At 44.6% G+C, this 115,490-nt stretch overlaps 2 protein-coding genes and 2 long non-coding RNA genes across 4 annotated transcripts; 1 reads left to right on the forward strand and 3 right to left on the reverse strand.

Moving 5' to 3' along the window:
• Positions 1–15,385: 15,385 nt before the first annotated feature.
• Positions 15,386–23,622, reverse strand: LOC138957841 (uncharacterized). Its single transcript, XR_011453200.1, has 3 exons — positions 23,372–23,622; positions 15,915–16,055; positions 15,386–15,626 (listed from the first exon to the last, which is right to left on the reverse strand). It is a non-coding gene; the product is annotated as an uncharacterized lncRNA (long non-coding RNA).
• Positions 23,623–23,962: 340 nt separating this feature from the next.
• LOC138957839 (FACT complex subunit SSRP1-like) lies at positions 23,963–107,727 on the forward strand. The gene is given in 15 exon segments (XM_070328888.1): positions 23,963–24,115; positions 26,670–26,855; positions 28,898–29,003; positions 36,374–36,567; positions 57,693–57,787; positions 58,619–58,754; positions 59,547–59,650; positions 61,847–61,975; positions 70,069–70,290; positions 87,568–87,640; positions 100,078–100,213; positions 106,045–106,090; positions 106,784–106,907; positions 106,909–106,983; positions 107,404–107,727. Coding segments are annotated over 15 exon segments (1,887 nt in total). The 5' UTR covers positions 23,963–24,061; the 3' UTR covers positions 107,611–107,727.
• Positions 45,994–49,590, reverse strand: LOC138957840 (uncharacterized). Its single transcript, XM_070328889.1, has 2 exons — positions 48,069–49,590; positions 45,994–46,340 (listed from the first exon to the last, which is right to left on the reverse strand). Exon 1 carries the CDS (start codon positions 49,304–49,306, stop codon positions 48,113–48,115), a length of 1,194 nt encoding a protein of 397 aa, XP_070184990.1. The 5' UTR covers positions 49,307–49,590; the 3' UTR covers positions 45,994–46,340; positions 48,069–48,112.
• Positions 55,499–56,101, reverse strand: LOC138957842 (uncharacterized). The gene is made up of 2 exons (XR_011453201.1): positions 55,759–56,101; positions 55,499–55,717 (listed from the first exon to the last, which is right to left on the reverse strand). It is a non-coding gene; the product is annotated as an uncharacterized lncRNA (long non-coding RNA).
• Positions 107,728–115,490: the final 7,763 nt, after the last annotated feature.

Raw genomic sequence — 115,490 nt, forward strand, 5'->3', positions numbered from 1 at the left:
GAATCGTCTGCCCTTTTTCGGTTTAACATTTTATGGACGATTCCTATGAGACTGCTCAATCATAACTGATGACAAATTCAGAAACAGATGATGGTTTCAAGTAGGCTACAGTAATAATTCGTTAAAAATGTCAAGCCACTCGTCGATCATTCACACTCAAAGAACCCAAGCCAAATCTGCTCTGGTTCCGAGCAGCTTTTTCCAACTGAGACCCTAATTGTTACGCATCTGCCGCGAAAAGATAGACCACAAACAAGCGGCACTGTACCATGCTTTCGTTTATGTTGCTAAACAGATTAAATGTGCATTGTAAATGTGCTTACAACAAAGAAATGCATCCTTACTTTTACCACAAAAATACTGGTACCACATTCATCGCACTTGTGTCTTCTTACCAAAACCTATCGATATGTTTGCTTAAGATATATTGGTAATTACTAACCGTTAACTATTTTTCAAAAATCTGAAATGACTTTTAAGAATCAAAGAAAGATTCGCTAAAACGGTTGACTTCAGAAAATAAGCAATATTTTTCTGAACCATGAAATAAAAATCGAAAACTCCGTTTGATCTTTTATTTTGGTAGATTGATGACAACAGCCGGAACTGAAAGTACCAGAACCAAAAATTAAGGGCATTAATCAGGTAAACTAAGAAGATTGTCGTTCCTGGCGCGCACTTCACATGTCCGTCAAACAGTGTCCGAGTGAGAGAAAAAAAAAATTTTTTCGCAGTTCGACAGTATATGAGGCCCTTCTTCATATCAAAGTGTAAAGGTTGCTGAACGATGTTTTTCCTTTTTGCTTGTTTAGTTACACTTTAAGGTAGAACGTAGTATTAAAAATATACCCAGTACGTACCTATAAGGAAGTTGCTGCCTGTGCTACCACCACTTTGTCTATCCCAAAGGTGTTGTCGGTCCGGAGGGAAGAGTAGTGTCTGAGGTAGAAACTGGTGAAGGTAGATTCGCTTCTCCAGTAGGCAGCGCTCATGATCTGAGCCAAGCTGACTCCCCTAACCAGTGCCAAGGAAGTGCTGATAGCTCTGATCTCGTGAGCGCGCAGTGTGTGTACGATGGGAGTGTCAGTCTTTTCGTAACAGAATTTAACACAAGATGTTAACCACCGCGCTATCGTTCCCACAGCGATATCCTTGCTATATAGCCGGTTGAGCGAAATGAAAAGTCTTCGTTTAGTGCCACGGAAAGGTTCGGTCCTTTTAAGGTAAACCTTGAGAGCTACAAGATACAAGATACAAGATACAAGAAATTTTATTGTCCTCATCAATACAAGGAAATTTGGCATGTGTGTGGCAAGACATAATACACTGATACATAGACATTTACAAAGCAACAACTGAAGTTCAATATCAACACACCCTTACGCACACATACCCACTACTTCAGACACACAGGCTACATGTGCCCCTCGGACGTACGCAACCCACAATTCACCCAGCCATACAACTCCACATGCACTTACTCATTCATGCAGCACTCTAGCGCCCGGCCATGCACAACTCACACACTGGAACCCTCGTACGGCTACATATGACACCCGCACAAACATTACAGCCTCAAACATCGTACTAGATCTACAACTAACAAGCATACATCCACTATCAAACACCGAATACATCATCACACATTACATCATAACATATTGCATTATAACACACGCACAAACATTACAACATCAAACATCGTACTATAATCTACAACTAACAAACAATCATACACTATCAAACACCAAATATATCATCGTACATTAAATTACATCATACCCCCCCACCCCACCATACATTCACAATCGACACAGAATACATCATCATACATATACATTACATCATAACCCCCATACATACGCAATCAACACATAGTACATCATCATACATTACATTACATCATAACCCCCCACCCCCCCCCCCCATCATACAAAGTAAACAGACGTCAACATTTCACTCTTACCCCCCCCCCCCCCCCCCCCCCCCGCCAATCACACGTCCTCTACTCTACCATCGCTCACACCTACTACACATCACCCATAGTCCTCCAAGTCACAGTTCACAGCACTCATTGTCCTTCCGCAGTCACAGTTCACATCACCCATAGTCCTCACATCACAGTTCACATCACCCATAGTCCTCACAGTCAAATTTTACAGCACTCAAGTCTATCTAGCATACTGTCACATTCACAGGGACTGGTTGTAGAGTCGTACAGCCATCGGGAGGAACGAGTCCCTCATCCGGTTCGTCCTGGCCCGCCAGCACCTCAAACGGCGTGATGACTCACGCGTGGGCTCGCACGATGCGAGCGCCTGGTGCAGAGGGTGGCGGTCGTCAGAGCGGATCATGCTCAGCTTCTTCAGCGCCACACTCGGGAATCGAGTGCTGAGAGGCTGAAGCTCAGAGCCAATGATGGAGCCTGCTCTCTTCACAATCTTCTCCAACCTTTCCATGTCGCCTTTCTTTGCACTGCTGTGGTAGCAGAGCTGGTTGAAGGAGACGACACTCTGAATAGTCGCCTGGTAGAAGAGGTGGAGGATCTGTGGGTCGACGTGGAACTGCCGCAGCTTCCTCAGGAAGAAGAGCCTCTGGTTTGCCCGCTTGCACACGGCGTCCACGTTTGGCGACCAGTCGAGCTGGTTGTCGATGATGGTGCCCAGATACTTGTAGGTATCCACCATCTCGACTGGTTCGCCCTTGATGATGATGGGGTCGACGGCGGACTTGGTTCGTCGGAAGTCCATGATGAGTTCCTTCGTCTTGCTCACGTTGAGCTCCAGGAAGTTGTCGTCGCACCACTGCACCAGCTCCTCCACTGCGTGTCTGTACGCCGATTCGTCGTTCTTCAGGATGAGACCTGACAGGGATGTGTCGTCTGCAAACTTCAGCAGCAGGTTGACAAGATCCCTGAGGCGACAGTCGGCGGTGTACAGCGTGAAGAGCGTGGGAGACAGCACGCAGCCTTGGGGGGCGCCTGTATTGGTGGCGACAGCCTCGGACAAGACTTGTCCAATACGGACCCGCTGGGTTCGCTTCGTAAGGAAGCTGAAGACCCAACTGATCAGCACTGGATTGACGTCGAACTCCAGCAGCTTCCTCATCATGAGATGAGGCTGGATGGTGTTGAAGGCGCTGCTGAAGTCGATGAACAGGACCCTGGCGTAAGAGGAGGGCTTCTCCAGGTGGGCGGAGACGTTGTGGACGAGGGTCAGGATCGCATCTTCAGTACTCCGGTTGCGGGTGTATGCAAACTGAAGAGGATCCTGATGGTCCTCTGTCTCCAACCTCAGCCTCCGAAGGACCAACTTCTCAGCGCACTTGAAGGGGATGGAGGTGAGCGCTACGGGCCTGTAGTCGTTCAATGTCAAGGGATTGGGCTTCTTGGGTACAGGAACAATGATGGAGCTCTTCCAGATTGCAGGGATGGAATGTTCGTCGAGGGACCTCTGGAAGAGCTCGCGGTAGACAGGGGCAAGGGAGTCTCCGCATTCCCGTAGAAGCCTGCCAGTGATGTTGTCTGGGCCTGCGGCACTGCGTGCCTTGACCTTCTTGAAGGTCGACCGGACTTCGTCGGTGGTGATGATGATGGGCGTGGACGGGCGGCTGAGCACCTCCTCCATGACTTTCCGTTGTTCTTCGCTGAAGTCACGCTGATCGAACCGGGCATAGAAAGTGTTCAGCTCTCCTGCCAGCTTCGCCTCATCCGTCGTCTTGAGTGGGACTTTCTTCGGCTTGTAGCCGGTGATGGTCTGGACGTCCTGCCAGTACTGCCTGGAGTTGCCCTCTCTGAAGTTATTCTCCAGCTTGGTCGCGAAGCGACGTTTGTCCTCTCTGATCTGCTTGGTAAGTTGCCGCTGGACAGCCTTCACCTCGTCGCGGTCACCGCTCTTGAACGCCTCCCCCTTCCTGTAGAGCAGCCTCTTCAAACCCGGTGTTACCCAAGGCTTGGTGTTGGGGTAGACTGTGCAGGACTTGGTCTCAAGAACAGTGTCCGCGCAGAAGGCGATGTACGCCGAGGTGACGTCGGCTGTCGCATCGAGGCTGGGATCAGAGAAGATGCTCCAGTCTGTAGACTCAAAGCAGCCGCTAAGAGCCTCTGACGAGTCACTGGTCCACTTCTTCACCTCTCTCACGATGGGCTTCTCCCGCTTCAGACGCTGTCGGTACGTGGGCACCAGCTGCACCATGTTGTGGGGGCTCCTGCCAAGGCCAGGGAGTGGCTTGGAGCTGTAGGCGCCGCGGATGTTGCCGTAGCACAGGTCGATGGTCTTGGTCTTGTGAGTCAGACACGTGACGTACTGCTTGAAGTGGGGGAGCGCTCGATTCAGCTTGCAGTGGTTGAAGTCCCCGAGCACAAGGCAAGGGGCGTCGGGGGACTGCGAAGCCAACCTGTGCACAACCTCCGCCACCTTGGAGCAGGCCACCTTCGCATCTGCCTTGGGGTGAATGTACAGTACGGTCACGAAGAGTTGGTTGAACTCCCGTGGGAGGTAGAAGGGCCGGAGGGCAACAGTTAAAAGTTCAATGTCCTCACAGCAGACCTTCTCCTTGACGGTGATGTTGGTGCACCACTTGTTGCTGACAAATATGCAGACACCGCCTCCTCTAGACTTGCCGGTGTCCTCCCGGGTGCGGTCAAGTCGAACGACAGAGAAGCCAGGTAAATCTGGGTCCCCGTCATCCTCGGTCAACCACGACTCGGAAAAGCAGAGCAAGTTGGCGTCACGGTACTCGCGTAGATGTTGCACGCTCGCCAGACACTCGTCGATCTTGTTCCTCACGGACTGGACGTTTCCGAGCACAATGGACGGTAGGGGCAGCCGGTGTCGTCGTCTACGTGCACGTAGCACGACGCCGCCGCGTCGGCCTCTTTTCCTGGGTCGCCGGACGCATCGCAGCGTGTCGGCAGCGAAGTCGGGGATAGGGGGGTTGCTGGAGGCGTGCGCGCGCAGCCTCAACAGCTCGTCGTGACTGTAGCGGGTGACATGCATGGCTGAACGAGCGGATACATGTGGGCAGGATGGAAGATGCCGCGTTCAGCTCAGCCATGCGTAAATCGGTGAACCACTCACACACGGAAGCATACACCAATCGAATCACAGACGCACCACCCAACACACAGCGAATCAGACGCATATATTCCAGCGAATCAGACACATATTATTCCAGCGTATCAGACACATATATTCCAGCGAATCAGACACATATATTCCAGCGAATCAAGCACATTCCAGAAGACACACGCACACATAATTATTCCAAGTCCAGGGAACACACGTATACTCCAGAATCACACAGTATCGAAGCACTCGGACACACTGAGTCACGCTACCCTAAAATACTCACTAGACAATAGACCCACGCTGAGGGGTTGACCTACTGACGCTACGAACCGAAAACACTCGGACACACTGAGTCACGCTGCCCTAAAATACACACTAGACAACGGACCCACGCTGAGGCGTTGACCTACTGACGCTACGAACCGGCCAAGATGACTACCCGAAAAGATCACAACATTTCTTGCTAAACACTTCAATAGCTCTCAAACCGTACCACAATCGTACAAAATAAGCTCTAACAGGACACAACAAAAGATCATCATCATCAGAGGATAACCAGTTATTCAAGGCAGGGATCTTGATAACCGGAGAAAAGGAGTCGGAACTCTGATTCTTCGCTCGGAATTCCGGTAGAAAGCAGATAGACACCGAGTCAGGATTCTGCTCTCTGCCGAAGGCGATGTCTCCTCCTAAACCGCTGAGTGCGTGGATGCCGCTGACGCGTCTGGAGGAGGCCAAAGCTATCAGGAACACTGTCTTCCAAGTGAGCAACGTTAACGAGATGTTTTCCAAGGGTTCGAAGAACGAGCCTCTGAGTACCTTGAGTACCAGGAAAACGTCCCATTGAGGGAAGACGTTGGGTTTCAAGACAGAAATGTTCTTAATCCCGTCTAGGAGGTTCCTGATGAGGGGAGTGTCAGAAAGGTGAACAGGGTACTTCCCAGTGGAGGCTGAGATAGTATTGGTGATAGCCGATCGATAGCCGGCCAGCGTGCCTGCGCGAAGCTTTCGCGACGCGTGCAGGTAGCCCAGGAAATTGGCTAGCTCGATAGCTGAAGGATGAAGAGGGTCAAACTTCTCTTTTCTGGCAAACCCCGCCCATTCAACCCATCGGTAGTTGTATAGGCTGTCTGTAGTAGTCCTCTTAGCCCCGAGCATAAGAGGTATTACAGATTTGTTCAAGCCTTGTGAGTGCAGTCCTGACCGCATAACTTCCATGCGGTCAGTTTGAGAATGTCGACGCGCGGGTGGGCGATTCCGGAGCGTGGTTGAACGAGCTGTCCTTCTGACAGTGCTAGAGGGAGCGGTTCCTCGCAGGAAAGGCTTTTTGAGTCACTTGAGAAAAAGTGACTCTATGTAATCGGTCAGTGTTAGTCTGTCCGGCCGGCCGTCCGGCCGGCCGGCCGTCCGTAGACACCACCTTAACGTTGGACTTTTCTCGGAAACTATCAAAGCGATCGGGCTCATATTTTGTTTAGTCGTGACCTCCAATGACCTCTACACTTTAACGATGGTTTCGTTGACCTTTGACCTTTTTCAAGGTCACAGGTCAGCGTCAAAGGAAAAATTAGACATTTTATATCTTTGACAAAGTTCATCGGATGTGATTGAAACTTTGTAGGATTATTCTTTACATCAAAGTATTTACATCTGTAGCCTTTTACGAACGTTATCAGAAAAACAAGGGAGATAACTAGCCTTTTCTGTTCGGCAACACACAACTTAACGTTGGGCTTTTCTCGGAAACTATAAAAGTGACCGGGCTCAAATTTTATGTGAACGTGACTCCCAGTGACCTCTACACTTTGACGTCTGCTTTGGTGACCTTTGACCTTTTTCAAGGTCACAGGTATGTCTTGAAGGAAAAAAATTGAAATATCATATCTCTGAAACTATTCATCGGATTTGATTCAAACTTTATAGGATTATTCTTTACATCAAATTATTTACATCTGTAGCTTTTTACAAACGTTATCGGAAACACAGGGGAGATAACTAGCCTTTCCTGTTCGTCAACACACAACTTAACGTTGGGCTTTTCTCGTAAACTATAAAAGTGACACAGCTCTAAGAGTAACAAATGTTAGTGTGTCTACTGTTAATATGATTGCTTCGAAAAAAAATTAATGATGCTAGTTTATGTGAATTAAGTTATTGATGGGGTTTGTTTATGTGAGATTAATGAGAGTATTTTTAATGCCAAGGTAAATATTTTGTTGCTCGATCCATGCAATCTCATTCTTCAGGTATGCATTGTGTTGTGAATAGCAATTTCTTCCTGTCCATCTGATGCCTCATATAATATTCAGAACTGCGAAAGTGACTCGATCGAGCGTTTGCTCTTCTTGTTAGCTCTGGGAACCACGCGCTGGCTGGCCAAAAGGGCGTAACCAAAATCAGTGTGGGTCTCTCTTGCCTGTACTTGGCTAGTACCTGTGGCAAGAGAGATGTCGGGGGATAGGCGTAAGCCTGTAGTCCCCCCCACGGAATCGCTAGCGCGTCGACCTTGAAGGCTTGATCGTCGTGAACCGGGGACACGTACATCGGTAGCCGAGTGGTGTACTTGGTCGCGAAGAGGTCGATGAGTGGTTTGAACCATCGACACCAAACTTTGTGAAGGGCTTGGTGGACGATTGTCCACTCGGTAGGCAGGACCTGCTTCCCTCGGCTCAACTGATCCGCTATCGCGTTCAGCTTCCCTGGAACGAAGCGAACCGAAAGCGTGATCTGACGTTTCCAACACCAGAGAAGGATCTCCTCTGCTTTGAGGGATAGGGAGAGGGAGACCGTGCCCCCCTGCTTCTTGAGGTAGGACAGGCAAGTCTGGTTGTCCCCGTGAATGGTGATGGATTTCCCTGTGAGAGACGGGGCTAGACACTGAAGAGTGCGAAAGACTGCCTCCATCTCTAACAGGTTTATGTGGAGTTTGGACTCTGCTCGTGACCACGTGCCCGCAAACTCTTGACCGGACGGGGAGACATGTGCTCCCCATCCTGTCTTTGAGGCATCTGTGAAGAGAGACATCACTGATGTTGGAGTCTGGATGGGTACTGAGCTGTGAAGCCACGAGTGGTTCAGCCACTGTGAAAGGGCGATGAGGAACCACTGACCCAAGGGAATGACTTCCTCGTAAAGAGGCGGTTTCTGGGTTCGTTTGCGAATCTCTCTCTGCAGGGGTCTCTTGAAAAGACGACCCAGGGGAAGCAGGTTTGAGAAGGATTCCATCATACCGAGTAGCTCCAAGAGCTGACGGTGGGTGGCCCTCGGGAGGCTGAGAAGAAGGTCTCTCTTCTGCATGAAGGCTGTCAGGCGCTCCGAGGAAGGGGCCACTGTGAACCGAACCGTGTCGAACCACATGCCTAGGTAGAGGAACTGTTGGCTTGGGGTAAGTTCTGACTTCAAGAAGTTGACTTGAAACCCCAGCCGAGAAGTGGTCTGCAGAACGGTGTCTGAGTGAATCAGACAATCTGAGAAGTTTGACGCCAGCGTGAGCCAGTCGTCGAGATAAGTCCTTAGGCGGATTCCGTCGATTCGTACGAGTGCCGCTAGCTCCTTCACGATAGACGTGAAGACGAGAGGAGCTGTAGACAGACCGAAAGGGAGGACGTTGAACTCGAACGTCCTGCCCTGCCATACGAATCGGAGGAACTTCTTCATGTTCTCCGCCATAGAGACATGGAAGTAAGCGTCTCTCAGATCGAGAGACGTAGCCCAATCGCCGGGGCGAAGGGCTAGTCTGAGGGACGAGGTGGTCTCCATCTTGAATTTGGCCCTTAAAATGAACGTGTTCAGGGCTGAAAGGTCGAGGACAGGACGAAAGCCCCCCGACTTCTTGGGTACCGTGAATAGGTGGGCGTAGAAGCCCGGGCGTGTCACGTCCGCAAGGCGTATGGCTCCCTTCTCCAACAGATTGGCAACTTCCTGAGCAAGAACGGAGAACTTGATCTGGTTGGGAGCTCCAAAGCTGCTAGGAAAAGGGGAAAGAGGAGGAGGAGAAGTGAACTGAATCTGATACCCCGATCGCACTATCCTGAGCACGTGACCGTTGTCCACTGACCGCAACCACTCGTCTAAGTGGCGGTGCAGTGAGCCCGCAGCAGGGTCCGGCACGTGCTGACAGGGGCGAACGGGGCTCACTGAAAAGACTGTTTCTTGGTAGAAGCAGTCTTAGTGTGAGAGGACTGGGAGTGCTTGGAGCCCTGTCTCTTGTTTTTCCCCTTAAGGCCCGTCCATACACTCCCGTCCGACCCTGTCCACACTTGACTTATGCTCAAAACGGCCCACGTGGGAGCGCCGTAGCGTGCCATGATCGCGAAGCGTTATTTGCAGAAGAATAGCGCGTGTTCTAATTTCTATGACACGGACATAGAACGACGGAAATTTGACCAATCAGAGCAAACCAGAGCGATGACGTCAGCTGCTCGCGGCGCGGCAGTCGAATGCAACTGAAGAGAGACCCGCTGAACTGATACCGCGTTGTGAAAAAAATCGTCGCTGTGTGGCCACTCGGCAATTCCCGCGCGACGCACAAAACGGCCTGCAGCGCATAGAGCGTAAAACGGCGTCCAAATGTGGTCCCCGCTTCACCCTTGGAATTCTGTTGTGACACAGAATGAGGTGCAACAGAGTGTTGCTGGGTGCCGGGAGTGGTATGAGAACCAGTAGAAGACTTGTTTTTCTTAGTCTTCTGCCTAGATCTCCGAGATCTGGGTTGACCCCCCTGAAGGCCCTGGCGGATGGAACGAAGGTAGGACTCGGCCTTCGCGTCCTCGATTGTCTTGTCCGCCAGTACTTTCACGAGGTTGGCTTCGAAAAGTGAGTCTCGCGCTAGAGGAGAGTTGCGTAGAACGCGCATCTCCTGAGGCTTGAATATTGAAGAAGCCAGGAAGTGGTCCCGGAAAAGGGCCTCTGACTGCACCCTAAGATTGACAGCACGGCTGATCTGGTTGCTGAGCTGCAAACCGAGTAGCGCGAATGTACTGCCGACCAGGGTCGTGTCGATGGGCTGCGTGTGAAACTGAAAGGTACGGGCGTCCCTCCGAACCGCGTGAGTACCCAGTATGTCGAAGAGGAGTTTCTGTAGCGACATAGCAGTCGAAAGACCTTGAACGACCTGGGAGAGAGAGGTCTGTATGTCTTGAAAGGTCTTGGTGGAGAGGTTGATACCTGACACCGGAACGGCTTTCCTGGAATCAGGAATCATGTTCAAATCCGAGGCCGCGGGTCGGCTGCAAGGCATGAAGGGTAACAGTTCTGGCAAAATGTCCAGAGGTGCCTTAACCTCGAAAGGCACGAAAGACCCAGTCTCTCGGGCATGTTGGAACGTGGGAACCTCGTTCCTGACAGGGGCGTCTGACACCTTACGGTAGTTGAGAGGCCCTGAGGAACGCAGAATCTTTTCGCTGTCCTCTAGAGAGGCGGCAAGAATAGGGTGAGGGCTGAACCCGAGTTTGGCAGAATGTTGTTCAAAATTGCCTAAGCCACTTCTGTCAGCTTGAAGCTGACGTGCCTCAAGAGAGAGAGACGATTTCTCGACTATGAAGTCCGAGAAGGGTCTCAGAGCGGCTAAAAGTTGTTGGTGGTGGTTGATACCCTCCGACTCGTCCGGCACGATGTCCCGATTGACCTTTCCCCCCGGTTTGTTTCCACTATCACCGGCTAGGGTAGTGGAGGATAAGGGGTGAGAAGAGTGAAGCTTCTCAACCAAGGTCGAAATCAGGTCATCCCGAAAAGAACTGAGAATGGGTCCCAAAGACCGGGTGGTCACGACCTCAGGGTCGGTCCGTACCGGTCGTATTGTTTCCTCGGGAGACGGGTCGTGTTGTGGGACACGGGTCGTCTGAAGAGAGCGGGGGAGTTGAAGGGTGTGTGCCTGAAAAGGCCGTGGCCCTACGGGAATTCCTGTGCCGGGAAAGCCCGTATAACTGAGCCCGCTCTCCATGGGATCATCTGAATCTTCCTCACTAGAGGAAGAGACGTCCGAAAACACCGAGGTGCCCGCTCCGTGCAGCTGAGACTCCACGTATTGACCCAGAAACTGTCCTTGAGAAGGTAAGTTCCTGGGTGCCCCTGTCTCGCTCAACGACTGACCCTGAGAAAAACTCGGGTCAGAATGTTGAAGTGCTGATGGAGCTGGGCCGGAAGAGGAAGTGTGTTGATCAAGATACTCAGTCTCTTTCAACCCATCCACCAGCTTCAACAGCACCGCTAGTCTCTCCTGAGAGATCGGAGTGGTTTGATCAAGGCTAGAAACCGGTTCTCTCTGAGAAGAATAGGGGTGCTGTTCATCCGAATACCCTCCCGACGTTGGTTCGATCCGATGTCCGCTAATTCTAAAGGTAGAGGCAGGCCTCCGATCACAGGCCTGTTCTCCACCTCTAAAACCTGCGCCCGGGTCACTAAGTCCTGTACCGTAGTAAGATTCAGTACGTGGACCGTGACCGGGGGGGCTCGGACCGCCAAGTCCGAGCGACGCGGAAGGAACACGAGAACTGGGCTTCAGTGAAGACCCGTGTCTCTCAACATGGGTGGTGCCGGGACCCTGGGTACCAAACACTACCCTCATGGGGTAGGTTCGCTCGTCCAGGGTGGCGACAGCCCTTTCGCCGGTGCCCGGCTTGGCCTGCCGGGCGTGGCTACTGGGTGCTGCGCTGTCACCGCTCCGGGGCGACCGGGCTAAGGTCTCCCCGTGAGCGGACCGACCGTCAACCCGGGCGTTGTTGCTCGGAGGCAAAACGCTCTCGGGGACGGAAGGGAGGCTGCTCCTCTCGTGCGTGCCCAAACCTGCAGCTGAGCGCTCCAGGTTAGGCGTCGGAGAGAGAGCAGCAAGTTGCTCTGCGAGCTGCTCGGACGGAGTCTCCTCCATAGGGGGGGAAACCTCGTCTTGTAGACACGCATACGAGCAACCGCTCACCTCCTTATGTTTGCCACCCGGGCAAACAAACAGAGATGAGGGACCCGAAACTCCCAATGCTGCCCCTGGAGAAGCCATCGAAAGGAGGGCGAATCCAGGGGGAGGGCTGGTTAACTCGCGTTCGCGTACTCCGGTAGTTCGGAGTGCGGAACCCGCGGAAACCCCGCCCGGTTGAGAAGTGGACGGGGCACCGTCATTTCCCGCCCCGAAAGGGGTGGAATCCGACTGGCCATGTACCCCGTCACGCGTTTCGGGACCAGAAAGGTACTGGGTGGCTTTGTTGAGCTGGTTGCTAAACATAGTTGCCAGTACCTGTCTCTGCGAGAAGCTGCTCGGCACGGAATCGGTACCCTTGGACCTCTTCCGTGCGCGAGCGGGCTTGTTAGAGACTGGAGTTCCCGCTCCCCCGAACTCAGGAAGGGAGGAAGGAGCGGAACTCTTGCGCTTGTGTGAACGTTTCGGTGGTGCATCGGGGTTGACTCGTTGGAACTTCCCCGTGCGCCCCGAGCGTTGAGCAAAGCGGTAATTTGGGCTCTCAGTACGCTGCTGTACTGGCGGGAACTGAGGGGGAGAATTTCCTCCTGAGCTCTCGGTCTGATGCAGACTCATACTGGGCTAAGATAACTTCAAAGAAATCTAAGAGAACAGGATCTCCTTTTACTCTAAATGCAACTCGATTTATCAAGTAGTTGCGTAAGCCTAGAGTAGGAAGGCATCAACCTCTTTATTGAAGAGAAAATTAAAAATAAATCATCAACAGAGGAAGACGAGATAAGGAGAATCAGGTCTAAATTGGAGTGAAACCATAAGACAATTTAGAGCTCACAAGGTTCTCCCAAGGTTCTAGATCTAAAAGATCAAACAACTTCTTAAAAGAAGAGAAAGAGAACCGGTTCAACAACAAAAAGATGGCTGAAGAAAAGTGCGTGCATATATCTTTGGTTTTTATAAAAACAAAAATAGTCACTTCCCTTCGTTTAACGCTGTCCTGTCCCAGAGAAGAGTCAACCCAACCAGGCAAGGCAGGGTGTCACAAGTCTTAAATCCTTCTGAATAGAAATAATTCCTTTTAGCGAGCGGTCACTGAAAACACGTCTGAAGTGTTGTGTCAGTAAGAGTTTTATGATCAGCTTGCCGTTGGCACATGCGCAGGTTACATCTCTATGACGTCACTATGACGTCGCCGGGCTATAGGCGTATAGAGGCGCCTGTACATCTCTATGACGTCACTATGACGTCGCCGGGCTATAGGCGATAGAGGCGCCTGCCCTTTTGGCGGGAAACGCCCGGGCTATAGGGGATAGCACACTTACCGGGCTATTCCACATAGAGGTATAACCTTGATGGTATAAAGTTTTTTTACTGAATAATTAGCATGGTATGCAAAGTTAAATGGAACTGGTAAGAACGTAGTAGAAACTACTACCCATAATGATCATGGCAATAGTGCCTGAACATGCATAAACAAACAACAAGAAGAAAAAAGGAAACAAAACAAACAGGCAAATTTCCTTGACTGGGAACTGAACCCAGATCACTTCTGTGGAAGCACTATCATCCTACCACACCAGGTGGGCTTTCGAAGAAATAAGAGGAGTATACAATCTAACGTTGGACTGTGTCGTCCATGATGAAGCGTCATTTAGAATCTTTCATGATCAATATCTGCTACTCATACTCAACAGACATAAATGTCAGCTTGTCAGGTGGTGATGGAAACTGACCATGACTGGCATGAAAACACACAACAAATGGGAGGGATCGGTTCAGAAATGACCATTTGTATGATGTTGACCAAAGTGGCATAATATTATATACATACTCAGGGAGAAAAAAATGAAGACAGAAATAATAGATGGAATGGAAGCTTCTTGCTTTGGCAGCATGCACTGCTGTGCAAACCGGGCCATTTACTTCTAAGCCCCAGCACCGAGTGGTCAGATAAGGGACGACAGCGCGCTGCCTCAGACTAAAAATAAATGTTGGTAATGTGCACTGTGTGGGCTCGCTGTTGAGCACACAGAACCAAGTCCTGACCTGTGACTGGTCCAGAGTGCAAAATTCGAGTTTCTGCCTGCTCTCTGCTGGGGCAAAAACACCTTGTGTCTAATTTTACTGCTACCTCCAAGCAATGCCTTTAGCACTATGGCAGTGTAAACAGTTTCTGTCTCAAACCGCACACAACGTAGGAAGACCTATTCTAGGCACTTGCATGCAATCAATATCATAAACCTGGTTAAAACACTCACACATTCTGTAAATACTGCTCAGTTGTTTTTCACACTGCTAAAAATCACAGACACAGGAAACGGAAGAGCAAAAATAACTGTGAGCCTCATGTTCAATGGTCCGAATGTAAGAAGTTTGGCCAATCACAAAGCTGGTTTCAGAACCACTCCTATCCGCTACAGTGTATTGAGAAGTAAGATATAGTAAATGATGCGCTCGGCTTTTATTTCTTATGAGGAGGAGATACAGAAGACAGAAAAGGCCTGCTCACTCGACAAATCCCAGCAAAAATGTTGATGAAAATTATGACTACCAACTTCCAAAATTAAAATCATTACTATAATAATTGTGATCATTCTTTATTGCAAGACAACTAAAGCAGTGGTGGAGCAGATGACCATAAACCACATTCCGACAATTTACAAGAGTATCGTTGTTAAATACTAAAAGGCCCTTCACATGTCTCTGACAGTGCATACATGTGTTCTCTGCAAGACAGATACATAGATGATTCACACAATGCCACTTCTGCTTTTCTTTCTTTCGCAGTTTCACACACTCTCTCTGTCTTACATGGGGCGGGGATATAGCTCAGTTGGTAGCGCGCTGGATTTGTATTCAGTTGGTCGCTGTCAGTGTGAGTTCGATCCCAGGTTCGACGGAAATTTATTTCAGAGTCAACTTTGTGTGCAAACTCTCTTCGGTGTCCGAACTCCCCCCCCCCCCCCCCCCCCCTGTACACTACATTGGGTGTGCACGTTAAAGATCCCATGATTGACAAAAGGGTCTTTCCTGGCAAAATTGCTTAGGCACAGTTAATAATTGTCTACCTATACCCGTGTGACTTGGAATAATAGGCCGTGAAAGGTAAATATGCGCCGAAATGGCTGCAATTACTGGCCGTATAAAATTTCATCTCACACGGCATCACTGCAGAGCGCCTAGAACTGTACCCACGGAATATGCGCGATATAAGCCTCATTGATTGATTGATTGATTACATTGCAGTGGTGATAACTTGTGTGTGGGAAACCAGCAGCAGATCTAAAATTGCACCGCATAAAAAAGCATAATAGCACAATGATAGGAAGGAATGCTACACATGCAAGAGAAGCTAGCTGCTCCATTTGATTTGACACTGATAAAACATCTTCACTTTTCCTCTACATGTACATTCAGGCTTTCGTCCTTGGATTTTGGGTGACCAAAAAGAGAGGAAAGGAAAGATAAGCAGAGATGTTTATAGTATTGTTACTGCTTGAAGTTGATGATTCTGTTAGTAATTTCACAACAAAGAGATGATTTTGTTAGCCATTTCACAGCAAATAGTGAAAGAGACTTACCCCTGCTTTGGGCCAACCTGATCTTCACTGTCTGTGGTAAGAATTTTCTCAACACCAGACAACTGGCCTTCACTGAAATAAATTGGAACAAAACTAAGCTTTACACAGGTCAGTGACAAGATAACTCGCATGTTTACTTTTTGAAAACAACAAAAAACGTGATCAACATAAAAAAGCCAAATAAACATCCTGTAAAAAAAAAAAAACAAGACACAACCTACAAAATATGAACTTGACAACTGTAAAGTACATGATCATAGAATTATATGGTTCAATACCAATTCCTCACACAATTTTTAATTTTTTAATTTTCAATTCACATTTATTGCACCTTTACATTCAAAACTTAAGTCTTCATACCTCTCAGATTCAGCTGCAGATATTTCTGACATTCCAGGTGTTGGGTGGCCCATGTGAAATAAGTGCGTGGTGGTTGCTGGAGTTGAAGTAAGTACCGGTACCCCTGAGGTACCTGGGACGGGCTCTTTTTCGGAAGCAGCTCTGTAAAATACAACGCACTGTGTCACTCTAAAACAACCTGTATATACCTCCTGCCTGTAGTCGGAGTCGTCGTCATCAGTCAGCAGTCCGGTCAGTCCAGTGTCGTCAGCAAACTTGGTTATGGGGCAGGAGTCACTAGAACTTCTAAAATCTGCTGTGTAGAGAGAAAAAAGAAAAGGTGAGAGTACTGTGCCTTGTGGTGCCCCTGTGTTTGTGCAGATTGTGTCTGAAACTGATTGCCCCCCCACCCTAACATACTGTGGCCTGTTTGTCAGGTAGTCCATAACCCAGAGGATGGTGGCTGCTGGGACATTCATGCTAAAAAGCTTCTCCGCCATTAAATGAGGCTGTATAGTATTAAAAGCGCTGGAAAAATCAAAGAACATCAAGCGAATATAAGAGCCGGGCTTTTCTAAATGAGAGTAGATCTTGTTTAAAACATTCAACACAGCATCATCAACACTCCTGTTTTTCCTGTATGCAAACTGACATGGATCAATAAAATGGATCAAATGGCCAAGTGGTAAGACAATTAGCAACGTATATTTACAAAGCTCTACGATTTCGCACTGATTCTCTGGAAAATGAAAAGGTTGCAAGATGCAGGTCCATAATGTTGCCTTTTCTGCTTATTTTAAACATTGTTCGCTTGTATTATGTGTCACCAGTCTTGTTATGGGCCGGAGGCCTAACAAATAAAATTTCCGACTTCCGACTTCTCTCTCTGTCTCTCTGTCTGTCTGTCTGTCTCTTTGTCTGTCTCTCTCTCTCTCTCTTCTCCCTCTCTGTCCCTCCCTCTCTCTCTGTCTCTCTATCTCTGTCTCTCTCTCTTAGTGTTTTTGTAAGTTTGGCTGTTAAAAACATGTTATTTAAATATAATGTATGATGTCATGTATGTCTAAAAGGGACAGGTTGGAAGATTAGGCATAGCCTAAAACCTTTATCCCTTAGTAATAGTTTTGAATCTGAATCTAAATCTGAAACTAAATCTCTCTCTCTGTCTCTGTCTCTCTGTCTCTGTCTCTCTCTCTCTCTGTCTGTCTCTCTGTCTCTCTCTCTCTCTCTCTTTGTTGCTCTCTCTGTCTCTCTCTTTGTCTCTCTGTCTGTCTGTCTGTCTGTCTGTCTGTCTCTCTCTCTCTCTCTCACTCTCTTGCTTATGCCACAACCCTCGTACAATAGAATAAAATAAATAAATAAAATAAAACATGATTTGATCTCTGTCTCTGTCTCTGTGTCTGCGATGACAAGGTAAGGACTAAGCTGTTCAACTCTTCTTTCCGGAGTATGGGTATTCTAAAACCCGCTTCATCCGATTAAGGATGGACACAAAAGAGCCTATGTGAAATGTATGGGTATTCAGACACCCGCCCCATCGTGACTGTGTAGTCAAACACGAGATCCGGTGAAGGTTAACACAAAAATATACTGAAAGCAGATCACGTCCTATGAGAGAAACCATCTTTAAATGGAATTGTTTTCAGACATAACAAGAAATTCCTCCGAGATAGGAAAAACACCCCCGTCCTTACGATTCTCACTGCCACCAACTGAGAAGGCACTGCTAACAAGTGTGGTTAAAATAAGTTGATTGAGTGGACAAAGAGACAGGCGGAGAAAAAGACAAATCAATATAACTCTTTCTGTAACACCTACTGACCGCATTTTTTGTAAAAACCGTCTCATCTATATAATATAAAACATGCTCAGCACGTGTGGATTAAATAGAGCCGAATATCCGGCTTGAGTGGCGCACTGTACGCCGGCTTCGAACCATGGACCCGTCAAGCTTAGGTCCCTTCCAGACTCGTGGAATGGGAACAGCACGAACATGATTCAGGGGCCATAATGCCATTCCTGATCATATCATGTCGAGTCCCATACTTGTCGACGACGCCCTAGGTACCACATCACAAACAGAACTGTGCAATACACAGGTGTTTTCTACAGACACACTCAAATACACACACACACACAGAGAAGCCGTATATATATATCTATATCTATTGTATAAATATATAGAGATAGATGAGAGTGTATTTTTCGCGTGGCTATAAATTGATTCGACCTTTGCACTTTTACAGTGAGGACAACTTACGGGTCCAAGGAAAGCGTTCTGGACATTGCGATGACCTTCTAAAAATAGCCGGTAACACTGAGAACGCCGGGAATATCCGAAAAACCAAAATCCACCAATAACTCCCTAACCGTGTGTTTGACTGGTCCCAATTTTTGTAAGGACCGTCTCAGGAATATATCGAACCTGTTCACCAAGTTTGGTGACGATCGGTCCGTTCATTCTTGAACTGTAGTTGATCCCCCAAAAAAACCAAAATCCACCAATAACTCCCTAACCGTGTGTTTGACTGGTCCCAATTTTTGTAAGGACCGTCTCAGGAATGTATCGAACCTGTTCACCAAGTTTGGTGACGATCGGTCCGTTCATTCTTGAACTGTAGTTGATCCCCAAAAAAACCAAAATCCACCAATAACTCCCTAACCGTGTGTTTGACTGGTCCCAATTTTTGTAAGGACCGTTTCAGGAATGTATCAAACCTGTTCACCAAGTTTGGTGACGATCGGTCCGTTCATTCTTGAACTGTAGTTGATCCCCCAAAAAACCAAAATCCACCAATAACTCCCTAACCGTGTGTTTGACTGGTCCCAATTTTTGTAAGGACCGTCTCAGGAATGTATAGAACCTGTTCACCAAGTTTGGTGACGATCGGTCCGTTCATTCTTGAGATCTACTTGCGAACACAAACACACAAACAAACAAACAAACAAACAAACACACAAACAAACAAACAAACAAACACATCGAGTGAAACCTATACACACCCCTATACCGGGGGTGTAATTACATTGTGAACTGAAAACTTGGAAAGCTAGTTTCTTCAATACAAGGTTCCACTGTACAATTAGCTGCCTGTAAGATAAGTTTCACAGTATTTGCCTGTACTGTCAAGATGTTTTGGCATGATCAGTCACAAATAACACTTTTGGAAAGCACTTTGTGTCATCATTCCTGGTTTAAATGTTTGTGTTATGGAAGTTTTCTGAATTATGTGTCCCTGATTTTTATCTTATGTTGTAATACAGGCTTTGTGTTTGTATTCATGTGTGTGTTACTTTGTATGTGAAGGAAGCTTTGAAGAATCAGCTAATATTGAGCTCCTTATTTTCTATTTCTTATCAAATAACCAAAGGGAAGTAATCGCTCAATGCATACGACATGTGTAATAGAGTAAGCGAGAGTTGTACGGAACCTTTCCTCCTGGCACCTGAGAGAATAACATGCATTGAAATGAACATTGAATTTGTTCTGTTTAAAACCAGTCTTGATCTAAGGACTAAGTCCGGTCGAGAATAAAAGCTGGTTCTTGTATATGACTGTGTAGGTAGGTGTTAGTTGGAGTGCCTTGGAGAATGATGAGCATATGAGCTTGCGGTGATCATCCTTTTTTGAGGATGAAAGTCGCTTGTTCATTTCAATGCTTGTTATTCTCTCAGGTGCCAGGAGAAAAGGTTCCGTACAACTCTCGCTTACTCTATTACACATGTCGTATGCATTGAGCGATTATTTCCCTTTGGTTATTTGATATCTTAACATCGCTCTGCCTCATTCTGTTTGACTTTCTATTTCTTATTTTCTGCCTTTCATGGCACTTTTTCAGTACCATGAGGATGAGTGTAAATAAATTAAAAACATGTACCTATAGTATAAATAAGGGGAGAACTGAAGGAAAATGGCTGTCGTGTGTTCAGGTGGCTTCAGACTATGTACACTAACTAATGATTTGATAAATTGTTGTTAGTTTCAGGGAAACTCTGTTGGACCTGGGCTGCAGAGGAGAGGTAGCAAATGCAGCCAAGCAGATCGAGTCTCATCTTTTGAAGGAAGGGAAGGCGCATCACTTGTTTATGCCTGGTGATGGATCACCGAGGACGTCAGCACAGCACTGGGAGTCCTTACAAAACACATTGCCTTTCGCTGCATATATATTCAGAGATAGTCGAAAAGTCGCAGCATTGTGAATACAAATTGTATTTTGAGTGTTGATAATTATCACTAATTGATGGGGCGGGAATGTAGCTCAGTCAGTAGCGCGCTGGATTTGTATCCAGTTGGCCGCTGTCAGCGTGAGTTCGTCGCGTCCACACGTTTGGCGAGAGGTTTATTTCTCAGAGTTACCTTTGTGTGCAGACTCTCCTCGGTGTCCGAACACCCCCGTGTGTACACGCAAGCACAAGACCAAGTGCGCACGAAAAAGATCCTGTAATCCATGTCAGAGTTCGGTGGGTTATAGAAACACGAAAATACCCAGCATGCTTCCTCCGAAAGCGGCGTATGGCTGCCTAAATGGTGGGGTAAAAACGGTCATACACGTAAAAGCCGTGGGAGTTTCAGCCCATGAACGAACAAACAAAATCACTAATTGATCAGCATTACATGGTTTTGTATTTTAAAACAAATGTGACTATTTCTTTAATACGCAAAGGGTTTCTTATTATATTTGTCCTAATCAAAAATGTTAAATGTGTCAAAATGCCATCAAATTCAAAATGTAAAGCCTACTAGGTAGAATATGATTAATAATTTTAGTTGTGACTAAGTAAGTGTATCTTCTTCTTCTTCTGCGTTCGTGGGCTGAAACTGCTACGTACACTCGTGTTTTTTGCACGAGTGGAATTTTACGTGTATGACCGTTTTTTACCCCGCCCTTTTGGCAGCCATACGCCGTTTTCGGAGGAAACATGCTGGGTATTTTCGTGTTTCTATAACACACCGAACTCTGACATGGATTACAGGATCTTTTTCGTGCGCACTTGGTCTTGTGCTTACGTGTACACACGGGGGTGTTCGGACACCGAGGAGAGTCTGCACACAAAGTTGACTCTGAGAAATAAATCTCTCGCCGAACGTGGGGACAAACTCACGCTGACAGCGGCCAACTGGATACAAATCCAGCGCGCTACCGACTGAGCTACATCCCCGCCCCAGTAAGTGTATCTAAATTTAATTACGCATTTTCACTAAGATTGTGAATGTTTATAAAAATTGAAAATTGTTGAATAACATAATATTTTGATGAAACAGTTTGTTTTTGAGTTTCTGCTTGCATGGTTTGAGTGAGTGTTGTTGTCAGAGTGCCTGAAAATATGAGCAGCTAAAAACCTGCTTTATAAAGAGCATAAACAATCCGGAATACGAATGGAATACGCATGCGATACGCATGCGGTAGACCTGCGTTAGAGGTGCGTGTCATGCTCGATATACAAGCAAAAAACGCATGCGTATCGCACGAAACAAAAGTTACAGAATCGTATGCGTATCGCATGCGTTTCACGCATGCGATACGCACGCTTTCACGCATGCGATACGCATGCATAATGTTTGTTGGGTGATCAGTTTTCACTGATTCAAACATGCAAATTATACCAACCAAAAACGCATGAATAAAATATAAAATAGATATATATCCTCGTCGATGTGCCTTCACTGATCAAAAGACAGGATGAGGACTAGTGAAAAATATCCCTTTGCTTCCGCTGCCATGCGTTAGAAGCACCACTGCACGCATCAGTGATTTGAGAATAAGGATCTACGCTGTTGCAGTCGGGTCCACGCTCCCATTTTCTTTTTAACTAGACCTCCATAAATTCATGCACAACTGCTCGACGACGCAACAAAAGAAGACAAAAAACAGCGGTGCACCGCACTGACCCGTGACCGCCGGGTAAATGGTTCATTAATTATTCACTGTGCTGTGAGCATAAGTGCAACCATTCGGATGCATTTTTGTGTTGTGGAAACGCTTGTATCAAGGCCAACACTAAAATGTCAAATGTTAGCGTGTCATCTGCGATATTTTGTCTCCCTATTCGTGTTCGTATCAAACACGTCGGCAAGAGAGAAAGCTAGACTGTAGCTGTGTCAGCGTGCACGTGTGGTGTAGGTCGAGGTGGAGGGGGTGAACAGGCCGCAAACTGAAAATGATGCATATGTTCTGCGCGAACTTAGAATCCGGTTTCATTCTAGAATGGACCGGGTCCAGGTTGGAATTCTAACCCTGCGCAAGTACAGGGGTGCCATTCTAGAATGAAACCCTTGAATAAAGGGGGCCGTAATGTTTGTAGGTAAGACAGAGTTGTCTTCCCTTGAATTATCTCCACCTGCACCTTCCCTTTGATAAAATGGGGCTGATTTGTCTACCCCTGAAAAAATCCTTTGGCGATCTTGCGATGTCATGTCATGTCAAGAAAGTTGACACTCCTGAGTACGCAATAAACAAAGGCAGACCATAGCAAGGGGGACTACCAGGGCGGTATTGTTTGCAGGGCAGTTGTTTTTGTGATGAGAGCCGGTTGCGGCCGCTTGCAATGTCAGCGCTGTCTCCCTCTCGGAAATGTCCGGTTTTTTGACAATTTTTTTGACAGACAGACAGACAGACGGTCAGACCGACTAACCGACAGACAGACCAACAGAAGGACAGAGTGAGTTATAGAGCTGTTGTCACAGGTTTAAAAAAAAGTTGACATTATATCTTCACAATTCAGAAGACCAACTTCATGTATATGAATAAGATTAAAAGTTACAAGCGAGATCGGCAAAACACTGTCAGTCCGGAAATTTCCGTTCGTAGCGATCAGTGCTGAGTGTCTCTCAAAATCGTAATCACTTTCAGAACATCACAATCCCAATTCACGATGTCTTTGAGTAAAGTGTAAAAAACCCGAGAAAAAAAACCCAACCAAACACACAAAAAACAAAAACAAACAGAAAATCCACATTTGTGGCTTTGGCTGTGTGATAGTCTAACTGAAATGACTATTCCAACTTGGACCCAAATTCCAACCTTGCGCACGGCCGATTCTAGAATGGACCAGCAACAAGGGTTTCATTCTAGAATGGCACCCCTGTACTTGCGCAGGGTTAGAATTCCAACCTGGACCCGGTCCATTCTAGAATGAAACCGGATTCTAAGTTCGCGCAGAACACATACACAGAAGAAATCGTCTGCTGTAATACTGCAAAACCCAAATGAAATCACACAATATCTCCCGTCGAAATCAAAGCCACACTAAACACTCTCTATTATTTACTATCAGCTGTCGTTGCATTACAGTGATTCAACACACTGAAGCAGACGACAAAGTCGGTCAACCGCAAGCGTGCACCATGCTGCCACGTAGAATCTCGGACCCAATTATAGGTCCGTGGTAGAATGTAGGTCCGTGATGCTGCATTGTTTTCCTTCGCTATTTCCCTCCCGCTTATTTCACAGCACAAAGAAACCCACGCGTTCGTTCCATACCTTCAAGCGAGCGTTGATGACATCAAAATCGTTCACAAAGATGATTCGTGTTCAGTTTCATCTCATCTTTCCACACACAAAATTGCCGAAGCTTCTGAGTGTCACCAGAACAAAACACTTCTCAGCAGCAGACGTTGACACCCCTTTATCGCACGATTGAACCATGCTTGTGACGTCACATAAACATTTCTTAAAATAGATCTCGGGATCAATTTTATTTTCCTACTTTACGGTCGAAACTGGAGGCATACATATATGCTGGCGCTTCTTTACTAATTGGTTTTTGCAACGATTTTGATTCGACATATACTTTATTCAACGACCGACAAGACTTGAGTGTTACGCTTGCAAAACAAAAGTAGGTTTGGATCAGCCACAGTTTCGCGCCATATTGCCTTGTGTCTGCATATGGTACCCGAAAGGGTCTTACTGATGGTTCATTTTCGTAATAAAACAAAGAGCGAAAGGGTCTTTAACAAAGTTCGTGACCGCACCGTAACCATTTCTATATTCACCAGAAAGTTTAGAAAATTCTGTGCATATTTACTTAGTATTGCAAAAACCATGAGTCGAAAACTATTCTTTCCATCTACCGATCTAGCCGGAAGTCCTTACGATCCACAGTAGTCCCCTTCCATGCTGACAGCGTAAAACGAAGAAATTACCGCCACCGCATCGAATTTCAGGAAAATGAGTGACATTCAAGAATATCCGGACGTTGTCCAGGAAGTCAGAGGAGCTTTGGTAAATACTTGATGGATTTGTCGTTGGCAGGATTTGGTACACTCTCTCACTATCCACATCTCACTTCATTCGCTCGCTCTCTCGCTCGCTCTCTCTCTTTCTTTGGCTGACGGTAACAGTATTCATCCTTCAGAGTAGACCAAATAGAGTCCTTACGATGATATCACAAAAGTTCTTCAAGTAATGGTAATTAAAGTAAAGATATAATGTCATCACAAATAAAAACTTCAAGGCAGATTCGAGATCTTCTGTGTGTATCACTATCAGTATATAACCGAGTTCAACCACAGGCGGAGGTATCGTCCACTGGACTACTACTATCACAGAAAGACTACAAGGTACGTCACTCACCTTCGAGTCTTCTGTGTTCTTGGAGTCGCTTCCTGGGGAAAAATATTGTTCAAGACGGTTTGCCTCTTCCTACAGTCTGTGTAAGGTCAAATAAATACAGTTGAATGATTGTTTGAACTCTATGTACCTTTACTTTTCAGCTTCCGTCCGCTGCAGGTTGTTTTTACCTTGCGTCAAATCATGCAGTCCGCACCGAATATGCATACCGGACTGAAGCTGAAAAGTAAAGGTACATAGAGTTCAAACAATCATTCAACTGTATTTATTTGACCTTACACAGACTGTAGGAAGAGGCAAACCGTCTTGAACAATATTTTTCCCCAGGAAGCGACTCCAAGAACACAGAAGACTCGAAGGTGAGTGACGTACCTTGTAGTCTTTCTGTGATAGTAGTAGTCAGTGGACGATACCTTCCGCCTGTGGTTCAACTTCAACTAATTAATAAGGCCTAAAAAAAAAATAGGTGTGGTTACGGTAACCCGACCTACCCTATTTTTAGGGGCCGACCCTATAACTTTTTATTACATTTGTCAAAAAAAAAAAAAAAAAAAAAAAACGAGTGCAGAAAAAGTTAAAGCGCCCGAGTCGCACACTTATTTCCCTGTCAAGTAGGTTTAATTTGTACACATTAGAAAAAAAAGTTAACAAAAAAAAAAGGGGATTGCCTACCTTCCTACCCTATTTTTTTTGGCTATGTTACCGTAACCACACCTATTTTTTTTTTGGCCTAACTTGAAATTATAAAGTGATCATTAGTTTTCGGTGGTGCAAAGGCTCATTTTGATCACACAATCTAACCTTGCCTTTGTACAAATGATACATCATAGATCCAGCAAAATTGATGATCTACAGAGTAGACACATCAGAACACAACATATGAGAACACAATACTGTAAACATGACTAGTGATTCAGTGAAACTGCACACACACTGACAGACACAGAAGCAATGCATCACTGTGTAACAGGTCGTGAATTGCTATTCCACTATTCTTCAAGTTGTTGGGTGAAGTTGGCCATTGACATTGTAATGTATCGCCGATCAGGTGTCCGTTCAAGCATCAGTCTCAGAATTAGTATAAAATTACAAATGACTAAATAGAGAAACTTCCACAATAGATTACTTCCACAACTTCTCAGAAACGCACACATTTTATGTAACCATACCAAGGAAAAACAGTCACATCACATTTCAATAACTGCCAGACAGTACCAAGTTTGCTTTGAGTTTGGCCAGTGGTCATGGAAGTAGAACTTGCTTCACAACTAACCTCCAAAAGACCTCAGTCATTCTGGGAGAAGAAGCACGAGTGGGTATTTGCAGCTGCTTGGTACAGTAATCAACGAGTTGTCGTCATTGTTTAAGTTATTTACACAACGAACAACACGGGTCGAACATGCAGTCATGCAGACGACATTTTGTAGGCAATTTCATTTCAGCCTAATCACTCGGAGTGTCAAATGCCGTCATTCAAATAGTCCCCTCGATTCTAATACAAACTTTACTTGTGAGGGTATTAAAAGTCGAACTCACGTTTAGCTAACGATTTTATCTGAATTTCGATTTCAATGATTGGGATTTCACCGAATTAACTCCAGTGGAATCAAGGGACATTTTTGTGAGAGAGAGAGAAAGAGAGAGCGATCGAGACAGACACTGAGACAGTGATTCAAGGCGCACAACTCTAGTACACTGTCAGATACCGCGCTGAATCGCCGTTTTTGAGAGAGCGATCGAGACAGTGATTCAAGGCGCACAACTCTAGTACACTGTCACTGTCAGATACCGCACTGAATCGCCGTTTTTTGGGTGCCGGTGCAGCAGCCGGGTCATCAAAAATGTCCCTTGATTCCATTGGAGTTAATTCGGTGAAATCCCAATCATTGATATCGAAATTCAGATCAAAACTGTCGCTTGCAGCAGCCATTGTTGTTACAGTTTGAGTCAACGTTGTATTCTTCCGCAACAGGGTCCAATCGTCTAGGTTTCAAATGATGTCATGTTCTAAAAATAAATTCTGGTATTGATTATTTTTTAACCCTCTTTATTCAAACATCGAATAATCCACGTGTGATTTTTGGGTGTAAAGTAGTTCGTTCTAATTTCTCACTTGTCTAAAAATAATCAACTAGATTTAATCCACTCCTCGGTTGCATTACAGGAGTTGTATAATGATAAATAATATGATATTGTGCCTGTGCAGAATCCAGGGAGGTTAAAGCTTCAGCGCAACAGCGTCATTTTCAAGAACAACAAGACAGGCAAGGTGGACCAGTTCCAGAGCTCGGAGGTGGAGAAATGCCAATGGCTGAAGCGGGCCCGGGGACTCTGCCTCAAACTGGTGCTCAAGACGGGCAGCGTTCACAGATATGATGGCTTCAAAGAGGCGGTGAAGAACTGAGCATAATTTGCTTAATTTAAAATGAAATAAAAAAATGTTAGGGACGAAAGTTTCGATCTTCATTTAACTTTTAGAAAATTATGTTTTGGTGGTTTTCCTGATTTTCAGGATGTTCAATTGAAATCATAAAAAAACAGTTGCTAAAATCATATCTAATAAACAAAGGGAAGTAAGCGCTCCAAATGCATCTGACATGTGTAATAGAATAAGTACGAGTTATTCAGAGCCATTCTCCTGGCACCTGAGAGAATAACTTGCATTGAAATGAACAAGCGACTTTCATCCTCAAAATCTTACTCAAGACGGGCAGCGTTCACAGATTAAAATGTTAAGCTCCCAGTTACCTTTGAGGCAACCCTGTTGTTACAATGTATGTGTTTGTGTGTTTGTTCTCTATAAAAAGCAGTCTTGATCTAAGGACTATGTCCGGTCAGAAAGACAAGCTGGTTCTTGTGTATGACTGTGTACTTTAGTCACTTAGTGTTAGTTAAAGTGTCTTGGAGAATGATGCTTGTTATTCTCTCAGGTGCCAGGTTCCCAATAACTCTCACTTACTCTATAGTCTATTAGTATTACAATTTACACATGTGCACATATATGTGACCCCGCACCACCAAATCAGTCTTAGGTAGATTTTGAAGGTTTTGAGATTATTACATTTCCAAAAACTACAATTTTTGCTGATTATTTTGATACCAGAATGATTGTTGTAACCAGATTGTAACTCAAAAATTGTAGAAGTTATGGCGGTTTGGAGTCAACACCTCCATCGCGAGCCTTTCTAAGAAAACAGTCTTAGAAGTTTGTGTACACTACTCCCACACTTTCTCCTTAGCAACATGGTCTTAGAATTACCCAATCTTCTTGATTTTTTGCCAAAAGTTTGGGGATGCATCTCTGCACATTTTAATCCATAAGTGTAATGATGTGTTGATTTTAAGTGATTGTGCACCCCCCTTCCCCCAACCCTAAAAAACCCCCGCCCCAAACAAACATACTGGAGCGAACGTCACACAATGGCTAAAAAGTATCCAATACTTTGAATTTGACATATAATGTGGTTAGAAATGGCTACAAATGTATATATGAAAGTCTCGCTACAAATGTATATATCAAAGTATAGATCCTCACTCCTAATTGGTTAGAATCAAACGATTGTTTATGTCACGTTTTCTGAGGCTGGCTCGCTCAGCGTGTGTCATACACACACGGAGAGCACAGCCCGCGAAAGGCCAAGCGCATCCGGTTCTGTACATAATAAATGCGATATGTAGGGGTTCTGCAAAGGTTAAGGGTATTTCTGTTTGCTCAAAGATGGGTCGATTTGGGCGTGTTTATGATCATAATTGATAACTATAATTAACTATAATTAATTATTTCACCCACTTACAATCACCTTTGATTAAAAAAACCGATACCAAACGATAGATAAATGTTTGAAGACTTCATTGCACACCAAATCTCAATATCACCCAGGTTGACCCCCTGCACTGTTATTCATGTGTAGCTCACTGTGCGGGTTGCGAGTTAAGACTGATTCCAAGAAAAGGGTCACATATGTATTTAGAGTGCTTACTTCCCTTTGTTTATCAGATCTCTAAACAGCGCTCTGCTTCATTTGTTCAAGATTCTCTTGAGAAAGTCGAAACTACGGATAGTAGCTACCGATAGTCTAATCTGCAGGCAGATTTTCCTGATTATTGAACATGATTGACTTTCTTTGTAAGTTTATTTTCTTTTTTTTTTCAGTTAATTTGTTATTGTGTTGAAACTGTTTATGTAGCTGTTATGTTATGTGATTTGAAAGATAAGTGTTTATTCAGAGGTAAGCACTAGTCGATAAATGCCATGGCCATGTTGAATACATTTGTTTTTTTGTGATGACTTTGTAAATAATTCATTAATTGTCAGACGAATGGTAATGCCCACACCTTCCATTTTGAACAATGTTTGACTTCATGAATTGTTGTCATTTACTTGTATTATATGTTTCACTTTCAATGATCTTGTTGTGTTGTTTGTTTGTTTAGGACTTTGATCGGTTAAACAAGTTTCTAGAAGAATACTACGAGACACCCCTGGAAAAAGTAGACATGTCCCTAAAAGGATGGAACTGGGGTCTGGCCAGGTTTCAAGGTAAGCAGATGGATTGCATTAGTTTTGTACCTTAAGATTAGACAGACCGGGGAACCCATACGCAGACCTGTTTACCAGTACGATTTGGGCGTATTTTGTACGCCAAATTATTATCAGTACGCAAATACGCGACACACGCACAAAATACGCATAAGAAAAGTCTAGAATACGTTTTCCGGTCTTGGTGTGTTGATTACGGGATGGTACAACTGATACCGGTTTCGGTCGAAGGGAGATAACCATGACAGCGAGTCTTCAGCTGTGGAAACCTTGTTCAGTTGTTGGCACGTGCGATCGTCTGGACAATCGTGGCAAAATGAAGCGGTAAAATGTGCCAGTTTCGGATGACTGTCCCAAGTCTAAACAGCAGAAGCAGCAGATTTTCTTGGAGAAATATAAGAAAGAGCCAGGAATTGTGGAGTCTACTATGGGAAAAAGTCATGCACACTGCAAGTATTGTAAATCAGATTTCTCCGTTGCCCATGCTGGGAAATATGACATTGAACGACACTGCAGTTCCAAAAATTACATGCACAAGGTTGCTGCAAAGAAATCCGCTGAAAGCTGCCAAGGAATTATGAAGTTCATTCCCGCAAAGCAAATCCTGCCAGAAGAAAAGGCTGTAGTCCGTGCTGAAGCAATGTTTTCTGAGATGATTGTAAAAATGAACTTGCCACTGTCAACCGCAGATGTTAATTCACGAAATTCATCTTTTCATTATCAATCTGCTTGGAAGACGCTGGTGATAATGTTATAAACTGACAGGTAAATAAAATTGTTTTATCCCTGTTGTATCGGAAGGAGTTAAATTCTGAAGATGTTCACAAGACATGCTATTCTTACACAAACACGTTTGCACCCACGCGTACGTTTTCCCTAGCCCATATGGCTTTGCTTGCAAAGTACACCAACTTTTTGAAAAATACACTCGACTTTTTGAAAAAGTACTCTTGCCTCAGGTTTAGGGTAAACAGGTCTGCATACGATTTCGCTGTATTTTGTACACATGATTGTCTAGAATACGAGCAGAACGGTCAGTGAAAAATAAATACGACGAGAAACATTCCTAGACTACTTTTCTTTACAAGCGCATCCCAAAGCCGATCCAGTATTTTAACACATGATTACAGTTTTTGTCACTAAAACATTAAAAGAAGCACATGCTTTAAATGTATTCATAAACTTAATTATCTGTGTGACAGACGCGTGTGAAATATGTTTGAATCGTGGATGTACAAATGTTGTGTGGAGTACACTCATTTTTCTGAAAATACACCAAGTTTGCTTGAGAATACAGTGGAACCCCTCTCTAGCGACCTTGAAAATGTTGACAAAAATCGGTCCTTATGGAGGGGGGTCCTTACAGAGGGAGGGGGAGGGGTCAGGGGGCCACAAAGAAAGTCACCTCAGATTTTTTAAAAAAAAGAACACAGAGAAGTTTGAGTTGCTGACGACCGTTTCCTCAAGCAAACTGCTTCGATTTCCAGACCTGTTTACCCTTACGATTTTGGCGTAATTTATTACGATTTTCTGCAAAAAATACGCCATTCCGCTATCCGTGTCAAGACTACGATTTTCGAAACGTCCAGGTTACGTTTTCCGTCGCTGTCCGCTTCCGATCCAACATTTTAAAATCTTGTCCGTGTTCCGATCCGTAAATTTTAACCAACGTTCTGCCAACATGAAGAGAAGTCGAGAATCGAGTGCCTCGGAAAAAGAAGACAACCCCTCTTAGAAGAAACCTCCAACCAACCAGAAATTTCGAAAAGAATACACCGAAAAGTGGACGTTTCTAGGACCTTCGTCGAAGGGTGCTCATCACGTCTAATGCAAACTGTGCTACAAGGATTTTGCGTGCTCGCACGGGGGGGAAAATGACTGCTTCAAGCACACCAAAACGCAGTATCACAAAGATGCTGTCGGTCGTTCAACTGCCGATGGCACTGCCCAGAGAACTCAGCCAGCCATTACAGGCTTTGTTGCACCAAAAAAAGATGAGACAGGGCCAGTATCCGATCTGAAGCGGCAAGTTACTCGTGCAGAGCCAGAGGTGACAATGTGTGAGATGATCGCTGAACTCAACCTGCCTCTAGCGACTGCAAACTCCCTTTCACAGGCTTTTCGTGGCATATTCCCGGATTCCAAAATCGCCAAAGGTGGGGTGCTAAGCTTACTTTTTAACCAGGTGTCCATTATAATAATTTATTATTTTTCTTTGTTTTCCACTTGACACGTCTTGGCAGTCAGAAATATGGGTAGTGGTGTAAAGTAACTCATGACAGTGGCTTTGAGTTTGAAACAAGGACTTAAAAGATGAAGCGGGACTTTTGAAGACTTTTTTCTTCTCAGTTATGTAAGGTGTTACTTTCAGTTATTCAGTTACTGAGAGGAACATAAATGATTAAAATGTTTAAAAAAAATTAAAAAATAAAATTTTATTTTTGATTAATTCACATGTTTGGCATTGTTTTTTTCATGTGCTTTTGATATGATCTTCTTTGAAATTATGATGACTACAAAAACTGACTGATGTGTTTTGTTTGTGAATGATGGATATATGTGTGAACAGCTCAGATCATGGGTAATTTTAACACCATCACATTTAAATGCTTATTTTATAGCCATCCATTGAATTGAGAAGAAAACAAAGCATACTAAACTGCTAAGCATGAATCAAACAATAAGAAAATAAAAAGAACCAACAGCATCGTTTTGTATGTGTGGGTAGTAAACACGTTTTATTTCCAAAACACGGCGGAAAATGGCGACAAATTTGTTGCACAGCGACAGGTCACTTTTTTCAACCAAGGCCAGTACTTTCAGACATGACAAAGGAAAGCAAATATGGCCTGAATAATAAAGTTATAGTGTTCCTTTGCGTGTCTGAGTGATAAACTGTTTTAACCAACTATCTTCTGAAACGTAATTGCACTCAGCAGATTTGTCTTCCGCTCATAACTTTCGTGTCACACGGTCTTTGCGACAAACAGATAGATCGCATTCTCGCAGAAAATCATTGACAACACAGACCAGTCATTTTTAGCATTGTATTATAGTGTGTTTTAAGAAAGAAAAACATTATAGTATCGGCAGAACACGACCAAATGAGTTTTCGTGTCACAGCGTTATGGGCGTGAATTTTTTTAGACTTTTTGTTCTCACACTGTAGCAAAAATCATTGACAACACAGACAAGTCAGTTTTAGCATAGACATTGGGAAGGGCTACTATTATAGTGTGTTTTAGGAAAGAAAAACATTATAGTATTGGCAGAACACGACCAAATGAGTTTGCGTTATGGGCGTGAGATTGGTTTTTTTCACACTGCAGATCATATCTCAAAAACTACAGAGTGGATCTTTATGAAATTTGATATGGATATTTTTGACTGGATTTTCTCATAGAAAGTTTTTCCGTTTATTGATAGGACAGTTTGATGACGTCATATTTTACCGTTTGCCAAAAGGTCGAGGCAGCACTTTCACAGTTACAGTTTTTCATCAATTTGATCGAATTTCTTATCACACAATCTCAGATCTAGGCCGGATTATGGGATTGCATTTCACCTTGGTCACTTAAAGTTTTGTTATTGAAATGTTTGTTCGAAATATGTCATTTTTTCAAATTTTTAAAAACTAATATTTGAAACAGAAAATTTATATTGGTGTATTCCCTATTGCGTCCTGTATCTAAAACTATATAGTTTTGTTGTTTTGTATTGATAATTATGCTTAAAAATGAAGAAAACCGGAAAATAACCACTATCTTTATTTATGAAAAAAGACACTTCAAAACAACTTCTATCTATTCCTTATCATTTTCTGATTCCAAATATATATAGTTTCATGGTGTTTGACGTTGAAAATATGCTCAAACTTAACAAACTCGGATCGTTGAATGGAAATTATACTTCCAAGCTCCAAAAGCACGTCATTTCAAGTGTGGAACACGCTCATGACGTCATACTGAAAGGTGATAAATTATGGCTTCACCTTGCGATGTTTCATTTCAAACATGGTAACATTTTTAAAGGGGTTTCTTTCTCAGATTTTTGTTTGCCCTCTGTCTGTCTCTCTATGTCTCCGTCTGTCTGACTGATTCAATTAAAATGTGTAATTACTTAGTTTTGCAAAAGTCAAACTAAGTATGATATACCTAATTGATTCAGGTCTCTAAATTCTTATTGTAAAATTGTGAGTTTTATTCAAAACAAATTTAATTGGTGTTTTAAACTCAATAATGGGGCATGCTGTGATGAGTAGAAGAATGTGTGTTTACGAGCAGAAAAAGCCCATCAAAGTCAAGAATCGTGTTTTTCTTTTTCTATTTTCACCTTGTAGCTTCATACAGACACTAAGCAACAGTGTAGTACCACTTCCAGTGCAATATCTTGTACTTTAATTTTGACCATCTGTGTAACACTTTATTGACCCATGATCTGAGCTGTTCACATGTGCATGATTGCGTTTCGAAGACACAGTTGTCATGTGCGTTGTAATTGGCGACGAATGCTGGGTGATTACTATTTTTGTGCCAGGATTACTATTTTTGGGGCTGAGCATTACTCCAAAACACTTATGGGGGTAAACAGGTCTGGATTTCATGTTTGACATTGTCGATGGTGTCCACCAGTTCTGGTGCATGTTTCAATGTAAAAAGAGTTACCCAGGGTTCGTACAGGTCATGGAAAACCTGGAAAGTCATGGAATTTGATTTTTAATTTTCCAGGCCTGGAAAGTCATGGAATTTCAATTCAAGTCATGGAAAGTCATGGAATTTAACAAAAATTAACCTTTAGCACGCCAGCAGCAATTTTCGTTGCCCAGCCATTCCCCCCCCCCCCCCCCCTTTGCCAGCCAGCAGCGATTTGCGTCGCCAGCACAAGGCTTGTTCGTATGACCAACTTCTCGTTCGTATTTGCATACGAGAATAACGGTATTTTTAACGGCACTTGAGCCAAAGCGAGGCTCACTTCCTTCCGTTATCTCGTTGTGTCGTCTGCGCTGCATTTGAGTCGGTTTCTTCGAAGTTTTCTGCTTTTGTTTTTGCATCGATAAAGTACTTTAGCGCTTCAACAAGCAAGATGGAAGATGATGAGTTTGAAACTTTCTTTCGAGTTGTTTCTTGACAACAAAAAGTATGCGGAACTGGAACGAATTACCGAGGAAGATCTTCGCAATGAACTGTGTATCGCGGTGAAAAAAATGACAGTTCGTCAAGTCACAGTGACGGTTACGAAACGGAATTTACGAAAGTGCAGATGGATACAAACAGTGGCTGGTCCAGTTTAGTGAAATGACAGGACCAGCAAACATTACCGATAATCTGACTGTGTAGCAAGTGCTTGACTTGCTTGTCGAAGAGACACTGCGTAGAAACTGACTCAAATTCAGTGCAAAGCAAGCCAGTGTCAAAACTGGCAGTGACAAGACGTAAAAAGTTTGCGTGTTCGGAAATGGCGACCTGTGGATCTAGTCATGGAAAATGTTATTGAGGCTCATGGAAAGTCATGGAAAAGTCATGGAATTTTGTTTCTAAAAACCAGTGGGGACCCTGGTTACCGTATTTGACGGATTACAAGACGCACCGTTTTATAAGCCGCACCCCCGACTTTAAAGAAAAAAAGGGACGAAAAATATCACACACACAATTTGTAACCAACACACACATGTAGTCCCGCCCGGAATACGCTTTTTTGTGATGATTTACGACTTTTGCGCACATTTCGAGCAGACGAAAACACAACATGGCGGCTCTCGCTCCTCCAACTAGCGAGACACAAAAAAACGAAATCTCGTGCGTGCGAGACTAAGATACATCCGGTGTTTCTCTGTACGCTATCTTGTCACGACGACTTGTTGACAAACGAAGATTCGCGAAAGAAAGAGAAAAGCGCCGAGTCTTGAGTAGAGAGCTAATAAAGTACCGGTGATCGCTAATCGAGCGAAATGAAAATCCGCGGCGACTTCCATTAGGTGAATGCTATTCAACTGGTTATAACCGGTTTGTCAGTGATGCGTTACGCTGACTGAGAGTCTTGGCTTTGTCTGACCACAGGCGGAGGTATCGTTCACTGGACCACCACTATCATAGTAAGACTACAAGTAGTCTTAATATCATAGTGGTGGTCCAGTGAACGATACCTCCGCCTGTGATCTGACAAAGTCGTTACACAAGCTGTTAGGTCGGTCCTTAGACGTTAGAGCGGGGTGGTCGCTACACTGGTGACAACTATATAAGGAAACACATCGGTTAAAAAAAAGGGTCGTTGTGGCGGGGTAGTCGTTAGAGAGGGGGTCCTTGTGAGACTCTAAGTGTAAAACAGGGGTTCCCAGGTCTGATTAGAACTTTTTGCACTGTTGTTCCCATTTTCTAAATGATCAATTAGGCCCCCCAAAAAAAGTTGTATGTTTCTGGTAACATGGCTACAAAAGATAGGGTAGGTTGGTTGGGATTTTTATTTTTATTTTTATTTTTTTTGGTCAGGGTAGAAAATAACTGTACAGTGACGCAAAGAGACTGGACTTACTATACAAAGAGAAAGACAACACATTACAAAACAAATGAGACAAAAGGGATGCGGGGTTATACCCCTTGTGTCGTCTGCCGTCTGTTACTTTTGTTTTGACGCTTTTTTTTTATTTTTTTATTTTTACAAATGCAATAAAAAAAAAAAAGTCTAGGGTCAGCGGGAAAAAAAACTAGGTAGGGTCGGGTGACCAGAAACATACAACTTTTTTTTAGTGGCCTTATTGGTCTTGGATTGAAAAAATGTATGGGTCCAAATGACCTGACCCTGTCCGCTTTGTAGGAAAATGTACTGTCAAAAGACCTCATGCATGTCAAAACTATCTGACGGTTGACCAGCCAGGGGTCAGACCAATGCACTGTATTAATATTAATAAAAAGGTATACGTCAGGATGAAAAAATTGTTGGGTTGCCCTGATCTTACATATTTTGGGGGTGGTGGGGGCGGAAAATGTTTCTTCAGCTGTTACTGTGAAATAGGTGGAATTTGTTCGTTTTGTGGGCTTGATAATGATAAATGCTAAACTCAATTGTATAGTGTATTAGTTATGTCAGCATGAAAATAGTTAACTGTGTCGGTTCTGTGGGTTTTATCTTTTTTCTCGAGGGGGTTTCCTTTTGAACTCTGTCACAATTTAGTTATAGTATACAGTTCCTGGAAGTGAAATTCTGTTTGAATTAAAACACCTGTGGTAAAGAATCTTCAAAATGGTAGCTGAAGCTGGTTGCACAACATTCTAACTGTAAGGTGACCCTGAGAATAAAATTCACTAGAAAGCTCAAGAATGCAGAGTAAAATTGAGATCAAGTCGTGGCATTAATTTGTTTGTTTTTCCCACCAGGAAACTCGCTCAACTTTGAAGTGGACAAGAACTTGGTGTTTGACATCCCTCTGACCAACGTTTCCCACACCACCACCAGCAAGAACGAGGTCACCTTGGAGTTCCACCAGAACGACGATGCTGCCGTCAACTTGATGGAGCTTCGCTTCCACATTCCCACCGACGCCAGTAACCCTGAGAGTGACCCTGTGCAGGTGAGAGCTGTCATGGTTGGTTTGGTATCCCCCTAAAACGAAGTATGACTTCCGAAATAGGCGGTGGGCATACACCGGCCAATGTGTGTGTGTGTTTACTATCACCAGGTCATGCTTTTTTAGAATTAGATTACATGGCCCGGATGATGTCGGTTCTTGAGTGACCCATGCGTTTTAATGAACAATTCAACGTTTGAAATTCAAAAATCTTCCCCTTCCAACAGAACCCCTGTCTTTTTTTTTCTCAATATAAATGTCTATAATGTTGGCATTATCCCAAAGTGACCATGTCGAAGTTGACGTCACATACTGAGAAAAAAAAGTGACTGAGATTCACTTACTGACTCAGTTGGACTGAACCTCACACAGGACAAAAGCGGGTTATTGCCCCCATGTCTGACTATCCCGGGCTCTTTTTTGTTTGTTTGTTCGTTCAGGGGCTGAAACTCCCACGGCTTTTACGTGTATGACCGTTTTTACCCCGCCATTTAGGCAGCCATACGCCTCTTTCGGAGGAAGCATGCTGGGTATTTTCGTGTTTCTATAACCCACCGAACTCTGACATGGATTACAGGATCTTTTTCGTGCGCACTTAGTCTTGTGCTTGCGTGTACACACGGGGGTGTTCGGACACCGAGGAGAGTCTGCACACAAAGTTGACTCTGAGAAATAAATCTCTCGCCGAACGTGGGGACGAACTCACGCTGACAGCGGCCAAGTGGATACAAATCCAGCTCGCTACCGACTGAGCAGACATGGGACTGGTCCGATTTTTATCGGAATTCCGATATTTTCCTTAGCTCACAGACCATTCTTGAGATCGATGCAAATTCGTTGAGAAAAAAGGGGGGAGGGGGGTGGTGGTATGAACCGTTCAGCTGAAGCTGTCTTGAGTCTGAAGTCGGTGCATTCGTACCCCAGCACTCGCGTGAACCCATATGTGGTGGTATGAACCGTTCAGCTGAAGCTGTCTGCGTCTGAAGTCAGTGCATTCGCACCCCAGCACTCGTGTGAACCCATAGCAGTATCATGGGTCACGTTTGATTGGCTGTCGATCTCCGACGATTATTGCCGGGGCTTAATTATTCACCGATGGCGGTTTGTGGGTTGTTTTGATTGGCTGCCGATCTCCAAACGCCGAAGGTGAAAAAGGTAGCATCATGGCGTCTGGATTCCGTATTGTTTTGTCGACTGTGGAAGCTCTTACGATCGACGACCAAAGTGTGAAAAACAAGTGGAAAGCCAACTGGCTGTCAGAAGAAGTGACTGTCACTATCAACAAGAAAGAAAGGCGCCAGCTCATTGGCGACAGTATCGCCAAGATATCCATTCCCGGTCAGGCCGTGTGCACGTGGTGCGACAACGGCCACTGCGTGGTGAAATACGGACTTGGTGTAGCATCTATGCATGGGGCAAGCTAGGAAAAGATAACTCTCGCTGCAAACCACGCCCACTCAAAAATCCGGTCGGCGATTTGGCTCCGGACCCCAGGGTCAGGTTACGGCAAAGTACGTCGTTTTGAGTGGTTGGTTGTGGACGATACTGACCGGTACCACCATAGGGCTAGAGGTGCATCGACATTTTTTTCGCCAGGTCGCGAGAATTCTATAAAATAAATGCAAGCGAACTTTTGTCATTTTTTTCTTTTTGCGATAGGGCGAGTGCACCACCGAAATTAGTTGATGAGAACGTAGTCGGGTGTTTCATCTTTCATTAGCAACTGAAAAAATAAGGGGAAAGTTTTGTGTGTGTGTGTGTGAACTGTGATTGTTATAAATCACAGATTTGTTTAAAATGCTAATTAAATTACATATTCTTACTCCGAATCACATAAAAGCATTGACACAGTCTATGATACTTAGGTCTGAAAAAGGCTACCCGTCTTAAAAAGGTTTTAAAGGGAAACAACCCAACCACAAAAGGAAAACACAGCCCTGGTTATGACCATAAACCCGGGGGGTTACCTCCCATACCGGGTATGTGACGTCACCACTGCTGTGCCACATGGTATCATTCGGCTTTTTCAGACTACTGATGACAGGTCGTGTTTTTGAAGGCTCTGTGAGTTTGTGGAGTTTCTGTTCGACTCCCACCGACCACCTACCCGTCTATTCATCTTCTACCGTGTAGTTGGTGAGACCTTTCCATTATCTTGCTTGTAGTAAGAATATTTTTGGTTCGTTGTTGATAATTTTCTGTCCTGTTGGACTTGTGAATTTCATCAGTAACGTGTGTTGTTGTTGTTGGCCGCCATTTGTATTTTGGTCAACATGTCAGAGAGCGCTAGTAAACGGGGAAAAGGAGATGTCAAGGGCAAGATTAAGCCTAAATCGTCCTCTACGGTTCCTAAACCTCCCTTGGTAGCTGTACTTACGGACAAAGAAAAGAATGTTATCATGTCTGTTCCCATTGCTTCACCCTCCGACCACGCCGTGGTTGGGTGTCGTGCTACTACTAGCGTTACGTCGTCTGCTTGCTCGTCCTCCGTTTCTTCGGATGGGCAAGCTTCGCTTGTTTCTTCTCTTTTGAGTTCGCTGGTTCCAGAAATCCGCAACTTATTGCGTGACGAGCTTAAACGTTCTACTCCTGCCGATAGCCTGGTCGTTGTGGCGGCCGTTTCCTCAAGCAAACTGCTTCGATTTCATGTTTGACATTGTCGATGGTGTCCACCAGTTCTGGTGCATGTTTCAATGTAAAAAGAGTTACCCAGGGTTCGTACAGGTCATGGAAAACCTGGAAAGTCATGGAATTTGATTTTTAATTTTCCGGGCCTGGAAAGTCATGGAATTTCAATTCAAGTCATGGAAAGTCATGGAATTTAACAAAAATTAACCTTTAGCACGCCAGCAGCGATTTTCGTTGCCCAGCCATTCCCCCCCCCCCCTTTGCCAGCCAGCAGCGATTTGCGTCGCCAGCACAAGGCTTGTTCGTATGACCAACTTCTCGTTCGTATTTGCATACGAGAATAACGGTATTTTTAACGGCACTTGAGCCAAAGCGAGGCTCACTTCCTTCCGTTATCTCGTTGTGTCGTCTGCGCTGCATTTGAGTCGGTTTCGTTGAAGTTACCTCTGTCTCGTGCTCTCACCGTGACCGTATGTGGACTCTCCCAACATCGACTGGAACATCCTCGTCCCTCTCCAGGGATGGTTTCAGTCAGCAACCCGGCCGTGGTTAGACACGGCTTGGGTCTGCAGGGGCGTGCCGATCGTGTTGCCTCCACCAGACACGGACCTTTTCACGGACGCGTCTTTGCTGGGGTGGTGAGCGATGCTCGCTCATTGGCTTCTGTTTCCTTTCCGGTTGCGGCCACATCCGGTGCTGTGGGAATTTCCTGTACTTCTTCAGCTTCCTCTGGAAGCTTTCCAGGTATGTCGAGCTTGTCCACCGGCTCCCGTGAAGCCACCGGACTGTCCCTGCAGGGACGGAGCTCATTTGCTCAGGGTCACTCCCTGTTTCCTGTTCAGTTTCGTCCAGTGCACAATGCGTGTGAGGGCGACTCTGAGCAAAGGCGGTTTCCTTCGGAAGTCGCGTTTCCGGGTTTTCCCGGAAACGAAGGTCCTCCTACACACTCACACTCAGAGGTGATGGTAGGAGTTGACCGTGGACTGGCCTCAGGGCAGCAGGGCTTCCGGCCCCAGTCTTCATGCCTTGCGTTTCCGCATCAAGGTGCGGTTACGTCGGGTGTGTTTCCGGCTCAGTCCGGATTGGCTTTTCCTTCACCGGACACTCCTCCGCGGGTGTTCGCGTGTGCGGATCAGCTTCCGCCCTATGGCCGAACGGGGAGTGTTTCCTTTCACCAAGGTGTTGGTTCGTCACCCCTTACTGGTCCCGTGGTTTTCGGGCACGCCCTCCTCGCACTCGTTCCTGCCTGCTGGTATGGATAACAGACAGGAGGTTGCTAGTGTGGACGGATTTCCCGTTTCGGGTTTTCCCGTTCATCGTCCGACCGCGGATTCCGGTGATTTCGGTTACGACGTGGCTCACAGCTACTCCGACACGCAGTCAGTAGCCAGCGAGCAATCACGCACGGGGTTTCCGTCTCAGTTTAAGCTTGCTGTGGAAGCTGCGGCCGAGGTAACTTCCCGGTATTTTCCGAGAGGCGCTTCGGCCAAGGTTGACTCGGTTTCCGCTGCACCATCAGCGATGGCGGACTTCCGTTATGCACGGGGGGGAGATGCCCGTTTCCGTTTCACGGAATCCCCCTCTATAGCATACCAGCTTTCGCAGGTTTTTGCTCGTCCACCTCCTACCGGAAGTGGGTTGCCTAGCACTTCTGTTCCGTTACTCGTGCCGCACGGCCCGTTTCCGGAAGAGGCTCGTGCGTACCTTGCTTCAGCAGACCAAGCAGCTTCTTTTGTTCCTGTGAATCACAAGAAGTTTGCTTTGCCGAAGCTGTCTCGCAATCTCTTGGCTTCTTTTGCTCTTCCGCGTACACCACTGACGGTGACGCCTGACTTGCAACATCTCTTGGCCAAGCCAATTAAGGGTTCCTCGAGCACTGCGTTGTCTGATTCCACTCTTTTGGCTTCCGAAGAGATCAATCGCCAACTTCTGGAACTGTCCTCCATTTCGGAGACTCTTATCAGATCTCTGTCTCGTGCTCTCACCGAGACTCTCGATCCGTTTGTTCTCAGTCAGGAGCAAGACGCTGACGACGTGTCAACGCTTCTCTCCGCCCTGGCCAGGGTGAATGAGGAGTTGATGCGACTCTCGGCTCTGCAGTACGTGCATTCTGTTTCGTGTCGTCGGGATCTTTTCCTAGCGCATTCGCAGTTCTCAGAACAAGCGACGCTTGACACACTCAGAGCTTCCCCTGTTGTGGACGGTCCACTGTTCGGTCAGCTGGTCTTCGATGCACGAAGATCAGAGATCCAGGCCAACAGGGACCAGCAGTTTTCGGACTACTCCCTTCAGGCTCTCAAGCAGGCGAAGACGGCTCAGTCCAAGCCTCCTCAGGCTTCGGGGTCGTCTAAGCCAGCTAGCACGAAGCAGACCAAGCCTGCCTTTTCTCAACCCTCCTCTAAGGGTTCGAGAAAAAGGCCAGCGTCTGGCAGGGGGCGAGGTGGCTCTACCAGCAAGCCTCACCCCCAATGAAGTGTTCCCGGTCCCACCCCCCCTCCGCCCTCCACTCTGGTGATGGCGGGGGGCCTCTCCCGGGCTCGTTTTCATTGGCTGCGTTCTGTGCGCAGTCAATGGATTCTGGGAGTGGTGGGATCGGGCTTTCGCCTGCTCTGGCAAGACAGCAAGGCTCCGCTTTCCCGGCGTCCGCCGGCCTGCAAGCCCCCCTCCTCTCAGGAGGCAAGGTCCGTCCTTCAGGCGGAAATTGTCACACTGTTACAGAAGGGCGCAGTGGAGAGAGTCTTGGACCACAGCTCTCTGGGGTTTTACGGGCGGCTTTTTGCCGTTCCCAAAGCCTCAGGAGGGTGGCGCCCTGTCTTGGACCTGTTGTATCTCAATACTTTCTTGAGAACGATACGGTTCAAGATGGAGACGCCGGCTTCGGTCAGAGACTCACTCCGCCCAGGAGACTGGGTGACCTCCATAGATCTGACGGATGCATACTTCCATATCCTCATGCATCCGTCCGACCGGAAATGGCTTCGTTTCCGGTGGGACGATCAGATCTACCAGTTCCGCGCACTTCCCTTCGGGCTGTCCCTCGCACCGTGGGTCTTTACCATGGTGGTGAGGCAGCTATGCGCACTGGTAAGGTCACAGGGTATCCGACTCAGAGCATATCTGGACGATTGGCTCATCATGAACCAAACCCAGGCAGGTTGCTCGAGTCATACTCAGTCGGTTCTGCGTCAAGCCCACTTGCTGGGTTTCGCGGTCAACGGATCAAAGTCGGAGCTGATCCCGTCGCAGACGTTCACTTATCTGGGAATGTCCTTCTGCACGGTCGCTTGGACTGTCCAACCCTCTCAGAGACGGGTGGACAAGCTTCAAGCTCAGATCCACTCCACTTTGCCTCTCCTGCGGGCTTCCCTCCGGACGCTGGCCTCCATCTTGGGACAGATGGAGTCCATGGCTCTCTTGGTGCCTCTGGGCAGAGTTCACAAGCGACCTTTTCAGCTTGCTCTGAAACCGTATGTGGACTCTCCCAACGTCGACTGGAACGTCCTCGTCCCTCTCCAGGGATGGTTTCAGTCAGCAACCCGGCCGTGGTTAGACACGGCTTGGGTCTGCAGGGGCGTGCCGATCGTGTTGCCTCCACCAGACACGGACCTTTTCACGGACGCGTCTTTGCTGGGGTGGGGAGCGCACACAGACCGACAGACAGCGTCGGGCCTGTGGTCGGCAGAGCAGAGCCAGTGGCACATAAACTTGCTGGAGCTCGAGGCTGTGGCCCTTGCCCTAGCGGAGTTTCGGCCCTCCCTTCACGCCAAGCATGTTCGTCTGTTTACAGACAACACGACTGTGGCAGCTTATCTGAACAAGCAGGGAGGGTCGCGGTCCCCGTCTCTCTCGAGCAGAACCTGTGAGATTCTGGTCTGGTGCTGGCAACACCAGATCACTCTCACAGCCAGGTACCTGCCGGGGAGCTTGAACACTTTGGCGGATGCGCTCAGTCGCTCCGGCAAAGTGCTTCAATCAGAGTGGACGATCACTCACGGGGCACTGCTTCGTCTCTGGGCCCTCGTCCCAAAGCCTCAGGTGGATCTCTTTGCCACCCGTTTCTCGAAGAGGCTGCCGATCTTCGTCTCGCCATTCCCGGATCCCGAGGCTTGGCAGACGGATGCGTTGGCATTTCCTTGGACAGGGCTACAGGCCTACGCCTTTCCCCCATTCCAGTTACTCGCCAGAGTAATTCGGAAGGCGGAAATGGAGGGTCCGGAACTTCTGTTGGTCGCAGCTCTGTGGCCCTCACAGGCTTGGTTCCCGGACCTTCTGAGGATCGCCCACGGCCCGCCAATTCCCCTCGCTCTAGTAAGAGGAGAGTTGGTGCAGCCTCGAACCGGCATTCCACACGAGGATCCCTCAGCTCTGAGACTTCACGTGTGGAAGTTGTTCGGTCCTCTCTGAGGCGTTCCGGTGCCTCTGATCAGACGCTGGACTTGGTGGAACGCTCTCATCGAGCTTCCACTTCGTCTGTGTACGCGTCACATTGGAAGGCCTGGGCTTCCTGGTGTCATGGCCGCGGTTTGAACGCGCTAGCACCTCGGTCTATGCACGTGGCAAACCACCTTGCTTCTCTCGCTTCTCAGGGAGCTTCTGCTTCTGCCTTGAGGGTTCGGAGATCCGCCATTTGCCGTTACCCTACGGCAGATCGGCCGCTCGATTGACGTCAGCGGCGTCATCTCGCGGGTGATTAAGGGCGCTGCCCTTAAAGAGATTTCTTCGCGCACTCACATGCCGAAATGGGATCTTTTTCTGGTCCTGGAGTTTCTACGCTCCACAGAGTTCGAACCTTTGCTTAACGCTAGCTTCGCAAACCTGACACGCAAAACTCTCTTTCTTCTGCTAGTAGCATCTGCGCGCAGAGGTAGCGAGATCCATGCCCTCTCCGGAAGTCCGGAGGACATTTCACATGAGCCTGACGGCTCCGTTACTTTGCGTTTCCGGCCTAACTTCCTGGCCAAGAACCAGGCCCCAGACCAGGCCTCTCCTCTGGTTCGCGTTAAGCCTTTGACTTGCATCCTGGCCCCTGGAGACCCGGACTCTGTCAATTGTCCCGTGCGAGCCCTTGACATCTACCTTGCCCGGTCACTACCGCTCAGGTCAAAATTTCAAAAACTCCTATTTATCTCCATAAACACTGTGAGAAATAAGGATATTGCAAAGACGACTATGGCTCGGTGGGTGTCAACACTGATTAAGCAAGCTTACGAGTGGAACCTGTCAAAGGGGGGGGCTCTGCCTGCCTTTCCCCTGAACTCTGCTCGAGCCCATGAGACCAGGGCGTGGGCGTCATCGTTGGCTGTCCTTCGCTCTCGTAAACTGGACGAGGTGCTCCGCACTGCTTATTGGCGCTCTGAGGACGTCTTCCTGAATTTCTATCTCAGAGACGTCTCTGCCTTGCGGCAAGATGGTTCGAGGACGCTTCCTGCTATGATCGCAGGTGGCCAGTTCCTGGACAGGGTTTAAGGTGAGTTAGATTTTTTCATTCCCACCGCCTTGTTGAAGCTATCTGCTTTTATGTGATTCGGAGTAAGAATATGTAATTTAATTGTAAGGACAGACGAGGCTTACCTGGTAAGGTGAAGGCTGGACCTGATTTAGTAGAGGTACACAGACTGCGACGGCTGTTCTAATGATTAGAGAGGACGCATGCGCAACCAATCACCTTTCAGATAACAATATGTTACAAAGTCAAACACATGTTTTGAAATAATTTAGTGCCCTAATTTTATCCCAAATGCGGAGGGAATTACAGTCTCACTTAAGGGTGGGATTAGAACAGCTGTCGCAGTCTGTGTACCTCTACTAAATCAGGTCCAGCCTTCACCTTACCAGGTAAGCCTCGTCTGTCCTTACAATTTAGTCTCGGTACACAGACTAGACGGCAATTTCTAATGATTTTTTAGAGATTGCCTTTGTGACATATTGCTCAACCTCCAATACAATTTTATATTACATAGAAACTCACCCTAAGCCTTGCAGAAATATGAGTCCAACAGAGACTGCCCCAAATTTACGGTCGCTGCTTTGTGGTAGAAACGTGAAAACGTGGACTCGCTGCTCCAACCTGCAGCTTTGAGGATAACATCCATGGGGACCCCCCGTGATGCTGCAGCTGACGTACTTGCTGCCCGTGTGCTGTGTGCACCAAATACTTGGGTGTCCACATTAGCTCGTGTGAGAACGTCTCTCATCCACCGAGCCAAGGTGTCCTTGCTGATGGGTTTGTAGGGTTTTTGATAGCTCAAAAGCAGTTTGTCTTCGCATCCCCGAAACTCCTTAGTTCTTCGAAGATATTCTTTGAGCACAGACACAATACACAAAGCCTTGTTCTGTGGAAAGGCTAAAAATTCCAGCGGTGCTAAGTGTTTTCCTTTGCGGGAATGTTTTAGCAATACATTCAAATAAAACACACAGTTTGAGTTGGAAAGATGCATTGAATTCACTGACAGACTGTGAAGAGTTTGGCATCTTTGCGCAGATAACAGTGCCAAAAGCATTACAAGTTTGTATGACAATTCCTTCAGTGTTATTTGTTCATGTGGATAGTACAATTCCAAATGCTCCAGCACAACATCCACATTCCATGTGGACGCATATTTAGGAAAAGCGGGTCGAAGTTCAAACACACCTTTCACAAACCGTTTCACTAAACAGTGTTCACCAAATTGAGGACATCCTGCAATGTCTAAGTAACAAGATAGAGCCGATCTGGCCGCACAAATGGCACTATAGCCAAGTCCTGCCCTGAACAGTGTTGCTAGAAAGTTGATCGCATCATTCACAGTCGGCGAAACAGTATGTATACCTCTCCTGCACGCATAGCTTTTCCATTTTGCGATATAGGACGCGTAAACTTTCCTAGTTCCCTCTCTCCATGACGAAAAGATGATATTTGAAGCTTGTGCCGAAAGTCCTGACATTCGATATCTGATCCTGAGACTTCGCAAATGATCAACCTTAAGGACTTTCTCAGTCTGTGTTTTTCCTGAAGATTTGAGGGCATGACTAGCAGATTTTCCCTTGCTGACACAAGCACCGGATTGTTTATCAACATCTTTGCCAGTTTTGGATACCACGGTTGACTGGGCCAGTCTGGAACTACTACAACTCCCGTAGCTTTTTCTTTGTTGATTTTGTGCAGCATGCTGGCAATAACACAAAAGGGTGGAAAAGCATAAAAACGTTTGTTAGACCATGATAGAGTGAAAGCATTCACCGCTACAGCTTCTGGATCTGGTCTAAATGATACATATTGAGGGAATTTACAGTTTATCCTTGATGCAAACAAATCTATTTCTGGTTTAACACCCAGAATATCCAGAGCACTTGTTAAAATGTCAGTCTTCACGGCCCATTCTGTATCTAGATTGTGTACTCTAGATTCTTCATCTGCTTCTACATTTTCTATCCCTGGTATGTATGCCGATGAAACCCAAATGCCTCGCATAATGCAAAATGACCAGATTTCCTTAGCAACTGCATTGCATGTTACCGAAATGGACCCCATTTTGTCAACACATGCAATGGCTGTAACATTGTCCATCATAAGCCTGAGATGAATGTTAGTTTTGTCCCTAGCAAAGGTTTGCAAAGACAGCAGTGCAGCTTTCAATTCCAGAATATTGATGTGCTGCTGTGCTTCTTGTTGATTCCATAGTCCACCTGTTCTACCTTGACTACACGAACAACCCCAGCCTTTCTTTGATGCATCAGTGAACATTATGAAATCTGGGTCACCATGAATCCATGATCAGTGTCCACATCATTAACAGATGACATGATATTCTCCCTCCACCATAACATTTCGGTTTTGGCTTCGGCAGAGAACTCCACAGAGGAGTCATAATCATTATTGTTTTGCTTCAAAGCAGCAATTTTATCTGTTCCATGCATCTGTACCAGAGAGGACCAAATTTCACCGCCTGAAAAGCAGACACTACTTGCCCAATGAACTTTGCGAGTGTTCGTACTGTGGCATACCCCTGATGTAACAGCTCAGTGGCTAGTTTATGTATCCTTTCCTTCCTCTCTGTTGTTAAAGTGACTGTCATGTCCTCTGAATCAATTTCAACCCCAAGATATCTTATTTTATGGGAAGGTATCAAAACAGATTTCACCGGATGCACAACAAATCCTAATTTTTCCAGGAGAGACAATGACTCTTTTACATTTTGCACACATTCTTTTTCAGAATCTCCAAAAAGTAATGTATCATCAATGAAGATTGTTGAAAGAAATCCTAGTCTATGTAACTGGGCCATGACTGGTTTCAGTAACTTTGTGAACAAACGTGGGCAGGGTGCTAGTCCGTTTGGACATGCAGTGAAAACAAATACTTCTCCTTTCCAGAGAAACTTCAAATATTTCTGAGATGCTTTATTTACCGGCACTGAAAAATAAGCATCTTTGAGATCCAAAGAACAGAAGAAGCAATTTCTGGTGACTAGCTCCAAAGCTGTCTTCAGTGTTTCCATTTTGAAATGCTGATAAATCATGTTTTCATTCAAATCTCTCAGATTTAAAATTAATCTCCATGTATTATTCTTTTTTGGTCTCACAAAAATTGGAGACAGAAAATCATCCTCTGAGTGATCTGTTTTTCTTATCACCCCTTTTTGTAGAAGTTCGACAATTTCTGAATCAATTGCTGTTGTCTGTTCTTTGGAAAAATTATAGTTTTGAGGATTTTTTCTCTGTACAGGGGTCTCTGTGAAATCAATATTTATCCCTTGTACCATTTCCAAAATGTCTTTATCTATTGAGACTTCCTTCCAAGAGGGAAGGCAGTAACGAATTTGACCTGCTTGAAAATGATCTGCTTGTTCCTGTAATCTATTTTTAATGTTTTCAACTTCATCATAAAACTCCCTCACCTCTTTGTCTTTGCACACATCGGGAGTTTTTGAAACTTCTGTGTCTACTGTTTTCCTCTGAATTTTCCGAATCCCCGATTCTGACCTCTCCCCCGAGCTCTGGGACTGAACGACTGCCCTCGTTGATTTCCGTATGTGTTCCCTTGACCTAAAAAAGGCCTACCACCGTGCCCCTTGCGCTGGTATGGTTGGAAACGATTGTTGTAGCTTGAAGTGTGCGGAGTTTTCATCTTGTAATTCTCCTTAGCACCTTTGATCGCTTTCTCGATATCCCCGCCAAAAAGCATGTCACGACTCGGGAGGTGTTCGTTTGTGCAAATAGCTGCCATGTCCTTTGGCAGAACGCGAGCTAATTGGTATTTACGGCGGATGCTGAGCTCTTGCTGCGCTGTTCCCAACAGACAGATAACATCACCACACGCGGACAACATCCCATTCAGTTCTGCCCTGAACTTCGTACTCTCTACTGTCACGGTACTACTGCTGTTGTCAGTGCACCCCTCTTTTGTGAAGGTGTGAAGTTTGCTTGTTGCCGTAACAAGTGCTGCGGTTGATTTAGAAATCAGTTTCTGTACATTGAGCAGTCGCGTGTCATTTTGTCTTGCACCTCTGTCGAGGTTTGCTTTCCCTATCACCTCCTCATTAAGGATAGGAGCCTTTATTTCCACACAGTTTGCCGGAATAAGGATACTTTCCATCTTGTCCTTGAGCTTTTGGTCTGGTAATTTGACAGTGAATCTGCTTTTAGTGATGTTTGCGAGCTTCTCATCCACTACACCACCTATTTTCTCTTCAACTTCCAAGTCTGCCTCCATTGCAGCAAAAATATCATCAAGCTGATCCGCTGACTGAGCTGATGCTTTGACACAAAAGTCAAATTCTGATTCTGTTGAAACCTCTGCCACAGAACCTCTGCCGGGGTCAACAATTGCTTCATTTTTCTTCACTTTTTCCACGGTAGCACCGCTGGAACAATCTCCGATAGAAACACCGGTAGCACCGCATGAAACGGAGAAAGACTGATCGCCAAGATCACTGTTTTCAGATTGATTTTCATCATCACCATTGTTACAAAAGAGATCGTCATATTTCGATTCCAGAGATTTCAGTTTATCCAAAAACGGACTCATGATCGACCCCATCAAGTCACGCACAGTTTCCACCATTTCATTGTTAATGTTTTGTCCACCACTTGTACTAGCAGACTCCGCATCCTTTTTTGCTGCGGAATCCGCCATCTTCAAAAAATAGAAACCGGCGAGCGTCCGGCGTGAAATGTAATCATGAAAAATCAGTTCTCACCTTGACTCATCCGAGCTAATGACATCGTCCTCACGAAACAAAACACTCTGAGGCACACATCACAAAGAAAAAAGTTCACCCAACACATTATAATCCAAATGAATAATCCATTTCTATGAGCACTGAAACATTCTGAAAGCTTCCTGGTAACGCGCGAAACCAAAAGTGATTGGTTGCGCATGCGTCCTCTCTAATCATTAGAAATTGCCGTCTAGTCTGTGTACCGAGACTAAATCGAAAATTTTTAAGTAAATTTTCATTTGATTAATATACTTACCCGAATCACATAGTGTATTCCCTCCCGCCAACCCCGCATTTGGTTTTTTAGTTTTTCTAAAGCCGAATGATACCATGTGGCACAGCAGTGGTGACGTCACATACCCGGTATGGGAGGTAACCCCCCGGGTATATGGTCATAACCAGGGCTCGTATTCTTGAAACAGCTGCAACTCATATACCGGCCTGTAAAACCACTTCCGCTCGATTAGTCCGCTAAGTGTTATTCATGAAACTCCGGGAAAGACTTACATGGGTATCTCCGAGCTGAAAAGTTGGAGGACCCATCCCCCTCCTCTAAAACCGTCAATTTTGAATAAATCTTGTTAAAATATTGTTTGTAGATTTATGTCCCTCATGGACACACATTGGTGTCATTTAAGCACCAATGCTTTGCGGACAAATACGAGATACCGCTCGCGAAAGATTTCAACCGATGCTCGATCATACCGGCTTGTCGTGAAAGCGTGCTAGCGTCTTCTTTAATGCATTACAGTGTCCGATTATTTTCAACTGATTCTGTGGTCCAACGGTTCTCTCGTTCGCCTGATGCGTGATTGAGTCGAGTTCAAATCTCCATCTGCCCGTAATTTTTTTTTTTTATTCTTTGGCATTTGTTTATTTTTGTTTATTTTCTTCATGTGCAAAAGAGTACGTTATAATAGCAAAATTGATTTTTAAAAAATGTTTTAGGCTGCAATGGTTTTTTTTTAAAATCTTTGGTTAAGATGATATTAGTTTATTGATAAAGTTTGTTAACTTAAACATGTAAACATTTGATTAAAAAAATTAAATAAATAACCATGAAGAAGGATGCTTCCCGCTTAAAAAAAACAAAGATGAGAGAGAAAAAAACCCACCTAAAATGCGGTAGCAGCTACCTGCATGCAACTGAGATTAAAAACAAAAAAATAAATAAAAAGGGTCTCCCTGTGTTTTTATTTCCTTCAGTTTGTTTGGGTGGTTGCTATTGACTTTGAAACTGACACGCTGGCTAAAAAGCTGCAACATTGTGTCCTTCAAAATCAAACTGTCGTTTAACTACCGCCCGGTATTTAATTTTACTGCCCAGTAATTATTTATTTTTCCCCGGTATTCATGTGTGTCTATCGGAAGGTCGGCAGCTACCAGTTGGTTATTTTTGAGTCACTTGAGAAAAAGTGACTCTATGTAATCGGTCAGTGTTAGTCTGTCCGGCCGGCCGTCCGGCCGGCCGTCCGTAGACACCACCTTAACATTGGACTTTTCTCGGAAACTATCAAAGCGATCGGGCTCATATTTTGTTTAGTCGTGACCTCCAATGACCTCTACACTTTAACGATGGTTTCGTTGACCTTTGACCTTTTTCAAGGTCACAGGTCAGCGTCAAAGGAAAAATTAGACATTTTATATCTTTGACAAAGTTCATCGGATGTGATTGAAACTTTGTAGGATTATTCTTTACATCAAAGTATTTACATCTGTAGCCTTTTACGAACGTTATCAGAAAAACAAGGGAGATAACTAGCCTTTTCTGTTCGGCAACACACAACTTAACGTTGGGCTTTTCTCGGAAACTATAAAAGTGACCGGGCTCAAATTTTATGTGAACGTGACTCATTGTGTTGTGAATAGCAATTTCTTCCTGTCCATCTGATGCCTCATATAATATTCAGAACTGCGAAAGTGACTCGATCGAGCGTTTGCTCTTCTTGTTAGAATTGAAGATTCCCGATGCTTGCTCTTCTCTGCGCACGCGTTACCGGCGTTTTCGCCGGCGTGTCAGTTTCAAAGTCAATAGCAACAACCCAAACAAACTGAATGAAATAAAAACACGGGGAGATTTTATTTTTATTTTTTTTATAAACCTCGGTTGCATGCAGGTGTACATGGCCTAGTACCTAGTAAACGCCCACCCCCCAGTTTCGACCAGTGGACTAGTAGACAAGGAAAATGAATAAAGATTATTCAGTCTGCTGTTATTGTTGTTTTTCAATTGTTTCCTTTCCTTAGACATGCTTCGGGGATTGGACAGAAAAAGGTTTCTGAAGTGGCTAGAGAATCGCAATACATTTTTGACTGGGAGGAAAAAAGAAGAAACGAAAGCTTCATCTTTGGTTTAAACATAAGTTTATTTCAACAAATGTTACAATCATGACATGTATACAAAAGACACAGGTAACAGCAACAAGCTAGAAGCTAATAGTGGTGTTCCTGCATGGATATTATAACGCAAGGCGGTAACGGCTGAACAATTTGTCTAAATAAACCAAATTGGAAATCCAAAGCATCATCATTATAATCATCCTCATCTCATTAATCATCCAAAATTATCATAACATAATAAACGTTGCATAATCATTATAAAGAAAGACAGTAAGAGAAAGGAAGGAGGGGAAGAAAAGGAATAAAAAGAAGAGGGATGGGTAGGAGTTGTGCAGAAATTAAAATTGTTGTCCGGCTTGTGGAGCATTGATTCTGGTTTGCCCAAAGCGGCTTGAACGTTCAATGAACGAGTGCACTCTTGACAAAATGTTCCTGTTCAAATCTAGAGAATACTGTCTGTCTCCATTTAGAAGGTGGGGGAGGTGAATACTGTGGTTAGGGAGGGTATGTATGGTTTCTTGACGTGCTTCGCGATAATTTGGACAATCTAATAGGAAGTGTTTTACGGTTTCGGACGGAAATGCGCAGTCACAAGATGCATCTGTAGCAACGTGTCGTCTCACTAGATCGTTATTAAGATCACTTATATATAGCCTGAGCTTACAGTGAATTGTTTGTGATATGCGATCTCCAGAATACCAATAACACGGCAGACTTAAATCGTTTTTTGACAAAAAGTGCTTGAAGGACTTACTAAGTTTTATGTAGTCTGGTAAAGAATTCCAGAGTTGTGTTGTAGATGGGAAAAATGAGTTTTTGTATAATTCAATGTTAAACGATGGAACTTTCCTATCTAAAGGTCTGCGCTGGCGATATGGATTATTAGTTGATATTAATGGTGGCAATATCGCAAGTAAGTAGTTTGGCACCTTACGGTGTACAATCTTGTGAAATAATATCGATTTTTGACGTTTACGCCTCTCTTAAAGTGAAATAAAGCCTGACTCGTCGTACAGTTGTTGATGGCTTGTACCGCGGACTGCTCCAACAATGGTCTTCATCTTCAAAGCTTCATCTTTGGCGGGAAGTGATATCTAAAGAGGTTGATTTTGTGTGTTAGTGTGTGTGTGTGGGGGGGGGGGGGGGGGGGGGGGAGTTTTGTGCAATAACGCATCCTTTGAACACTTCTATGACAAATGACCAAAATATCGTTTTTCTAGCTAAGGACCCGCTCCTGCCAAGGGTATAGTACCTAGTAAACGCCCACACCCCACTTTTGGGCAAAACTGGTACATAGGGTGGGTGGGCGTATTCAAGGTAGTTAACGGTAATATCATGTTAACCATCAATTTAAAAAAAAACCTCATTCTCGCCTAAAATTAATTTTTTAAATCAATTTTGATATTACAACGTACTCTTTTGCACACGAAGAAAATAAACAAAAACAAACAAAATTAATGACAAAGAGTAAAACAAAAAAAAAGTAAGGCCTGATGGCGATTCGAACTCGACTCAATCGCGCATCAGGCGAATTCGATAACCGTTCGGCTACGGAATCAGACACCAAATTCTCGCCACTGTAATGCATTAAACAAGACGCAAGCACGCTTTTGCACCACGCCGTTATGATCGAGCATCGGTTGAAATCTTTCGCGAGCAGAAGCTCGTATTTGACCGCAATGCATCGGTGCTTAAATGACACCAATGTGTGTCCATGAGGGACATAAATCTACGAACAATATTTAAACAAGATTTATTCGAACTTGACGGTTTTAATGGACAGTGTTGGTGAAGTTACTGACAGGTAGCGACTTTACAGGAGGGGGAGGGGTCCTCTAACTTTACAGCTCGGAGACAACCCGGTAAGGACTTACCGGTGTTTCATAAATAACACTTAGCAGTTGGCGGACTTATTGAGTTTTACAGGCCAGTATATGAGTTGCAGCTTTTTCAAGAATAAATCTTGTTGAAATATTGTTTGTAGAGAGGAGCAAGCATGAGGAATCTCCAATTCTAAAAATAACCAATTCTGGTAGCTGCCGACCTTCCGCCAGACACACATTAATACCGGGGGGAAATAAATAATTACTGGGCAGTAAAAATAAATACCGGGCGGTAGTTAAACGACAGTTTGACTTTAAAGGACACAATTTTGCAGCTTTTTCAAGAATACGAGCCCAGGGCTGTGTTTTCCTTTTGTGGTTGGGTTGCTTCCCTTTAAAACCTTTTTAAGACGGGTAGCCTTTTTCAGACCTAAGTATCATAGACTGTGTCAATGCTTTTATGTGATTCGGTTAAGTATATTAATCAAATGAAAATTTACTTAAACATTTTTGAAACATTATTCTTGTGGGTTTTATAGCTTTTTAAAAAGGCATGATCTCATTTTTTGCTATCAGGAGAGGCCCGAAAATGGCCTTTATAATTCTAACATTCATTTTCCGTCAGGGGGGCTTCGCCCCCCTGAACCCCCTACCGGGGCGTTGCCCCTGAACGCCGGTGTGACGTTTTCATCTTTCGCCGTGTTGATATTTCGCTTCTCGGCCTCGTTGATCTAGTATAAACTCTACACTGAACAAAAAAACACCCTTCGATAGTACTGATGAGCGACCTTGTGTACCTTACATTCATGGGGCCAAATTTGTCCAACCAATTTGTTTTATTTAACTTAGAAATTTGATTCATCCTAAAATGTTTTCCTTCTTACTCAAGGGACGTAACCACTCAGTACACGTTTTCGAAGAGTATTCGATTTTGGGGGTGAAATCTATTAAATTTTACCACCAATTTTCTTCACATGCAAGAAACTGACATGCTTTTCGTCCATAAATAATTTCACTTCTTAATTTTACCAGGAAACAACATTTCAGTCTTGAGTATATGCAGACCTGCCTACTCTCCCGAAAAATTCGGGAGACTCCCGATTTATGTCTGTTACTTCCGACCTCCCGATTAGACTTTGAATTCTCCCGATTTCATCAATGAATCCTGTATAAAAAAAAAAAAAACGAAATTTGTTCCGTGTTGTACATGGTTTGGGCTTTTAGACGCCTGGGCTGAGTACAGCTTCCGGTGCCGCCAAGCGTTTTTGCTTCGGCTGTTATGATTGGTTTACTCAGATACAACGACCAATCGCTAAGCTTGACTTGCGAAGCTCTGTTGACGCGGATTGTCGCGATGGCGGGCAAAGAAGCTGAGAAACGTCTGCATGAGACAGACGACGAATCGACAGCACCATTTGAGCATCAGCAGAAAGTGAAATCGAAGAAAGTGGAAAGACGAGTACTATAAGTTGGAAAACATGGAGAAGTCTACGAAAGGCCCCCATTTTGCTCATTGCGGCGTCTGCTACCAGGATTTCTCGATATCCCACGGCGGTAGAAACGACATCACCAAGCACTGTGCCAGTTCAACCCACAAGTATGCTTTTGCTCAGCAAATGCTGAAGTATTAGTAACTTTCCATGTGATTTCTTTTGTAGTTGATTGTTGATTTACTGTTTGAAGTGAAGTTGGTTTTTACTGTTCAAGCAATTTTGATTTTTATTGTTCATATATTGGTATTGAATTCCTTACGTTTGTTCTCACCTGCACCAATCAGTATTACTTTTTCTTCTCTGTGAAATATGGCCCTGTTGAGAGTAAATGTATTCATTTTGAATCCAAGAGCTGGCAAAATAAATCTAGTCATATATTTCTTGAATGACCTTGTTTTCATCTGTATGAATTGGGTTTTCCTGGAGTGAAAAGTCACTAAAATATGTTCACATATTTTATCTGCCTGTCCCATGCTGTCTTTTTCAAGCCATTGCTTAATACATACACTTGATGTAGATGTGATTACAACTGCCAGGCCAGTCATATGAGCTGTCTTCTCAAAGAAAACCAAGCTCTGTTATAGTTTTATTGTACTTTTCATAGCTTTTCAAAAAGGCATATCCCATTTATTTGGTGTTAGGAAAGGCCTCAAAATACACTTTATAAATCCTTAAAACCATTTTTGATCGGGGGGCTTCGCCCCCCTGAACCCCCCACCAGGGCGTTGCCCCTGGACCCAACCGGGGCCTTAGCGGCCCCTGGACCCCGGCCAGCTTTGGAGGATCTCCCTAATTTACCTTTGGGGGGGTAGGCAGGTCTGTAATATGTCAAGGGGGAAATATGTACACAGGCGAAAGATGAAATCGTGACACCGGCTCACTTTCCTACTTTTTGAACATTTCAGACATGGGATTCTTCCGTAAAATTACGGAATTCCGTAAATTTTTAGGCTCCAGGGATCATTCTTGAGATTCGTGCAAATCCGCTGAGAAAATTTTGGGGTATATGTAGGTATAGACCCAAGTTTTTCGGCCGGTCCGCTGATCGCGACGCTCCATTCCATACTATTCTTGAACGGTTGGTTCCTAAAACGGTCAGACTGTTGCTGGTCGATCCGTATGGGAACGCGCTCTATGTCTTTGTCTCCTACAGTCACCGTTTCAACGTAGCTATCGGGGATTCAGTATAAGCATACCGTATGAGAATGATTCGGCGCCATTTTTACATCGCTTCGAGCCACTTGCCAAAATGATGAGGAAGCTGGGTGGCCGAGTGGTAACGCACTTGCGCTCGGAATCGAGAGGTTGCGTGTTCGACCCTGGGTCGGGCCGCTATTTTCTCCCCCCATTCCTAACCTAGGTGGTGGGTTCAAGTGCTAGTCTTTCGGATGAGACGAAAAACCGAGGTCCCGTGTACACTACATTGGGGTGTGCACGTTAAAGATCCCACGATTGACAAAAGGGTCTTTCCTGGCAAAATTGTATAGACATATATAAAAAAAATGTCCACCAAATACCCGTGTGACTTGGAATAATAGGCCGTGAAAAGTATATACTCGCCTAACACGCTTGAGATTTACTGGCCGATGTGAATGCGTGATATATTGTGTAAAAAATTCCATCTCACACGGCATATTGTAAACGCCATGAGCCTCCCCTCTGGGAGGGTATGTGCGTAGAAATACTCACTAATAAATAAAAATAAATAAATAAGCGAGACGAAACCGTTCTATCCCGGGAAATTGACCAGCAGAAGTACAAGAAAAATCTCTGGAGATTCGACTGGCTCGATGAAGTTGTATCATTGAGCTGGAAATACGAGAAAGGCCAGAAGACACAAGACGTGAAACTGAAAGTTGGCGATGCTTTTGCTAAAATCAACTTGCCGGGAAAAGCTCAGTGCACTTTGTGCAACGATGTTAATGTTATCAACTACGGTTCCAATGGAAAGACTGCCCTCAAAAGCCACTTGAAAAGCAACAAGCACCTGACTATCCTGAAAACCCAGTCGTGTAATCAGTCACTGGGGTCGTTTGGCACCGACAAGGTAAGAACATTGAAACCACACCGTCACACGCCACCACCCCCCCCCCCCCCCCATCCCCGCCTCTCTCTCTCTCTCTCTCTCTCTCTCTCTCTCTCTTTCTCCTCCTTATTTTGAGTCTTAGCGTAAAATTAATTTGAGAAACATGGGAAGGGGGAGGGGGGGGGGAAGGGGGCTATGATTAAGCTGAAATATGCATTTCAGGGCCATTTTTGTGTGTCTAAAACACTAAAAACCTTCAGCTTCTGGGGGCTTCGCCCCCAGACCCCAACCAGGGGCGTTGCCCCTGGACCCTACTGGGGCCCTTCTGCCTTTTTTTTCCCTTAATTATCACTTTTTCTGAATCCCATGTCTGACATTTGCTGGTCTCATGTCTGACTGAGCTACATCCCCGCCCGGTGCATGAAGTGAAAGTGGGTGCCACCCAACAAGAGATACCAAACCGGGGGGTCTGGTTCGTCAAAATCACAACAAATCTTAATTTCAACCAATTCAACACCGGGGCTGGCCCATTTGGTAACTTTCTTGTGCACCTGGGCCCAAGATGCAGTGAAAAGCCTGGTGACAGTGAAGGAATAATGTGCGTGCTGTGGGTTTGCAGGAGTTCTACATGAAAGTCCTTGACTGTGCCGACATTATCCAGGCAACTGGTGACGCGGTTGTTATCCTCTCGGAGGTGCAGTGTCTCACACCTAGGTTGGTATCTATTCGCACTGAGAGAGAGAGTTTGCTACAGTTAATGTCCTTTTGGGACATATGGTCTAATACTTCTAGGGCAGAAAAGTTTGTTTCAAATAAAAAGGCAAAACTTTTCAAGTTGGTTCGTCAGTAAATTTTGTTTGGTTTTGATTAACATCTTCTCGTTTTCTTTTCTTTTTTTTATTGGCCGGAACTTGTGCAAACTGTGACCCCTGGATGTCACACAAGAGTAGCTTTCCTTGTAAATTCTGCAAAATTGAGTTTTGTCATTTTTATTATTATTTTTGTTTAAAAGGACCTGGATCTGGAGGAAAAAATTGTCATTTAATGGTACTTTTTTATAATCTGCATGTTGACTTTTAGGCTGAGAGCCCTGACGAAGTAGTGTGCAAGCGGGTATCAGACAGCAATGTGCCAAGAGTAGATAATTATAACTAACTCTCCAATTTCTTCACTTCCCTTAGCCACTAGCGGGGTTGGGTGTAGGGACTAATTTAAAAAAAATTGTATGTAGACTGTAGTGAAACTTGAAAATCTAGGGCACGGTAACGATACAACAACAATATGATTAATTAAACTACTAGTACAAGTTTAAACAAGTAACTGTTCTTAGGGACATTTTTTTCTATGTTTTTATGTGTGCCTATGCACACAAATTCTTTTGTGACGGACTGCCTAGTAAGGTTGTACGTACTCTTAGGACCAACTGGCCTATTTTGGGACAGGTAGACATTTTTGTGTGTGTGCATGGGTTTTAAAGTTATGTGTACTGCAGCACGTGTTGCGTTGATGTTAACGGATGTGTGTGATAATGTTTGTCAATGACAGGGGTCGCTACGACATCAAGCTGTATCCGTCCTTCCTTCAGCTTCACGGCAAGACGTTCGACTACAAGATCCCCTTCACCACCATCCTGCGTCTTTTTCTCCTGCCCCACAAAGACGGCAGGCAGATGTTCTTTGTGGTATGTGCAAAGCTTTTGTTTGTTGAGCAATTAGAAGTGCGCATGAAAAAAAATCTGTAATCCATATCAGAGTTTGGTGGGTTACAAAAATACGAAAATACCAAGCATGCATCCCTCGAAAGCGGCGCATGGTGGGTTAAAAACAGTCATACACGTAAAAACTCACTCGTGCAAAAACCGTATTTGCCTGAGTGTTACAGCCCACGAACACAGATGAAGAAGATCAATTGGAAAGTGTATTTCTTTGAGTAATAATGTTCTGTATCTTGGATATATTTCCCCTTACGAATTTCCTTGCCTAAGCGTTAACGACTGAACTGCAGGATATTTACAAGTGAAGAAGTCTGCTGCTTATCGATAGCAAAAATATGTGCAGGGTTGTATTTTTTGTTATCAAAATATTTTTGGTATTATCTGTCTTATTTTCTCATGTCTTTATTTATTTCATCTTTGCAGTTACATTGGTAGTTCATGGCGTTTTACGTGAACTTAATCTTTTTCTCTGTGAAACGTGTGTGTGATGATTCATTTGCAGTTTAGGGTGAAAGTAGTCAAGATAAATCATGATTCGGTGTCAATATTATTTGAGACATGTATTTGTTATTTGATAAGTGAGAGACTAGCCTTGTTTTTGTGTGTGTTTCTTTTAAACCTGTTGGCTTTAAATCATTTTAATTGACTGGTTAGCTCACAACTGCTTTTCAGTTTCATTATTTTAGAAAGTGTGGGTTTCAGCATGATTTCACAATTCTTGAGATTTGTGGTTCTCACCTGTGTTTGCACGTGTTACAGGTGAGTTTGGACCCTCCCATCAAGCAGGGTCAGACCAGGTACCACTTCCTCATCCTGCTCTTCAACAAGGAGGATGAGATGACCGTGGAGATGGGCATGTCAGAGTAAGTCGAGTTTTCAGGGGTGCTCAGTTTCCTTTTTTTTCGGATTCCCAGTTTTGATAAAGTTCAAAAATTGATTTCCGGTGTCACAAACTGAAACCTCTGCTGAACAATCCTTCTTATTGCGGTCAATGCGCATGCGCCAATCTTGGACTTAAAAAATGCGACCCTTTGACCGAACGAACCATTGGTTAGGGTTAGAATTAGGATTATGGTAAGGGTAAGGATAAGGGTTAGGGTTAGGTTGTTCGCGACCTGATTAATCTCCCCATGTTAGCGCATGCGCATTGACCGCAATGAGAAGCAGACCTGTTTACCCTTACTATTTTGGCGTAATTTATTACGATTTTCTGCAAAAAATACGCCATTCCGCTATCCGTGTCAAGACTACGATTTTCATAAATTAAAAAAAATGTAAAAAAAAAAAAAAAAATTTATTTTTTAATCAATTCACATGTTTGGCATTGTTTTTTCAATGGCAAAATGGGGTGAAAAAGCACAGGACTGACCATAGATCATGTCTGTCTGATAAGACGCTGGAGAGCCTTATTCTAGTGGTGAAGTCTCACCCTCACTCATTCGGCAAGCGCAAGTACAGTAGAGAAGCGCTTGACACACTGAAAAAGGCCCACTACGAGCAAAAGAAAAAGAATCAGTGATGCATGTGCTTTTGATGTGATCTTCGTTGAAATTATGATGACTACAAAAACTGACTGATGCGTTTTGTTTGTGAATGATGGATATATGTGCATGATTGCGTTTCGCAGACACAGTTGTCATGTGCGTTGTAATTGGCGACGAATGCTGGATGATTACTATTTTTGTGCCAGGATTACTATTTTTGGGGCTGAGCATTACTCCAAAACACTTATGGGGGTAAACAGGTCTGGAGAAGGATTGTTCAGGCAGAATTTTCAGTTCGTGACACCGGTTTGAAATCTTAGGTATAGCTCTATGTTTCCACGCTTCCAGCTATGTTTGTTTAGGTTTTTGGTTCATGAGATTTGTTTAGTTTTTGAGTCACTTGAGAAAAAGTGACTCTATGTAATCGGTCAGTGTTAGTCTGTCCGGCCGTCCGTAGACACCACCTTAACGTTGGACTTTTCTCGGAAACTATCAAAGCGATCGGGCTCATATTTTGTTTAGTCGTGACCTCCAATGACCTCTACACTTTAACGATGGTTTCGTTGACCTTTGACCTTTTTCAAGGTCACAGGTCAGCGTCAAAGGAAAAATTAGACATTTTATATCTTTGACAAAGTTCATCGGATGTGATTGAAACTTTGTAGGATTATTCTTTACATCAAAGTATTTACATCTGTAGCCTTTTACGAACGTTATCAGAAAAACAAGGGAGATAACTAGCCTTTTCTGTTCGGCAACACACAACTTAACGTTGGGCTTTTCTCGGAAACTATAAAAGTGACCGGGCTCAAATTTTATGTGAACGTGACTCCCAGTGACCTCTACACTTTGACGTCTGCTTTGGTGACCTTTGACCTTTTTCAAGGTCACAGGTATGTCTTGAAGGAAAAAAATTGAAATATCATATCTCTGAAACTATTCATCGGATTTGATTCAAACTTTATAGGATTATTCTTTACATCAAATTATTTACATCTGTAGCTTTTTACAAACGTTATCGGAAACACAGGGGAGATAACTAGCCTTTCCTGTTCGTCAACACACAACTTAACGTTGGGCTTTTCTCGTAAACTATAAAAGTGACACAGCTCTAAGAGTAACAAATGTTAGTGTGTCTACTGTTAATATGATTGCTTCGAAAAAAAATTAATGATGCTAGTTTATGTGAATTAAGTTATTGATGGGGTTTGTTTATGTGAGATTAATGAGAGTATTTTTAATGCCAAGGTAAATATTTTGTTGCTCGATCCATGCAATCTCGTTCTTCAGGTATGCATTGTGTTGTGAATAGCAATTTCTTCCTGTCCATCTGATGCCTCATATAATATTCAGAACTGCGAAAGTGACTCGATAGAGCGTTTGCTCTTCTTGTTTTGGTTGGAAATAACTGTCCTATCAGTATCACCTATTGGTATACATGCGTACACACACACACACACATGCATGCATGCGTTGGAATAATCCCTTCATCTGTGCGAGTAAGAAAAGCCCATAAGGCAAATAGTCATGGTGAGAAGAAGCAGATGCTGTGATGTGTGTATGTGTGTTTAACAGGGAAGACCTTCAACAGAAATATGAAGGCAAACTTCAGCCAGAGATGACTGGCCCAGAGTACGAACTCGTCAGCCGCCTCTTCAAGATCATCACGCAGCGCAAAATCACAGTTCCTGGATCTTTTGTTGGGTAAGCATACCAAGATTGTTGTTTTGTTTGTGTGTCTGGTTGATGTCTTAAGAGGTACATTCTTTCTTGCTGACCAATCATGTTCAACATTCCAAATCTGTTCAGGATTTTGCACAGGTTATAAGTCTGTCCTACCACTAAAACTCACACCAAAAATCAAGATTATGCCTGCTTCCTATGCATAGTGAGAATTTTGTTGTTGAATTTATTGCATAAGTGACACCTGAACCAATCTGCTAAATTAATTCAGCTAAAGTTCCCAGTATGCGCAGACTGCAGCCAAGCTGTGGATTGGACTGGGTGGCCGAGTGGTAACGCACTTGCGCTCGGAAGCGAGAGGTTGCGAGTTCGACCCTGGGTCAGGGCGTTAGCAATTTTCTCCCCCCTTTCCTAACCTAGGTGGTGGGTTCAAGTGCTAGTCTTTCGGATGAGACGAAAAACCGAGGTCCCTTCGTTGTACACTACATTGGGGTGTGCACGTTAAAGATCCCACGATTGACAAAAAGGTCTTTCCTGGCAAAATTGTATAGGCATAGATAAAAATGTCCACCAAAATACCCGTGCAGACCTGGGAACCCATACGATTTCGCCGTATTTTGTACGCATGATTGTCGAGAATACGGTCAGTGGGAAAAAAATACGACGAGCAAAATTCCTAGACTACTTTTCTTCACAAGCCCATCCTGAAGCCGATCCAGCATTTTGGCACATGATTACGTCACTATATTAGCCGCCGTCGAAAAAAATATAATCGGATCGTGTCAATCAATCAAAACAACCAGGCAAACGAAAGAGGCGGCCGCGGAAGTAACGTCCCGCTATTTCCCGGAAGGGGCGGCGGCGTCCGCTAAGCCCTCCACTTCCGGTCCTTCAGCCATGGCTGACTTCCGGTTGGGGAAGGAGGAAGTTGACTACTTCCGGTTTCTGGAATCGCCCTCAGTGGCCTTTCAGTTCTCAAGGCTCTTTGCGAAGAACACACCGCGCGGCGGTGGCCTCCCTTCGTCCTCTGTTCCGTTGCTGGTTTCCCACGGGTCAGCTCCGGAACAGGCGCTGGAGTACCTTGCCTCTCCTTCGCAGGCTTCCACCTTCGTGCCCCTCGCGGCACAGAGGACGTTGCCCATGCCAAGGTCCCCCAGAAACTTGCTTTCGCTGTTCGCCCTGCCGCGTGCACCTTTGCAGGTCACACCAGAGCTTCTTCCGCTTCTCACGAAGCCTCTGAAGAAGGACTCGTGTTTGCCTCTCTCCGAGCAAACTCTTTCCTCTTCTGAAGAAGTAGGCAGACAGCTTGTGGAACTCAGTTCCATTTCGGAGACGCTCCTTAGGGCCCTCTCCAGGGCTCTGACGGAATCTTTGGCTCCCTTCACCCTCAGTCGGGAGCAGGATGCAGAAGATATCTCCACTCTGCTCTCGACGCTGGCCCGGGTGAACGAAGAAATTATGAGGTTGTCCTCGCTGCACTACGCCCACGTGGTGACGTGCAGGAGGGACTTGTTCCTTGCCCACTCCCAGTTTACTGAGGAGTCGACAAGGAACACCCTCCGTTCGTCCCCTGTCGTGGAGGGCTCTCTCTTCGGCCACCTGGCCTCTGATGCCAGGAAGCAGGAGATTGAGATGAACAGGGACTCCCAGTTTTCCTCCTTTGCTCTTCAGACCCTGAAGCAGCACAAGCAGGCCGCGCCTAAGCAGGCTCAGTCTAAGCAGACTAAGACCTCCGCTCAGCCGCACCCTGCTTCCCGCAAGCGACCCCATGCCCCTTCCCGCGGGTCGGGCAAGAGGTCGTCTTCGGGCAGGGGTAGAGGCGCGCCCCAGGGCAAGCCTCACCCCCAATGAAGTGCCCCCGACTTCACACCCCCCCCCCCCCCCCCCCCCCCCCCCCCCCGGCCCTCCACCTTGGTGATGGCCGGGGGCCCCTCGCGGGCGCTGTCGCATTGGCTGAACTCTACTCACAGCCAATGGATAGTGGGCGTTGTGAAGTCGGGGTTCCGCTTGCTGTGGCTGGAGGACAAGGCCCCGCTTTCCAGGTCTCCTCCAGCCTTCAAGCCCCCCTTCTCTCAAGAGGCAAGGGCCGTCCTCCAGTCGGAGGTTGCCTCTCTGGTGGAGAAGGGCGCGGTGGAGGCAGTCTCGGACCACAGCTCCCCGGGGTTTTACGGGCGGCTTTTTGCCGTCCCCAAGGCCTCGGGAGCTTGGCGCCCCGTTCTGGACTTGTCGGTTCTCAACACCTTTTTGAGATCGATAAAGTTCAAAATGTAGACGCCCGCCTCGGTCCGGGATGCGCTCCGCCCAGGAGACTGGGCGACCTCCATAGACTTGACGGATGCGTACTTCCATATTTTGGTGCATCCAGCCGACCGGAAATGGCTCCGTTTCCGGTGGGCAAGTCAAGTCTACCAGTTCCGCGCACTCCCTTCTGGCCTGTCTCTCGCACCATGGGTCTTCACCATGGTGGTGAGGCAGGTCTGCGCTCTGGTGAGGTCGCGGGGTGTTCGGCTGCGGGCTTACCTCGACGACTGGCTCGTCATGGGCCAGAGCGAGGCGCTTTGCTCGCAGCACACCCAGATGGTTCTCCGGGAGGCCAGCTTGCTGGGCTTCTCGGTCAACCAAACAAAGTCCGAGCTTGTACCGTCGCAGACGTTCACCTACCTGGGGATGTCCTTCAATACGGTCACCTGGACTGTCCACCCCTCTCAGAAGAGGGTGGACAAGCTCCAGGCTCTCATCCGCTCGACTTTGCCTCTCCTGCAGGCTCCTCTCAGGACATTGGTCTCCATCCTGGGGCAGATGGAGTCAATGGCCCTCCTGGTTTCACTGGGGAGAGTTCACAAACGCCCACTTCAGCACGCCCTGAAGCCGTTTGTGGACTCTCCTTGTGTGAACTGGAACGCGCTCGTTCCTCTCGGGGAATGGTTCCAGGCATCCCTCCCGTGGTTGGGCACGGGTTGGCTCTGCAGGGGGGTTCCGATTGCTGCTCCTCCTCCCGACACGGACCTCTTTACGGACGCGTCCTTGCTGGGTTGGGGAGCGCACACAGACCGGCTCACGGCCTCTGGACTGTGGTCTGCGGAACAGAGTACATGGCACATCAACTCCCTGGAGTTGGAGGGAGTTGGAGGCCGTGTTTCTTGCTCTGATCGCCTTCCTCCCATCGCTTACGGCGAAGCGTGTCCGTCTGTTTACAGACAATACGACAGTGGCCGCTTATGTCAACAAGCAGGGGGGTTCGCGGTCCCCCACTCTCTCCCGCAGGACGTGCGAGCTCTTGACTTGGTGCGCTCAGCACCAGATCTCTCTCGTAGCTCGGTACCTGCCGGGAAGCCTCAACACGCTTGCGGATGCGCTCAGCCGCTCCAACAAGGTGTTGCAATCGGAATGGACAGTCACGCACGGAGCTCTCCTCCGTCTTTGGGCCCTTGTCCCGAAGCCCCTGGTGGATCTCTTCGCCACCAGGTTCTCCAGACGCCTTCCGATTTTCGTGTCTCCCTTCCCCGACCCGGAGGCTTGGGAGACCAACGCTCTGGAGATGCCCTGGTCGGGTCTAGAGGCTTATGCCTTTCCGTCCTTCCAGTTTCTCGGCCAGGTGATCAGGAAGGCGGAATTGGAGTCTCCGTCTCTTCTTCTCCTGATCGCCCCTCTGTGGCCGTCTCAGACCTGGTTCCCGGACCTTCTGAGGCTGGCTCGCGGCCCTCCAATCCCCCTGTCGCTCGTGAGAGGAGAGCTGGTTCAGCCTCGAAACGGCATCCCTCACGAAGATCCACAGTCACTAAAGCTTCACGCGTGGAGACTGTGAGGTCGGCGCTGAGGCGCTCGGGGGCGTCGGAACGCACTTTGCACTTGGTTCAGTGGTCGCATAGAGCCTCCACCTCGATGGTGTATTCCTCTCACTGGAAAGCTTGGGTCACTTGGTGCCAGACTGCTGGGATTAACCCTGTGGCCCCTCGTACCATGCAGGTGGCCAATCATTTGGCCGATTTATCTTCAAAAGGAGTCTCCTCCGCGTCTTTGAAGGTTCGCAGATCGGCAATCTCTTCCACCCTTAACCAGATCGGTCATTCGATCAGCCTCAGCACAGTCATCGCTGGCGTTATTAAGGGCGCTGCGCTTGAAGATGTTAGGGCCCGCTCTTCGTTACCGAAGTGGGACCTATTTTTGGTCTTAGAGTTTCTTCGCTCTTCAGAGTTCGAACCGCTAGAAGACGCTAGCCTGCCTAGCCTTACGCGCAAGGCTCTGTTTCTCCTGCTTCTCGCTACTGCCCGCAGGGGTAGCGAGGTCCACGCCCTTTCTGGCAGTCCGCAGGACATTTCTCAGGAACAGGATGGTTCCGTTTCCCTCAGATTCCGCGAGGGCTTTCTGGCTAAAAACCAGACACCAGGCCAACCCTCTCCTCGGGTTACGGTGAGGCCGCTTTCCCACATTTTGGCCGGGGATGACTCCGATATGGTCAATTGGCCTGTTAGGGCCCTGGAGGCCTATCTCTCCCGTACTCAATCTATCAGGTCGAGTTCTCAAAAGCTCTTGTTTATTTCATTGAACACCGCTATGGAGAAAGATATAACGAGGACTACCTTGGCCCGGTGGGTGTCGGCCGTCATTAAGCAAGCTTATGCATGGAACCGTTCACAAAGGGGGGGGGGGCGCAGCCTGCCTTTCCCCTCTGCGCGGCCCGGGCTCACGAGTCCAGGGCGTGGTCTTCTTCCTTGGCCGTCCTTCGGTCTCGGAGGCTGAATGAAGTCTTGAGCACAGCGTACTGGCGCTCTGATGACGTTTTTATCAGCTTTTATCTGCGAGATATTGCTTCTGTCTGTAACGATGGATCACGGTCCCTGCCTGCCTTGGTGGCTGCAGGGCAATGCCTCTCCAGAACTTGAGAGTGAGTTTGAACTTTTTTGATCTTACCCACCTCCTGGTTGGAGTTATCTGCTAATACAGTGGAACCCCTCACAACGACCCCCCTCTCTAACGACTACCCCACCACAACGACCCTTTTTTTTTTAACCGATGTGTTTCCTTATATAGTTGTCACCAGTGTAGCGACCACCCCGCTCTAACGTCTAAGGACCGACCTTACAGCTTGTGTAACGACTTTGTCAGACAAAGCCAAGACTCAGTCAGCGTAACGCATCACTGACAACCCGTTATAACCAGTTATAACCGTCTTGCGTAAGCAAAGGCACTAATTAACCGCTGAGAGGTGTGATGGTTGGGTGGGCTGAGTAAACATCACAAACCAATCATCGAGAAAACAAACTCACGTGACCAACACACACCGTTCAATTCAGTCAGAATAGACAGTCTTTGGACAGAAGAGCAGTGGAGATCGACATGGCGTCTACAAAGAAAAGAAAATATTTAACTCTCGAAAATTGAGTGAATGTTGTGAACAGACACAAAAAAGCAGAAACTGCCATCGCGATTGCAAAAAGTCTTGATGTTGGAAAATCGCAAATTCAAAGAATTATCCAACTCCAAGCCGAAAACATTCTGAAAAAGGTGGGGAAGTACTGACAAGGCAGTGAACGCACTCACCATGCACTGACATCATACGAAAGCAGCCACACAAACACAGCACAGAGGCAGAGGCAGGTGTGCAGATGCTTTGTGAGAATAAGCGTTGAAAACCAGTTTGAATAAAAAACCAGCAGATAGAGCCGCATGTCAATCATTCTTCTTGTCTGGCTTTATTGACTGCATGCCGATCTTGTGGCAGTGACTTTTCACTCTTCAGTCGGACTGTACACAAACCCTCTCACTCTTCCTCACTGACTACCCTAAGCCCTGACAACTGATCCTTGGAAATTGTTTGGAAGAGTACACCTCTCTATTTCTCTCCAATGCTCTTCCTGCTGACTTCAGTGACACCGGACACCCCACTGAGTTTAGCCAGCTACCCCCCCTCCCTCTCTCTCTCTCTCTCCCCCCAGCCATGTAGTGTTTGGTGCTGTGGCCAGAGGCCAGCTGCACTGTTCACTCAGAGCAAAACTAGTTGACTGTGTCTAAATTTTGACAAAGCAACACAACTGAAGGGTTCACAGATTAGGTAACCGACTCACTGGTCAAGGCTGCAGGGAAACAAGAGTATCCTGTCAATGAAAGAGGTTACACACAGATACGCAATGCTGAGAACGGTGGCCGATTTTTCACTCTCTTTCTCGGAGGGCCTTCGTCATTATTGCAGGGACTGCTGTAAAGAAATGCTTGCTCAGAAACTAACTCTTTTTGCATTGAAACATGCACCAGAACTGGTGGACACCATCGACAATGTCAAACATGAAATCGAAGCAGTTTGCTTGAGGAAACGGTCGTCAGCAACTCAAACTTCTGTTTTCTTTTTTTAAGAAAATCTGAGGTGACTTTCTTTGTGGCCCCGCCCCCTCCCTCTGTAAGGACCCCCCCTCCATAAGGACCGATTTTTGTCAACATTTTCAAGGTCGCTAGAGAGGGGTTTTACTGTATGTGATTCGGAGTAAGATTATGTAATTTAATCGAAAATTTTTAATTAAATTTTCATTTGATTAATAATACTTACCCGAATCACATAGGTAATTCCCTCCCGCCTGCCCCGCTCGATAGTTTCTTAGTATTCTATTAGTCGATTGAAGGGTATCATGTGACCAGCACCAATGCTGACGTAGTACACTACATGGGAGGTAACCCAGTGTGTCAGGCACAGTGGTGCAGTCATCTTTTTAGTTGAGGTTGCTCCCCTTATACCTAGACGGGGTAGCTTTTATCATAACCTAAGCATCTAAAGTGTGTCAATGCCAATATGTGATCCGGATAAGTATATTAATCAAATGAAAATTTAATTAAAAATTTTCGATTAACGGTGTGACGGACGCGCATGAGGCATGTTTTAATCATGGATGTGCAAACGCTGTGTGGAGTACGCTCATTTTTTGAAAATACACCAAGTTTGTTTGAGAATACTCAAAGTGCAAAACAGGGGTTCCCAGGTCAGCCCATATGACTTGGAATAATAGGCCGTGAAAAGTAGGATATGCGCCGAAATGGCTGCGATCTGCTGGCCGATGTGAATGCAGGATGTATTGTGTAAAAAAAAATCCATCTCACACGGCATAAATAAATCCCTGCGCCTTGAATATGTGCGCGATATAAATTGCATAAAAAAAAATTTAAATTAAAAAAAAATAAATCCCTGCGCTTTGAACTGTACCCACGGAATATGCGCGATATAAGCCTCATATTGATTGATTGATTTTCAGTGTGTCAAAGTGAAAGGATGATCTTATTCCATGTAAAAAGTCTGGACAGACCAAAGGCGGAAAACATGATCGTGAATGTAGGGAGGGCGGTACCTTTCATAGTTTGTTTTATTATTTTGACGGTGTGGTGTTTGGAGTTCTGTAAATTTAGTGTAAAGAGGATTTTATCCTTAAAAAAAAAAAAGTAATGAAAAGAAATAAAGAAGATGGCAAAGTTGTTGGAGCACTGTACAATTTAGTGTGAAGAGGATTTTGTCCTTTTAAAAAAAAAATAAGAAGAAGATGGCAACATTTTCTTCACTCACGTATATTTTGCATTTCATAGCTTCTGAAGTCTCAGGAGGTTGTTGTGGCCACAGTTTCAAATGCTGTTGGATGTTATTTTGCATGGACCGGCACGGTTGGCCTAGTGGTAAGGCGTCCGCCCCGTGATCGAGAGGTCGTGGGTTCGAACCCCAGCCGGGTCATACCTAAGACTTTAAAATTGGCAATCTAGTGGCTGCTCCGCCTGACGTCTGGCATTATGGGGTTAGTGCTAGGACTGGTTGGTCCGGTGTCAGAATAATGTGACTGGGTGAGACATAAAGCCTGTGCTGCGACTTCTGTCTTGTGTGTGGCGCACGTTATATGTCAAAGCAGCACCGCCCTGATATGGCCCTTCGTGGTCGGCTGGGCGTTAAGCAAACAAACAAAATATTTTGCATGTAAACTTTTTAAGTTGTACCCAAGTACTACAGCCAAAGACGATCCTTAATTGAGCCCGAAGTCAACTTCGCGAAGTCTTTTTACCGAAAACACAGTACTAAAGCTCTGTGCCGCCAGATTCGTGAAGTGTACTTCGCGTAATCGATTTCACCTAGTTATTCTTCCTTTCAGACACTCTGGAACGCAAGCCATCGGCTGTTCCTACAAAGCTGCCACAGGCCTGCTGTACCCCTTGGAGCGCGGCTTCATCTTCGTTCACAAGCCGCCCATGCACATTCGCTTTGACGAGATCTCCGTTGTCAACTTTGGACGAAGCGAGGGCAACACTCGCTCCTTTGATTTTGATGTGGAGACCAAGTCTGGCAATGTCTACAACTTTGTTGGTATTGAGAGGTCAGTTCTGTTATTTGTACTTGGTATTAAACTGAGTGGGGTTTATTGTACACGTGTTATCAAGTTGGATAGATTGTACAGTGGTGTCTGTGATATCAGGGATGGCCAAATCTCAAAATGTAAACTCGTCAGCCAGGCGAGTAACTTCAAGAAAGTCACTAGCCCGCCAGAAATGTAGCTGGCCTGGTACATACCACAGTTGCTGCATCTGCTGTGTTTATAACGGTTTGAAACAAGATAGTACAACCAGAAGTGTTGCATTTGACCAGAAGTTTTTCAGGCTGTTTCTACTAGCCCAATGGATTTCTACGAGCCCCCGGCGATCGGGCGGACGATTTGGTGATCCCTGGATATGATGGGTCACTTATGAGACCAGCAAAAATTGTCCCTACATTGCAGGTTGCTTTATTTTTTTTTTAGATGTCCCCTCATCGGAGGGGCCTGGCATCGTAGATACCACGACGTTGTGTCTCTGGCTGAAGGGGTGTTTGAATGTCAGAGTTAATATTCAAAATCTGTGTATTGGTAATGCAGACCTGTTTACCAGTACGATTTGGGCGTATTTTTTACGCCAAATTATTATCGGTACGCAAATATGCGACACACGCACAAAATACGCATGAGAAAAAGTCTAGATTACGTATTCCGGTTTTGGTGTGCTGATGAAGGGATGGTACAACTGATTTCGGTCGAAGGGAGATAACCATGACAGCGAGTCTTCAGCTGTGGAAACCTTGTTCACTTGTTGGCACGTGCGATCGTCTGGAAAATCGTGGCAAAATGAAGCGGAAAAATGTGCCAGTTTCGGATGACTGTACATGTACCAAATCTAAACAGCAGAAGCAGCAGATTTTCTTGGAGAAATATAAGAAAGAGCCAGGAATTGTGGAGTCTACTATGTGAAAAAGTCATGCACACTGCAAGTATTGTAAATCAGATTTCTCCGTTGCCCATGCTGGGAAATATGACATCGAACGACACTGCAGTTCCAAATCTCACCTGGACAAGGTTGCTGCAAAGAAATCCGCTGAAAGCTGCCAAGGAATTATGAAGTTCATTCCCGCAAAGCAAATTTTGCCAGAAGAAAAGGTTGTAGTCCGTGCTGAAGCAATGTTTTCTGGGATGATTGTAAAAATGAACTTGCCACTGTCAACCGCAGATGTTATTTCACGAACTTCATCTTTTCATTATCAATCTGTTTGGAAGACACTGGTTATAATGCTATAAACTGACAGGTATTGTATTGGAAGGAGTTAAATTCTGAAGGTGTTCGTTCACAAGACTGACATGCTATTCTTACACAAACACATTTGCACCCACGCGTACATTTTCCCTAGCCCATATGGCTTTGCTTGCAAAGTACACCAACTTTTTGAAAAATACACTCAACTTTTTGGGAAAGTACTCTTGCCTCGGGTTTAGGGTAAACGGGTCTGGTAATGGTATTCGAAATCAGCATAGGATTTGGTATTCAGAATCTGTATCGGATTTGGTAATCAGAATATGCATTGGATTTGGTATTCAAAATATGCATAGGATTTGGTATTCAGAATTCGCAAAGGATTTGGTATGCAGAATCTGCATCGGACTTAGTATTCAGAATCTGCATCCGATTTAGTATTCAGAATCTGCACCCGATTTGGATATTCTGAATTGCCAGCTTTTAGGCAAGGCAAGGCAAGGCAAGGCAAGTTTTATTCCAACAAAACCCCGTGAGGGTACATGGAAAATTAAAAAACACAATAAAAACACATTTCATTCAACACCAAATAAAAGGAACTAAAACAAAAAGAAATCAGACTATGTACAGAAAAGGGAGGTGAGGGGTGAGGGAGAGCAAAAACAACACAAGAAACAATTCAACAATAATAATAATAAATAATAATAATAATAATAATTGTCAGTAAGTACTGGTGTCACATGACTGATGTGAACCAGTTGATTGGCTAATGGCGATGCGCTAAAACTGTTAGCGCACTCTTGGAGTGCGCTAACTTTTCCATAGAGCGTATTCTTACGCCCTTTGCCTAAGCGAGACTGTGCGCTCATCCTCAGAATTAATTAATGACATGTAGCTTATATTCTCCACAATACCAAATGACCATAAATTCCCTGCTTCTCAATTTAAGGCAGAAGTGGGTTTTTTCTGACAGATTGCATGTGCCTGTGCCAGTACCACTGAATCGACTGATCTAAAATTAGAAGCCGCTGTGTTTCATCTAATTTTCGCCGACTTGCATAGATTCTTCTCATATGCCGTGTTAGTGGCATTTAGCTTATCATCCACATTACCAAATGATGAGTTAGTATACAATTCCCAGCGGATAACAGAAAACACAAGTGTTATTCCGATAACGTACCAGCTAGACCAGTTTGGAAGACTGACTCGATCGACTCTGTAGCAGACTACACAGAAATACGACTACATCAGTTCAGTAAATGAATGGTTTCCGAATTATTATTTCAAGGCAAGAACAATCGTAATCGAAAACGTGTTGGGTTCAGAACATTCTTACCATATATAAGACTTATTAACAGCCTGCCTCATGTGTACAGACTCAGTGCAGACTGCAGTGGTTCGCCCAGGTAGCCTAGCAGACGACATTAACCCCGCTCAGCAAATTAACATGTTGGGCAAATGTGGACGAAAAAACGATGGGGATATAATACGTGTAGGGTTCAGAGCATTCTTACCGTTCATATTTAGTATCAGACTCCCCGATGAGTGAAGATACAACACGAGAAATATGCCACATTTGTTTTGAAAATGTGCAAACCGTTGAGTCTCGCTTGAGTCAATTCAAGGGGAGTCACTCCGCACAGTCAATCCGTCGAAGCTCGACTGGAGGTTTCGAATCGCAAATAACGAAGTCCTTTCTCCGAGTTCAAATGAGGTCTCTCTGAAAGATCATCACTGTTCAGATTAACGCTACACTGGACAGGCATGAAAATTCTCCGTATTTTCCGTATTTTTGAAAAAAATGAACCGTATTTTTTTTTTTTTTTTCCGTATTTTTCTTTTCTTTTTTTTTCCCCCTAGTCATAGTTATAGTAAAATAGTTTTGGGGCCATGTTTGAATCCAATTGTAAGGCTCAGATTGCACCAAATTGCACCCTTGAAAAAAAAAATTTCCGGGGGAGCATGCCCCCGGACCCCCCTAGAAGGCTTCGCGCCTGCGAAACTTGGCGCTACGCGCCAACGAAACTTGGCACTACGCGCCTTCGATTTTTGTTTTCAGTAATTTTTGTTTTTTCAGTTTTCATGCCTGACTGGATATTACCAACAGAAATTACAGGCCTGGGAATGATACACCTTTCGTCATCGTATTTCGACGAAGTCCTTTTTTAATTGTGTAAGAAAAGAGCCTCTGTGTGCCCTTAAAATGCTTAAAACGCAACATTAACGCAACATTTTCCCGTCAGTACGCCCAAACCACTTTTACTTATTCCCAGGCCTGAAATTAAAATGCGTGTGACCAAAGCACGACACACTTGAGACACCCCACACAAAAGTAGATCTTTACTGAACACGACCTGACCACACAGTTATGCCTATTCAAATGCGCGTTGCAAAATGTGCGGTTGGAATCTTCTATTTTCTACTAGCAGTTAAGCCCGGCTTCGCCCGGGAGTAAGCGGAGCCCTGTAGCAATTTAAGACGCTCGCTATCCCATTATCATTAGCTTTACCTCCTTTGTTTGGATACAAAAAAAGAGTTATCTCCCTTACCTTCTAGAAATTTCCGGAACTGTCCAGTTAATTTTTCATTCTTCATTTCTTCCGCTCATAGGAGCAATAGCGAGTCTCTAATATCACTGGCATGATGTGCTTGCTACAGGTGAACAGTAGGCACTGAACTGGTCTTGCACCATATAGGCTGTATTCAATAAATGGGAGGTCCATAATCTGAGAAAGGAAACAATGAATCAAGAAACTAAAACCCAGGTGCACATCTGCGGCACCTAGGGAGTGTACGTGCACACTATCTTGTTCCTGCCTCTTGCCATCTCAGAGGTATGGCGACCACAGACAAAAAAGAGTTATCTCCCTTACCTTCTAGAAATTTCCGGAACTGTCCAGTTAATTTTTCATTCTTCATTTCTTCCCCTCATAGGAGCAATAGCAAGTCTCTAATATCACTGGCATGATGTGCTTGCTACAGGTGAACAGTTATCTCCCTTACCTTCTAGAAATTTCCGGAACTGTCCAGTTAATTTTTCATTCTTCATTTCTTCCCCTCATAGGAGCAATAGCGAGTCTCTAATATCACTGGCATGATGTGCTTGCTACAGGTGAACAGTAGGCACTGAACTGGTCTTGCACCATTTAGGCTGTATTCAATAAATGGGAGGTCCATAATCTGAGAAAGGAAACAATGAATCAAGAAACTAAAACCCAGGTGCACATCTGCGGCACCTAGGGAGTGTACGTGCACACTATCTTGTTCCTGCCTCTTGCCATCTCAGAGGTATGGCGACCACAGACAAAAAAGAGTTATCTCCCTTACCTTCTAGAAATTTCCGGAACTGTCCAGTTAATTTTTCATTCTTCATTTCTTCCGCTCATAGGAGCAATAGCGAGTCTCTAATATCACTGGCATGATGTGCTTGCTACAGGTGAACAGTAGGCACTGAACTGGTCTTGCACCATATAGGCTGTATTCAATAAATGGGAGGTCCATAATCTGAGAAAGGAAACAATGAATCAAGAAACTAAAACCCAGGTGCACATCTGCGGCACCTAGGGAGTGTACGTGCACACTATCTTGTTCCTGCCTCTTGCCATCTCAGAGGTATGGCGACCACAGACAAAAAAGAGTTATCTCCCTTACCTTCTAGAAATTTCCGGAACTGTCCAGTTAATTTTTCATTCTTCATTTCTTCCCCTCATAGGAGCAATAGCAAGTCTCTAATATCACTGGCATGATGTGCTTGCTACAGGTGAACAGTTATCTCCCTTACCTTCTAGAAATTTCCGGAACTGTCCAGTTAATTTTTCATTCTTCATTTCTTCCCCTCATAGGAGCAACAGCGAGTCTCTAATATCACTGGCATGATGTGCTTGCTACAGGTGAACAGTAGGCACTGAACTGGTCTTGCACCATATAGGCTGTATTCAATAAATGGGAGGTCCATAATCTGAGAAAGGAAACAATGAATCAAGAAACTAAAACCCAGGTGCACATCTGCGGCACCTAGGGAGTGTACGTGCACACTATCTTGTTCCTGCCTCTTGCCATCTCAGAGGTATGGCGACCACAGACAAAAAAGAGTTATCTCCCTTACCTTCTAGAAATTTCCGGAACTGTCCAGTTAATTTTTCATTCTTCATTTCTTCCCCTCATAGGAGCAACAGCGAGTCTCTAATATCACTGGCATGATGTGCTTGCTACAGGTGAACAGTAGGCACTGAACTGGTCTTGCACCATATAGGCTGTATTCAATAAATGGGAGGTCCATAATCTGAGAAAGGAAACAGTGAATCAAGAAACTAAAACCCAGGTGCACATCTGCGGCACCTAGGGAGTGTACGTGCACACTATCTTGTTCCTGCCTCTTGCCATCTCAGAGGTATGGCGACCACAGACAGACAGACAGACAGACAGACACACAGACAGACACTCTCTTTTATTATATGTATAGGGAGGTCCATATTCTGAGAAAGGAAACAGTGAATCAAGAAACTAAAACCCAGGTGCACATCAGCGGCACCTAGGGAGTGTACTTGCACACTATCTTGTTCCTGCCTCTTGCCATCTCAGAGGTATGGCGACCACAGACAAAAAAGAGTTATCTCCCTTACCTTCTAGAAATTTCCGGAACTGTCCAGTTAATTTTTCATTCTTCATTTCTTCCCCTCATAGGAGCAATAGCAAGTCTCTAATATCACTGGCATGATGTGCTTGCTACAGACAAAAAAGAGTTATCTCCCTTACCTTCTAGAAATTTCCGGAACTGTCCAGTTAATTTTTCATTCTTCATTTCTTCCCCTCATAGGAGCAACAGCGAGTCTCTAATATCACTGGCATGATGTGCTTGCTACAGGTGAACAGTAGGCACTGAACTGGTCTTGCACCATATAGGCTGTATTCAATAAATGGGAGGTCCATAATCTGAGAAAGGAAACAGTGAATCAAGAAACTAAAACCCAGGTGCACATCTGCGGCACCTAGGGAGTGTACGTGCACACTATCTTGTTCCTGCCTCTTGCCATCTCAGAGGTATGGCGACCACAGACAGACAGACAGACAGACACTCTCTTTTATTATATGTACTAGCAGTTAAGCCCGGCTTCGCCCGGGAGTAAGCGGAGCCCTGTAGCAATTTAAGACGCTCGCTATCCCATTATCATTAGCTTTACCTCCTTTGCTTGGATACAAAAAAAAGAGTTATCTCCCTTACCTTCTAGAAATTTCCGGAACTGTCCAGTTAATTTTTCTTTCTTCATTTCTTCCCCTCATAGGAGCAATAGCGAGTCTCTAATATCACTGGCATGATGTACTATCTTGTTCCTGCCTCTTGCCATCTCAGAGGTATGGCGACCACAGACAAAAAAGAGTTATCTCCCTTACCTTCTAGAAATTTCCGGAACTGTCCAGTTAATTTTTCATTCTTCATTTCTTCCCCTCATAGGAGCAATAGCAAGTCTCTAATATCACTGGCATGATGTGCTTGCTACAGACAAAAAAGAGTTATCTCCCTTACCTTCTAGAAATTTCCGGAACTGTCCAGTTAATTTTTCATTCTTCATTTCTTCCCCTCATAGGAGCAACAGCAAGTCTCTAATATGACTGGCATGATGTGCTTGCTACAGATGAACAGTAGGCACTGAACTGGTCTTGCACCATATAGGCTGTATTCAATAAATGGGAGGTCCATAATCTGAGAAAGGAAACAATGAATCAAGAAACTAAAACCCAGGTGCACATCTGCGGCACCTAGGGAGTGTACGTGCACACTATCTTGTTCCTGCCTCTTGCCATCTCAGAGGTATGGCGACCACAGACAAAAAAGAGTTATCTCCCTTACCTTCTAGAAATTTCCGGAACTGTCCAGTTAATTTTTCATTCTTCATTTCTTCCCCTCATAGGAGTAATAGCAAGTCTCTAATATCACTGGCATGTGCTTGCTCCGCACAAAAAAGAGTTATCTCCCTTACCTTCTAGAAATTTCCGGAACTGTCCAGTTAATTTTTCATTCTTCATTTCTTCCCCTCATAGGAGCAATTATAGCGAGTCTCTAATATCACTGGCATGATGTGCTTGCTACAGGTGAACAGTAGGCACTGAACTGGTCTTGCACCATATAGGCTGTATTCAATAAATGGGAGGTCCATAATCTGAGAAAGGAAACAATGAATCAAGAAACTAAAACCCAGGTGCACATCAGCGGCACCTAGGGAGTGTACGTGCACACTATCTTGTTCCTGCCTCTTGCCATCTCAGAGGTATGGCGACCACAGACAAAAAAGAGTTTTCTCCCTTACCTTCTAGAAATTTCCGGAACTGTCCAGTTAATTTTTCATTCTTCATTTCTTCCCCTCATAGGAGCAATAGCAAGTCTCTAATATCACTGGCATGATGTGCTTGCTACAGACAAAAAAGAGTTATCTCCCTTACCTTCTAGAAATTTCCGGAACTGTCCAGTTAATTTTTCATTCTTCATTTCTTCCCCTCATAGGAGCAACAGCGAGTCTCTAATATCACTGGCATGATGTGCTTGCTACAGGTGAACAGTAGGCACTGAACTGGTCTTGCACCATATTGGCTGTATTCAATAAATGGGAGGTCCATAATCTGAGAAAGGAAACAATGAATCAAGAAACTAAAACCCAGGTGCACATCTGCGGCACCTAGGGAGTGTACGTGCACACTATCTTGTTCCTGCCTCTTGCCATCTCAGAGGTATGGCGACCACAGACAAAAAAGAGTTTTCTCCCTTACCTTCTAGAAATTTCCGGAACTGTCCAGTTAATTTTTCATTCTTCATTTCTTCCCCTCATAGGAGCAATAGCAAGTCTCTAATATCACTGGCATGATGTGCTTGCTACAGACAAAAAAGAGTTATCTCCCTTACCTTCTAGAAATTTCCGGAACTGTCCAGTTAATTTTTTTTTTCTTCATTTCTTCCCCTCATAGGAGCAATAGCCAGTCTCTAATATCACTGGCATGATGTGCTTGGCGATCGTTTCGTAAACATTATTCGCGATGATCTGGAAGGCAGGGAGGGGGAGCAGGGGGCAGGGTTAGTGTGTGTGTGTTTGGGGGAGGGGGGGGGGGGGGGGGGGGGGGGCGGCGGCGGGATGATAGCGGGTGGGGGGTAACCCTTGAGAATGACACGGTATACTGGTTTGATGAGAGTTACCTCCCTTCCGTGGGTGACAAAGCATGACTTACCTCCCTTGCACTATGTAGACTGTATTGATAGATGGGGAGGGTCATTATCGGAGGAAGGAAACAATGTCTGGAGAAACTAAAACCCAGGTGCACATTTGTGGGTCCAGGGCAGTGTGCATGCAAAATATCGTGTGCTTATCTTTTGCCATCTCTGAGGTATGGCGACCACAGACAGACAGACAGACAGACACTCTCTTTTATTATATGTACTAGCAGTCAGGCCCGGCTTCGCCCGGGTGTTTCTGCTCTCCCCTCTCTCAGAAACTTCTCGAATCTTATTCCAATGTGGATAAGAAAAATGACAGTGTGAGCTCATACATTTAGATGTATAGGCAAGGCAAGTTTCTCGCTATCACATTATCATTAGCTTTACCTCCTTTGTTTGGATACAAAAAAAGAGTTATCTCCCTTACCTTCTAGAAATTTCCGGAACTGTCCAGTTAATTTTTCATTCTTCATTTCTTCAATAGCGAGTCTCTAAGGCAAGTTTCTATTTGGTTCAACGTGTTCTTCGTGATTTGTTTACCCCTTACCTTCTCACACCCACTATAGTTACCGTCTGATCAAAGCACGCATACCTCATGAGTGAGCGCGTCATACTTTTTTGAACAGGGGAGAGAAATCTGTAAATTCTTGTGATCTTTCATTGAGGCGATCGTTTCGTAAACATTATTCGCGATGATCTGGAAGGCAGGGAGGGGGAGCAGGGGGCAGGGTTAGTGTGTGTGTGTGTGTGGATGGGGGGGGGGGGGGCGGCGGGATGTGTGTGTGTGGATGGGGGGGGGGGGGGGCGGCGGGATGATAGCGGGCGGGGGGTGACCCTTGAGAATGACACGGTATACTGGTTTGATGAGAGTTACCTCCCTTCCGTGGGTGACACAGCATGACTTACCTCCCTTGCACTATATAGACTGTATTGATAGATGGGGAGGGTAATTATCCGAGGAAGGAAACAATGTCTGGAGAAACTAAAACCCAGGTGCACATCTGCGGCACCTAGGGAGTGTACATGCACACTATCTTGTTCCTGCCTCTTGCCATCTCAGAGGTATGGCGACCACAGACAGACAGACAGACAGACACTCTCTTTTATTATATGTACTAGCAGTTAAGCCCGGCTTCGCCCGGGAGTAAGCGGAGCCCTGTAGCAATTTAAGACGCTCGCTATCCCATTATCATTAGCTTTACCTCGTTTGTTTGGATACAAAAAAAGAGTTATCTCCCTTACCTTCTAGAAATTTCCGGAACTGTCCAGTTAATTTTTCATTCTTCATTTCTTCCCCTCATAGGAGCAATAGCGAGTCTCTAATATCACTGGCATGATGTGCTTGCTACAGGTGAACAGTAGGCACTGAACTGGTCTTGCACCATATAGGCTGTATTCAATAAATGGGAGGTCCATAATCTGAGAAAGGAAACAATGAATCAAGAAACTAAAACCCAGGTGCACATCTGCGGCACCTAGGGAGTGTACGTGCACACTATCTTGTTCCTGCCTCTTGCCATCTCAGAGGTATGGCGACCACAGACAAAAAAGAGTTATCTCCCTTACCTTCTAGAAATTTCCGGAACTGTCCAGTTAATTTTTCATTCTTCATTTCTTCCCCTCATAGGAGCATTTATAGCGAGTCTCTAATATCACTGGCATGATGTGCTTGCCACAGGTGAACAGTAGGCACTGAACTGGTCTTGCACCATATAGGCTGTATTCAATAAATGGGAGGTCCATAATCTGAGAAAGGAAACAATGAATCAAGAAACTAAAACCCAGGTGCACATCTGCGGCACCCAGGGAATGTACGTGCACACTATCTTGTTCCTGCCTCTTGCCATCTCAGAGGTATGGCGACCACAGACAAAAAAGAGTTATCTCCCTTACCTTCTAGAAATTTCCGGAACTGTCCAGTTAATTTTTCATTCTTCATTTCTTCCCCTCATAGGAGCATTTATAGCGAGTCTCTAATATCACTGGCATGATGTGCTTGCCACAGGTGAACAGTAGGCACTGAACTGGTCTTGCACCATATAGGCTGTATTCAATAAATGGGAGGTCCATAATCTGAGAAAGGAAACAATGAATCAAGAAACTAAAACCCAGGTGCACATCTGCGGCACCCAGGGAATGTACGTGCACACTATCTTGTTCCTGCCTCTTGCCATCTCAGAGGTATGGCGACCACAGACAAAAAAGAGTTATCTCCCTTACCTTCTAGAAATTTCCGGAACTGTCCAGTTAATTTTTCATTCTTCATTTCTTCCCCTCATAGGAGCAATAGCGAGTCTCTAATATCACTGGCATGATGTGCTTGCTACAGGTGAACAGTTATCTCCCTTACCTTCTAGAAATTTCCGGAACTGTCCAGTTAATTTTTCATTCTTCATTTCTTCCCCTCATAGGAGCAACAGCGAGTCTCTAATATCACTGGCATGATGTGCTTGCTACAGGTGAACAGTAGGCACTGAACTGGTCTTGCACCATATAGGCTGTATTCAATAAATGGGAGGTCCATAATCTGAGAAAGGAAACAATGAATCAAGAAACTAAAACCCAGGTGCACATCTGCGGCACCTAGGGAGTGTACGTGCACACTATCTTGTTCCTGCCTCTTGCCATCTCGGAGGTATGGCGACCACAGACAAAAAAGAGTTATCTCCCTTACCTTCTAGAAATTTCCGGAACTGTCCAGTTAATTTTTCATTCTTCATTTCTTCCCCTCATAGGAGCATTTATAGCGAGTCTCTAATATCACTGGCATGATGTGCTTGCTACAGGTGAACAGTAGGCACTGCATGAACTGGTCTTGCACCATATAGGCTGTATTCAATAAATGGGAGGTCCATAATCTGAGAAAGGAAACAATGAATCAAGAAACTAAAACCCAGGTGCACATCTGCGGCACCTAGGGAGTGTACGTGCACACTATCTTGTTCCTGCCTCTTGCCATCTCGGAGGTATGGCGACCACAGACAAAAAAGAGTTATCTCCCTTACCTTCTAGAAATTTCCGGAACTGTCCAGTTAATTTTTCATTCTTCATTTCTTCCCCTCATAGGAGCAACAGCGAGTCTCTAATATCACTGGCATGATGTGCTTGCTACAGGTGAACAGTAGGCACTGAACTGGTCTTGCACCATATAGGCTGTATTCAATAAATGGGAGGTCCATAATCTGAGAAAGGAAACAATGAATCAAGAAACTAAAACCCAGGTGCACATCTGCGGCACCTAGGGAGTGTACGTGCACACTATCTTGTTCCTGCCTCTTGCCATCTCAGAGGTATGGCGACCACAGACAGACAGACAGACAGACAGACACTCTCTTTTATTATATGTATAGATAGATAGATAGATAGATAGACTAGCAGTTAAGCCCGGCTTCGCCCGGGAGTAAGCGGAGCCCTGTAGCAATTTAAGACGCTCGCTATCCCATTATCATTAGCTTTACCTCCTTTGTTTGGATACTTACCTTCTAGAAATTTCCGGAACTGTCCAGTTAATTTTTCTTTCTTCATTTCTTCCCCTCATAGGAGCAATAGCGAGTCTCTAATATCACTGGCATGATGTACTATCTTGTTCCTGCCTCTTGCCATCTCAGAGGTATGGCGACCACAGACAAAAAAAGAGTTATCTCCCTTACCTTCTAGAAATTTCCGGAACTGTCCAGTTAATTTTTCATTCTTCATTTCTTCCCCTCATAGGAGCAATAGCAAGTCTCTAATATCACTGGCATGATGTGCTTGCTACAGACAAAAAAGAGTTATCTCCCTTACCTTCTAGAAATTTGCGGAACTGTCCAGTTAATTTTTCATTCTTCATTTCTTCCCCTCATAGGAGCAATTATAGCGAGTCTCTAATATCGCTGGCATGATGTGCTTGCTACAGGTGAACAGTAGGCACTGAACTGGTCTTGCACCATATAGGCTGTATTCAATAAATGGGAGGTCCATAATCTGAGAAAGGAAACAATGAATCAAGAAACTAAAACCCAGGTGCACATCTGCGGCACCTAGGGAGTGTACGTGCACACTATCTTGTTCCTGCCTCTTGCCATCTCAGAGGTATGGCGACCACAGACAAAAAAGAGTTATCTCCCTTACCTTCTAGAAATTTCCGGAACTGTCCAGTTAATATTTCATTCTTCATTTCTTCCCCTCATAGGAGCAATAGCAAGTCTCTAATATCACTGGCATGATGTGCTTGCTACAGACAAAAAAGAGTTATCTCCCTTACCTTCTAGAAATTTCCGGAACTGTCCAGTTAATTTTTCATTCTTCATTTCTTCCCCTCATGGGAGCAATAGCAAGTCTCTAATATCACTGGCATGATGTGCTTGCTACAGATGAACAGTAGGCACTGAACTGGTCTTGCACCATATAGGCTGTATTCAATAAATGGGAGGTCCATAATCTGAGAAAGGAAACAATGAATCAAGAAACTAAAACCCAGGTGCACATCTGCGGCACCTAGGGAGTGTACGTGCACACTATCTTGTTCCTGCCTCTTGCCATCTCAGAGGTATGGCGACCACAGACAAAAAAGAGTTATCTCCCTTACCTTCTAGAAATTTCCGGAACTGTCCAGTTAATATTTCATTCTTCATTTCTTCCCCTCATAGGAGCAATAGCAAGTCTCTAATATCACTGGCATGATGTGCTTGCTACAGACAAAAAAGAGTTATCTCCCTTACCTTCTAGAAATTTCCGGAACTGTCCAGTTAATTTTTCATTCTTCATTTCTTCCCCTCATGGGAGCAATAGCAAGTCTCTAATATCACTGGCATGATGTGCTTGCTACAGATGAACAGTAGGCACTGAACTGGTCTTGCACCATATAGGCTGTATTCAATAAATGGGAGGTCCATAATCTGAGAAAGGAAACAATGAATCAAGAAACTAAAACCCAGGTGCACATCAGCGGTACCTAGGGAGTGTACGTGCACACTATCTTGTTCCTGCCTTTTGCCATCTCAGAGGTATGGCGACCACAGACAAAAAAGAGTTATCTCCCTTACCTTCTAGAAATTTCCGGAACTGTCCAGTTAATTTTTCATTCTTCATTTCTTCCCCTCATAGGAGCAATAGCGAGTCTCTAATATCACTGGCATGATGTGCTTGCTACAGGTGAACAGTAGGCACTGAACTGGTCTTGCACCATATAGGCTGTATTCAATAAATGGGAGGTCCATAATCTGAGAAAGGAAACAATGAATCAAGAAACTAAAACCCAGGTGCACATCTGCGGCACCTAGGGCGTGTACGTGCACACTATCTTGTTCCTGCCTCTTGCCATCTCAGAGGTATGGCGACCACAGACACACACACACACACACAGACAGACACTCTCTTTTATTATATGTAACTAGCAGTCAAACCCGGCTTTGCCCGGGTGTTAGCAGAACCCTAAAGCATGTTATGACATGTGTGCTTTCCATTAATTATCAGAGTTAATTACCTCCTTTATTTGGATAACACAGTCAGAGTTACGTCCCTTTGTTTCTTGAAAATGTCATGAACGGTTCGGTTAATTTTTTCTTGTTCGATTCTTCCCCTCGTAGGAGCAATAGCGAGTCTCTAACTGTAGTTACCGTCTGATCAAAGCACGCATACCTCATGAGTGAGCGCGTCATACCTTTTTGAACAGGGGAGAGAAATCTGTAAATTCTCGTGATCTTTCACTGAGGCGATCGTTTCGTAAACATTATTCGCGATGATCTGGAAGGCAGGGAGGGCCGGAGCAGGGGGCAGGGTTAGTGTGTGTGTGTGTGGGGGGGGGGGGGGGGGAGCGGCGGGATGATAGCGGGCGGGGGGTAACCCTTGAGAATGACACGGTATACTGACTGGTTTGATGAGAGTTACCTCCCTTCCGTGGGTGACAAAGCATGACTTACCTCCCTTGCACTATGTAGACTGTATTGATAGATGGGGAGGGTAATTATCCGAAGAAGGAAACAATGTCTGGAGAAACTAAAACCCAGGTGCACATCTGTGGGTCCAGGGCAGTGTGCATGCAAAATATCTTTCGCCCGGGTGTTTCTGCTCTCCCCTCTCTCAGAAACCTCTCGAATCTTATTCCAATGTGGATAAGAAAAATGACAGTGTGAGCTCATACATTTGGATGTATAGGCAAGGCAAGTTTCTCGCTATCACATTATCATTAGCTTTACCTCCTTTGTTTGGATACAAAAAAAAGAGTTATCTCCCTTACCTTCTAGAAATTTCCGGAACTGTCCAGTTAATTTTTCATTCTTCATTTCTTCCCCTCATAGGAGCAATAGCGAGTCTCTAAGGCAAGTTTCTATTTGGTTCAACGTGTTCTTCGTGATTTGTTTACCCCTTACCTTCTCACACCCACTGTAGTTACCGTCTGATCAAAGCACGCATACCTCATGAGTGAGCGCGTCATACCTTTTTGAACAGGGGAGAGAAATCTGTAAATTCTTGTGATCTTTCATTGAGGCGATCGTTTCGTAAACATTATTCGCGATGATCTGGAAGGCAGGGAGGGGGAGCAGGGGGCAGGGTTAGTGTGTGTGTGTGGATGGGGGGGGGGGGGGCGGCGGGATGTGTGTGTGTGGATGGGGGGGGGGGGGGCGGCGGGATGATAGCGGGCGGGGGGTGACCCTTGAGAATGACACGGTATACTGGTTTGATGAGAGTTACCTCCCTTCCGTGGGTGACACAGCATGACTTACCTCCCTTGCACTATATAGACTGTATTGATAGATGGGGAGGGTAATTATCCGAGGAAGGAAACAATGTCTGGAGAAACTAAAACCCAGGTGCACATCTGCGGCACCTAGGGAGTGTACGTGCACACTATCTTGTTCCTGCCTCTTGCCATCTCAGAGGTATGGCGACCACAGACACACACACACACAGACAGACACTCTCTTTTATTATATGTATAGATAGATAGATAGATAGATAGATGACGGTACTGACAATATCGTTATTGAAACAATCCCAGTGCACTAAGGGATTTATAGAGCAAATCTCGAAAATGATTATTGAACTCAGCGCTATGCGCTTCGTTCAATAATGAATTTTCTCGATTTGCTCTATAAATCCCTTAGTGCACTGGGATGTCTCAATAACTTAAATAATAATAATAATAATAATAATAATAATAATAAGAGCAAACGCTCGATCGAGTCACTTTCGCAGTTCTGAATATTATATGAGGCATCAGATGGACAGGAAGAAATTGCTATTCACAACACAATGCATACCTGAAGAATGAGATTGCATGGATCGAGCAACAAAATATTTACCTTGGCATTAAGAATAATCCTATAAAGTTTGAATCAAATCCGATGAATAGTTTCAGAGATATGATATTTCAATTTTTTTCCTTCAAGACATACCTGTGACCTTGAAAAAGGTCAAAGGTCACCAAAGCAGACGTCAAAGTGTAGAGGTCACTGGGAGTCACGTTCACATAAAATTTGAGCCCGGTCACTTTTATAGTTTCCGAGAAAAGCCCAACGTTAAGTTGTGTGTTGCCGAACAGAAAAGGCTAGTTATCTCCCTTGTTTTTCTGATAACGTTCGTAAAAGGCTACAGATGTAAATACTTTGATGTAAAGAATAATCCTACAAAGTTTCAATCACATCCGATGAACTTTGTCAAAGATATAAAATGTCTAATTTTTCCTTTGACGCTGACCTGTGACCTTGAAAAAGGTCAAAGGTCAACGAAACCATCGTTAAAGTGTAGAGGTCATTGGAGGTCACGACTAAACAAAATATGAGCCCGATCGCTTTGATAGTTTCCGAGAAAAGTCCAACGTTAAGGTGGTGTCTACGGACGGACGGCCGGCTGGACGGCCGGCCGGCCGGACAGACTAACACTGACCGATTACATAGAGTCACATTTTCTCAAGTGACTCAAAAACACTACAAGTGCAAAGTGATTACATACATTTCTTTACTATGGGAAATGGGGGGAGGGGGGGGGTGAAGGGTGAGTTAACATCAGGACAAAAATACTATTACAAACAACACAAAACAGATAACGGAGTATAAAGCTAAAAGAGAATTAAATTTTACTCGCTTCTCAAACAGTCCATGACAAGTGTCATGAACTTTGCGAGTTTTAGCAATAAACTCTTTTTTGTAGTGGAAAAAAGCTCTCTGAATTGGGGCGGGCATAATAATAGCACCGTAACAACTGTTTTCTATAATTGGTAAAAAAAGGACATACAAAAATATAATGGAACTCGTCCCCAAGGTCACCTGATGAACATTTGTGACAGATTCTGTCTTGTCTGGGAATACCAAGAGTCCTACCTTTTCGTATAGGCAATTTATGATTCAGTGTTCTAAATTTTAAAACAGCGTTTGCTAAATTAACCGGCAGGATGGACAAGTACTTTTCAAACTCAAAATTCTCTTTATACATTCTATAATTATAATAAAACTCATTGTTATTTATTTCTGAATGCCAGGTTTGGACAAATTGGTCTTGTTGCCTATTTTTCATCAGTACTTTGAAAGTATTAAAATAACCACCATCCGTTACATTATCGATATTTTGATTGTGCCAAAAATCACTAAAGCCTAACTCATTTAGAACACCATGGACAGAAAGCAAAGGATATCAAAAAGTTAAATGAAAACTTTTCTTAAGTGTCAGAAGGGCTCGTAAACAAGGGCAGATACAGAATGTGTTTTCATACAGAGAGAGAAAGGTATTGCTGTGGGTGTACAACCACACAAGACATGTGCATGTTTCAGGTTGCTTTTGTTTGGTTGTGTCAGGTTGCTATCATTGCAGGCACCACTGAAAAATCTGACCGAGTTTGGATACTGTTTGGTTAGGTTCTGTCTGTGATGCCCAATTGAAGTGCATGATTACAGATGCTTTTGTTTATGTTTTATTTTAGAGATGAATATGGCAAGCTGTACGACTTTGTCACAGGCAAGAACCTGCTCGTCAAGAACATCGGTGGAACCTTGGTAAGTGATGGATAATTAAACGAGAGAAAAATTGAAAGAAGACATGAAAACTCGGTATCTTAGATACAAAAGTAATCACATCAGTCGTGCTTTTTATTTAATCACATATTCTTACTCCAATTCTTATGAATGCATTGACTTTAGTCCCACATGCTAGATGTCGAAAAACCTCTCAAATTACCTGCCCTTAGTAGGGTGGTAACCAAGCTAAAAGCGACGCCATAGCCGTTGCTATGGCCTGACCTTGCTCGGTTACCCATAACACCCTGCGCCCCACGTGAGCGCCAGCATCCGTAATAATCATTTCTCGTCTTTCGACAACACACGGTGGACGTGTCCGAATTTCGCTCTCACTTTTGGCCTTCACTTGCCTGCTTGTCCGTGAGACTAGCCGGTTTCCTGTAGGTCTACCTGTCCGTCTACCTTTTGGTGAGATCTTTCCTGTTTATGTTTGGTATAAATGGTGTTAGCTTTGTGTTGAACATGCACGCAGAAGTTTTTTGTTCTGGGTGACTGTTTTTCGCCGGTCTTAAAATGGCCGACAACAAAGCTAAACTCGGCGCGAGACTGGAAGGTGGCAAGGCTCTTAGCCTGGTTTAGTAAACTATACCTAAGAGTAGCCTAAGAACTTTGATTTGCCTATTATGCGGGTCGTAGATCCGTCAAACAGCACTTCTTTTTATGTTCCTATCCCTCCGAGGGTGGGTTCAGTTCTTTCACAGCTCGCTTCCCCTGTTGGGGTTAATCAGCCTTTAGGCTCCTTATAGACTTTTTGTTGGATCGTCGTCGGTGCGACTGATGGGGGGGGGGGGGGGGGGGTGGCCGTGTGGCTATTCTTTCCCCTTTTCTCTGTGTAAGAGGAATCAGTCATTGTCCTCCTTTTGGGGGGACTTAACGATGTTTTGTGTCTATATTCTCAGCTGTTTCAGGCGCGATCGGCGGTTCCCGCCCTCCCGTTTCGTCAGCTTCGCACTGTGGCCTAGTGCAAATGGCCTGTTTGGTTCAGCCCGTTTTTTGCCTCTGGTGGCTCTGGGCTGTTCTCGAGCACCCCTTCCTTTTAGGAGGGGGGGCCTGCTCCCTGCCTGCGTCTATCCACTCTGATTACCGCCGGTACTTCACAGTGTGTTACGCAGCCCCCCGCCAATGGGGGGGGATAGGGGGGGCGCTCCTGCGTCGCACCGTCGCCTGGTGCAAACGGCCAGTTTGGTTCAGTCCTTTCTGCCACTGGTAGACTGGGTTGTTCGCGAGCACTCTCTCCGTAGGGAGAGGGGGTCTGCTTCCTCTCTGTCTCTTCCCGCTCAGCTTGCTTTTAGCACTGCTGCGGTGGGAAGTCAGCTCTCTCCCCTGGTGGGAGAGGGAGAGGGGGGGCATGGTAAGTCGCAGCCTGGCCTTGGTCCATCCCTGTCCCATTGGGGGCAGGGGGCTGCTGCCTCCTCTCTGTCTCTTCCCGCTCAGCTTGCTTTTAGCACTGCTGCAGTGGGAAGTCAGCTCTCTCCCCTGGTGGGAGAGGGAGAGAGGGGGCACGGTAAGTCACGGCCTGGGCTTGTCCCACTCTGACCTTTGCGGGCAGGGGGCTGTGTTAGCTTCCCACCCTTTCCCGCCCCCCGGGCGCGTTCGGGTGGCGGCTTTCCAGGCTACGTTACATACCCCTCCTCTGCTCCATTTGGGGCAGGGTGGGGGGGGGTATCGGTGGCTCACTCTTTCCCGCCCACCGGGCGGGATCGGGTGGGGGCTGGAGCAGCGTTCCACACTTTCCCTCCCTCTGAGTTGGACGGGGTGGGCGCTGTTGGACTGTCTTCACAGTCTGTGCCTCAATTGTCCTGGCCCGACAATCGTTCTCCTCCCCTATCGGGGTGGGTGGGCGGTGGGCTATAGGACTACGGCAGGTGGACGGAGGGGGGTCGGCCGTTGCTCGGTTCGTCTCTTTCCGTCGCTCTTTCTGCTGTGACGAGCCACCCCCCTCCCCATCTGGGGCATGGCGTGGCTCAGGTCTTTCTTCACAGCGGGGGTGCTATGTACGGCTTTCCAGGCTACGTTACATACCCCTTCTTTGCTCCATTTGGGACAGGTGGCTGTGTTGGCTGCCTGCGCTTGTCGCAGGTAGCGGTCGCGAAACAATGAGCTTGACTCTCTTTTGTTCTCGGCAGGGTGTCTCGCACAGTGGTCAGGGAACAATGAGCCTTTGCTCCGTTTTGTTCTCTGCACGGGCTGCGCCGGCTGTCTACCTGTGACAGGCGGAGACAGAACATACTCTTTCTCTCCAGTCTCCCATTCTTTGTGTTCACAATGGTCTGCGGGGACTCAGCTATAGTATCGCCTGGCCAGTGGTCATTGTCCTTAGCCAGCATAGGTCACCCCCCCCCCCCCCCCCCCTCCTAGGGGTGGGTGAGTGATAGGGCTACTTGACTTCGGCAGGTGGACGAGTGAGGATCGGCCGTTTCTCTGTTTCAGTCCTCACCCCCTCTAGGGGTTACGGCTGTGCTGGACCACCCCCCTCCCCACTTGGGGTGAGTTGTGGTTCAAACCAGGTAATCTGGTTCTTAGCACTGGGATGCTTCTCTCGCACAGCGGGTGGGGTAAGACGCGCCGGGCCCGGCTTTGTCTTGTTTCTCCACTCTCTCTCCTTCTCGGCAGAGATCTGTGCCAGTTACCAACCCCTCTTCCCCCCACCTCTTGTTCAGGTGGGCGGTTTTGGGTTGGCAGTCAGAGACTGATCACGCTTTTCATCCACACTCTTGGCGGTGTTATCGGCAGGAGTATTTAGTGCGCGACCTCCCCTGTCTCACCTCCTTTTGTGTTTTTCACAACTGGTGGTTAGGTTCGGACTCCTTGTTTGAGGAGGGGGAGTGTATAGGGTTGCCTACTGGTTGTAGGCTTCCCTTACATAGAGCGGCTGCTGTTGCAGTTTTCTTTGTCCCGGATAGGTTGGGGGTGTCTCTCTTCCTTCCTCTTCCGGGATGGCTTTGGGTTTTCACAGGCTTTCTCGCAATTTGTTTCATTTGCTGAGTCTGCGGTGATTGCCTACCACATGCCACACTTTTTGGCTTGATCCGCACCTTACGATAGTGGTCTTCAGCCTACACCTTTCCCGCTGCTTCATACGCAGGGGTCTGCTGGCTTCGGGGTTTCAGGCTGCTTCGTCCTCACTTTTATCTCCCACAATTCCGAGAGGAATGGGTCACGTGAGATAGAACGCGGGAATACGTCACTGAACGAATGGTTTCCGTCCTGTGAAGACGTATATGTATTGGTGCACTGTCTCTCTTGCTTTGCTTTCATTTCCTCTAACCTTTTTCTGTACAAGTTTTAGTTGTAGGTTAGTTGAAACTTGTGTATTGACTATTTTGATTGTTTATCATTGTGTCAACTTGCAAGGTAAGGAAACAGTTTGGAGTTTTCGGTGTTTGTTGGTTTTTTGAACCGGGAACTTGTTGTTTCGCGTATGAATTTTATTCGTCGAAGCTAACACATGGAAATGTTAAGCGTCAGTCGGTGCGTTCATTGTTTTTGCAGGTGTGACCTACTATATTTGGGTCAGTTGGGATCGTTACTTGTTTTTGCACGTGTGACCTAAGGTCAGTCGGAATTGTGACTTGTTTTGATAGGATGACATATTATTTTGGCTACGGAAATGAAGTACACGTTTGCTGACAGTGACACAGTCAGTCACGATTTGCTGACATAGTCAGTCACTATTTGCTGAAGCAGCCTCTTTGTTTTTTCAGCAGCTGTCTCGATTACAGCAATTATTATCGCCTGAGGCGAATTATGGGCCACAGAAGGTCCGCTGTGCTAAGGCTGGGCACTAGTCCATTGAAGATTTGAAAATCTTTGCAGTGGATTTTAAATTGTTTTCATACTGTAACGGGTGCGCTTGCTCGTCCGCAGGAATCAATATAACTTTTTCGTGTGGTTTTTGTTCGGAATATGGCGGACTCGGGAGGTGGTGAATGTGCTGCTGGCGGGAAGAAAACCGGCAAGAAACCGGCGAAAGCACAACCTTCTGAAGTGATACCGTCAGAAAAGACGGGAGTTGATAAGTCTCTTTCAATAGAGAAGAGCTCGTCTGGCCCACGTGATTGTGAAGTTACTCTGAAAATGGACAAAATTTTGGAGACAATGACTGCCTTGTCTGGCAGACTATCTGATTTGGAGAAAGTTGGTAAGCTTAATGCGACGCCTGTTGCTTCAACATCGCGTGGAACCAAGTCGCATGGAACCGAAAGCAGTTCGGCGCAAGAGTCGCAAGCGGATGGAGAAGACGGTGCTTCGGTTAGATTTGCTCATGAGCAGTTCGAAAATGAGTTTGATTCGGCTGAAGACACGGATGTTGCTTCGGACAATGATTTTGACGCAGGCATAGTAGTGGATACAGTTGGCGAGGGGATTCATCCATCTCTGGCAGATCGTTTTGAGGAAGGACTTCTTCTTCCATCAGATCGGGCACGTGTGCGAGACACTCTTCAGAACTATCCGCGGCCCAAAAATGTCACGTCGCTTCGAACGCCGACTCTCAATCGTGAATTAGATGGCAAACTGTTAGACAAGTTCGCAAAGAAAAGAGACTCGAACCTGTCCTTTGTTCAGGAACAAGTAGGTTGTACGCTGAAAATTATCGCTCAGCTTATGTCCGACCTCAAAGAAAAACCAGCAAGTCGGAAGTTGAGTGAGCGTGACAGCTTTAGCAAACTGGCCGATGCGGCTCGACTTCTTATGGCTTCGCACAAGGACCTGTCACAAGTGCGGCGCGAAGCACTCAGGCCGACACTTAGCCAAGACTGCAGGGCCTTATGCAATGCGCAGCTAAATTTCAAACTGACGTCTAACGAGTTTTTGTTTGGGGAGGATCTAGCGAAAAGGGTCGACGATGCAGTGAAGAACAGGAAATTATCATCCACACTGTCACAGCCCCTTTCAAAAAACGCAGACCTGTTTACACTACACATTGAGCGTAGTAAACTACGAATTTGAATAATATACTACGCAACTACGCAAGTCTGTCGTTTTCTACGCAAACGGTATTAAAAAAAAAATTAAAAAAAGTTAAAAAATTTTTTTTTCGTCTTTTCTGTTTACACCTGTTCCTTGTCCCGTTGTGCTCTCACACCGCCCCGTCCCTGCACGCAAACGGTATTGTTTCGGCTACGCATATCACAATCCGTAATTTTCTTCATCTCCCTTGACCGATCCATTTTCCAATCCATGTTTTCGGCCAGCAGTCGTTTGCTGCGTGCAGCGCGTAAAGCGCCCGCGGGCGTTGCGTTGTAGCTTGTTAATGCCGAATAGGCTTCTCCAAGCAAATGCCGGGCACAACTGAACGCGTTACTGCCAAACCATGCGGGCGTTTCGACACAATGGCTGAACGCAGAGAAAATGACTCCGAAAGGCCACCGACCAAAAAGAAAAAGACGAGCAATGCGCCGAACCAAGTCTTTCTGCCAAAATATCATCAGGACTACCCATGCCTTGTCTCTTCGCGGAAAGGAAAACATCATGCTCATTGCACTGTCTGCAATTCCCATTTTTCCGTCAGTCAATCAATACATGTGGTAAAAAGTAGCAATCATTGTTCTTGTTGTTGTGATAGGTCGACGAGAAATTCTACACATTCAATTACAAAACTACACATTTGCCTCATTTTGCTCCCAGAAAATACACATGCAATGTTTTAGGGGTAAACAGGTCTGAAAACGCCACCAGAGGTCGTCAGTTCTACCAAGGGCGACCTCGACAACAGTTTCAGCAGAGACAACAGTACCAGCAGAGAAGAGGTGTCTCCAACCGACAGACAGGACACAAATTCTCTCCCAAGTTCCACTCCCAACAGAGCGGGATTCCCTCCAAGAAAACAAAACGGGATTAGAATCTGATATTTGTGCGCCAGCGGTTTCTATTTTTAGGGAACAGGTCAGTTCAAAATTTGTGAATACTCCTGAGAACTTTCACAGTGGAAAAGTTGCTGATCATTTAAATAGTTGGAGACAGTTAACTTCTGATAGATGGATCCTTCAGCAAGTCGCAGGAATTGAAATTGAATTTATGATCACTGGTGAACACATTCCAGACAGGAAAGAAATTAGATTTTCTTCTTCCGAGGATGAGCTAGTGGCTAATGAGGTAGCGAAGTTAGTGGAGAAACAGATTGTTCAAGAGGTGGATCAACGGCCAGATCAACTTTTATCCAGTATTTTCTTGCGTCAGAAAAAAGATGGTAGTCAAAGGGTGATTTTAAACCTAAAAAAATTGAATCAGACAATTGAAAAGATTCACTTCAAAATGGATACATTAAAAAACGCAGTGTCATTAATGAAAAAGATTGCTTTTTGCCTCAGTTGATCTAAAAGATGCATATTTCTCCATACGCATCGCTCACAAGTTCAGAAAATATTTCAGATTTCAGTTTCATGGCAAAACTTTTGAGTTCCTGGCTCTTCCACAGGGATATCGTGATTCTCCCCGCATTTTCACGAAACTACTAAAGCCTGTATTGGCCCACTTACGTTTATCTGGCCATACCCTTCTGATATACATTGATGATACCCTTTTGCAAGGAGACACTTTTGAAGAATGCCAGGCAGCAGTGTTAGATACATGTGCTTTGTTGGATCGTTTGGGGTTTACTGTGCATCCTGTGAAGTCAGTATTTACACCTACTCAATGCATTGAGTTTTTAGGGTTTCAGCTTGATTCTCAGAACATGTTAGTTTCTCTGACCCCCCGGACAGTTGATAAAATTCGTACTAAGTGCGCTGATTTGGCTGGAAGAAAGAAATGTACAATTAGGCAGTTGGCTGAAGTTATCGGATATTTAGTGGCTGCCCAACCGGGTGTTTGGGTTGCACCTCTCTTTTTTAAACGATTAGAGATCGCAAAAAATGAAGCCCTTGCTGTTAGGAAAGGTGACTTTGATGCAGAACTTGTGGTTTCAGAACAAGTTCGTTCAGACCTTCTCTGGTGGATTGATAATGTAAAGCAATATCCTTCCCCTGTTAGCAGAGGCATACCTACTGTAATAGTAAAATCAGATGCTTCGAAAATAGGGTGGGGGGCGGAGTGTCAGGGTAGCACCACAGGTGGAATGTGGACCAAGGAAGAAGCTTTTGGACATATTAATTGTTTGGAACTTAAAGCAGCTTACTTTGCCCTGAAATCCCTTTGCAGGGGATTATGTCACTCTTACATTCAGTTACTTACAGACAATAGCACCACTGTTGCTTGTATTAATAACATGGGCAGCACAAAAGTTTTGTGCAACGACATTGCCAGAGACATTTGGTTGTGGTGCTTATCACATAGTAATTGTGTAACAGCAACACACTTACCGGGTTGCCTAAATATAGAGGCAGATGCAGAATCCCGTGTAGATAGACACAACATTGAATGGCATTTGGACACACAAGTGTTTGCAGAAGTCATCAATCGGTTTGGTCTCTGTGATGTAGACTTATTTGCTTCTCGTGTTAACGCACAGTTAAGAAAGTATGTTTCATGGAAACCTGACCCAGATGCATTTGCCATTGATGCATTTTCCTTAGACTGGTCATTGTTCAAGGCGTTCTGTTTTCCGCCTTTCAGTCTCATTCCAAGAGTGCTCCAAAGGATAGAAGTCTTAGAGGCGGAGTGTGTGCTGGTGGTGCCATTATGGACAACGCAAGTGTGGTTCACGAAACTGTTGCGTCTACTAGTAGAACTGCCGGTCATGTTGCCCCGAAAAGAAAACTTACTCAGTCATCCACTGACAGGGGAGCACCATCCACTACTGAAGAAGATGAAACTAGTAGCATGTTCCTTGTCCGGACAGCCCTCCAGAAACAGGGAATTCAGGATGAAGCAACAGACATTATCATGTCAGCCTGGAGAGAGGGTACGAAGCGTAACTACGAGTCATATTTCAAACGCTGGCTTCAGCATTGCCTTGAACGGGATAGAGATCCCTTTTGTGCCTCTCCACATGAGTTGATAAGGTTTTTAACGAAACTGTTCCAAGAAGGCAAAGGATACAGCAGTTTGAACATGGCACGAAGCGCTGTTTCCGCATTGTCCCTTCAGGATAATTGTTCAGTGGGTTGTCATCCACTGGTGAAGAAGTTTTTGAAAGGAGCTTTCAACAGACGGCCAGCTTTGCCCCGTACTTGTGTGACCTGGGACGCTAATCTAGTGCTAAATTTTTTAAAAGAATGGTCACCGGCAAAATTTTTATCGCTGGCGCAATTGACGCTTAAAACTGTGCTGTTGTGCTTGTTGGTCTCTAGTCAAAGGGGACAGGCGATTTGGTTGATGGACTTGCGTAACATGAGTTGGACAAAGGAAGATGTACGATGTAGGTTTGGGGATTTGCTCAAAACTTCTGGCCCAAACAAACATCAGAATGAAGTGGTATTTTGTGCTTTTCCGTCTGATTTGGCAATTTGTGTTGTACATTATTTGAAACAATATGTCAAAAGAACTCGTGCATTTAGAGGAACGGAAACGAGACTCTTTATCAGTTGGACAGCCCCTCACAAAGCGGTGTCGAGAGATACTATCCGTCGATGGACAAAGATTGGATTACAAAAAGCGGGTATTGACATGACAATATTTACGCCGCATTCAACTCGTTCCGCTGCATCTAGTAAAGCTGCAAGTAAAATTCCTCTGGCAACCATTCTGAAGACTGTTGGTTGGCGTCGGGCTAACACCTTCACAACTTTTTACAAGAAACCAGTGGACAGTGGGAGGAGTTTTGGACAGGCTGTTCTGTCATGAAGAATTGGGGTAGGTTTATATGTATTTCAATTCATCGACAGTGCTAGGGTGTAAATGTTGCAGACTTTAAAGTCTCACGTGACCCATTCCTCTCGGAATTGTGGGAGATAAAATTACATAATTATGACGAGCTTACCTGAGTAAGTGAAGTCTAATTGTGGTTTTATCGACCACAATGTAGAGAGGAAAGGGATTACGTGCCTCGCCCTAAGTTGTCTTCAGGGTTATACTGATAACCGTTTTCCCTCCCTATCCCTTTCCTCTCTCTTTCTCTTTTCTCTGCACCATTTACACGTCGTTAAACAGTGACGTATTCCCGCGTTCTATCTCACGTAATCCCTTTCCTCTCTACATTGTGGTCGATAAAACCACAATTAGACTTCACTTACTCAGGTAAGCTCGTCATAATTATGTAATTTTAGTGCGGAAGAAGATAGCAGGGAATTTTCAGGCTCAGGGTCTGATCCGGACTTTTTTATGGCCAGGGGCTAGTTTCTGGCTTCGCTTACAGACCACAGGGAACATGGAGTTTTCTTGATATTACTCCTCCCTCTCCTCTCTGGAGGAGATAGGATGGCATGGTTTGGAGTTTTCTGCTTTGGCTGAGACTCTCTTCTGTGCTTTCTTCTAGGCAATCTTATCCTCCCGGAAGCTCTTTTGGGTTAGGGAGGATGCCTTGGATAAGGCTTTAGCCAGGCTGCTGGCAGCTTGGGCTAGGGTCGTCACTGAGCGGAGAGGTTTCTCGGTGACGTTTTAGGCCCACACTGTTTTGGCTTGGTGTGATCTCCTTCCTTTACAAGGGGTTTGATTTCATGCTGGTTGCAGGAAGCAAGGGTCAGGCTTTTTCGGGGGTTGTTAAAACCTACTCAATAGCTGGAATCTTTCCCTTCCTTCTTGGACCTCTGGCAGCGCATTTATGCGCTCCCGGTTACAAAGGGGTGTTTTGGTTCAGTGTCTCCTCCCTCTCTGCGGGAGGTGGGTCGGCATGGGCTAGAGCTTTCAGCTTTGGCTGAGATTTTCCTCGGTGCTCTCACATGAGCTTTCCTTCTGCGTTTCTGCACACAGGAAAGGGCTCGGTTTCTGGGGGTGTTGGTCTCTGGACTATCTCGGGGGCTGGTTGAGCTTTTTCAAGGTCAATCAGCTTGTCAGCTGCACTTTCTTTTGGTGTTGAACCAGGCTTTTTGCCGGGTGCTCTCAGTAACCAGGCAAAATTCCGAGCTGTCCTTATCCCAGGTTTTTTACCTGGGCATGCTGTTCGACTTTGTCTCTTGGAAGATTTTTTCTTCACACAAGAGAGAATAGGGAGGCTTTAAGCTCTTTTCACTGCCAGACTGGCATGAGAGCAGGCCTCTGCGGGGTCTTTAGACCCGATCTTCGGTCGGACGGTATCGATAGCTATGCTGGCCCTCTAGTCTTTCCTCAAGTTTTTTTGGGGGTTCGGCCTCACAGGTCTGAGACATGAGGGTCCTCCTCCAGAGTGGGTTCCTCCACGCGGGAAGGTGGCTGGAATCCTTTTGGATCGCTCAGGGGACTTTTTTCCCTAGCTTTGTTTCCCCCTGGACTTAGACCGCTTTATGGATGCGTTTTCGTCTAGATGGGGCCTGCACTGGCAATTGCAGTCTTGAGGCTGTGATGTAGACGCAAATCCTTGGGCTTCTCTTTTGCCTGAGGTTAGGAGCAGTAGCTCTTAGTCTACTAGCCTTTCCTTTTTGGCTATTTACAGGCATGTCCTGTGGCATTCGGGCAATTCTTCTGTTGCTTCTTATGTGAACTAGCTGGGGTGAGCAAGTTCTCACTCCCTGTCAGACAGAGTATAAGGGATTCTGATTGGGTTTTCACACTAAATCATTTTCTCAGGGGAATATCTCCCCGGCCAGCTCTGCGATCTGGCCGACTCGCTCAACAGGTCCTCTCAGGGCTTGCACAGGGGTTGGCCCATCTGCTTACGGGTCTGGAGGCGTGCTGTTTGTGTTTTAGATCATGGATTCTGACTCTGGTCTTTGGGCATGAAGCATATTTTTACTCCACTTTATCTGTGTATGCTCCTTTTTTGGCCTCCTTGGCCAATTGGGGATTTAGAGCGGGGGTGCAACTCCTTAGCGCCCCTCTCTCAAGCCAGGTGGTTTTTCACCTCTGTTTCAGTTTTTGGCTTTGGGCAGCTGGGCCTCTTCTTTGAGGTTCCGGCGTCTCGGCTATCTCAGCTGTTTTGGAACAAATAGGCCTCTCTCCTGTTGCTCATGGCGCTCTTGTGGGCATGATCAAAGGACCTTGTTTTACGAGGTTTAGAGGCTCCCCCTTGTTTAGCGCGTGGGACTTTGTTCTACTTACTCTGGGCCTCAGCCCTATAGGGCAGTGAGGCGCATGCGTTTTGGGGGTTTGCCAGAGGATGTAGCCTTAGGGCTTTTGGTTCCGTGTGTTCACGGTTTTTGGCCAGGTTTTGGGGTTTCAGAAACCTGGTCAATATCCTCTGGTGTTTTGATTCCCTCCTCTTGGGAGGATTCTCGCTCCGGGAGATTCGGATTTTCTAACTGTCTGGTTAGACTTTCTTAATCCCTTTTTTGACGTTACTGTCTTTTGGAACCACGAGCTTTAGCTCAGGTTCTTATTTCTTTACAATGGAGCGAAAGAGACATCTTTTATTTGTCTCTCTCTAGGGGCTCTGCTACATTCATAGGACAGTCCTATGAGTGGTGCGTTTTGAACAGGGGGGGGGGGGGGGGGGCGTTCAGTCCTCCCTCTATTCCTTTTCAGGCGTTCGGGAGTCCGGAGTCTGGTGTTCTTCTCTGGCTGGTGGTGTTCCTCTCGCCTACGCGAGGTTTGCCAACAGCTCGGGTACAGATTTTGTGCTTCTTTTATTGCCGTGTTGCGTTCTGGTCGCCTTGGCGAAGCTTTGCAAACGGCTTACTGGAGATCAGATGACGTGTTCATCGGTTTCTATCCTCGGGATATCTCCTGCACGCGGCTAGATGGCTCCAGTTCATTGCTGGTTTTAGTTGCTGCAGGGCAGGTTCTTACAAGGACATAAGTAGGTTCCCTCCACCTTTAGGAGGAATCTGCATTCATAAGAATTGGAGTAAGAATATGTGATTAAATCGAAAATTTTTAATTAAATTTTGATTTAATATAATATACTTACCCAATTCTTATAGTTAATACCCTCCCATCCGTCCCCGCTGGATTATGTCCTTGGGGTGTTTGTTTGATTAATAGTCTCGAATGATTATTACGGATGCTGGCGCTCACGTGGTGCGCAGGGTGTTATGGGTAACCGAGCAAGGTCAGGCCATAGCAACGGCTATGGCGTCGCTTTTAGCTTGGTTACCACCCTACTAAGGGCAGGTAATTTGAGAGGTTTTTTCGACATCTAGCATGTGGGACTAAAGTCAATGCATTCATAAGAATTGGGTAAGTATATTATATTAAATCAAAATTTAATTAAAAATTTTCGATTCTGAACAGAAACACATTGTTATGGGTTTGTTATCTGATGATTTAAGTACTTTCATTGTGTGAGTGCGCATGCAAGCGTGCGTGCGTGCATGCATGCATGCATGCATGTGTGTGTGAAAATGTGTAAGAGGGAAAATGTGAGTCATTGAAAGTTTAGTATGTGTGTATTTAGCACAGCAATGAGAATGCTGCGATGACAACTAAAACAGCTGTGAAGAGTCTGATGGTGGTTATGTTAACAGGACAACAAAGTGTCTGCCAACTACGAAGACATGGCAGACAGTGACGAAGACAAGGGCGACCATGACGCTTACATGGAGAAGATGAAGAGGGAGGGCAAGCAGAGGCAGGATGATGACGATGATGACAACAGTTCAGGTCAGTATCCACCTTTCTTCTTGGGCAATAAACACAAAATAAAAGTGGAAAGAATACTAACAACAATAATCTCAGAACGTCAGGTCTGGACAAGGAGTGAGCCTTAAAAATGGAGGTTAATTTGCAGACAATAAGAACAGAAAATCTAACAAAAAATATGGTCTTAAAAGGAGGGAAGTCTTAAGGGGTTACTTGTGTGTTCAAATCGCGTGAAAGAAACATTACACATTTTGTGCACAGGTTCCTCTAAGCAATATGGACACATCTGTGCAAAGAAAAAAGGTGGTCGACGTATTAACTTTTTTTTTAGAATTTTTTTACTGGGGGTTGTCAAGTACGATTTTGTGAAAAACACTGCGATTCTTAACATGATCCCAACCGATATATTTAGCTCTACAAATAATAAATGAAACATTAGTTTGTGTATATAAATGAATGGAGGGTATAACTTCATCATAAAACGGTACTTATCAACGTGCATTTTCAGAAAATGATCGAGGTTTCTCGAGGGCATTCACATAAAATTATCACTCCTTTAGTAGTAAAAAACGTATTTAAAAAAAAATTCGCGTGAAAGAAACATTACACATTTTGTGCACAGGTTCCTCCAAGCAATATGGACACATCTGTACAAAGAAAAGAGGTGGTCGACGTATTAACTTTTTTTTTAGAATTTTTTTACTGGGGGTTGTCAAGTACGATTTTGCGAAAAACACTGCGATTCTTAACATGATCCCAACCGATATATTTAGCTCTACAAATAATAAATGAAACATTAGTTTGTGTATATAAATGAATGGAGAGTATAACTTTATCATAAAACGGCACTTATCAACTTGCATTTTCAGAAAATGATCGAGGTTTCTCGAGGGCGTACACATAAAATTATCACTCCTTTAGTAGTAAAAACGTATTTAAAAAAAATTCGCTCGACAGAAACATAACTAAACTTGAACACAGCTAAGTTCACTGTATACATATACAATACCTGTAAACAAAATAAGTTGTTGCCTTATTGTCTGCTTCACAATTATTCCCGTACCAACCCCACCCCCATTATCTTGACTGACAAAAATGATAAAAAGAAATAATTTGGGAGCGCTGTAGGTCAGTTGGTAGAGCGCTGGACTTGTGATACATGAGTTTGAATCAGGGTGAAGGGTTGGGGGTCGGAACATTTGTGTGCAAAGTTTCATGAAGATCTGTCCAGTAAATTTCTATGAATCACACACACACACACATATATATATATATATATACACCAGGGTAGATCAGTGAGTTTGTAAGGGGGGTGTTTTTAGAATTCAAGAGTGTAAATCGAGGTCGCAGAGCGCCCGAGACTGATCAAGGGGCATACACCCCCACCCCCTCTCCTCAACCCAAGAAAAAAAAATCGCACGTGAAATCCATTACACATTTTGAGCACATGTTTCTCTAAGCTATATGTCCACAACTGCAGACAGACAACAAACGTTGTTTTCTTATTCATTTTTTTTAAAAGAGTTTTGTCAGTTTTGGGGGGTACCGGGTGGACACATATGACCTTACAGAAAACACTGTAATTCGTAACGTCATCGTAACTGACATTTTTATCTTTAGAAAAGATCAATAAAACATTACTTTGTGTAGTTAAAAGAATGGAGAGTATCACTTTATTATAATACGGTACTTATCAATGTGCATGCCGAAAATTATCCAGGATTGGCGAGAGCGTACACAACAATTATCACTCAAAAACGCTGTAACACAAAATTGGCTCGACAGATCATAAACAAATTTGAACACAGTGTTTCCTTATTGCTTACTCCACAATTATCCCCGCACCACCCCCACCCCCATATCTTGACTGGAAAAAATTGATGAAAACATTCATTTGGGAGCCCAGTAGGTCAGGTGGTAGGGAGAAGTGTGCAGAGTTTCATAAAAATCTGTATAGTAGTTTTCTCTGAATCGCAATACAAACACAAACACCCAAACACTTGGTGCCTTTAGTGCACCGATACCCTCTGCCAACCCCTCCACCCCAACCCCCCCCCCCCCCCCCCGATCCAATACCACCCCCTCCACCACCCGCCCACCCCACTAATCACAAATACACACACACACACACACACACACACACACACACACACACACACACACACACACACCAGGGTGGATCAAACAGTTTGTAAGATGAGTGTCAGTATTTATAAATCAAGAGTGAACATCGAAAACGCGAATAAAACCAGACTCGACTGTTTTAATTTAGTGGTAAAAACGTTATAACACAAAATGTCATCACAAATTATAACCACATTTGAATACAGATAAGTTCACTGTTCACAATACCTTTACAAAAAAATTTTAAAAGCGTTTCCTTTTTTCTTACTAAAAAATGTTTCCCGCCCCACCCCATATCTTGGCTGAAAAAAGGTGAAGATACACATCATTTGTGAGCTTAGCAGGTCAAATGGAAGAGCACTGACCCAAGTGTTTGAATGCGGGTGAAGGGGTGGGGGTCAGAAAACCTGTTTGCAAGGTTACATAAACATCTGTCCCGTACCTTTGCCTGAATCGCACTACAAACAATTAGTGTCCTTAGTGCCCCGGCGCAATCCCAACCCACCAAACACTCCCCCTCCCCCGCCCGCCCTCGTCAACTTTTGATCACACACACACACACACACACACACACACACACACACACACACATGAGGAAGAGATAATCACACATGGTGCGCCAGTGAGGTTAGATCGGCCACGGTGAGATGGGGTCTGAGGCTGGTAAGGGATTTGGGGGTAGGACCGACGAGAGGGCACGGATTCGGCGGTTTGCCGTGTCGAGTCAACTTCATATAGATCTGTGTAGGCGATCAACAGCCCCAGCCGATCTGGATCTATTCAAGTCAAAAGTAAAGTCAAGGATACGAAGAAGTTTACCGAAAAACATCGATCCCAAGAACTCATGTTGTAACTTTTCAAAGCAGTTACATTCAATCAAAGCTCCATCCACATTAAACCGAACGGGAATCGTCGAAGATCCGCGCAACTTCACTGCAATGTCGAAAACGAACCGTCATAATGTCACCGCAGATCTATAGTTGGTTTTGGTTTTGTGTCGCAGCAAAGAAACGAAGCAAATCTCCGGCTTTTATAAATTTATTTCACACTAAAACATCGTTCATTTAGCGGATTATTAAAATATATTTCTTGGAGGTTGCAAGGCAATGGCATCGCTGAGATGTACTCCTTCGAACACACGACACAGGTTATAAATTGACTGCATTTAGGCGCTTTTTACGGCCAAAACAGAGTGACCTTTTTGACGGGTTTATGGAAAAAATCACTTCGGGGGCAGGTCTAAAATCCTGTGTACAGTGCCAAATCATACATCATTCAAAAGAGCAAAGCATGTTCTTTATTCTAACATATGGGCTAGGGTAAGTCATAGACAGTATCTGTCTATTATATCTTTGGGTAAGTGTATTCTATTCCTTCGATAGTCTCGTCATCTACACTTGCGTGAAAAATGCAATTTTGAGTCTGTTTTGCATAAAAGACCTGCGAAATTTGTAGAAGTCAAAACAACAACTTACAGTCCAGCCTCTCAACTTTCGTTCCATGCAATTTTTTTGTCTGTACGTATAGACTGAGGGGTGCCCCGAAATGATTTGTAATCACAACATTCACAGACTTCAAAACGCCATTGAAAAATTCGTCCACGTGCGTTTACTTGGATGACTAAAACTGTCGTACCTGCCAAAGGCCGCTTCGCGTAACAAAATGACTACCAGAGTCGCAAGGCTCGGGATATTTTTTACAAGAAAGTCATACTTTCGTTGTTCTAGTCCAAATGAATATGAAGATATGGCGAGTTGAAAACGCCGATTCTTTCGCCAGAAACACGTCTGTTTCCACACCGGAAAGAAGGAATGGACTGAGAGCTACTAGAAGCACGGCGCCGTGCGTACAATCGACCGAATGATGTTATTCACACAATACCATTTGGCGATCTCTTAAAAAATCATTTGAAAACAAACTAGTTGACATGTAATGAAACCAGAGACTATAGAGTATATTCTATAGTCTCTGATGAAACTATTTACTGAAATCAAGAAGTATCTTAGTTCTAACAGTGCATATTGGGCACCCCCTGTCGAATGCACACTGGACCGTGCGTATACGCCGTCGCAATCAAGGCAAGTAACTCAGTGAGTATAAACATGAGCAAGAACCGCAACCCGAACACACTCGTAACACCTTAAAGGCATACTAACGCACTCCCGTGTTTACAAAGTGTAGTTTGCCCACAATCGATGTCAAACGCACCATAAGACCATATAATGACGATATGTCACCATGCGCGGACCATAATACATGCATTACAGCTTGTTCTAGCCTCCGAAAAAGTGAGGATGTCAACAAAGCCGCGGTGTTAGCTCCCTTGCATCAACGTTACATGTGTTGCCAAATCTATAAATAGGACCATCTAGATCAAAATAAAAATTCAAATATCTCAACATTTAAGGGCCCCTAGACCACAATATTTTGCAGGGAACTTAATTTAGTCTGTCTCCAGCTCTGGGTAAAGCAATTAGCGTGTATATTCATCAGCTTTCTATGCCTTTAACATTTGGGGGATCTTAAAAGTGGGGTTGTGTTGGATCCCCCTGCGGGTTAGGGGGAAGAATTTACCCGATGCTCCCCAGCATGTCGTAAGAGGCGACTAACGCATTCTGTTTCTCCTTTTACCCTTGTTAAGTGTTTCTTGTATAGAATATAGTCAATGTTTGTAAAGATTTTAGTCAAGCAGTATGTAAGAAATGTTAAGCTTTTTGTACTGGAAACTTGCATTCTCCCAGTAAGGTAATATATTGTACTACGTTGCAAGCCCCTGGAGCAAATTTTTGATTAGGCCAAAAAAAAAATTGTCTGTTTAGGGTAACCCGACCGACCCTGTGTTTTTGGCGCCGACCCTAAAACTTTTTTCTCAATTTCTACTTACCTCATTTTTCAAAAACCATATTATTTCAGAACGGAATATAGTCATGTTGCATATCAAATGAAAGGATTTTCAATGTCTGAGTTATTTAGACCATTTACGATGCTCTATAACAATTATTTCAATGAACACTTTCATTTGGATTCTAAAAAAAAAAAATAAAAAAAAATAAAAAGTTGCCGACCGACCGACCCTAATTTTTGGGGGCATGTTACCCTAAACAGAACATTTTTTTTTGTTGGCCTTAGTGCTTTTGTGAACAAGAAACAATTGACAAGTGGCTTTATCCCATCTCCCCCGTTTCCCCGTCGCGATATAGCCTTCGTGGTTGAAAACGACGTTAAACACCAAATAAAGAAAGAATTTTTCTTCCAAACCTAAAACTTTTGAGGTGTGCGGAATCAATATCAGCTGAATGGAAAAGAATGAAAAATAAGTAGCAAAACCCCTTCCAGATCATACTTTTTTTGGCCATGGTTACCTAACCTAATCTAACATCATGGGGGGGGGGGGGGGGGGGGGCTTTTGAAGGTGAACATCTTGCTTGCTGGACAAGAACAACTTTTCAGATATTAACTAAGGTTGTGTGTGTCTACAGAAAGAAATTAGAAAGGGTCCTTGTTTTTCCTTGTGAAGCATTTTGTTGCATTGATGCCTGCAGGGTTAAAGTTTGTGCACGTGCACACATGAGAGCAGTATTTATGTGTATGTGTAGAAGTTCCTCTGACTAGACAATGAGTCTTTTGTCTTAAATTTATGACTGGGCGTATGGTTCTGTGTTCTGTTTGAGGACACACAAAAAAACATGCTGTTCTGTTCAAAAGTGACATGGTTTACTGTTTTACAGATGTATCGTTCAACCCTGGCGACAGTGGCAGTGAAGTGGCTGAAGAGTAAGTCAGTTTTTTAGTGGGGTTTTTTTCCCACCGTCATTTGAAGAGATGTTTGTTTGTCACTCTTCGTGCAGACATAAAATGCATGCGACACTATAAACTTTTTTCTTTTTAGTACCCTATTCCCATTCCTGAACAAGGACTGGTTTCGACACATATGTCTTGTTATTTAACTCATCGTTTGTATTTGTTAGTGTTCTCCGATGAGTACATTTTCATAGTTATTTATTTGTACTATTTCACCTGCAGTGTCACTCATTTCATATTATTAAGGACTTAGAGATCTAAGTGGGGCAGAGAAAAAGCTGTCGGTAGCGGCGGTGGCTTCAAAACCAGTTGTCTCTATTGACGTGTGTTCGATCCCCACATTCCCGAGGGATTTATTTCCCAGAGTCAACTTTGTGCAGACTCTCCTCGGTGTCTGAACACCCTTGTTTGCACGCATGCATATGATAAAGGACCCAAGTTCACAGCGAAAGTCTCAGGGCTTGGAAACATGAATACACACATGCAGGAAAAATAAGATAACAAAAGGGGTAGCACCGCACTGTATGGCAGCTCGCTTTGCCAAGCAAGAAATCAGTCTGAATTTCCACGAGGGTAACCTCACATGACTATATGAAATCTTATCCTCATCCTTATCTCTACAACCCCCTCCCCATCCTTCTCATTTCATGCATTTTGTTCGGACAGGTACGACAGCAATCCGCCGTCAACAGATTTTGATGACGACTCGGATTCAGACTACAGCGGAGCGGGTGCGGCCTCTGGGAGCGAAGACTCTGCCGCTGATGAAAAACGAGAGAAAGAGAGGGAGAAAAGGAGAGCAGACAAAGACAAAAGCGAAGAAGGAGAAGAAAGACAAGAAGAGACCAAGGACAGCCAAGACTGTGGTGCGTTGGTGAAGGCTGTCTGTTCTGTGTGTGTGTGTTTTCACACTGATATTTAAGAAATGTTAGGTAAACGCTCAGTACATACGAGTTAGCAATAGGTAGCTGGGCGAAGTCTGAGTCTCTGACCTATTGCCTGAGAAGGGAAATGTGATTTGTCTTTCTCTCTACTGTCTCTGCGATAGGAGACTGGTTTTAAGAAAATAATTAAGGTGATTACCAAATATGTACCGTATTGCCATAATTATGTGCGCCTACATTTTTCATACTTTTATTCTTTTCCTTTTTAAAAAAAAAATTTATGTGAAAACATTTTGATTTTTAAAAATTTGTTTGCTGTTGTCTTGTTATTTTATGTGTGCATTTTAAAGCAGCTCTCTCCTTCCTATGTAATAAATGTCTGTGTTCTCATGTCCTCCCCAGCCCGAGGGTGGTGAACGCAAGAAGCGAAAGAGCAAAAAAAGCAACAAAGACCATAACGCCCCCAAACGGCCGCAGTCTGCGTACTTCCTGTGGCTGAACGAAAACCGGGATTCCATCAGGCAGGATCACCCTGGCATTGCCATCACGGAAGTGTCAAAGATTGCTGGAGAACTCTGGAAGGGGATCAATGCCTCTTCAAACATCTGAAAATAGAGTGAAAATGTGGTCAAACAAAAATTTGGGAGCGAATTGAAAATGGGTACATTTTTATGACCACCCTGTATTTCAAAATTGTTGTCTTGCATTTTCTTGGGCGTTTCTTTATTTTTGCAGACCTGTTTACCCTTACGATTTTGGCGTAATTTATTACGATTTTCTGCAAAAAATACGCCATTCCGCTATCCGTGTCAAGACTACGATTTTCATAAATAAAAAAAAAAGTAAAAAAAAAGTTAAAAATTTTTTTAAAAATTTTTTTTATCAATTCACATGTTTGGCATTGGTTTTTTTCAATGGCAAAATGGGGTGAAAGAGCACAGGACTGACCAGAGATCATGTTTTGTCTGATAAGACGCTGGAGAGCCTTATTCTAGTGGTGAAGTCTCGCCCTCACTCATTCGGCAAGTGCAAGTACAGTAGAGAAGCGCTTGACACACTGAAAAAGGCCTACTACGAGCAAAAGAAAAAGAATCAGTGATGCATGTGCTTTTGATGTGATCTTCTTTGAAATTATGATGACTACAAAAACTGACTGATGTGTTTTGTTTGTGAATGATGGATCTATGTGCATGATTGCGTTTCGCAGACACAGTTGTCATATGCGTTGTAATTGGCGACGAATGCTGGATGATTACTATTTTTGTGCCAGGATTACTATTTTTGGGGCTGAGCATTACTCCAAAACACTTATGGGGGTAAACAGGTCTGTTTTTGTTTTGTTAATTTTGTGTGTGTGCTTGGGAGCATACCTGAAGAAGGCAGAAGAACTTGTTACTCCTTGACTTTACTCTGAGTGTAAAGATTGGGGGCTTTAACCCTTAAACTGGTGCAATTCTGTAACACATGTTAAATAGCTACTGGTGAATTAACAAAGAGAAAAATAAAGAAAAACGGTCATATAGGTTTTCACATCCATGGGAGGTAATCGGAACCGACCAAACAGGCTGAGCCAGTAGCGCGACATATGTCGTGACAACCAGGTGACAGTATACGTACAGTAGCGTGACATATGTCGCGACAACCAGCCTAAGGGTTAATTGTACAACTGGACAAAGCAATGTTATTTAGAATGTTTTGTACCCTAGTGGAATACATATACATGTACTGTGGAAAGTGTTATCATTCACAAAGCAAAGCTGTCAAGGATTTTTTTCTGTTTTTGTGTCGTAACTCTTATTGATTTATCCCATCCCAGTAGTGAAAAAAGTTAATATTTGAAGATTTTCCAAGGCATTTTTTTCTGGGAGACGGAATAAGTCACATTTTCCTTTGTTTTTGACTCACATGCGAAGCAAAAGTGAGTCTATGTACTCACCCGAGTCGTCCGTCCGTCCGTCCGGAAAACTTTAACGTTGGATATTTCTTGGACACTATTCAGTCTATCAGTACCAAATTTGGCAAGATGGTGTATGATGACAAGGCCCCAAAAAACATACATAGCATCTTGACCTTGCTTCAAGGTCAAGGTCACAGGGGCCATAAATGTTGCCTAAAAAACAGCTATTTTTCACATTTTTCAAATTTTCTCTGAAGTTTTTGAGATTCAATACCTCACCTATATATGATATATAGGGCAAAGTAAGCCCCATCTTTTGATACCAGTTTGGTTTACCTTGCTTCAAGGTCAAGGTCACAGGAGCTCTTCAAAGTTGGATTGTATACATATTTTGAAGTGACCTTGACCCTGAACTATGGAAGATAACTGTTTCAAACTTAAAAATTATGTGGGGCACATGTTATGCTTTCATCATGAGACACATTTGGTCACATATGATCAAGGTCAAGGTCACTTTGACCCTTATGAAATGTGACCAAAATAAGGTAGTGAACCACTAAAAGTGACCATATCTCATTGTAGAAAGAGCCAATAAGCACCATTGTACTTCCTATGTCTTGAATTAACAGCTTTGTGTTGCATGACCTTGAATGACCTTGACCTTGGGTCAAGGTCACATGTATTTTGGTAGGAAAAATGTGTAAAGCATGTGAGTCGTATGGGCTTTGCCCTTCTTGTTATTTACAAGCGCTGAGGTTTTGTCCACTTGTTGATTTGGTACATCAGTGCAGTTTCAGATCAGTTTCTATGTTCGGTAAAGGCTGCAAATTATGTGAATGTGATAAGGTGGTTACTTACTTTGATGTCAGTTGAAAAATAACACAAATTACATGGATAAGATATGGGAAAATGATGATGGGCATTGCTTGTCATGTTCGAATAACTATTATTTGTTGGCATGAGTTGCAGAAGAATGTACTGTACATGTTTCTAGTGAAAGACTGTGTAAATGGTACTGTGAAGGTGTGTTGGATCAATAGCATGTGAATAAAAGGTTTGTTGTACAGTAAGCTCCTGTGTTGATTGGTCTTTTTTGAAGCTAGACTTCAAGAAACTGTCCATCATGTGTGCATTTCTTAAACAAAGAACAAATAATTCAAAACAATGTTAAGGATTCCCCTCAGCTCCAGTCCTATTTTTCCCTCCTGACCCTAGAGCTTTTTTTTGTTGTACAAGTCACACTATTTCACTGCTGCGCCGAATATGCTATGTCAGCGGCAGGGAGCTTGGAGCAAGCACGGCCATAAATAGCCTGCGCTGCGCTGGCGGTGACCTCTTTAGTTTCGCGGGGGAAATGCCAGCCCTTGTTCATTGTTCTCTGGCTCTGTGGAGCTTGTGTGCGATGGCGCCAGTTTGAAAAAATACGTGATTCTTGGTGTGAAAAAGGGATCGTTTCAGTGACTTACACCTGGGATTATGTTCATCTTGTGTATTTTGTTACTTGAATATACAGGCATTGTGTTGGTGCAAACTGGAGTTTATTCCTTCGACTCGTTTTGTTTGATTTTGTGGTAATACTAATATCACTGGCACTCAGCTCTTGTTCTTTGTTCCTGTTAAAAGAAACAGAATTTGCGCGTTGTATATCAGTTTATAATCACACTGAATACTGATAACAGCCCAACGACTGTGTTTTTATTTTGCCGTCCGTAAGTACTTAGTCTTAACTGTGTGATAGAGTGAAAACAAGTTAGGTTACATGTGTTAGTGTATGATTTCTGGAGCAGTTTTGTGGGGTAAGTTTTGTGAATTAACCCACGCGCAGGTTCTCCGCGGAACAGGCACTCGCTACAGTACGCTATTATATGCAGCTCTGTTGACTGTCGTGCATTTCATCTTGTTTGTTTTGTTTTGTGTTTTCCCCCTTCTTTTTTGTTCTTAAGCATGTGACGTGTTTATTCTTAAATTAATGTTGTGACTGTAGTTGTGCTTATGTTCTTGCCTGTCTGTATGTGTGTACATGGTTTTGCTTGTTTATTTGTGTCATTTTCTTTTAATTTGTAGTCACTCTATTTATTGATTTAAGGTGTCTCAGTTAAGAATGGCGGCAGTGCAACATACGGAAGATCTCCACATATTTAGGCTAAATGCTATGTGCAGAACGTGTGGCAGAAGATCAAAGACAGCGAAGGACAAAAATCATACCATTAGGCATTGCAAAAGCTACGCATCAGTGTTGTTTCAGTTTCACGGTATTCACGTTTCTGAAGAAGCCAATGGCACCACTTTCTCAAGTACAATATGTACATCATGCTCTGCTCGTCTCAGCCAACTAAAAAAAACTAACATTCCAACTCAAGGTGTGTCAAAAGCAATGAATAATAACCTTGAAAAAACAAAGGTGTTGTGGACACAATACAACTCCAAAGTGGAAGTAGCTGACTGTAGCACAGGAGCTTGTATCAAATCGCCGGTCGATCATTTTTTACAGTCCACTACTACGACATACTACTACTATATACTACAAGGAATATAACGCAGAGTGCTCCGCACTGCCGACTCGCTCCGTTTCAAGCTTTCTACATCACTTTCTGCACCCCCTTCCCGAACGCACGAAACTCACACACAAACAAAAATGATTAAGCTTTCACTTCATGCAACAAACTCGAAATAACCATTCACCAACTTCGAGAAGTTTGTCAAGAACGGGCTCGGTGTCCACACCACTCCATGAGAGGAACCTGGAGCCTCGACGAATCGAAAGTACAACTCGCGCCGATGTTTTCCGCTTTTCGTACGCTCTCAAGGGTGTACAACATTCTAGCGGCCTGCAATTAGTCCACTACAACTGACGAGTTACACAGCAGCCCCCAAACACGTGAAATGATACACAAAACATTCTCTTTGAGCTTAATAGTGAGACTCAGCCGTTTCCTTCGGACGAATACAGAAGGTCATTTCCGCCAGCAATCGGCAGTCAAAAAGCGCGTGACGTTTCGATTGGTTAAAAAGAATAATAGAAAGCTTTTTTTTGATTGGTTGTAAATAAATCGAAAGGAAAAATTATTCGTGAATGGCCGTTACTTTTGATCATCAAGTTATCATCGAAGCAAGGATGAAGTTATTAACATGGCAAGTACTTATGTTAATGATTATGATGTGTGTGTGTGTGTGATCGAGTGTGAGTGTGTGTGTGTAGCATGGGGCAACCATATTTTTCTTTGGAATTTTTTCGAACTTTTTATATATGTAACCACATTCTCCAAAGAATTGTAAAGCAGTTTAAATTTTGAAGATCGGTACATATTTGATTTTTTTTTAAATTGCGATTTTAGGGCTGCTGAAAAATTCTGCTGAAAAAATGACCGGCGCCCTTTACAATCTGTCCTGCACACAATTTCAGCTAAATCCTGTTGCAATTGATTTAAAGGGCTTTCTTGTCATAAATACTATACAACAGAAATACAAACAAGTACACAAACAAAAATCAGGTATTTTTACATGATTTAGTAAAGTTTTGATTTCTATTGCCATGAGTTATCTTTTTTAATGTAAGTCTCCATTTGGCTTAAATAATCTTAATTTGTAATGTTGTTTCATTTTTTAATTATATGAAGATATGTTGAGGCGTGTGCTAAGTTAAAACATCTAGGCTATTTCATTTTTCAAATAATGAAGATTTCTATGTCTAAGTGTTTTATAATTACACATTAACATGCTTTCATTTGAAATTTCGAGGTTGTCATCGTGGATTGACGCCCGACCAAAGTTAATTGAAGCCCGACGGAGCGATTATGTTGTAATTCAATCTGACGACGATCTCTTTCCTGCTTTCATGCGATGGTAAACAGACAGAATTGGTTCTGTTCTGTTCACACACTACTTTCAGTCCACCTACCTGCAACTGCAAGGGTCAAGTCCCAAGAAATATGTATGTGTATTCCTATCTTATCACTCTGCTCCTGTTTTGTTTTCTTTCACATACATTTTCCCTTCTTTTTCGACGGGTTTCTGGACAGCTAACTCAAAACAAATTCTTTTCATCACAAAAGCGATCTTTGGAATTGACTGATGTAGTCCGGAAGAATTCAACTTAAGGCACGTATTCGACGTCATTGAATTTTGAATGAGTTGTGGCATTCTGACCAATCACAGGATCTGTTTTATTAAAACGCAAACTTGATTGAATTACAATCTTCTTTAATACTTTACCACAAAGTTAATTATATTTGTTCCAATTAAAACACAAACACAATTCGTCCAACCATTCATTCAGACAAGACACATGTAATGTTTCTGTAGCTGAATTTAATTTTTGCTTCAGCAAAGGAAATGAATTTTAGAATATTTCGAATAACAAACTAACAAAATAAAACATTTCTTATCAAAGCAAGGCAGATAATCCTTTCACACAATGTAACTTCACCACTTACTACTTGCATATTTCCTAACATTCTAGAACCCCTGGAGCAATTTTTTGATTAATGCTTTTGTGAACAAGAAACAATTAACAAGTGGCTCTATCCCACCCCCCCCCCCCCCCCCCCCCCATACAGACCATAAAATAATGCAGCATAGTCCCTACACTGTAGAGACCTCATGTTACTTCAACATAACAATAACAATAAAAACACTTTATTGTCCATTAAAATGTTACATAAAAATGGAAAATGTTCTTACTGTTAACAAATAAACAAGATTAATAAATGGTCTTTATCAATATCATCATTAACAGCTATTGTTTTTGCAGCGTAACAATTAGCTAGGTTCCAATACAACATCATCACCAATATGAAAAACATTGTTTAAAACTGCATCTAACTTTAGTCTTTTATGAAAATTCTTAACTGAGCGCATAACGCCCTCGAAAAAAAACAAAATTCAGTTGTAAATTTGGATGTTTCAATTTAAAATCATTATATGACAAAAAAAAACCATCGGCTCTCATCAAGTGACCGACTGTAATAATGCCGTTTTCCATGCAAATATGTACATAATAATACAGACGCTCTGAAGCAAAATCACTCAAGGAGATGGGGACACATTTGCATGCAAAATGTTTATAATGTTTGAAAACATCTCTCCAGAAAGAATTCTGAACTCTTTGCATCAATATGTTTCCAAACTCACCTCCTCTCTTGTGAATGTTATGTACAAGTGGACACAGAGCTTTTAGAAGTTTAGTTACTTTTCCTTCACTACAAAGGACTCGCTGTAACCATGATATCTTCAGAGCTGACAAAAAGCATTTCAAATCCACCATTTTAAGCCCCCCCCCCCCCCCCCCCCCCCCCCCCTCTTCAAACGACTGATATGCTGTTGTTCTCTTTATTCTATCTTTCTTACCATTCCATAGAAATGAAAAAAATAACCTATTCAAATCAAACAAAAACTTATCATCAGGGTCTGGTAAACTCATAAACAGATGAGTTAACTTAGACAGCACCAAACTCTTAATAATAAGAACTAGATTTTACACAGAATGTATTTCACCTACAGTAAGAAACAAAATGTGCAAATTGCATCGTCTGTCGACCAGCCACAGAAGCAAACCTGGCCATGTATACGTGTACCTAATACACATCCAACAACCCAGAAACATGCGTCTTTGTTTTTTAGAATGTGAAAAGGATATTGAGCATTTTCCTGCGGAATATGGCCCATTATGATTGCAGTTGGGCTGTTTGAGCCAACCCTATCACAACCCCCGAATCCCCCACGTGCCTACCAGAATAGCAATATATAAACATACCTATTATTAAGTACAAAACTTAAAAATATTACATAATAATTGAAAAATTCTGAATTCAATATGGTCCACATGTAACAGAGCAAAAATCACTAAGAACATCTAGCATGAATACAAATTAAAAATAAAAATGATTATACAGTTAACTGCAAAATCATAAGAACATTATAATTAGAAGTAGTGTTGACGGAGCAAATGAAGGGGGATAGGAACTTGTAGATAATATACCCGTGGAAACATCTAAATAGCAATTCACATGGTAGTAAGTACAGCAGATTATAACAAACAATCCTCGATTTCAAATTGTTCAACTAGCACAGGAAAGAAGCTGCACACAGCCAAAATTCATAATCAGCAGTTCAGGGATGTCGTTAGGCATCGGACATCGGACAGACCGATTCAGAGGCTCAAATGTCTGATTCACAGCCGCATGGCGGTCACATGTCCTATCGTTTTGAACTGAGCGCTGACATTGTCCGATAAGAACTCAATTCCTTCGGACAGCGCGATACTCGTTAATGTTCCTTTCAAGATACACATTTTCAAAAAGCGACCAAGCACTCTCGCGTACAGGTGCACTAAAGTTGTGCAATGCGGATGTTGCGTTTGGGTGACACCTTTCTGCAGCACATTAAAGTTAGGAGTATGGAAGACAACTCCAACTGACTTAGTCTTGCGTCTGCTTTTGCTTCAGTTCGAAACATTTTGACGAAGCGCACTTAGTTATGCCACCGAAAAATAGAAATAAAACCTGCCAAAGTTCAACAAAAGCTGAACACGTTTGGCTATTCAACGGCATCCTGTGCTACATTAGGGTCAAAAACAGGGGTAACACGGCGAGCG

Source organism: Littorina saxatilis, unplaced genomic scaffold (assembly GCF_037325665.1).
Source record: "Littorina saxatilis isolate snail1 unplaced genomic scaffold, US_GU_Lsax_2.0 scaffold_289, whole genome shotgun sequence".
NCBI lineage: Eukaryota > Metazoa > Mollusca > Gastropoda > Littorinimorpha > Littorinidae > Littorina > Littorina saxatilis.

Bases quoted from the DNA above. Each gene is read 5' to 3' on its own strand.
- LOC138957840 (XM_070328889.1), bottom strand. From the start codon at position 49,306: ATGGCGGATTCCGCAGCAAAAAAGGATGCGGAGTCTGCTAGTACAAGT.